Here is a 117,679-nt window from a genome sequence, read left to right on the forward strand (position 1 = left end):
ATAGTGTACAATATAAATGTAATATAATATAGGAAACACATACACTCTAGGGACAGAATAGTCCTACAGAAGTGAACATCAGAATAGTAGTGCAACCTGCATGGAGTTACTAATATAATACACTGAACATCTTTATGTCCAAATGTTAGCTGTTCCATACATGTTTGGGGTCATTTTTTACTCATTTATCTTCATTGTATAAATAATTTTCAGTAAAATACAGATTTCCCAGTTAAATATTATAAACAATTAAAGAACAATAGTCATATATCCTTATCACAATCACACTGATGAAAAATCCTGAAAGGCATTACGTACAGTGGTGCTTGAAAGTTTGTGAACCCTTTAGAATGTTCTATATTTCTGCATAAATATAACCTAAAACATCATCAGATTTTCACACAAGTCCTAAAAGTAAATAAAGAGAACCCAGTTAAACAAATGGGACAAAAATATTATACTTGGTCATTTATTTATTGAGGAAAATGATCCAATATTACATATCTGTGAGTGGCAAAAGTATGTGAACCTCTAGGATTAGCAGTTAATTTGAAGGTGAAATTTAGAGTCAGGTGTTTTCAATCAATGGGATGACAATCAGGTGTGAGTGGGCACCCTGTTTTATTTAAAGAACAGGGATCTATCAAAGTCTGATCTTCACAACACATGTTTGTGGAAGTGTATCATGGCATGAACAAAGGAGATTTCTGAGGACCTCAGAAAAAGCGTTGTTGATGCTCATCAGGCTGGGAAAGGTTACAAAAGCATCTCTAAAGAGTTTGGACTCCACCAATCCACAGTCAGACAGATTGTGTACAAATGGAGGAAATTCAAGACCATTGTTACCCTCCCCAGGAGTGGTTGACTAACAAAGATCACTCCAAGAGCAAGGCATGTAATACTCGGCGAGGTCACAAAGGACCCCAGGGTAAATTCTAAGCAACTGAAGGCCTCTCTCACATTGGCTAATGTTAATGTTCATGAGTCCACCATCAGGAGAACACTGAACAACAATGGTGTGCATGGCAGGGTTGCAAGGAGAAAGCTACTGCTCTCCAAAAAGAACATTGCTGCTCATCTGCAGTTTACTAAAGATCACGTGGACAAGGCAGAAGGCTATTGGAAAAATGTTTAGTGGACAGATGAGACCAAAATAGAACTTTTTGGTTTAAATGAGAAGCGTTATATTTGGAGAAAGGAAAACACTGCATTCCAGCATAAGAACCTTACCCCATCTGTGAAACATGGTGGTGGTAGTATCATGGTTTGGGCCTGTTCTGCTGCATCTGCGCCAGGACAGCTTGCCATCATTGATGGAACAATGAATTCTGAATTATACCAGCGAATTCTAAAGGAAAATGTCAGGACACCTGTCCATGAACTGAATCTCAAGAGAAGGTGGGTCATGCAGCAAGACAATAACCCTAAGTAACAAGTCATTCTACCAAAGAATGGTTAAAGATGAATAAAGTTAATGTTTTGGAATGGCCAAGTCAAAGTCCTGACCTTAATCCAATCGAAATATTGTGGAAGGACCTGAAGCAAGCAGTTCATGTGAGGAAACCCACCAACATCCCAGAGTTGAAGCTGTTCTGTCCAGAGGAATGGGCTAAAATTCCTCCAAGCTGGTATGCAGGACTGATCAACAGTTACCAGAAATGTTTAGTTGCAGTTATTGCTGCACAAGGGGGTCACACCAGATACTGAAAGCCAAGTTTCACATACTTTTGCCACTCACAGATATGTAATACTGGATCATTTTCCTCAATAAATAAATGACCCAGTACAATATTTTTGTCTCATTTTTTTAACTGGGTTCTCTTTATCTACTTTTAGGACTTGTGTGAAAATCTGATGATGTTTTAGGTCATATTTATGCAAAAATATAGAAAATTCTAAAGGGTTCACAAACATTCAAGCACCACTGTAAGCTGCATTGCTTCTCATTAGTGACCTGCAGTGAACGTACCACACTGAAAAGCAAAACATTCACTCAATTACTTGTACATTGCTTGATCTCTTCAATGAAAAACAACCAGCAGGGGATTTCTATTTTACAACCCCGATTCCAAAAAAGTTGGGACAAAGTACAAATTGTAAATAAAAACGGAATGCAATAATTTACAAATCTCAAAAACTGATATTGTATTCACAATAGAACATAGACAACATATTAAATGTCGAAAGTGAGACATTTTGAAATTTCATGCCAAATATTGGCTCATTTGAAATTTCATGACAGCAACACATCTCAAAGAAGTTGGGACAGGGGCAATAAGAGGCTGGAAAAGTTAAAGGGACAAAAAAGGAACAGCTGGAGGACCAAATTGCAACTCATTAGGTCAATTGGCAATAGGTCATTAACATGACTGGGTATAAAAAGAGCATCTTGGAGTGGCAGCGGCTCTCAGAAGTAAAGATGGGAAGAGGATCACCAATCCCCCTAATTCTGCGCCGACAAATAGTGGAGCAATATCAGAAAGGAGTTCGACAGTGTAAAATTGCAAAGAGTTTGAACATATCATCATCTACAGTGCATAATATCATCAAAAGATTCAGAGAATCTGGAAGAATCTCTGTGCGTAAGGGTCAAGGGCGGAAAACCATACTGGGTGCCCGTGATCTTCGGGCCCTTAGATGGCACTGCATCACATACAGGCATGCTTCTGTATTGGAAATCACAAAATGGGCTCAGGAATATTTCCAGCGAACATTATCTGTGAACACAATTCACCGTGCCATCCGCCGTTGCCAGCTAAAACTCCTATAGTTCAAAGAAGAAGCCGTATCTAAACATGATCCAGAAGCGCAGACGTCTTCTCGGGGCCAAGACTCATTTAAAATGGACTGTGGCAAAGTGGAAAACTGTTCTGTGGTCAGATGAATCAAAATTTGAAGTTCTTTATAGAAATCAGGGACGCCGTGTCATTCGGACTAAAGAGGAGAAGGACGACCCAAGTTGTTATCAGCGCTCAGTTCAGAAGCCTGCATCTCTGATGGTATGGGGTTGCATTAGTGCGTGTAGCATGGGCAGCTTACACATCTGGAAAGACACCATCAATGCTGAAAGGTATATCCAGGTTCTAGAGCAACATATGCTCCCATCCAGACAATGTCTCTTTCAGGGAAGACCTTGCATTTTCCAACATGACAATGCCAAACCACATACTGCATCAATTACAGCGTCATGGCTGCGTAGAAGAAGGGTCCGGGTACTGAACTGGCCAGCCTGCAGTCCAGATCTTTCACCCATAGAAAATATTTGGCGCATCATAAAACGGAAGATACGACAAAAAAGACCTAAGACAGTTGAGCAACTAGAATCCTACATTAGACAAGAATGGGTTAACATTCCTATCCCTAAACTTGAGCAACTTGTCTCCTCAGTCCCCAGACGTTTACAGACTGTTGTAAAGAGAAAAGGGGATGTCTCACAGTAGTAAACATGGCCTTGTCCCAACTTTTTTGAGATGTGGTGTTGTCATGAAATTTAAAATCACCTAATTTTTCTCTTTAAATGATACATTTTCTCAGTTTAAACATTTGATATGTCATCTGTATTCTATTCTGAATAAAATATTGAATTTTGAAACTTCCACATCATTGCATTCCGTTTTTATTGACAATTTGTACTTTGTCCCAACTTTTTTGGAATCGGGGTTGTAAGAACTGAATGCTGAATTTGTGTCAGAAGTGAATGTGATTGCTTTGCATTTACATTTTGATCGGTGCATTGCAGTAGTGTTAATGCAATCACTGTCCAATCAGTTGTATTCAGGGCCTGTAATCACAAAAGGGGAGCAGGTTCTTTATGGATATTTTCCATGTCAAGGAAAGCCCCTTCATAATATCTTTCTGGTCTTTTTTTAACTGTTTAGTTGAACCCTTATTTGTCAAGCTTTTCAGAATTTCTTTTTCCACTGGTGTGATTTATTTTTATTTTTTTGGTGTTGAACCCAAGGGTTAAACCCCAGAGTACAGAGACTCAATACATAAGCTGCATGGTAAATGAAAGACAAAAACAAAACACAATGGAAAAAAACCCCACATAGACAGACATATTGATTGATTCAGCAGAGATCTCATCTCATCTCATCATCTCTAGCCGCTCTATCCTCTTCTACAGGGTCGCAGGCAAGCTGGAGCCTATCCCAGCTGACTACGGGCGAAAGGCAGGGTACACCCTGGACAAGTCGCCAGGTCATCACAGGGCTGACACATAGACACAGACAACCATTCACACCCACATTCACACCTATGGTCAATTTAGAGTCACCAGTTAACCTAACCTGCATGTCTTTGGACTGTGGGGGAAACCGGAGCACCTGGAGGAAACCCATGCGGACACGGGGAGAACATGCAAACTCCACACAGAAAGGCCCTCGCCGGCCACGGGGCTCGAACCCGGACCTTCTTGCTGTGAGGCGACAGCGCTAACCACTACACCACCATGCTGCCCGATTCAGCAGAGATGTGATATGAAAATGTAATGTACTGGACCTGTTGATTGTGTAGCTACAATAACATATGCCCATCCTCAATACTCATCTTAAAAGGACAATGTCCATTAAAATAATGACCAAGAAGGAATTGCATTATCCATTCATTATCTGTAGCTGCTTATCCTGTTCTACAGGGTCACAGGCAAGCTGGAGCCTATCCCAGCTGACTATGGGTGAGAGGCGGGGTACACCCTGGACAAGTCGCCAGGTCATCACAGGGCTGACACATAGACAACAATTCACACTCACATTCACGCCTACGGTCAATTTAGAGCCACCAGTTAACCTAACTTGCATGTCTTTGGACTGTGGGGGAAACCGGAGCACCCAGAGGAAACCCACGCAGACACGGGGAGAACATGCAAACTCCACACAGAAAGGCCCTCGCCGGCCACTGGGCTCAAACCCAGGACCTTCTTGCTGTGAGGCGACAGTGCTAACCACTACACCACTGTGCCACCCCAGAATTGCATTATATTACAGGCATTTAGCAGATGCTCTTATCCAGAGTGATGTACAAGAAGTGCAAAAGTCAGGTACAAGATGTGCTGAACTTCTAGATATTTAGCAATTAAAACCCTTATATATTTGTCTTCCTAATAGGTCTGTTTGTTCAAATGTTAGCTAATAAGCAATGACAAATCATCCAATATAATCATCCATCTGCTGTCATGCTCCAGAGTGGAACAGGCATGTCCATTCAGATATAAGAATGGGAATAAGGCTTTGCTGATACAGTGTTCATGCTGTATTTAGGGACTCAGATTTATTTGCTTGTAAATCTGCATTTGCAAATGTGCGACTTTGAGCTCCAAACTGATGAGTTCTAATCCAGTTTTTAGAAAGTCCACTCTTGATTAATTTGCCAGCGTGGTAAAGTAAAGCTCTTAGTTTGATTAAAAAGAAACAAACAGGAAAGATTCAGGTGCTTTTTGGAGTTCAGTTGTAATAGCAATATTATTCTTGTCCGACAGTGTTTTCATGTCATTTAGCTAATTAGCTTTATACAGTGCAAACTCGGCATCATTCACAAATAAAGCTCCAGTCCCTCCATTGGTCTTTCAATGCATCAATTAACTGGAAAGTGGTATATGAACTGCATTCACGCCAGATAGATTGCATAATGCAGCTATCACTACTGCTTTTTTAATGATTAGAAATGAGCATAACAATAATAAAAGGAACATTACCCAACAGTCTGCTAGCACAAGCAGAATGTGATAGTAAAACAGAAGATAATCTGCTAAGAAGTTTCTGAGTACTTAAAATAGGGATATAAAATGTAACTGTAATTAACTTAAATGAAAATTTTAAATGGCAGGCAGTCATTTATAAGTCTCATACTGACTAGCAGACCACTGAGTAAAAGAAAGTTGTCAAAATTTTGGGAAGTAATTAACCAATGCTAAACTGTGGAGTAAACTATGAATACTGCATGTTTCTCTGGTGATTATAAAGCAGTTAATAGCTTATGCATCATATCAATATTTATGAACATTTTTGGAATATATAGCCAGGGCCGTCGACAGGGGGAGACAACCGGGTATTTTGTCCCAGGCCCAGGCATGAGGGGGGGCCCAGAACTGGTCCCTCATGAAGATGCCATTAATCATTCTGTTTCATTTCAAAATGTGTTGATTTGGGGGAGAAAAATGTGCTATATTTGCATTCAATGAATGATTTCTGGTTCTTTTGCCTTTATTGTCTTCGAAAATAGATTCAAGAACCCACCTTCCACCCCTAATGCAGAAATGGTTTGGTCTTTGATTAAGGCGCCAAATAACACGGCACTATTCCATCATAACGCTTCGACAATAAGCGTGCGAGCCCATTTGCCAACATGCACAAGTCAGGAGCAAAGAAAAGAAAAGAGAAAAAGAGATGAAGAAGCCAAGAGCCTCAGGGGCTCACTGCATAGATATTTTAGAAAAGATTCAGATGATGCAGTGGGGCAGCTGAGCCAGGTAAGACACAGATAACTTTTTTCCAGCCCCGTAATGTAACCCCAGCACGCGCGACGCACCATTCATAATTATAAAGTAGGGGATAGCAGGGTACACTGAGTGAACACTGAAATGCACAGGGCATTGAATTATTTCATAAACATATCGGTTTAATAACACTGTGTTGCATATATCTCAATGAAGCAAAGAATAGCACATTGGCCCGCAATCATATCCAAATGTTTTAGGCACGCTTGCTGAGCTGCGCTGAGCTGGACTCCGGTTAGCTGAAAGCCCGTGGAACGCTGCCTCTTGTTAATTAAACCTTATTTTGTTGGAAATCATCCCGTGTAGATATGACGGCATGTGAAATTGCCAGCTAGATAGAGTTTAATGTAACGAATGGGCTATAAATGGGGTGTTTTGAGGTTAGTCTGTTGCAAAACATTAAACTTTCGCTTAGACTGGATACTCTTCAAACAATTCCCTTGCTCAAGTGAAAAATGATAGGCCTGTACATAGACGTCGCCAGACCCATTTTAGGGTAGCTCCAGCCACCCTATCTTATGGCAAAGCCACCCTATATTTTTTGCCCTTTTTTAAATTATTTATATTTTTATTTTTTTTCCCAAAAAAAACAAAGGCAGTAAAGCACTGAACATGAGCCATCAAGAACGCAAGTTAATCCGAACAACAGTTTCTGCTTGCTTATTTATTGTTTAATGCAGTATTATTAATATCGTTATGATTCCTCCTCATTGGCTCTGTGTCAAGCGTCACGTCGAGTGGTAGGCTAGTAGGACTTAAAAAACTACGCGGGCATTCTGCAGCAGGCGCGGTGCGGGCTTCCATTGAGTTGGGTTTGCAGAGAGTCAGAATTCTATGCTTTCATTTGCAGACACACACGGTGAGATTGTAATTTGATGTCAGCGGTTTGCATTTGCTTAACTTTACCTAGGCTATAAAGGCTTCATAACCTTGCAGTCATGGCTATCGAAAATGGCATAGTTAGTCAGCTGAATGACAACAAAGTCATAGACCGTTTTGCCACTCTGAAAATTAGAAGGCACTCTTTGATGCTTCCACCCACAAAGTAGAAAGTTTGTCTTAAGTCGTTCAAGTGGGTTTACTGATCCATTTCGAATAGTGATGGGAACAGATTGTTATCTGTATACTTATAAGTTGTACTATCTCCTGGATAGTTTTCATATACTGTTAATTTAATTTTACTTAATCTGTTAAATTGACATTTCCTTTGTTTCATAACACATCACTGCTATTTGCATTAAAACTTGTCAACAGACTAATGTGAAAAAGTCTCAAGGATATCCTTCTTTGTGATGATGCTATTGTCTATTGTCTACTGTCTATTTATGACAACTTGTATTTTAGGTTAAACTGTAGGTTATGAGCAAATCCATCAAAGACAAAGCCGTTTTTTTGTAATTTTCTCACATGTAGTAGACATACAAAGAAATTATAACTATGTTTCTCACTGTGCCAGGTGTAGACAAAGACATGCCAAAGTATACAGGACACACACACACACAGGGTTATTGCAAAGCAGCAGAGGGCGTATTGCAAAGTCATGTAAAGTAAATGGTGCAAAAGGTATAGTGCAAGTAATGTGGTAGACATATGGGGGGGTTTGAGACCAAGTTTTCATTCCTGGCTTAATGGCAGCATAGTGGTGCAGATTTCTAGTTTCCTGGCAGGCTATGGGTGGGGTGGGGGGTGGGGGGGTATGAAGATGTTGGTAAATCTGGTGGTTAGAGAACATAGTCTTCTGTAGAATGTTTACATGATGATTTGTGAAGCACTTGCCCTCTTCAGTTTGCGCAGGAATGCATGACACCTACCATTGTTTTTTTCACATTTTTGTAGTTTAGCTGGTGAAGTTGCTTCAGCAAGCAATTAAATGATGAAAGCAATTTTAAAATAGAATAGAAATGGTGGGAAGTGTGTCCCCAAGGTGTGATGCTCTTGAAATAATGAATTGATTGACAGCCTTAGTAGGTGCTCTGAAAAATGTTCGGCGCGCGCTGCGCGCGCACAATACCTTTTCTCCTCTGGGTGCTAAGCTACCCCTGTCTCTCAAACCTAGTGACGTCCCTGGGCCTGTATGAAAAGCGCAATTAATGAAAGTAGCCTAATAAGCCCTAAATGAATAAAACAACCTCTGTTTTATTGTTGTTGCTTACACGTTAAGATTTTGAAATCTTCTCGGTCCAGTTCTATATCCAGGGAACGTTGTAATCCTTTTGGTTTATCCGTAATAAACGTGTCAGCCCCCAGGTCAGATAGGCTAATGTTACGTGGTTGGGAGGGTGTCAATTTTTTTTGTAACATTCTAAATCGAGTACGGAAAGGACGTTTATGAAAAACAAGACAAAAAAATACACTGAAAAACTCACTGTACACATCACTAGTGGTGATGCTTCTATGTTCAGATTTTGGGAAAGCCATAACTCCGTTCTCATTGAGGCCCAGTTCCATCCCGTAAACAATCATTTTGGTTTATCAACTACCTGCGCTCAAACATGTCACAGGAGAGGCTCAATGGGCTGGCTATGCTCTCTATAGAGCGCGAACTTGCAAAGAAGCTGGACTTCAATGACCTTATTGACGACTTTGCCACAGCAAAAGTCCGGCGCATTGCATTTCGCACCTGAATAGCTGCAGACTAAGGAAATGTTCAAACTGTAAATATGTTGAAATGTTGAAATAAAATGGTTGACTGTTATAATGGGCTTGGAATACCTGTTATTTAAGGGTTGGAGTGAATGGAGACTGTGAAAAGAGGGGTTGGGTGTGGGTGGTTGCTGTGTGGCGATGTGCGTGCGCGCGTATGTGTGTGTGTGGGGGGGGGGGGGGGGGGGCACTCAGATTATTTGGGGGGGGCCCACTCAGATTATTTTGTCCCGGGCCCAGCCAAAGCTGTCAACGGCCCTGTATATAGCACCTTGTACATGTATTCACCCCGGAGACTTTTGCCACATTTTGCAGTGTTACAAAGTGGAACTGAAACTGGGATTTTATATATCATGACCCTACACAAAAGAGCCAATAATATTGATGTGTGTGGGTGGAATCTATATATTTTGTAAATCATTTACTTAAAAGCTGTGATTACACAAGTATAAAGAATGGTGGGCATTTAAAGTGTCATGTGATATCAATATAAAGACAGATCTTTCTAGAATAGCAAGGAGTTATCAAAACAAATCTGGGACAAAGTTCTAGAAAAGTATGAATCATTTTTAATATTAATGGCACAACAGCAAGTCTTCCTAGAGGGGGTTGTCCACCAAAATCAGAGGTTGTGTATGGAGGCCATGACTATGTAAGGAGCCTATTAGTTAGAGATTCAACCAAGAGGCCAAGGGTAACACTGAAGGACCTAGACTAGAGAGATGCGCAGTTTAGAGTGGAGAAGCTGTTCACAGGACAACCACAAACCTGAGCTGCATACCATATGTGGAAGGTCAAATCCAAAAGGCAAAGGTTGGAGACTCAGCAAATATGTGGGAAAAGGTTCTATAATCTGATCGGACCAAAACTGAACATTTTGGCCTTGGCACAAAGAGACACATTTGGTGGAAAGCTGACACTGCTCATCATCCTGAGAAAACCATTCTTAAAATGAAGCATGATGGTGGTAGTATCATGTTGAGAATTAGCTTCAGAAAAGAAAGAAGATAGGGAGGGATTATCTAAGGTTATATCCCAAATAGTTAAATTACAAACAGCATAAAGTGGTTTATTGCTCAGAATCTTGGTCTGGATTTGGGGTCTGGCTCCCCCCTTCTCTTTCTCTCTCTCTGTGTGTGTGTGTGTGTGTGTGTGTGTGTGTGTGTGTGTGTGTGTGTGTGTGTGTGTGTGTGTGTGTGTGCGTGTGTGTGTGTGCAGTTATCACTGGACTGTATAAATATTGGTAGATAGATTCTGCATTGTGCCATGCCAAGTGAATTAATATTGTAATCCATAAATAAATGTAATGTTGCCATTTGGCAGGTTTTCAACACAACAATCAATAAATAATTAACAAATGATATCTGAGTCAGTTCTCTGTCTCACAGAAATGAACACTGAAATTTTAACTCTTCCTCACATTTACTACAACACTTATGGCTTGTTTGTTTAATTTAATGTTTGACAAACCTCTATGTGTATTAATGATTCCAGTCCAGTCCTATTGGGTATTCAGTTTAGTTTGATCAATGTTGATAACTTATTGACTGGTAGGGGAAAGTTAGGGGCAACAACTGAGAATATTTTTTTTCCAAGGTTAGTTAGGTTAGCCATTAAATGTATATATAAAGGGATAAAAAATGTTTGATGTGTCATTCTTTAAGGAATAAAATTTGAAACTGTTGGCATATTGACTGGGTATGAAAGAAAGAAAACACCTGTTTTTGGAAAATAATAATAAGCCTTTATTTGTCACATGTACACTCAAGCACAGACTTAGGCACACAGTGAAATTTCATCCTCTGCATTTAACCCATCTGAAGCAGTGAACACACATGCACACACAAGTGAGCAATATGCACACACACACACACACACACACACACACACACATATATATATATATATATATATATATATATATATATATATATATATATATATATATATATATATATATCCAGAGCAGTGGGCAGCTATGCTACAGCGCCAGAGGAGCAGTTGTGGGTTTGGTGCCATTACGCAAGGGCACTTCAGCCCAACCTCAGGCCATGGCTGCCCCATGGCCATTTAAAGTAACCAGTTAACCTAACTGCATGTCTTTGAACTGTGGGGAAAACCAGAGCACCTGGAGGACACCCACACAGACACGGGTAGAACATGCAAACTCCACACAAAAAGGCGCCCGTCGGCCGCTGAGCTCGGACCCAGAACCTTCTTGTTGTGAGGTGACGGTGCTAACCACTACACCAACTTAGGGGTGGTAAAAGTAACTCCATTTTGTACCAGGCCACATCACACTGCTTCATCCCATCAGTGAATACTTCCCCCTTCCATACTGGTATGTGTTACTGGCATTTACATTTTATTGAACTGGCTCATGATTTTCTCAAAATTCATGACATTTACAATTTGATTACAATTTATAACAATCAGGATAGAATAATAACAGTAATGCACAATAATAAGCAATAATGAAGTAGCTTAGACAAACACAGAATACTGATCACCTCATAAGGTAATAGCATAAAAAAAGACACACACACACACACACACACACACACACACACACACACACACACACACACACACAAACTGCGCACTCAAAAGGAGATACCTGAGGGTGTTTCTGGATCAATGTTGAATTACTCTCAGAAGACCTCAGTATTCAGGCATTTCTTCAAGGTTGTGAAAGAATCTTAGAGTAAATAAAGCCGAGCAATTTATGCCTCCATCAAAGAACTGACACCAAATCATTGTTTACTGTGACAGAATGACGTCGCATTTCTACCTCAAAGTTCACTTCTGGGGGTACCACATGCCTAAAACAAACTCTACTGCACTTGTATTACATTATTTTCTTTCAGAACCAGGGGCTTATCCAGACTTTTTATGATTTTGTGGCTATGTTTAACCCACTGATTAAATGGCAATAGATTGTTTTTAGTCATGTAATTCTGATGATGAGTGAAATCCAGATTTGGGGAAGAATTGAAGCAGAAAACACAACCTACAGTGGTGCTTGAAAGTTTGTGAACCCTTTAGAATTTTCTATATTTCTGCATAAATATGACCTAAAACATCATCAGATTTTCACACAAGTCCTAAAAGTAGATAAAGAGAACCCAGTTAAACAAATGAGACAAAAATATTATACTTGGTCATTTATTTATAAAGGAAAATGATCCAATAATACATATCTGTGAGCGGCAAAAGTATGTGAACCTTTGCTTTCAGTATCTGGTGTGACCCCCTTGTGCAGCAATAACTGCAACTAAACATTTCCTGTAACTTTTGATTAGTCCTGCACACCGGCTTGGAGGAATTTTAGCCCATTCCTTCGTACAGAACAGCTTTAACTCTGGGATGTTGGTGGGTTTCCTCACATGAACTGCTCGCTTCAGGTCCTTCCACAACATTTCGATTGGATTATGGTCAGGACTTTGACTTGGCAATTCCTTCTCTTGTGATTCAGTTCATGGACAGATGTCATTTTCCTTTGGAATTCACTGGTATAACTCAGAATTCATTGTTCCACCAGTGATGGCAAGCCGTCCTGGCCCAGATGCAGCAAAACAGGCCCAAACCATTATACTACCACCACCATGTTTCACAGGTGGGATAAGGTTCTTGTGCTGTAATTCCTTTCTCAAAACATAACGCTTCTCATTTAAACCAAAAAGTTCTATTTTGGTCTCATCCACCCACAAAACACTTTTCCAATAGCCTTTTGGCTTGTCCACGTGATCTTTAGCAAACTGCAGATGAGCAGCAGTGTTCTTTTTGGAGAGCAGTGGCTTTCTCCTTGCAACCCTGCCATGCACACCATTGTTGTTCAGTGTTCTCCTGATGGTGGACTCATGAACATTGACATTAGCCAATGTGAGAGAGGCCTTCAGTTGCTTAGGAGTTACCCTGGGGTCCTTTGTGACCTCGCCGACTATTACATGTCTTGCTCTTGGAGTGATCTTTGTTGGTTGACCACTCCTGGGGAGGGTAACAATGGTCTTGAATTTCCTCCATTTGTACACAATATGTCTGACTGTGGATTGGTGGAGTCTGAACTCTTTAGAGATGGTTTTGTAACCTTTTCCAGCCTGATGAGCATCAACAATGCTTTTTCGGAGGTCCTCAGAAATCTCCTTTTTTTGTGCCATGGTACACTTCCACAAACGTCTTGTGAAGCTCAGACTTTGATAGATCCTTGTTCTTTACATAAAACAGGGTGCCCACTCACACCTGATTGTCATCCCATTGATTGAAAACATCTGACTCTAATTTCACCTTCAAATTAACTGCGAATCCTAGAGGTTCACATACTTTTGCCACTCAAAGATATGCAATATTGGATAATTTTCCTCAATAAATAAATGACCAAGTATAATATTTTTGTCTCATTTGTTTAACTGGGTTCTCTTTATCTACTTTTAGGACTTGTGTGAAAATCTGATGATGTTTTAGGTCATATTTATACAGAAATATAGAAAATTCTAAAGGGTTCACAAACTTTCAAGCACCACTGTAAGCTCCTTGTGGTTTCTCAGTTTGACTGATTTGAGCAACCATAAATGACATATACCTTCAGGGTATCCTTGTTGCTGTCATCGGGGCCACATGCTTGCTACTGAACAACACTATACTTGTTGATAATCCTTGCTATTCCAACCTTTCAAAATTCCCATCAGTGTCGCAGAGGTCATTTTATTATTATTCAAACTAGCCTATTACAGTGAGCTCTACGAAGTTGTTCAGTTTAGTATCATGTTACATTGGAACTGCTTCTACTTTTCCTCCTCCTCCTTCTACTACTACTACTACTACTACTACTAATGTTTTACTTGGGTGGCTATGCTTTATGCTTGGGTGGCACTGGCCTCCCCTTAGCTACACCCATGATAGAACCAATGTATGGTGTCTGAAGTGTGCTTTTAAAATGTTCAGCTAAAATGACAGTGTAGAATTTTCCCCAACAAATGCATTATGTGGGCTGCACGGTGGTGTAGTGGTTAGCGCTGTTGCCTCACAGCAAGTAGGTGCGGGTTCAAGCCCCGTGGCCAGCGAGGGCCTTTCTGTGCAGAGTTTGCATGTTCTCCCCGTGTCCGCATGGGTTTCCTCCAGGTGCTCCGGTTTCCCCCCACAATCCAAAGACATGCGGATTAGGTTGACTGGTGACTCTAAATTGACTGTAGGTGTGAATGTGAGCGTGAATGGTTGTCTGTGTCGATGTGTCAGCCCTGTGATGACCTGGCAACTTGTCCAGGGTGTACCCCGCCTTTCACCCGTAGTCAGCTGGGATAGGCTCCAGCTTGCCTGCAACCCTGTAGAACAGGATAAAGCGGCTAGAAATAATGAGATGAGAAATGCATCGTTTTATTTCTATATTCCAGAAAAATAATCAAATTTTGGGTGCTAACAGTAACCCTGCTTCACATCGATCACAGCACACCACCCAATCTTTGATTATTTTTATATAACAGCATGTTCACCAAAACTCCTTATGGATAACAATCGATCAAGGACCGTGACATCGCCCGGTATGGCGCAGCTGGGGCCCCACCCTGGAGCCAGGCCTGGGGTTGTGGCTCGTATGCGAGCACTTGGTGGCCAGGCCTTTGCCCATGGGCTCAGCCCGAAGCGGTGATGTGTAGCCATAGGGGATTGGTGCAGTGTGGATTGGCTGGCAGTCGAAGGCAGGGGCCTCGACGACCTGATCCCCGAACACAGCGGCTAGCTGTTGGGACATGGAATGTCACTTTGCTGGGGGGGAAAGAGCCTGAGCTTGTGCGTGCAAGAGGTTGAGAGGTACCGGCTGGAGATAGTCAGGCTCACCTCCATGCACAGCTTGGGCTCCGGGACCCAGCTCCTCGAGAGGGGCTGGACTCTCCACTTCTCTGGAGTCGCCCATGGTGAATGGCGGTGGGCTGGTGTGGGCTTGTTTATAGCTCCCCAGCTCAGCCGCCATGTGTTGGAGTTTACCCCAGTGAATGAGAGGGTCGCCTCTCTGCGCCTTCGGATCGGGGAGAGGGCTCTTGCTGTTGTTTGTGCCTATGGGCCGAATAGCAGTATAGAGTATCCGGCCTTCTTGGAGTCCCTGGGAGGGGTACTGAGAGGTGCTCAGACTGGGGACTCCATTGTTCTACTGGGGGACTTCAACGCTCACATGGGCAACGACAGGGATACCTGGAGGGGCGTGATTGGGAGGAATGGCCTCCCCAATTTGAACCTGAGTGGTGTTTTGTTATTGGACTTCTGTGCTAGTCACGGTTTGTCCATAACGAACACCATGTTCAAGCATAGGGGTGTCCATAAGTGCACGTGGCACCAGGACACCTTAGGTCGGAGGTCGATGATCAACTTTGTTGTTGTTTAATCGGCTCTCCGGCCCTATGTCTTGGACACTCGGGTGAAGAGAGGGGCTGAGCTGTCAACTGATCACCACCTGGTGGTGAGTTGGATCCGCTGGTGGAGGAGGAAGCCGGACAGACCTGGCAGGCCCAAACGTATGGTGAGGGTCTGCTGGGAACGTCTGGCCGAGCACTCTGTTGGGGAGGTCTTTAACTCCCACCTCCGGGAGAGCTTCTCCCAGCTTCTGAGGGAGGCGGGGGACATCGAGTCTGAGTGGACCATGTTCTCTGCCTCCATTGTCAATGCGGCTGTTCGGAGCTGTGGCCGCAAGGTCTCCGGTGCCTGTCGTGGCGGCAATCCCCGAACCTGGTGGTGGACACCGGAAGTAAGGGATGCCGTCAAGCTGAAGAAGGAGTCCTATCAGGCCATGTTGGCCTCTGGGACTCCTGAGGCAGCTGACGGGTATCGGCAGGCCAGGCGTGTGGAAGCTCAGGCAGTTGCGGAGGCAAAAACTCGGAACTGGGAGGAGTTCAGTGAGGCCATGGAGGAGGACTATCGGTTGGCCTCGAAGAAATTCTGGCAAACCATCTGGCGCCTCAGGAGGGGGAAGCACTACTCTGCCAACACTGTTTGCAGTGCGGGTGGGGAGCTGTTGCCCTCAACTGGGGACATTGTCGGGCGGTGGAAGGAATACTTCGAGGATCTCCTCAATCCCACCATCACGTCTTCCATTGAGGAAGCAGAGGCTGATGACTCAGAGGTGGACTCGTCCATTACCCAAGCCGAAGTCACTGAGGTGGTTAGCAAGCTCCTCGGTGGCAAGGCACTGGGGGTGGATGGGATCCGCCCAGAGTATTTCAAGTCTCTGGATGTTGTGGGGCTGTCTTGGCTGACACGCCTCTGCAACATCGCGTGGCGGTCGGGGACAGTGTCTCTGGAGTGGCAGACTGGGGTGGTGGTCCCTCTTTTTAAGAAAGGGGACCGGAGAGTGTGTGCCAATTATAGGGGACTCACACTTCTCAGCCTCCCAGGGAAGATTTACTCCAGGGTACTGGAGAGGAGAATTCGGCCAATAGTCGAACCTCGGATCCAGGAGGAACAATGCGGTTTTTGTCCTGGTAGCGGAACACTGGACCAGCTCTATACCCTTCATAGGGTGCTCGAGGGTTCATGGGAGTTTGCCCAACCAGTCCACATGTGCTTTGTGGATCTGGAGAAGGCATTCGACCATGTCCCTCGTGGTATTCTGTGGGGGGTGCTTCAGGAGTATGGGGTTCAGGGCTCTTTGCTAAGGGCTTTCCGGTCCCTGTACGAATGGAGGAGGAGTCTGGTTTGCATTGCTGGCAGTAAGTCAGACCTGTTCCCAGTGCATGTTGGACTCTGGCAGGGCTGCCCTTTGTCACCGGTTCTGTTCATAATTTTTACGGACAGAATTTCATACCTTCAGCATGCACTGGGGCAGTTTGCAGTCGAGTGTGAAGCGGCTGGGATGCGAATCAGCACCTCCAAGTCCGAGGCCATGGTTCTCGACCGGAAAAGGGTGGCTTGCCCTCTCCAGGTTGGTGGAGAAGTCCTGCCTCAAGTGGAGGAGTTTATGTATCTCGGGATCTTGTTCATGAGTGAGGGAAGGATAGAGCGTGAGATCGACAGGCAGATCGGTGCGGCTTCCGCAGTGATGCTGTCGCTTTACCGGTCTATCGTCGTGAAGAAGGAGCTGAGCCAAAAGGCGAAGCTCTCGATTTACCGGTCGATCTACGTTCCGACTCTCACCTATGGTCATGAGCTTTGGGTAATGACCAAAAGAACAAGATCGCGGATACAAGCGGCCGAAATGAGTTTCCTTCGCAGGGTGGCTGGGCACTCCCTTAGAGATAGGGTGAGAAGCACAGTCACTCGGGAGGGGCTCAGAGTAGAGCCGCTGCTCCTCCACATCGAGAGGAATCAGATGAGGTGGCTCAGGCATCTCTTTCGGATGCCTCCTGGATGCCTCCCTGGGGAGGTGTTCCAGGCATGTCCCCCCGGGAGGAGGCCCTGGGGAAGACCCAGGACACGCTGGAGGGACTATGTCTCTTGGCTGGCCTGGGAACACCTCGGTGTTCTTCCCGAGGAGCTGGCCGAGGTGTCTGGGGAAAGGGAAGTTTGGGCTTCCATGCTCAGACTGCTGCCTCCGCGACCCAGCCCCGGATAAGCGGAAGAAGACGAGACGAGACGAGACACGTTGCCAAGTGTTTAATTCTTTACTTAAAAAGCAATTCATACTCTAGAATCAATGAGAAAACATTTGGAGAAGTTTTAGCCAATGATTTGAATGTGCAATAATATTTTACACACAAGGCTGCTCTTCAGTCCAGTATTTGTTTTTTAATGCAGTATAAATGCTCTGTCACACCCTCTCATTGGCAAGATGTGTGTAGGCGTGACATTGCGCATCATACCTTGATGTGACACAAGTTGCTTTTCTTTTGTGAACAATGAAAAGGAAATGTCACACCAATCTGTACTTATGGAAGATCCAGGGGAAGGTCAATGCTTTTAAACATTGTGCTCCAGTATTCCTGATCTCCTCCTCTTCTTGATTCACAAATGCACATACACACACACCTCTTCTCCTTGTCATCACATTGCCAAAATTTCTTCCTTTCTTTCTGACAGACCTCATTCACTCCTCACAAACTCTTCCTGAACAAAATCACTTCTCTGTGACAAATCTGATGTAAGGAAGAACTTCAAGCCATTTTATAGCAAGATTCTGCTTTGCGCGCGTGTGTGTGTGTGTGTGTGTGTGTGTGTGTGTGTGTTTAGTATTTCTCTTAGATTACATTTCATTTAGTTATATTATTAACACAACCCCATTTCCAAAAAAGTTGGGACACTGCATAAAATAGGATTAAAAACAGAATGGGATAAGGTGCAAATTACAGAAACCCTATATTTCATTGAAAGTAGTACAAAGACAATATATTAATGTTTAAAATGGAAAATTTAATTGTTGTTTGAAAAATATATGCTCATTTTGAATTTGATGCCAGATAAGGGCATATTTACCACTGTGTTGCATCACCTTTACTTTTATCAACACTCCAATATTGAAAGTGAAATGTTGTCCCGTTCTTGCCTGATATAGGATTTCTGCTGCTCAACAGTTCAGGGTCTGCTTTGTCATATTTAGTTTTTCATAATGTGGCAAATGTTTCCAATGGGATACAGGTCTGGACTGCAGGCAGGCCAGTTTAGCACCTGGACTCTTTTACTCTTTTGAACTGTGCGCTGATAACAAGCCTGATGGTCCCTCGCCTCTTTAGCTTGGAGAACGTGGTGTCCATAATTTCCAAAAAGAATTTTAAATTTTGATTCATCAGACCACAGGACAGTTTTCCACTTTGCCTCAGTCCATTGTAAATGAACTCAGGGCCAGGGAAAACGGTAGTGTTTCTGGATATTCTTTATATATGGTTTTAACTTACAATTGTGGATGCAGTGATGAATTGTGTTCAAAGACAATGGTTTTCAGAAGTGTTCCTGAGCCCATGCAGTGATTTCCACTACAGAATTGTGTCTGTGTTTAATGCAATGCCATCTGAGGGCCTGAAGATCACAGATATCCATTGTTGATTTTCAGCCTTATCTCTTACATACAGAGATTCCTCCAAATTCTCTGAATATTTTAATGATATGTACCATAGATGATGTGATCCATAAATTCTTTGCAATTTTACATTGAAGAACGTTATTCTTAAATCATTGCATTATTTGCCCACATAGTCTTTCACACAGCGGTGAACCCATCCCCATCTTTACTTCTGAGAGACTCTGCGTCTCTGGGATGCTCTTTTTTTTTTATACCCAATCATGTTACTGACCTGCTGCTAATTAACCAAATTAGGTTTCTTTTTAACATTACACAAATTTTCCAGTCTTGCCCCTGTCCCAACTTTTTTGAAACATGTTACTGGGATGAAATTCAAAATGAGCAAATATATTTTTCAAAAAAACAAGAGAATTTCTCAGTTTCAACATTTGATATGTTGTCTGTGTACTATACTCATGGGCGCCGCCAGGGGGGGAAAGGTTAGAACAATTCTAGGGGCCCAGCACTGCCATGGGGCCCTTTAAGGGGCGATTTTTTGATGATCTTTTGATGATTTTAATAAGACTTTTGAAATAACAACAATGCAATATTCCATCTGGTAAAATGAGCTAATTGAACAAGGTTGTCTATTTCTTGAGTTCTTCAACATATTGTCATTTAACCCTCCCCCTTTTGTGAAATGGTACGGTCCAGTTCTGGTAGAAGCGCGATGCGTTAAATCTGTGTGCTGATCAGTGCAATGCTACTTGCTGCTGTGTCGCGGTGCAGCAGCCAGACAGCCAGCAGTGGAGTGCGTACAGTCTATGATCGCTAAATATCAAGAGTGGCTGTCAAAAATGTAAAGAAAGGCAACTGAAAGCTGAGAGGGACCAGAGAGGCAGACAACTGGTCACTCAGTTTTTCCCAAAGAAAGGTAGCTAATCGCTCACATGTGTGTTCAAAATATTAGCGAATGGTAAATGAACAGTATGAACGTGGTTGGATTAGCCTATCAAGAGAACACTTTTACAGTTTGTACAGTGACATTTTTTCCATTTTAATAACTGAACTGACTTGTGTGATAAACAAGATGAAATATTACGTTATGCTGGTGCTAATAACTAGTGCTAATAACCAGTTTCATAACTAATGGGGTTCCCTAAATATGCCCAGATTCAGCCTCAGGGGGACCTCCGTCCTACCAAACCACTGAACCCCCCTTTGGAGAAGGAGGTAAGCAGCAATACAACCCATAAATGCTTTAGGATTGAAGTTTTTAATGAGCGAGCGCCATATACAGTTTGCTAGATTAAAGTGTTGCTAATGTAACAGACGTTGCGTTGTGTTGTTCGCCAGTCTTTTTATTCTGAAGAAATGAGACACAAATACACTGCTGAGGACGGGCTGCAAACGTCCAGTGGCATTGGCGCTTACATTTCCAAAACGAACTGAAGGAGGCCAGCGCCTCGTTCCCATAACTACCTGCGCTCTTAAAGGGCCAGCGCAGAATTTCCCCACCACTACACACAATGGCAAGTGGAAAAAAATAAACCCGTTACACTAATAACGGACACCAGTCAAGTGTTTGACATGGTTGTGTGTGTGGAATGTTCACACATTCTAAACCATTGGTTTCAACCATTGGTTAATACATAAAATGTAATAAAGTCACAAACTCAAGGTCCATGGGCTATCAAAAGTCAAATAATGACAATAGTGCAATTGTGACGAGGGTGGGCAAAGTTGGGGGGCCCAAAATTCTAATCTTTCATGGGGCCCAAAATTTCTGGTGGCGCCCCTGACTATACTGAATGAAATATAGAGTTTCCATGATTTGCAAATCACCACATTCTGTTTTATTTACGTTTTACACACCTTCCCTACTTTTTTGGAAATGGGGTTGTATATAGAAAACCTTTTTTTCATTTTTAATTTAAAAGATATTTCAACTGAGAGGTGTGTATCACTAATATGAAAAGCTGTAAAAATAAATAAAAGTCCATATTTGATGGTAGTTCTTCCTCAGTGTGGGTTTCCTCTTGGGTCATAAATAAGGCAAAGAAAAGGAAACTCATTTAAACAGTGTTCCTTTTATGGGTCCCTTAGTGTGGAAGGCCCCACAATGGACCCGAAAATAATCATGAGTCTCAGTGTTTCAGTGTAATTTCATTAAGGCTTAACGATAACTGCACACATTTCAGCTACATATACAACCAAACTGGGAAAAGGGAAAGTGGTGAACAGACTTAGATATTCATCAATAACAACAACATAAAAATAGAAAGTGTAAGCTTTTTGTGAAAAATAGCTTTACAGCAACATATTCATTATGAACTGATCAATGAACACTGTTAGAAAAAGCTAACATGAAAGTACTAAACTGTGTATGCATTAAATTATAAACTGGGGTCAACTTAAGGAGTATAAATATTAAGAAACAGCATTACATAAGGAACTAGAAAGGCACTTTGTAGAGTGCATACCTCTGGCAAGCCACATACTAGAATATCCACAAAAAGATCCTGGATCCACATACATATCCAGATTTGCATCAAAATCAAATCAATTGTTCCTTGGTCCATGGCTCACATTTCCTCAAAATTTCATCAAAATGATTTTTGAGTTACGTTGGGAACAGATAAATAAACAAATGGAGGTGAAAACATAGCCTCCTCTAACAAAGTTGGTAGAGGTAACAAACGTAAATCTGTGGTACAGAATTGAAATCAATAATAGTCTAGAATTTCTAAAGATACGTTCAACAATAATAGCCCAGTGTATACTTTTGGGGAAAAAAAGTTAGCAAATGTGTTCATTTAATGTAAATGACAACATATTGCATAAAAAACTGAATTATTTTGTGAGTCAAATATCTGTAAAAACATGCTGATGGATTTTTTGTTTGTTTGTTGTTAACTGTTTATTAATTGTAGAATTGCTGTAAAATCTGCCATTCGCCAGAATGACATTCATTACTGCATGAATTCAGTTGGCATGCCACAATGCAGAATATATTTCCCAATATTTATACAGTCTAGGGATGATTGCGCGCGCGCGTGCGCACACACACACACACACACACACACACACACACACACACACACACACACACACACACACACAAAGCCAGGCTGATTCCATTTTCTAACTGTGTGAATATCAGGTCTGTAGTGAGACCCAGATCAGCACCTTAATTATAGGATTGTTTGTCAATAATTATTTGTTTGTCTATACTTTACATTCAAATAATAACTCAAAAATATGTCTGTGTAGACAAGTTGGAAATAGATTATTACATCCAGCTTCCTGGGGAAAAAAAAAAGACGGTGATCTTGATTGAGATAGTAAGCCAAGAATCAGGCCAAAACTCTGAGCACAAAGTCCAAAACCAGACCAAGACTCCGGGAACAGAAAATCAGACTCCAACCAAAACACTGAACAGAAAGACCTAGAACCAGGTCAAGACTCTGAGCAGTGAGACTCAAACCCTAACCAAAGTGCTCAGCAGCAAGACCTAGAACCAGCCCAGGAACCCAAGCAGTGAAAGCCAGAACCAGACACTGACTTTGGACCCTTTGGACCCTGAATCCCACAACCAGACCAAGACAACAGAGAGAGCAAATAAAATGCAGAACAGTTAGACCCAGAACGAGACAAAAACTTCAAGCACCAAGACCCAAAATGATTTTGGGCCTAGAAACCCAGAACCAGACCAAGACACTGAGAACAGAGATACAGGCTCCAACCAATATACTAAACAATAAGACCCAGATCCAATCCAGAACTCTAAGAACCAAGGCCAAGGTTCAGATAAACACTTTAGATCCTGAAACCCAGAACCAAACCAAGACTTAGAGCAGGGGTTCTCAACCTTTTCTATTTTAAGGCCCACCTATTCATACTTGTAATGAGTTGGGGCCAATTAAAAAAGATCCCCAATTATTTTGGCTCATCTATTCTATTAGAATCTAGTAATCTATTGTAAAGTATATTAATGGAATGCAACATCACTCCCTGTTACAGATGGGAGCCCAATAATTAAATAAATGCAATAATAAAAAACTGTTTTTAATTGTTCAGCCGGCGGCACGGTGGTGTAGTGGTTAGCGCTGTCGCCTCACAGCAAGAAGGTCCTGGGTTCGAGCCCCGGGGCCGGCGAGGGCCTTTCTGTGTGGAGTTTGCATGTTCTCCCCGTGTCCGTGTGGGTTTCCTCCGGGTGCTCCGGTTTCCCCCACAGTCCAAAGACATGCAAGTTAGGTTAACTGGTGACTCTAAATTGGCCGTAGGTGTGAATGTGAGTGTGAATGGTTGTCTGTGTCTATGTGTCAGCCCTGTGATGACCTGGCGACTTGTCCAGGGTGTACCCCGCCTTTCGCCCGTAGTCAGCTGGGATAGGCTCCAGCTTGCCTGCGACCCTGTAGAAGGATAAAGCGGCTAGAGATAATGAGATGAGATGAGAATTGTTCAGCCCGGTGATAACCTGGTCACTTGTCCAGGGTGTATCCCACCTTTCGCCCATAGTCAGCTGGGATAGGATCCAGCTTGCCTACAACCCTGTAGAACAGGATAAGCAGCTACAGATAATAGATGGATGGATGTTTTTAATTGTAGGTGTTGTATTTAAAACTGTATGGATGTGCCAGAAGCCAACATAAAACCACGCATGCAAGGCATTCTCAGTCAAAAGGGAATTAATGATCCAAAAGTGGAGTCTGGTCCATTAACACAAGAATTTATTGCCATGTTTGTGTACAGCAAACAAGCAAGTTATTAAAACCAAGAAGTACACTCAAAAGAAGTGGATATAGAAACCACTCAATGGTATTAGATCCTTACACATTAACAAAGAAGGATTTTTCCTACGAGTTGGAAAATTATCCGTCCGTTGAGTTCCCCGACATCTCAAACTACCTGGTGCTGCAGACATGTTCTACACAGACACACAGATGAAAACCTGGAAATATGGAAGTGTACAACTTTTTATATGGATAAAGATCTGGGGATCAAGACACTACAAGATAAATCCTGTATCATTTATGTCTGGGTAAGGAGGAATTTTTTGGGGTTTTGTATGCATCTTCGTGATGTTTGCCAGGACACTACAAGTTTTAGTATTGGGTGGAAACAAACCACAGCTGCTCGATTCTCAATTCTCCCTGCTCTTCTCTTCCAGGTAAATCATTCACAAAGATCCACAGAAACCCATTTAAAGACCTGGGTATTACACATATTATATACGCATTAGTTTACAATATGGCAACTACAATCAAGCAGTATACAAAAACACATGAGGACTTAAGTGTCTCCTGAATTTCAAAACATCACGAAATAATTGAAAATGGTGAGAAAAATGATTTGCAAATCCAAACAAAATAAATCAGAGGAATTTACAAACCTTTCACAAAGTAATCACTGCAAACTCAAGCATTCTTCCACTCCTTTTGATCGCAGTGAAAGGTTCAAGAGCCACCTTTCTTGTCATCTTTTGGTAAAATCCTTTGCTATTTCACCCCTTCTTATCACTTCATAGGGAACCCGGAAGAAACTTTTATCAGTTTCACAGTTTGTTCGATTAGAGCAGCCCAAAACAAAGCAAACATAGGGCATTTTAACAACTAACAAGGTGCTCCAGCGATAGTAACGCTTTGTGAACAGTGCGCTCTGCTGACCACCACTTCATGTCTTGCATATCTAATGAGGTGGATGTGATGTCAGATGCAACCCAGCAATTGTACCCTACTAAAAGTTAGCTTCAACTTGAAGAAAAATCCATGGCCCAATAGATGGTGCTTTGTGACCCACTAATGGGCCACAGCCCAGTGGTTGAGAAACAGTGACTTAGAGAACACAGAATCAAACCCCAACCAAATGCTGAAAAGTCAGATCCAGAAAAAGACTTTGAGCATGAAACCAGAACCAGATCTACACTCTAGAATCAAGGCCCAGAACTAGACCAAGAATCTTAGCCATAAACCCTACAACCAGACTGAGACTTGGAGAACTGAGAATCAGACCCTAATCAAACTGCTGAACATTAAGAACCAAAACTAGCCAAAGCCTCTAAACACCCACAAACAGAATCAGAGCAGGAATTTGAACCTTGAAACCCAAAATTAGACAAAGCCTTGGAGCAAAGAGACCCAGAACTAGACAAAGACTCAAATCAGCAACACCCAGATCCAGAACAAAACGTTGTGTTTTGGGAGAACTTTGGGAAAACCAGACCAAGACCAAAATGCTGAACTAAATGTCATGACTTTGAGCATTGGGACCCAACACCAGACCAAGACTCTGCACACCAAGTTCCAGACCCAGAGCAAATCACTGCACACCAAAACTCAGATCCACATTTTTGCTGCAGCCTCCATCTTGCCTGTTGCATATTTGAATGGGAATTGCCCACAATTACCCACTACATACCCAGCGATTTATCATGTTTAGTTTTGAGGAAGCCATGAAAATGTGAAGTAGTGTCCCAGCTCTGTGTGTCTGCACAATGCAGAATTTGGAAAGACAGTCTGAAAAATTGTTCCTGCCAACATCCCCATGGGCTCCTGCTTAGGTTTCCAATCTTCTTTCAATCCTGTGCCAGGTTATGGAATGTGAACGATGAATATGGAGGACGTCTCAATCATTCCGAATCATGATGAATATTTAGCCTGCAGTTGCAAAATAGAGTGATCCCCTAGAGAAGCTTTGAGGATTTGATGCATTGCTAAGAAACACATGCAGCAGACAGGGAGGGGATGAAACAGAAGCAGTGAGACAACAATATAAAGAGATAATTTGTATTTGATATTGAAAATAGCAGGTGGAAGTGTTTGGTTTTGTGTGCGCGTGAGTCTGACAGCAGTAGACAGTCTGATGGTGTGATGCAATAACACAAGTGGAGCAGTAGTTTGTCTTTCTGATGAATGGTTTACTGGCCCATGGGCTAATAGACCCTGTCTGAGATTTATAGGAAATTTCACCACAACAGAGCAAATGAAACGGAACTGCGGCAATAAATAAATAAATAAATTAGATGCTGTCATATAGAATGGGGGAGAAAATTTCATATTCAGCCAAACTATATGTGCGTTTCTTAATCTATAGTGGATTATACCAGTTTATACCAGTGTTTTTCAATACTTGATTCTGATTGGTCAGAAGCCTTTGATTAATTTTCTATAACAGCAGCTTTGTCAGTAATGTGAGCTATAACTCAAATCACAGCGTTATATTATTGCCTGTGCCCTAATATCGTATTATTTCTGTAGTAACAAGTTATACAATGACTCATATGGTGGACTCTCCCCATAAAGAGATTTTTTTTTAAAAATTACTGAGATGTTTATTTAGCAATTTATGGGAGGGATCTCTAGTGTTAGCACTTTGTAACATCCGGAAGTAAAGCTGTAAGTTTTCCTACGCAGGAAGGTCTTCAGGATGGAAGAATTTTACACTTTGTGGTTTTTCAGGAAAATAACAAGCTGCATTTTTTTTGTCTTATTAACTTCAAGAAAGCATAAAGAGAGACAGGATGGTGAGGGAACGACTGTTTATAGCTGCTATAATGTAAGTGATAAAAAGAACTTGTTTCATAACATTAAATGTAACAATAAATGGATGAATTCAGCTTATTCATTTATGATTGAAACATTTTAATCATTGACAAATTGGTGAGGTATAAGAGGACACTTCAGGGTGTGCTGTTACAGGAAAATAATCAACTTCAAGGTGGAAACAGTGACTTCACTTTGCACCAGGCTTGATTATATACATATAAAATCACTCCCATCATGCTTTATTCCTTAATTAAATATAACTGGCCGTGCTTCCTGTCACTTTTACTGTGCATTATGATAAAGCAAACATATCTAGAGGACTCAACATGATCACATGACTCATATAAAAACTGAGAAAAGTGAGAGCAAGGGGTCAGTTCGAGGTCACTGTCATCTTCTCATTAGACTTCATTGGTACATAATCCACGAAAGCTGCTTTTGCTCATTATAACTCTTAGAAAAATAATGTGAGATTTTAATGTGTGGTGCTTCAGGAATAATGTCCTTCAACCTCAGCCCTGAAGAGCCATCAGAATTTTCAATGATGCCTTTATTTCTCCATTTTATTTCTTTTACAGCACCTTTGTCACAGTGTGTATAATCAAATTTGATATGGCTAGTGCATTAAAACATGATATTAAAGCTGTACAGGGAAAACTACAGATTTATTGTAATGTGAAATTATCTCTGGTGTTTATATTCCTGATAATTAAAGATCAGATTTTTTTTTTGCTGATATTGAATACATTGCTTGACATGTTGCTTATAGAAAACTGTCCAAAGAATAGATGTACTTACACTTTTACCATCATTAAGAAATTCAGATTTCATGAATATGCAAATTAGGATTGCCTCCAACCCTACACACCCCCTTCACACCCTGCCCCTCATATCGTATAGCCTACATTTTTTTTTTTTACATTACTGCATCATTGGCTTTTTTTTTAATATAATGATGTAAAAACACCTACCTGTGATTCGGATCTGCTTTTTAAAAGAACGTCAAAACCAATGCAGTGATATTTTTCACATTTTAACCAGCTTTCACACTCAAATTAATTCCTCCAAAAGCATTTAATCACTTTCTAAAGAGCAGCAGCTAAAATATAGTATTCTTGAATGGCTAAAATCCTCAGAAATGAGCAATACTTACCAATATTGCTCAGAACCAGCATATGTTTCAACCTTCAACTTCTAGTGCCTTTTGACAGATCCAGAAATTTTGTTACTAGATTCACTGTAATTACTAAATAGTGCATAGTAATAATTGGTATAAATGAGCTGAATTAATGTTTAGGGTTTTGTATTAGTAGAACTTTTCAGTCATTTTTTACACTTCATGTGAAAAACAAGAACAACTGTACCAAATTTTAGCATGGCCATGACAACAAATGGCAAACCCAACAATAGTCCAGCACTAAACAGTATAAACCAGTATGAACCAGTTGTTTGATATAAGCTGCTTTTTATTCTTCAGCAGCTTCAAACACACACACACACACACACACACACACACACACACACACACACACACTATATATATATATATATATATATATATATATATATATATATATATATATATAAGAGAGAGAGAGAGAGCACGTCATGTTCTCCCCGTGTCTGTGTAGGTTTCCTCCAGGTGCTCCGGTTTCCCCCATAGTCCAAAGACATGCAGGTTAGGTTAACTGGTGACCCTAAATTGGCCGTAGGTGTGAATGTGAGTGTGAATGGTTGTCTGTGTCTATGTGTCAGCCCTGTGATGACCTGGCGACTTGTCCAGGGTGTACCCCGCCTCTCACCCATAGTCAGCTGGGATAGGCTCCAGCTTGCCTGTGACCCTGTAGAACAGGATAAGCGGCTACAGATAATTGATTTATGGAGATGTATATAAAAATTCAAAATCATCTGATTTTTTCCCTGTCTTTTCACCTGGGGTTTTGTCTTTTCCTACTTTTTAATCTTCTTGTTCTATTCTCAGTTTATTTCACTTTCATTTGTGGTTTAGTAATTGAGTTATTTTGCAGCAATTTCGCAGACAATTGCTTGTCTTTTAGAGGTGCTAAATAAATAGAGATGACTTCAAACAAATACATTTCTGGATCTCACTGTATATTTCAGTTTAAAATGCAATGCTTTATGTCTCATCTCTATAAAAGCTTTATGTCTACAGATTATTTGTGTAAAACCATCGAAACAAAATGACCCAATATTAACGATTATGTTCCATTTTACTATCTTGTGCATCTCACTAATACACAGGCATTTTATCAACATCCCCAATCTCCAGGAGCTTTAAAGACAGGAACTTGTTTGAAATGCAGCTTTTGAGCTGGCCATTACCAATATGAGTGTTTTATTGCTTCCAAATCACATAAACAAGTACAGATGATTTGTAAATGCTATTTTAAACAGCCACAGGCTCCTAGAATGAAACAAATAAATTCACAGAGATTTTTTTTTGTCATTTTGCTTTCATGAATATACAATGCTATCTGTTCTGTAATGCCTAAGGTTGCCAGATCATGTCAATAAAATCCCCCAAGCAAACTTCAAAATATATAACACGTCTTTTAAATTCCAACATCACTATCATTGCCAAATGTGTTGCAATAATTCTTCATAATAATTGTAATAGGTCTTTCATAGCAGCATTGCAGCTTAGTGTCTAGATTAGACTTTCACATAGATATAGTACCTTGCAAAAGTATTTGCATCCTCACACAGTCAAAAATTGATTATATCGATTTGAGAGAGATTGTGTTCTGTTTTCATTCACTTCCTTGCTATAAAATAAAGACACCCTGAGCGCTAACGTAAATAGAGGGACAAATTAAACAGATGAAGTGAATGAGAGGTCTTAAAACAGTGCTGTGAAAATTGAGAGGATGGACGATGGACAGAACAAAAAAAAACTCAGCACTTTTTTCTTTACTGAGACACAGCGTGACAAAGAAGAGGATGTTTTTTGAATTTAAAATCTCCCTCTCTCCCCGATATATTCAGAATAATTTACCACCTTCTCCAAAACTATTTTTTTCTTCATGGACAGTGACAGAATTTTCAGCCATTTATTCAAAGGTCATGCTGGTTTCACACCCTGCCTTGGAAAGCAGCCTGGGCAATGGCATGAGTGAAAGGTCTGATCTTAATATAGCCACCATGCTGAGTATTCAGAAAATGATTTAGCGGGATATTAAATTTAGAAAAGCGGTCCACAGAATAACGATAACTTCCACATGTGAGCAGCCAAGCTGCCAACGGCTCAAAGGTGCCCTTTTGCAAAATGGCCATTATGTCAGGAAGAAGATAGAAGAAGGATGATAAGATGAAAATGCGAGGAATCTTTCCAAGAAAAATGTTGTAATGAAAAAAGTGAGGTGATTCATATCCAAATAGGAGATGCAATACAGATTTGTGAAGAAGCTGAAAACTTTCCTTAAAATGCTCTTAAACTATTTAACGGTGCTGACTGCAAAGGTGAATTCTGGGCAAAATGTTCTATGTCTACAGTTGTTGGAGTTTCGAGATGTTGCGATACTGCACACACCGTGTATCCTATGTGTCACTGTTTTGCCAAGATAAAATGTGTCCAGCATTTTACGATTCCCAAAATTGCTGAAGCAAGTGAGCAGCAATATCACATGACCACTGTGGGGCGTGTTTGACCTACTTTTAACCAAAACAAGTCGGTGTGGGTAAATATGGCAGGCTCTGCTCTCCCGCCAACTAAAAGCCAGCAGAAAAGAAAAGGAAAACCTACTTAGTGAGTGCAACTGCAGGATAGAGCAAGCTTAGATGACATCATTTTTCTGGACAGATAACTAAATCATTCTAGCTAGCACTTAGCTCTCTTAGCCTTAGAATGCATAGGCTTGACTCCATGGTAGCGAGTATGGAGTTATAGGGGCCTTTCACATGGTGTCATTGTAAATGCAGATTTGTTTATCCGGCCACCAGCACAAGTGTACGCGAGTGATTGTAAGCCCAGTTCAGTAAACATCTATAGATAAACTTGGATAAGTTACATCTAAAAGAACAATGCCAGAGATCTGTAGTGCTTCTGGATGTAATAACAGACATGGAGATAAGTCTGATTTAACTTTTCACTGCTTCCCGGTGAACCCAGAAAGGTGAGAAAAATGGTGAGCTGCACTTAAATGGAAGGACTGGATGCCAACAAAGTATTCCCGTGTATGTGGAGAACATTTTATATCAGGTTAGTGTGAAAGCTCTGTGCAATGTTAAAATGTATATCTGGATGTGGGCTTTGGACACAATATATTTTATTAGACCTAATGCTTGGCTCAACTAGCAGCATGTTTGTTATGTACTGATAATGTAGACAAGGCTAAACACCATAAAATATGCTAGATCGAGGTCCTGGCTTGTTTATTACTGTTAGAAGTCTGTGTTTGAGCTTACCTTTGTCATAATAAGATATTTTTCTTTACTGGGAATTTCCCATAACATTTTGGTAAGCACAAAACCTGCCTCCAAAGATTGGTAGACATCTGTCTTTAGCATCTCTGGTGTATTTAGAAATCACAAATACTAAATAGTTCAGGATGTTGTATTATCCCAAATCTGGTAGCTGGTTTCCCTTACACTTTTCAAGTGGAATAAATAAATGTGTGGGTAAATTAAGAAGAACAAGCCTTTATTTTTGTCACATGTACACTCAAGCACAGCGAAATTCCTCCTCTGCATTCAACTCATCTGAAGCTGGGAATGCGCATGCACACGCATGTCCACACACACACACAGAAAGAGAGGGAGAGAGAGAGAGCGCAATGGGCATAATAAAGAAATACATTTGTGAGTATATTACATGGCTCTGTGATGCCTGCATGTTTCAGTTTTTGGATGTAACGTGATCTGCTGGTATAATAGAAACTTTTAATTGTCACAATGTTTTCCGCATGTCATCATCTTGATGTGACACAATTCCATAGTAAGGCTAATTAGTTAAAGCTCCTCACATTCGGCTGTTTCTGTAGGGCCATACTGTTTACCTCAAGAGGTAGGAAAACCGTCCCAAAACAGAGAAAAGCTACCCTCAACACATCAAAATAATCACATCTTTTCCGCATGATATTGTTCTTGTGAGACATAGGAAAATGCCATGCACAATAAAAAACCTTTGAAAATTTCAGATGACTTTGCAGTCGGGCGGCACGGTGGTGTAGTGGTTAGCCCTGTCGCCTCACAGCAAGAAGGTCCGGGTTCGAGCCCCGTGGCCGACAAGGGCCTTTCTGTGCGGAGTTTGCATGTTCTCCCCGTGTCCGCGTGGGTTTCCTCCGGGTGCTCCGGTTTCCCCCACAGTCCAAAGACATGCAGGTTAGGTTAACTGGTGACTCTAAATTGACCGTAGGTGTGAATGTGAGTGTGAATGGTTGTCTGTGTCTATGTGTCAGCCCTGTGATGACCTGGCGACTTGTCCAGGGTGTACCCCGCCTTTCGCCCGTAGTCAGCTGGGATAGGCTCCAGCTTGCCTGTGACCCTGGAGAACAGGATAAAGCGGCTAGAGATAATGAGATGAGATGAGATGAGATGAGATGAGACTTTGCAGTCAGCACCTTTAAACAACAACAACAACAACAAAAGATGATGCTACAAATTGGGAGTAAAAGGATTTAAAAAAAATTAAATGCAGTAAGTAAAATTAAAATTTTATATATATATATATATATATATATATATATATATATATATATATATATAATAAACTGCTTGTACTCAGCCTTCATGCGCAACAATCATTTTCTTTGCATAAGTATCCCCTTTTGTATTTATGTCTAACATTGTCCCCCTGCCTGCACCTCAGAACAGCATACCAAGGGCTGTAAACGTCCAAACTTCAGCAGGAAGTCCTCCTGCGCGCGTACCAAAGCTTCCTCGTCTATGTATACAGCCGCCCTTCTGGCTGTAAGGTAGTACTGCACTTTCCTGAGGCTCCAACCAAGCACGTACATCAGCAGGCCACAGACAGTGGCTGTGGAGCGGCCCACACCTGCGTTACAGTGCACGTACACACTGTGACCGTTTTCTAACAGCCCATAGAGCAGGTACACAGCCTGGGGCAGCATCCGCACACGTCCTGTAGGGAGCGACATATACAGCAAGACACAATTTTTTAGATTGGACTCAGAAATGATCAGTTCTGAAATGATGCATGTTAGACTTAACACAAGCTGACAGTGACAGATAATCAGACTCGCCAACCTTCTTGTACAGGAGCTATGCATTTTAAAAGTGTTATCACTGTTCCATTGACATCATTCATATCAGTGTTTAAAAGTTAACACTCAACATTCGCCAAAATAGCAGTCTTCTCCAAATATAAAATGGCAGATGAGCCAATCATCACATGAATCTGAAATAACTGACATGAATAACTCTCCAGTATTAACTGACAGCACTGGAAGCCCCGCCCTCTTTCCACCATATCGCATTAGTCATTTTTTTGGCTGCTGTTCTTATCTCGACTCGATTTTTCCACTTCAGTGATGTAGCCTCGTTTTCTGTCAAGGTAAATGGAGAATATATTTTTGGTCATTACTCTGAAATAAATTCTATCCACCAAAAATGGCACATTTGACTTTAGTAGTCGTTATGAGCATGTCTTTGGTTACTGGATTACTAAATTATTAAAATTCTCCAGAATGTGTAATTTCAAATCATTAAAAAATTATCTACGTTGAATATTACAATTTTTAAAATGTGAATATGCAAATTGGAAATCCAAGTACGTCCATGTGTCCCCCAGCCATCTCAAACTCTCCTCTTTATCAAACTACACTTCTCATGCTTTTCCATTAGCAGTGGCATATTACACTATAATGAAAAAAAGAAAAAAGAAGAAGCAAAGCTACAGCCTTGTGTACTTCAAAAGAAAAGGAAATGTCTCTCCAGCAAGAGTAGAAAACTGTTGGTGAGAATAAGAATCCAAATAAGTTCTTATCAATCTTTGTCAATACTACTCTACAACTGTATTGTAGGTAGCATTAACACAAAGCTAGCCAGCTAGCTCTTACGCTAGTTACAAGTAAACACTCATGGAATTTCAGTAAAAATATCCCGTAACTCGACACAGTTTGAGGTGTGCAGTTTGTATGATTCTAACCTGCATGCAAGATGTTTTCCTTACTCCTTAGCACCTCATATGTACCTCCAGGAAGCAAACTTCAGACACTGAACAGTTGATCAATTTTACACTCGTACACTTTAGTAAGCACTTATGCTTTCCAGTATTCACTTCTGAGCAATATGATGCCCAAAGCAAGAGAAATCTAGCAAAACAATCTAATATAATAACTCCAAGCAATATCTAGCTCTCTGTGAATGTGTGTGGTATAAATAGAGAGCACTGTACTCTCTAATGCTTTTTTGGTGGACAGGGAAATAATCTAACTTTATGAAGTGATAACCTTGTATTAGTGTGGTAAGAGATATGTTTACCCCTGAGTTTATCTTTTATCAGTCCTGCTGTACTAACATCTCATCTCATCTCATCTCATTATCTCTAGCCGCTTTATCCTGTTCTACAGGGTCGCAGGCAAGCTGGAGCCTATCCCAGCTGACTACGGGCGAAAGGCGGGGTACACCCTGGACAAGTCGCCAGGTCATCACAGGGCTGACACATAGACACAGACAACCATTCACACTCACATTCACACCTACGGTCAATTTAGAGTCACCAGTTAACCTAACCTGCATGTCTTTGGACTGTGGGGGAAACCGGAGCACCCGGAGGAAACCCACGCGGACACGGGGAGAACATGCAAACTCCGCACAGAAAGGCCCTCACCGGCCACGGGGCTCGAACCTGGACCTTCTTGCTGCCACTACACCACTGTGCCACCCTACTAACAACTCCTATTGCACTCACATTTTATATAAATATGAAACCAGTGTTTTACTGGGAAATACACCACTCATATTTTTCATACAAATTACACCCGGGACATGGAGAACCAAAACCGGGACATAAATCTCTATTTTTTTCGCAGTCCGGTTTCCATCAAATCCTGCGCTCTGATTGGCTGGTGAGCGGGTCCGTATCCTACGTAACCAGACCCCGGTTGCGGACCTCTGGTGAGTCGCTCGTTCACAAGAACAACAAACATAGTAGCAATTTTTGTCAACATTTATTTTTGCATTTCTCAGTAGAATAGCATTAATTTTACATCATGGATAGTGATGAGGACAGTGTTCACAGCGAAAGCGAGTTTTACTACCCTGAAGAAGAAGAGATAAAAGAACATTTCAGGACAAGGCTAAAAACCTGTAACTGTTGCTAACACCGAGCAAAAACATGGCTGAATCCTGAATGACTCAATTTTGTATAAATAGGGGACTACATAGGCGGCAAAATGTAGTTTTTTTCCTGCCATGGAAGTGCACTTGCATACCGAGGAGGAAGCCATTTGCATTACAGCCGTGAATGAGGATTCAAAATGGCGGCTCGCCTCGGCTCGATTTTCCCTTTCGGGCGCTCTCGTTTTCTGTTAGAATTTGGTAAAGAAAAAAAAATATATATTATTTACCAGCTTAAGGTTGGTCCGTATGGTGAAATACTGTGACCTCGGCCTTAATTACTAATACTGATCTTGGCCTAGAGGGCCTCGCTCAGTACTTTCAAGACTTCGGTCACGGTATTTCACAATACGGACCTCCCAGCTGGTAAATAACATTTTTTATATATATATATATATATATATATATATATATATATATATATATATATATATATGACTCGTGAGGAACTTGATGAATTGTTTTGATAAATTTGGGTACTTTTTGTTTGTGAATGTGCCTACATAATAAAAAGAACATCACACATTGGCTTGAAGATGTGAAGTTTATCTTAAGTTGAAAAACTCACATTTTTCATATGAAATACATCACAGATCTGAGTGACATATTTAAATAATATTGGCTGGCATTGAGTTGTATATCAGATATATTCCATTCAGCTAGGATGATACTGAACGAGTCAAAGACGAGTTCAATATCATGCTAGCTGAATGGAATATATCTGATATACCATGAAAAAAAAGCCAGACAATATTTTTATTATTATACATACAGATGCCTTTTGGGTGTTCAACGCGTCTTTCTTTCAAAATTCTCTCAAAATCTTCTGTATTTAATGAAGCAAACCTGGCGGCCATGTTTGTTACAAATTGTCACAGTCGCTCGCTAGCATGGAAGTTTTACGTCTCCGATGTGTGATATCATGCTGTCATGACAACCATGCAATATCGTAAACCATATTCAACACTCATTCTCCACTGGGTAGAGTGATGTAATACATGTAGGATAAGCGATATGCTAACAATATTGCATGCTATCAAACCAAATGAATGAAACCCGCTAGAAGGGAATAGAATACATTTTTATTCCAGTGAAAATGTGTCCTGTATGCATAATATTTCCTGATATTTCACGCCGATGACGTCACTCCTAGTGTTTTTCTGCTGAATAGATGTGCACTGTCAAAAGGGTGAACCAGTTCAGAATTAAAATTCTTTTGATTAATTTGCATATTTTTGGTGGATGTGTCCATATAATATGAAGAACGTTACACGGTGGCGTGAAGATATGATGTTTATCTTCTCGTGTTGAACATATTTTCACTCATTCGCTTCGCTCACTCGTGATTATATCCATTCACCACTCATAGATAAACTTCATATCTTCGTGCAACCATGTAATATATATATATATATATATATATATATATATATATATATATATATATATATATGAAAGGGACATTCTGTTCGTATTAAAACACAAGTGTACACTTGTTACACTATTCTTTTTTTCTGGTTGTTGAAACTATTTGTTCACCAGGCAACTACAAATAAACAAGTAATAGCCCAGACATGGAATCTCTTTACCCTGGGCAACTGATTTGCCTACCGTTGTATTACATACACATGATAAAAGTATACAGTGGTATGCAAAAGTTTGGGCACCCCTGGTCAAAATTGCTGTTACTGTGAACAGTTAAGCAAGTTGAAGATGAAATGATCTCCAAAAGGCATAAAGTTAAAGATGACTCATTCCCTTTATATTTTAAGCAAAAACAATTTTTTATTTTCATCTTTTACATTTTCTAAATAACAAAAAAGGAAAAGGGCCCGAAGCAAAAGTTTGGGCACCCTGCATGGTTAGTACCTAGTAACACCCCCTTTGGCAAGTATCACAGCTTGTAAACACTTTTTGTAGCCAGCTAATAATCTTTCAGTTCTTACCTGGGGGATTTTCACGCATTCATCCTTGCAAAAGGCTTCCAGTTCTACAAGTTTCTTGGGCTGTCTTGCATGCACTGCTCTTTTGAGATCTATCCACAGATTTTCAATGATGTTTAGGTCAGGGGACTGTGAGGGCCAGGGCAAAACCTTCAGCTTGTGCCTCTTGAGGTATTCCATTGTAGATTCTGAGGTGTGTTTTGGATCATCGTCTTATTGTAGGACCCATCCTCTTTTTAACTTCAACTTTTTTACAGATGGTGTGATGTTTGCTTCCAGAATTTGCTGATATTTATTCGAATCCATGCTTCCCTCGACCAATGAAATGTGCCCTGTGCTACTGGCTGCAACACGACCCCAAAGCATGATCGATCCACACCCATGCTTCAGAGTCGGAGAGGTGTTCTTTTCCTGGAATTTGGCACCCTTTTTTTCTCCAAACATACCTTTGCACATTGTGGCCAAAAAGTTCTGTTTTGATTTCATCAGTCCACAGGACTTGTTTCCAAAATGCATCAGGTTTATTTAGATGCTCATTTGCAAACTTCAGACGCTGAATTTTGTGGCTAGGATGCAGGAAAGGTTTTCTTCTGATGACTCTCCCATGAAGGTCATATTTGTTCAGGTGTCGCTGCATAATAGAACAGTGCACCACCACTCCAGGGTCTGCTAAATCTTTCTGAAGGTCTTTTGCAGTCAAACAGGGGTTTTTATTTGCCTTTCTAGCAATCCAATGAGCAGTTCTTTCAGAAAATTTTCTTCATCTTCCAGACCTCACCTTGATCTCCACTGTTTCTGTTAACTGCCATTTCTTAATAACATTACAATCTGAGGAAACAGCTACCTGAAAACACTTTGCTACGTTCTTGTAGCCTTCTCCTGCTTTGTGAGCATCAATTATTTTATTATTCAGAATGCAAGGGAGTTGCTTAGAGGAGCCCATGGCTGTTGATTTTAGGGACAAGTTTGAGGAGTCAGAGAATTTATACAGCTTTGAAATCTGCATCATCTGACCTTTCCTAACGAAGAATTTGAACAAGCCACAGCTCCATAAGCTAATTAAGGTCTGGAACCTTGGTAAAAGTTACCTGAGAACTCACATGTATTGGGGTGCCCAAACTTTCGCATGGTGTTCCTTTTCTTTTTTCACTCTCCAATTGTACAAAACAAAAATAATACACAAATCTTGCAGAAAACACTGAAAAGAAATGTGTTGTCTTTACCTTTATGCCTTTTGGTGATCAGTTCATCTTCTGCTCACTTAACTATTCACAGTAACAGACATTTTCACTAAGGGTGCCCAAACTTTTTCATGCCACTGTAGATACTATGAGTGTATTTAATTCTTAAAATATACACACCCTCTGTGCTCATGTCCGGTGTCGGGATCCAGACGTAAGCCAGACCACAGTCTCTGTACAGGTACATCATGGTCTCTGGGGTCATGTGTTCATTGGGATCACGCCGGCAGCCATGCGAATTGCTTACAACATCCCACTCAGTCTGGAAGTTCATCACAGCCGTGATGCCCAGCTCGTGCTTCATCTTCACAGTGACATGCTCAACCCGCCGAGGACAACTGCCCAGCCAAATCCGCGGCAGGATCCTGTACAGGAAGGGTGGGGGTTACACACAACAAATTTCAGATTTTCTCGACTGTAAGTGAATTCAGTTCCTCAGATCAATCCAACAGTGTGTGTGGTCCGATGTTTCTTTAGTTCCCCACTCAGAACTTTAGTTCCAACTTTAGTGCTATTAGTTCCTGAAAAAACAGTCACCCACTGGAGACAAATTACAAACAATACAAGTGACTTCATCTTCCTCTGATTATACATTATCCCAAAAGTTTTCTGCATAATGTGTTGTTTTTCTTGATAATATTTTAACGTTTCTAATGTTGTTTTTTCTTCTAGATAGTTAACAGACCTGTTCTGAGTCAATGTAGGTGTGGTAGATAAGGGAGAACATTAAATGCTTTGGTTGAAGGGTTGAAAAAGCACAACATTGTGCTGATGATTAAAAACAGTAATTGTAACATTTAACAATTGCTGCAAGCAAAAGTAGGTAAAAAAGTCGGTTCACTGACTACGTTTACATGCACATCCAAATCGAGCTGCTGTCGGTAATCGAGCTGAAGGTCCCAGCAGGGTGCCAGAGAAATCCAATCCTACATGCACACAATGAAATCGGGCTATTGTGTGAGGTGCATTGTGCACCCGAGCCACAGGTGGCGCTACACGCCCCATCATGTTGGTACACTTCCGGTTGTCGTCATGAAGAAGAGCTATTCAAGAGTGTAAACAAAGTTATCAGTTCCGTGTTCTCCATTGCGCGTTTTTCTCCCGTCCATGAATTTTAATATATTCAACTCCTTAAGCTGAATGAGCATGAACTCTGTCTCCTCATTGCTCCAGAAGTGCACGTTTCTGCTCGCCTGTGGCAGTGGGGGCGTGGTCAAGCGCCGGTCTGTGACAGGAGGGCGGAGCCAGGGAAGGTGAGTGGCAGAATCACTTCACCTGACGGTAATTAACCTGTGTTTGTGTGTCTTCCCAGTAACCGCGCCCTATTTAAGGAGGCAGAGGGAGAGCAGAGGGGACAGCTCATCCCGGGACTAGAACACAGCGCGCGCGCGCGTGTGTGTTTTTCTCTCAAGAATAAAAGTAGGCTGTTAAACTGAAAAGTCTGACAATAAAAAGCCTATTAGTACCAGAAGCTTTGTCCTGCCGTCCTCTGTGCTCCACCCACACTTCAGAGAGCTCTACATCGCCATTTTCTCTTCTTCATTTGTTCCTCCTGACCTCTTCTGCTGCTCGCTACTACTGTTGTCATGCCGACCGAGGCTGTTGTGTTTCCCGCTTGTGGTCTCGTCACTCGTCACTTCCGGAAGTAGCTCGACAACTAGCTCGATAGGGTATACATGCACAAAGTAGCTCGGCAGAAATCGCAAAAACCAGGTATGTAGCTCGATTCCGAGAAATCAAGTTCGGTTCAATTTCAGCCGAATTAAGGTGTATACATGGCATTTTGAACTTCGATTTCAGTCGAGCAACGGCAGAAATTCAATTCTCTCTATGTGCATGTAAACGTAGTGTGAATGGGGAAGGATTTGAGAAGATGGAAAAGGAACCTTTATGTCAATCACTTCAAGCCAAGTTCATTTTGGTGAGCTTTAACGCTATGAGTTTGCAAATCTTGGATCGAAATCAAGGCTTTTGGAAAAAACAACCAGCCTGCTCACTGTTTTCAAAGTTCAAAAAATGCAGCTCAAAAGATGAAACTTTTTTCTGACTGTTTCTTAAGAGTGAGTTCCTTTAGGCTTACCATATGATGAAATATGTTTTTATTCTGAAGGGCAAAGTCTCTTCCAAGATGACCCCACCCCCATCCAGGACACAAGGTCTCACTGAATGCTTTGATGCTAAAAATGATGTAAAACATGATCAGTGATGGCCTTCCCAGTGACCAGATCTACATGGAATTGAAAACCAATGTACATTACATCTCATCTCATCTCATTATCTCTAGCCGCTTTATCCTTCTACAGGGTCGCAGGCAAGCTGGAGCCTATCCCAGCTGACTACGGGCGAAAGGCGGGGTACACCCTGGACAAGTCGCCAGGTCATCACAGGGCTGACACACAGACACAGACAACCATTCACACTCACATTCACACCTACGGTTAATTTAGAGTCACAAGTTAACCTAACCTGAATGTCTTTGGACTGTGGGGGAAACCGGAGCATCCGGAGGAAACCCACGCGGACACGGGGAGAACATGCAAACTCCGCACAGAAAGGCCCTCGCCGGCCACGGGGCTTGAACCCGGACCTTCTTGCTGTGAGGCGACAGCGCTAACCACTACACCACCGTGCCGCCCCGTACATTACATTACAGACATTTAGTAGATGCTTTTATCCAGAGTGACATCCAACATATTCAGAGCAGCATGGGGAGCAGTTAGGTGCCTTGCTTAAGACCACTTCAACCATTCCTGTTGGTTCAGGAAATCAAACTGGCAACCTTTTGGTCCCAAAACTGCTTCTCTAATCATTAGGCCATGGCTTCCCCCATGTCTCTCTGTCCTGGTTTAAGATTTTGGACAATGTAAGATTCTGGACTGAGCGTTCTCCTTAACCATCATCAAAACACTAAGTGAGGGACACCAACATCATCTGTGTAGTACAATTCCAGAGACCTGTATGAGTACTTTAGGAAACATCACTTGCCACTGAGAATATATTCTTGAGAATATCTTTTTTCTGTGCTTTCTAGAGCTTTTCCAAGCATTAATTTCAGGCTGTATATTTTTGAAGGTCTATACCGAACAGTGGCTGATTTTCCAGCCAGCTTGGACCACACTGAGATTTGCCGGGCATTACAAATTATTTCATCATTTATTTAGAGGGGTATCTAAACCAGGACATAGAGCATCAGGTACATTTAGTCTGAATCAGAATGGGTTCATTAACTATTTAATAATTTAATACATTTCAAACTCATGATTACATAATTTACATATAAAGTGCTTCTTTAATTTATAAAGTTCTTGCAGAACTTCCAGCAAACCAGCTGGTACTTTGGGAACCACTACATGGACACAGGGGGCGAGGTCGCCCTCCAACGACCCTTGTTGATACATTAAAAAAAAAAGACTTTGGATTGGACAACACCACCAAGCTGGCTATATGTATGAGGGACAGAGATGAATGGAAGAAGAGGCATGTGGCTCAGCTGAGGCTAAATTGATGATGGTGATTAATTTATGCACTTTTCAAGTAGAAACGACTCTTTTCCAGGTTTTCCAGTGCTTTGGGCCAGACACCTTGTTAAACTAATTTTTTTCCTTTAATTATTATATAAAATATAAAATATCTGCTACTTCGCATATTACAAAAATCAAATCCATTTTTCGGCAAAGAGGTTTTTTTTTGCTCGGCTATTCAGATATCCATCCATCCATCCATCCATCCATCCATCCATTATCTGTAGCCACTTATCCTTTTCTACAGGGTCGCAGGCGAGCTGGAGCTTATCCCAGCTGACTATGGGTGAGAGGCGGGGTACACCCTGGACAAGTCGCCAGGTCATCGCAGGGCTGACACATAGACACAGACAACCATTCACACCTACGGTCAATTTAGAGCCTCCAATTAGCCTAACCTGCATGTCTTTGGACTGTGGGGGAAACCAGAGCACCCGGAGGAAACCCACGCAGACACGGGGAGAACATACAAACTCTACACAGAAAGGCCCTCACCGGCTGCTGGGCTCGAACCCAGGACCTTCTTGCTGTGAGGCGACAGTACTAACCACTCCGTACCACCCTTATTCAGCTATCAACTGAGTTAAATATTGTTATATCTTGGACGTCTTAACATATACAAGCACTCTTAATGTGGACAAGAAGTAAAGATTTTTATTACATATTATGAAAGTTATAAGTGGAGAATATAATAAAATAAATAAAATATTGAAAATTAACACTTGAAAGCAAAATCATCAATGTCTACAATTGCTAAGATAAAAAATTAAAAGAGAGAGAGAGAGAGAATAAACCCACAAGTGTGTTGTTTAACATTTAAATAAAATTTGTCATGCTTTAAGCTACTTTCAACATTCCCCCCGAATACCAGCATATTTTTCACTTAATTCTTCGGGAATGTAGTGGCTATTAAAAAACACTTCCTCTAATGGTTTTTGATCAAAAGAGAGCTTCCAAGGTTGAACTCAATTCTTGATTTAAAAAATATATATATATATTCAGAGAAGCATTGAGCTACATCATACTTTTTTAATCTCCCAACCAATCAGGTCACAAATTAACAAAGTGCTGATGAAAATTAGTCTTGTTATTCAGCGAATATGAGGCAGATTTCAGTGCCAAATATTCCAACATTGTAATGTAAATAAAACAATTAAACAGCTCGTGTAATTTTGGGATAATCACCAGTGTGCAATGTGATGTCCCAGTTTAACAGGGAACACAATCAGCTCAAACTCTTATGATTTTCTGCCTCGAAAGCTGCACCGAAGGCAAACAACCTCCTCATCACCAAAGTTACACCAACTTTTATTTCCTCTGCATTACTGATAATAATATTAAACATGATAAATCTAAACTGCAAACTAGATTACAACTATTTAGGACTGGCAAGAGTGTTATTATGGTTACAGTCACTCCATACAGTATCTGTATGGAGATATGTGCCACCATATCGACACAGAACATGCACCAAACGTGTCTATCGTTTTGAAGGAGGACATACTGAGGAGAACTGTTTGAACTGTGATAAGAGTGATATTTCAACAGGACTGAGAAATGGACCCTTGAAGAGGAGAGGAGGAGTAGAAGGACGCTCTGGTTAGAATACAGAGATATTTTTAGAGCCTGTGTGGCAATCAGACCCCCGTCTTCTCCCCCTCCCATAGTCAGCTCGTTTATCTATTTGTCATCTTCTCTCAGAGAGAGAGAGAGAGAGAAAATGAGGGAGAAGTAGTTTTCACATTTAGAAGAAAAAAAATACAGTCTTGCTCCATCTTTCCTCCTCACACACCCTCCTCTCTGATGCAATCTCTTTAACCTTTTCCTCTGCTTTTCTAATGATGTGTTAGAATCTCTGCGCACAGACCCCTGTCTAGAATCAGGTGGTCTGCAGGGTGACGGAAGTACATCCAGTTTCACAAAAAAGTGCTGTTTAGGTGATACAACAAATTTTCAGTTTGTAGGTAGGGAATAAAAATCTCTCACTGCTCCAATAAATAAACAGTTCGAATTGGTATTATCCTCCTTATCATCATCATCATCATCATCATCATCATCACAAAAGCATTCCTGGCTACATTCATACTGAGAATAATGATCTAGAAAATGCGGGACCTTGAACTGCTTAAATGCTCTAACATTAATTAGGCACTGGTGAACTAATTAACCAGGCCACCGAGGACATTTACACATGCTCAGAGACTAACACTGTGACTCAAATTGTCTACGACACATTATTCTATCCACATTCACTGGATATGAGCAATCACGTGCTCTGATTGGCCACTCTACTACTTGGCTCTCAGCTCATACTGTATAGACTCTTCCCACTGACGTCACCGGAAACCGGAAGTAAACAAACCCTGCGCCATATTGGAAGACCAACAAACTCGTGATCAGGGGGAAATAACGGCAGCGCGTGGAATTTAAACCCACGAGGCACTTGTTTCATCAAAAACCTACAATGGTAAACTTTTGTGCTGTGTTAGGGTGTTCCAACAAAGCTGATGGGAAAGGTGAAAAGAAGTCTTTCTACAGAATACCAGCTGTGATTGAGACACAAGCAAACCAAGGAGCTTTCTGCCGGGAGACAGAGAATAAGTGCATTACTGAGTGTCTCTGAGCAAAGGAGAGCCTGAACGTTGCAACCTCCCTATTGGCTGTTTATTGGCTGTTTGTAAAAATGTATCAATTGTTGCCCTTCATCGCGGACTCGAGAGACGAGACCTGACGAGTGAGTTCGTTGGTAGCAAAACAAAATGTCTGGACACAAATCGGGTTTTCAGAAAAGGAAAGAAAATAAACGCAGGGTCGAAAATACAAAAAAGGAGGCAGAAAAAGCAAAACGAGTTAAGGTTGGACAAATGGTTACTTTTCTGAGGCAGCCCGCCGTGGCTGCAGGCTTTCAGTTGTGTCATTGAATGGTTACTTTTCTGAGGCAGCCCGCCGTGGCTGCCTGCAGGTTTATTTATTATAGCCCATTTAGTTAAAATAGTTGATCTAAAATGTTTATAGTTATAGTTATGTGATGGTTGTCCTCAGTGTTCGAACTATGCCGATATTTTCGGGGGGTCCCTTTTTTTCCCTGGGGGGTGCTTGCACTTGTCTCGGAGCGCGGCTCTCCAAACACATGAGAAGCCTATCTTACGCACATATCACACGGACTCCACACCTCCACATAACTCATCAGGGGAAATCGTGTCCGCATTGGCATGTTCAAAAAACAACCTCGCGTCAACAATGATACCACACGCAAGAAAAAAAAAAACAGTCAGGCTACTCAACAACCAACCTGGCAGCAGCAGTCGTTGTCATATCGGTTTATTTTATCTTTGATGTAAACACAACACTTCGGATATGCAAATGCTTCCCGTTACACACGATTGCTATGTCAATAAACATCATTTTGCCAATATTTTAGAGACCCCCCAACATTTCCCAAATCATGTTTTCAAGGGATCTCATGTCTGTTTCGGGGATCTCGGATCCCCCGTGTACCCCCATAGTTCGAACACTGGTTGTCCTGATTTAGACTGGTGTGTTTTTTTTTTGGGGGGGGGGGGGGGGGGGGGTTGCACGATGTTGCACCCGGGTCCAGATTAGGGCAGAACCGGCCCTGGCTACATTTCAGGTGTAGTTTGTTTTATGTATGTATGTACTTGCATAGATGTGTACTTGGTCTTCCAATATGGCGCCTAACAAAATCTCGCGGCGCGGTGACGTCATGCGGGATCCCTCTATACCGTGAGTAGAGAAAAACAAAATGGTGGAGCGCATCAAGTCAGATATATCACTTTATCAAATATTGAAAGGATACAGAAATAGCTAAAAGAATATAGTTTTTAAAAAATGTTTTATCCCCCCCAAATATCTCCTGTTCCATACTCCAGCCCAGTAATGCAGCTTTAAGTTGGTCTGCCAAGCACCAAAAAAAAAACCATAAAGAAGAAGAAGAAAAACAAAATGGCAGAGCGTGTTGCTGAACCAACTGACGATAAAATAGAAACTCTACTCAAAAACAAAACCCCAAAAATACAAAAAAAAGGAAAAAGCAACAAAATATGGAATAAAAGTATTTGATGGTAAGAACGTGTCTTTTTTATTTTTCAAGAATTATTATTATAGCATTTTTTCACAAATTGCTACTGTCATTTCGCCAGGTTGTTTACATTCTAAGCGGAAATTATTTTTGTCGGACGTTTTGTACAAAGTTTTTATTCATCGAATTTGCAAAAAAATAAAAATAAAAATGCTCTGCTTCTCAAAATCCAGTGAATATGGATAGAATAAAACAGTTATTTCACTCAAGCTTGTTGTACATGGCTTATAGCCAACTCGGTGCTACGCGCCTCGTCGGCTATCAACTCATGTATGACTTTATGTTGTGGAATAACTGTTAAACATATTATTAGACTTTTGTACTCTATTATACTATGTACTTGAGTATTCAGTATCTGATTTTTGTAATGTAGTAACATGTCAAATTAAAACAGAAATAACAAATTATCACTTGGTACCGCACATTATCGAACCACCTAAACAGTCAAGTGATTAACTCTTTCACCACTGTGTAACTTCATATACAGACTGCTGTATACACTATATAACTTTATATAAGAAATACCATTAACACGAAGTAACTTTGTGATAAATTCAATATAAACCAGTACACAATTTTAAAAGAAAATATAGTGAACTGGAGTGTGTGCTACAGTGACATATTTGGTACCGTTGGAAATTAGAGGAGTTCTGCTTCGAGAATATTAACACTTATGACAACAAACCGAACACGGGTAAATTCAAGTTTTATCCATTTATATTTATCAAAAGAGGCGGCACGATGGTGTAGTGGTTAGCGCTGTCGCCTCACAGCAAGAAGGTCCGGGTTCGGGCCCCGTGGCCGGCGAGGGCCTTTCTGTGCGGAGTTTGCATGTTCTCCCCGTGTCCGCGTGGGTTTCCTCCGGGTGCTCCGGTTTCCCCCACAGTCCAAAGACATGCAGGTTAGGTTAACTGGTGACTCTAAATTGACCGTAGGTGTGAATGTGAGTGTGAATGGTTGTCTGTGTCTATGTGTCAGCCCTGTGATGACCTGGCGACTTGTCCAGGGTGTACCCCGCCTTTCGCCCGTAGTCAGCTGGGATAGGCTCCAGCTTGCCTGCGACCCTGTAGAACAGGATAAAGCGGCTAGAGATAATGAGATGAGATTTATCAAAAGAAAGATGTGTAAACCTAATTAACATAAAATAACAATGTGCTCATCTAACTTACATCGTAGGAAATCCCAGGGAATCCGACTTCTCGACCAATTGACATATACAATACACAGGGGTTTTCTTACTACAATGAGACCGGAATAGAGGTCTGCAGTGGTGAAAGGGTTAAAAAGAAGAAGAGGCCTTTAGTTGTCATATGCACACTCAAGCACAGTGAAATTCATCCTCTGCATTTAATCCATCCCCTCCTAGAACTGCCACCTTATTGTGGTGGAGGGGTTTGTGTGCTTGAATGATCCTAGGAGCTATGTTGTCGGGGGCATTATGCCCCTGTTAGGGTTTCCCAAGGCAGACAGGTCCTAGGTGACAGGCCAGACCAAGAGCAGTTCACCAAAAAACCCCTATGGAGAAAAAATCCAGGACCGTGACGTCGCCCGGTAGGACGCAGCCGGGGCCCCACCCTGGAGCCAGGCCCGGGGTTGGGGCTCGTATGCGAGCGCTTGGTGGTCGGGCCTTTGCCCATGGGGCCCGGCCGGGCTCAGCCCGAAGAGGCGACGTGGGCCCGACCTCCTGTGGGTTCACCACCCACAGAGGTAGCAGTAGGGGTTTGGTGCAGTGTGGATTGGGTGGCAGTCGAAGGCAGGGGCCTCGACGACCTGACCCCCGGACACAGCGGCTGGCTGTTGGGACATGGAATGTCACTTCGCTGGGGGGGAAGGAGCCTGAGCTTGTGCGGGAGGTTGAGAGGTACCGGCTAGAGATAGTCGGGCTCACCTCCACGCACAGCTTGGGCTCTGGAACCCAGCTCCTCGAGAGGGGCTGGACTTTCCACTTCTCTGGAGTCGCCCATGGTGAGCGGCGGCGGGCTGGTGTGGGCTTCCTTATAGCTCCCCAGCTCAGCCGCCATGTGTTGGAGTTTACCCCAGTGAACGAGAGGGTCGCCTCTCTGCGCCTTCGGATTGGGGAGAGGGCTCTTGCTGTTGTTTGTGCCTACGGGCCAAATAGCAGTATAGAGTATCCGGCCTTCTTGGAGTCCCTGGGAGAGGTACTGAGGGGTGCTCAGACTGGGGACTCCATTGTGCTACTGGGGGACTTCAATGCTCACGTGGGCGATGACAGTGACACCTGGAGGGGCGTGGTTGGGAGGAACGGCCTCCCCGATCTGAACCCGAGTGGTGTTTTGTTATTGGACTTCTGTGCTAGTCACAGTTTGTCCATAACGAACACCATGTTCGAGCATAGGGGTGTCCATAAGTGCACGTGGCACCAGGACACCTTAGGTCGGAGGTCGATGATCGACTTTGTAGTCGTGTCATCTGATCTCCGACCCTATGTCTTGGACACTCGGGTGAAGAGAGGGGCTGAGTTGTCAACTGATCACCACCTGGTGGTGAGTTGGATCCGCTGGCGGAGGAGGAAGCTGGACAGACCTGGCAGGCCCAAACGTATGGTGAGGGTCTGCTGGGAACGTCTGGCCGAGCACTCTGTTGGGGAGGTCTTTAACTCCCACCTCCGGGAGAGCTTTTCCCAGCTTCCGAGGGAGGCGGGGGACATTGAGTCTGAGTGGACCATGTTCTCTACCTCCATTGTGGACGCAGCTGTTCGGAGCTGTGGCCGCAAGGTCTCCGGTGCCTGTCGTGGCGGCAATCCCCGAACCCGGTGGTGGACACCGGAAGTAAGGGATGCCGTCAAGCTGAAGAAGGAGTCCTATCGGGCCATGTTGACCTCCGGGACTCCTGAGGCAGCCGACGGGTATCGGCAGGCCAGGCGTGCTGCAGCTCGGGCAGTTGCGGAGGCAAAAACTCGGAACTGGGAGGAGTTCGGGGAGGCCATGGAGAAGGACTATCGGTCGGCCTCGAAGAAATTCTGGCAAACCGTCCGGCGCCTCAGGAGGGGGAAGCAGTACTCTGCCAACACTGTTTACAGTGCGGGTGGGGAGCTGTTGACCTCGACTGGGGACATTGTCGGGCGGTGGAAGGAATACTTTGAGGATCTCCTCAATCCCACCGTCATGTCTTCCACTGAGGAGACTGAGGCTGATGACTCAGAGGTGGACTCGTCCATTACCCAAGCCGAAGTCACTGAGGTGGTTTGCAAGCTCCTCGGTGGCAAGGCACCGGGGGTGGATGAGATCCGCCCTGAGTATCTCAAGTCTCTGGATGTTGTGGGGCTGTCTTGGTTGACACGCCTCTGCAACATCGCGTGGCGGTCGGGGACAGTGCCTCTGGAGTGGCAGACTGGGGTGGTGGTCCCTCTTTTTAAGAAAGGGGACCGGAGAGTGTGCTCCAATTATAGGGGAATCACACTTCTCAGCCTCCCAGGAAAAGTTTACTCCAGGGTACTGGAGAGGAGAATTCGACCGATAGTCGAACCTCGGATCCAGGAGGAACAATGCGGTTTTCGTCCTGGTCGCGGAACACTGGACCAGCTCTATACCCTTCATAGGGTGCTCGAGGGTTCATGGGAGTTTGCCCAACCAGTCCACATGTGCTTTGTGGATCTGGAGAAGGCATTCGACCGTGTCCCCCGTGGTATTCTGTGGGGGGTGCTTCGGGAGTATGGGGTTCGGGGCTCTTTGCTAAGGGCTGTCCGGTCCCTGTACGAACGGAGCAGGAGTCTGGTTCGCATTGCCGGCAGTAAGTCAGACCTGTTCCCAGTGCATGTTGGACTCCGTCAGGGCTGCCCTTTGTCACCGGTTCTGTTCATAATTTTTATGGACAGAATTTCTAGGCGCAGCCAGGGGCCGGAAGGAATCCTGTTTGGGAACCACAGGATTTCATCTCTGCTTTTTGCGGATGATGTTGTCCTGTTGGCTTCTTCAAACCAGGACCTTCAGCATGTACTGGGGCGGTTTGCAGTCGAGTGTGAAGCGGCTGGGATGAGAATCAGCACCTCCAAGTCCGAGGCCATGGTTCTCGACCGGAAAAGGGTGGCTTGCCCTCTCCAGGTTGGTGGAGAAGTCCTGCCTCAAGTGGAGGAGTTTAAGTATCTCGGGATCTTGTTCACGAGTGAGGGAAGGATGGAGCGTGAGATCGACAGGCGGATCGGTGCAGCCTCCGCAGTGATGCGGTCGCTTTACCGGTCCGTCGTGGTGAAGAAGGAGCTGAGCCAAAAGGCGAAGCTCTCAATTTACCGGTCGATCTACGTTCCGACTCTCACCTATGGTCATGAGCTTTGGGTAATGACAGAAAGAAAAAGATCGCGGATACAAGCGGCTGAAATGAGTTTCCTTCGCAGGGTGGCTGGGCGCTCCCTTAGAGATAGGGTGAGAAGCACAGTCACTCGGGAGGAGCTCGGAGTAGAGCCGCTGCTCCTCCACATCGAGAGGAACCAGCTGAGGTGGCTCGGGCATCTTTTTCGGATGCCTCCTGGACGCCTCCCTGGGGAGGTGTTCCAGGCATGTCCCCCCGGGAGGAGGCCCCGGGGAAGACCCAGGACACGCTGGAGGGACTATGTCTCTCGGCTGGCCTGGGAACGCCTCGGTGTTCTTCCCGAGGAGCTGGCCGAGGTGTCTGGGGAAAGGGAAGTTTGGGCTTCCATGCTTAGACTGCTGCCTCCGCGACCCGGTCCTGGATAAGCGGAAGAAGACGAGACGAGACGAGACATTTAATCCATCTGAAGCAGTGAACACACACGTAGAGCAGTGGGCGGCCATACTACAGCACCCAGGGAGCAGTTAGGGGTTAGGTACCTTGCTCAAGGGCACTGTAGCCCAAGGCTGCCCCATATTAACGTAACTACATGTCTTTGAACTGTGGGGGAAACCGGGGCACCCAGAGGAAACCCATGCAGACACGGGGAGAACATACAAACTCCACACAGAAAGGTCCCCCATCAGCCACTGGGCTCGAACCCAGAACCTTCTTGCTGTGAGACGACAGTGCTAATCACTACACCACCATGCCGTCATGAAATGGCATATCCTTAAAAATGTCCTTATGCAACATTTTTCTTCTAATTTGCATCAAAGTGCAGCATTCTTATTGCCTTTTAAGGGGACTCCCTAAAGTGAATGACGCATGAAATGGAATGACGAATGACAGCTAGTGATTTGAACAATAAATGGTCCCTTGTCATTCAGATTCTTATAAATGGAATAACGATTGAAATGTAGGTGGAATGACATGCTTTCAGCTCATGAAATGGAATGACATTGTTTCTAAGTGGAATGACATACTTTTAGGTTATGTTATCAGTGATATCCCCTTTTACAAATGGAATGACAGCGTTTCCAGGTGGATTGACATACTTTAAGCTAATGTTATCAGTGATATCCCCTTTTACAAATGGAATGACAGTGTTTTTAGGTGGAATGACATACTTTGAGGCAATGTTATCAGTGATATCACCTATAACCTAACCCTAACCCTAGAAACAATGTCATTCCATTTGTTAATTTGATATCACTGATAACATTGCCTCAAAGTAAGTCAATACATATAGAAACCCTGTCATTCCATTTGTAAAAGCTGATATCCCACCAAGCACCCACTTATCTTATCCTAGGGAGGTCTAAAACTAAAGATTTCAATCGTTATTCCATTTGTAAGAATCTGAATGACAAGGGACCATTTATTGTTCAAATTTACTACCTGTCATTCGTCATTCCATTTCATGCGTCATTCACTTTAGGGAGTCCTCTTTTAAGTGCTTTGGCCTTTTCACAATTCTAAGTAAGTGTAATTGTAACAAAAGTAAGCGTGGACTCACATTACTTCAATGTAACAACAGATGAACTAATGATCTATTAGCGATATTATTCACAATACAGCTCACTTTTTTAGTGGCCATTTTGTAGCCATGTCTCTAACTGTGCTATGAATATCAACGAGTATAATCTTTTATTAAACTTCACAGTTTGTCAGCAACCACAGACACAAACTAATTCTGTCTCCTTTTATAGGATGTCATCACTTTTCTCACATTTCAATAACTAGCCTTATGTCTTCCTTTATCTTGGATCACATCCTTTCAATTCATTAATATAAAACAACTGAGTCTCACAAAATGTTCATTAAATAAGTGACTTGACACAACTTGACAAATGATTTATCGAGGTTCACGTTAGTGAGACTCCTTACGCTATGTTCACAGCAGTGTCACTTGTTGTGCATTGTTATTTGTTGTGATAAAGTGTCCTGGCTATATAGCACTTCCAAATTTACTCCTTCAACACATTTTTTTTTCTCTTTGTGTGTGTGACAGCGGGGACATGGTCGAGCATCAGCTGTGAACGGAGAGGAGGCAGGTAGAACCAGCAGGTAACATGTCATGAGTCTCATTACCAGCAATTTATTTGTGTGTGTTTCTTCTGTTCTTTCAGAGAGAAACCAGTAACCAGAGAGAGAGAGCTGAGTAACCCAGCACATGCCTGTGTACACGTACAAGTGTAGAGTATTAAAGATTGCTGGAAAGCACAATATTATAATAATAATCTCGCTCCAATTTGTTGCAAGCCTGTCTCACGGTTCCTCATTTTCACACGAACCATGAGAGTACTGCAACATGTTTCATGCTACACTTCACGCTAGCTTTGTTAACAGATTCTTAAAGAACACTGTATACTGTACTAGCTACTGGACATACACTCATCAGAGGCACCAACAATCTCTGTTAGTTCTTTCCAAGCTTTATTTTTTGTTCAGTATATGACAAGATGAAACCTTATAGTGGTTAGAGGGTTTTTTTTGGTCCATTTTTGCATATCAAACTGTAAATGAGACCTAATTAGAGATAAAGTTATGAGTGGGGAGTTAAAGAATCATCGGAGAACATGCACCATTGGTTTGGTCAGAGGAATCATTCAAGCCATCCATCCATTATCTGTGGCTGCTTATCTTGTGCAGGGTCACAGGCAAGCTGGAGCCTATCCCAGCTGACTATGGGCGAGAGGTGAGGTACACCCTGGATGACACCCTGGTCATCGCAGGGCTGACATATAGAGACAAACAACCATTCACACTCACACCTTCGGTCAATTTTAGAGCCACCAATTAGCCTAACCTGCATGTCTTTGGACTGTGAGGGAAACTGGAGCACCCGGAGGAAACCCACGGGGAGAACATGCAAACTGCACACAGAAAGGCCCCCGATGGCCACTGGGCTTGAACCCAGAACCTCCTTGCTGTGAGGCAACAGTGCTAACTACACCACCGTGCTGCCCTCACTCGAGCCAGTTACTTGCATTTGTCACTTTAGTGTGTCATACCAACTCTGTATAGAATTGACAGTTTCAACACGAATGACACTTTAGTGTGGATAATATGTCAATTTATACAAACTCAGGATGTCTCATATGATACAAATGTTTTTCCTACTAACTGGATTTTCATGAATGACACATTTTCTAATTTATTAAAAGCCCAATAATACCTTCATCCCCTACATGATTTGGTCTCATCTCATCTCATCTCATCTCATCTCATCTCATCTCATCTCATCTCATCTCATCTCATCTCATCTCATCATCTCTAGCCGCTTTATCCTGTTCTACAGGGTCGCAGACAAGCTGGAGCCTATCCCAGCTGACTACGAGCGAAAGGCGGGGTACACCCTGGACAAGTCGCCAGGTCATCACAGGGCTGACACATAGACACAGACAACCATTCACACTCACATTCACACCTACGGTCAATTTAGAGTCACCAGTTAACCTAACCTGCATGTCTTTGGACTGTGGGGGAAACCGGAGCACCCGGAGGAAACCCACGCGGACACGGGGAGAACATGCAAACTCCGCACAGAAAGGCCCTCGCCGGCCACGGGGCTCAAACCCGGACCTTCTTGCTGTGAGCCGACAGCGCTAACCACTATACCACCGTGCCGCCCACATGATTTGGTGTAAAAAAAAAAAAAAGTGTTGGATAAAGCAAATTTAAACAGAATAAAATTTGTGTTCAGGACATAATGAGAGAGTGTTGTTATAATAGAGGCCATGTGGCTTTCTGCTCTTCGGGTAAATTACACATCATTACATGTCAAAGCCTTCATGAGAAACAAGTAAAACTCAATAAACTGTGTCCTGTGGTTGTATTAATTAAGCTGCATTATTTAAAACAAGTGGAGTGTATTGTGTAAATGCATATGTGGGTGAACATGGAGGACAGATAGATATAACAGAGGATCTCATAATGGTTCTGACTAATTATTAGCCAGCAAGTGTATTGTATTTTCACCCAAGATCACACACTTGTTGTTGACAGGTCAGTGTGAATAACTAGCATGCTGTTTCACTGCGGTTTTTATTTTATACCTGAATTATAGCATGGTAACAGGCATAAACCTTTCCTGTCTTTGGAAGATAAAAGGACATCAGTGGAAGGTTTCATTTTTGGCCTCCATATCAAATTATTTGCCGTTAACAGAGCAACAGCACCACCAATAGTCTTTGTGACTTGCTATTTCTTAATTCCAACTGTAAGAAAACAATATCTCTACAAACCTTCCACACATCATATCATGGCACACCATGCCCACTCATAATCACATTTTTCGTAAATACTGTGGTGTAAAAATAGTGTGGTTGCTGCTTAACACAGAGTGAGAACACACTTACTTTTGGCTTACTAACTACCTACTGTGCTAACAACCTGCCTTGCTAGCTAGCTAGTATCAAAAATCATTAATGGAATGCCAGCTGTCATTGTGCAGAATTTCAAATGCAGGATTTCACTATCATCTTTGCCCCAAATAATGGATTGTTTAGATTAGTGAACAGAGGCTGTATTCAGAGTTGAGTTCACCATACGTAGTGAGGATTTCATACCGAAATTGTAACTACAGATTTAATCACTATTTAGTAGGCATGTAACAATATATCATGTGACAATAAATTGTGATACAAATTTATAATGATATGAATTGTTAGAAAATGAAGTGTGATTATTATCAGACTGTGTATACTTACTTTACCTAGCTATAATCGGGTTGTTTAGACATGTAACAGCATGAATGCATGTGACTTCACTGTAGGCGGAAGTAACACAGCTCTAATGCTGCAAAACACACACACACAAAGATCTAAAACGGGAAAGAACCAGGGCTTAATTTGAGCCGGAACAAGATGGAACAAGATCCGGAACTTCTGTCGTCGGATCCGGCAGCTATTTTCATTTCATTCGGTGTTCCGGCAGCTATTTAAATGGATCAGATCACCTCCTTGACCATCACAAAGGGAAAAAAATCATACAATAAATTAAATAAATAAGTAAATAAAAATTTGTTTAGTGTTTGGTTTTGATTTTGATATCTGTTGTTGATTTCTCTCCTATGACATCCACAAAATCTATGCGAAAGGGGAAGGGGGGGGGACATGGGGTGTATACTTCCGTTCAATAGAACACTGGGTTTTTTGTAGCCGTTAGCTTGCGCTGTGGAAAAAATGGCAAAAAAACAAGAAAGCTTACTAAAATTTTTCAAAGTCCCAGGACAGCCGGATCCTAAACGACCTAAAATGGATGATGTTGGACACAGTGACACTGCACCAGCACCTGCTGCAAGTGTACCAGTCTCCAACTTGTTTTGTAAACCCTTTATTTCTTAACTATTATTTGAATTGATTGCACTTATGTTTGCTGGCACTGCTTTTAAACTTGAAATATGCTTGAAATCCTAGGCTATGCTTTTAAATACCCTACTTAAATCCTTAAAATGAGTCATTTAACTCATGTCTTGTGTGATCTGATCTCCAATGGTGAAATAAACCGGTTGTGATATGAGTACAGTCTGTTATTTTAGAAGATATATTTAATATATAATTTAATATATATGGCTCTCATGAAAATGTATTTGAAAATATGTGGCTTTCATGGCTCTCTCAGCCAAAAAGGTTCCCGATCCCTGCCTTAACGTATGTGTGGAGAGTGAGAGTGAACTTGAGTGCCTGTTTGGAGAACATTCTGAGCATTGTCCATTGTTGTCCAGGATTTGATAACTGGTGCTGTTGCAATACATGTGTGCGTAAAGTTATAGTAAACCACCCCCTGCCTTTTTTTTTTTTTGAGTCGCCGGACCCACCCACCTCCTGCGTTCCGGGACCTCCCACTTCACAAATTAAGCACTGGAAAGAACTGTTCTGTGATTGTGTGAACAAACAGATTTAACAAGAAATCTGAGCTCTCTTTTTACAGACTTCTGAAAGCTAAAGAAAAGAGAAGAAAATGGAGGTAGTAGAAATATATTCATATATTTGTATTAATAAACTTTTCATTCATAACTTTTATTAATAAAGTATATTGTTATTAATAATATTTTATGTTTATAAAAGCTTATTAATAAAAAGACTATTTGTTATTTAGCTTTTCCACCTTTATGAATCTGGGTAAATAATTATTGTTGGTTATTTAAAAAATGAAACAAAAGGGTTTTTTTATTTAACAAAGGAGTATTTTAGTTGATAAAGAATAGGAAAATAAATGTCACTTTTAAAAATACAATTTTCTTTCTTTCTTTCTTTTTTTTTTTTATATCTTGAGAAAATCAAATCGTCAACCCAACATCATGAATCAAACCGAATAGTGAATTAGGTGAATTGTTACATGCCTACTATTTAGCAGTTATACACTGGGGGACAGAGTTTACCTAAATCAGAAATTTGTCTCAGTTACATGCAATTCTATATTTGAGCTTAAGCACATTTTTATTGCATGGTATTGGCTCAAGCGAGGAGCAGTATTAAAGGGCATATTCTGGACCAATTTTGTTTTTGTTTTTTTTATATGAAAGTATGTCCCTTTACACACTCATCCAGAAGGGTAATTTTGCACAAGGCCATCTGTCTACAGCAGAAAAAAATAAAATAACAAAATGCATCTGGAAAAATCCCAAGGGAGTCTGGAGCCAGATTCGTGACGTCACCTGCGGAAGCGCCAGCAGGCTGCGAGAGCTTTGCACGGTTTCAGTGCACAGCCTGTGTAGACCAAGCGCTCCCATTTCTCTCTCGTTGTCCGGTCTTTTGGCAAACGATGAGTACTAATCCCATCAAGATTGGTGTTGCTACACCCTCCTACGATACATCTGTTAACCATTTTAATAATTACACGATAACGTTGAAGAAATTTGCAGAAAACCACCAGGTCGTTTTCTCATAAACAAACCAGCGCTAACGTAGGATTCAGAGGGAGGCGTCCCGCACGCGACGTCACGAAAATCAATGTTTCCCAGGAAATTCAAATGCAAAGTTTTTACAGAGGCGGACCAATTCACCTCAAATGGCTTGATTTCAACTGAATTTTTCTGGTATTGCGCAAGGTAAAAAAATTGCAGAGAATGCAGAATGTTACAGATATTTGACCAAAGTTTAATATAAAATAGGAGAATTACATTGATCTTGCTCCTGAATTTACCCGTGATATGTACTTTAAGTCCAGCACCATCGTCTGACAGTTAACCACAATATGTCACACCGAAATATATCTTTAAGGCTGTAAATACAATCAAAATTATAGAAAACCATTTAAAGCAAATATTAAACACATACATATGACTAATTAATAAAATATCCCTTTAAAATACACAAAGGTTTTTCCCCACACAGAACATCAGAGAGTATCTTAATCTGAGATATTGATTCTCATGGAGCACATTTTTATGGACAAAGTTATGAATCAGCTGTGAGTGTAGCTGATGAGTGCTCGGTCAGCTTATCCTTTAAACTGGCATTTTCTTTACAGGACAGCACATCGAATCAACAAAAACATCAGCATTATTTTAATAAATGCTTGATAAAAATAGCCTACCATCAGAAGTGGACAGTAACAAAGTACACTTACTTGAGTACTGTACTTAAGCACACTTTTTGAGTATCTGTACTTTACTTGAGTAGGTTTTTTTTTTGGAAACTTATGACTTTAACTTCACTACATTTGAAAGACAAATTGTACTTTTTACTCCACTACATTTCTATCAAGGTCCTCATTACTATGAAGCAGCTTTGAAAGTGGATGTTTTTTTCTTTTCTTTGATAAAACATGATTGTTTTTTTTTTTTCGCATATGACACTGAGACAGCCTATCAGTAATCACTAGGGTCACGTCATGTCCACAGATATATAAAATCAAGATCAATTTCTCAGCAGTATTATTTGAACACGATCAGTTGATGGCAGAACGGAAGGAGGCAGATTTTCTGGAGAATGCACGCACCCACGGCCATACCTAGAACCCATGTTTCAGTTTTCAGAAAGGATTAAAGATTCATTTCATTTTAAATGTTTTTGTTTGCTTAAAACGAACCACATCATGGCCTACAAAAACTCGCTGTCCAACCTGTGGGAGCATATTGAGGTATGTAAACATTTTATTCCAAGAGAAAGCTTGCAATGAAGTTGTCTGTGCTTTTAGAGCTAGAGATAACATTGCAATAGCTATGCAATCTGGTTAGTCAAATGACTTTCTATGGATTTGCCCACCAAGTTGCTACAGCCTTGTCCATGGCTAATGTTAACACATAGCTAGTTAACTTGGACACCGTTAGTTAGCATATAAAAACGGAGTTACGCTATGAATAACATTAACTTTAGCATAATCTTGTCAAATAAACAGAATGTAGAAATCTTTTTCTAGTAACATTAGCTACCCAGTATGATTTCGAGTTTGAAAAGAGTTTGCATGTCAGGTCTACAGCTCTACAGCTTCTACAAACTAGTCAGAATATCCAGTCAGTTGCTTCAGAGGCATTAGGTTTTGTAAGCGTTGTGGCAATAATACAACAGTGTGTTGACAGAAAATGTACTTTTAATACTTAAAGGACATGGGACATGGATTTTTACCTGGGCATAATTATGTATAAAGGACATAAGAAATGCCATCTAAATCACTGCAGGGCGTCAAAAATGTGAAAATCATCACATTATTCAAGTGTTTTTTATACATCAGCATAAAACAAGGATTCGTTAATGAGCTAGGTGGTCACGTGACCCGTGACGTCACAAAAACTTTCCAAGGAGCCAGCGCTTGGGAATCTAATGTAAACAGGTTACCGAAATGGACACCATCAACAGTGACATTCCCGATGTTTCACAGAGATGTGAAGTTAGACCCTATCAATTCGAACCGATAGCTGGAAATTCACATGAACATAGATCTTGTCTTTACTCTGACGGGTCAGATGATTCTGAGAGTGAGGGTTCATTCAGCCCTCATGAAACTGAAAGCGGTCGGCTCGATAACACTTCCTGGTAAGTTAAAAACAATTCTGCTCAAAGGCTAATGATCTGTTGAAAGAAGTATTATTTTTGTATCATACATTGAAAGTTCATCATAGATCTAGCTAAAGTCCGTTGCAAGCTAGTTTTTTTTTTGCTGATATTTTCGAGATTGATTGAGATACAATGCTTCCAGAGTCCGAGATGAAAACATTCAAAATGGCGAAACGAGTCAGAATTATGATAATCAATAATTGATACACCCAAAATTATAATACTAATCCTTACCTCGGCTTTCAGTCGCTTAGCGCAGAGGTCTTCAACAGGGGGGTCGTGAAATCGCACCGGATCACTCATATCAACAAAAATATTCCTGCCCTGTCCCCTGGCCTCCGCGCAGGGATGCAAACAGCGCGCCTTTCGGCGGATGCCGCCTTTTTCACGGCTGAATCGCGCAGATCCGATTTAAAAAAAAAAAATAGCGATGTTGGTTCATGGAGCATGAGGCATGAAGTGTAAGGATGAGAGAGAGGCGGTTTGGGTCGGGAAGCTGCGCGCATTTGTGCAGCCTGGCGCAGGTGTGCGTGGCTTCCTGATTTGAACTGTTTTTTTTTTCTCATCCTTATACTTCCTGTTTCATGTTTCATGAATTAATATCGCTCAGTACCTGAGTATTAATGTTGAAAGAATCCTCAGTGAAATGGTCCGAATACAGTTTGTGGGAAACAGTAGGTGCAAAGTTTTTTTCAACAGGTGTTCTGTGAAGTTGTCCTACCAAGCCTACTGCGCATGCGCGAAGCCTACTGCGCATGCGTAGGTGAGCCCACACTTTCCTCAGCTTCGGGTCCTTGGGGAATGCAAAAAAACTTACTCCAGGGCATTTCCCATTGGAATTATTGCAACCATAAGCAGCACAATACACCATGATGTCCAATGTATGATGTCCAATGTACTTTAAAGACTATAAAAACAATTTTCTTGTCATCCACTTCTCCATTCATCTACCCGCTTGTGCTGTGCCCGAAAGTTTTTGTGACGTATGATCACGTGACAGCGGCTCTTCCGGTTGCAAAAAATGCATATCGGAAGTCGAGCAGAAATGCCATATAATCATCACGAATATAACGATTTTGCTGAATTTAATAGATGATTTTGTATTTGTTGATGCAATTAATTCATATTTTTAATGGAAAGAAACTGATATAGCATGCTTTTATGTTTCATGTCCCATATCCTTTAAGTATTTTTAAAAGCAAGTACTTCAGTACTTTAGCTTAAGTAAAAATTTGACTGGACAACTTTCACTTGTATCAGAGTAACATTTAACCAGTGGGATCTATACTTTGACTTAAGTAATAAACTTGTGTACTTTGTCCACCTCTGCATACCATTAAGTCACCAATTCTTCATGACTTCATAATACCTTACATATGCAAATGTGATTAACTCAAGCACCTTTAAGCCCTTCTGGACAAAAGAGTTTCCACTATTTCAAGCAAAATGAACTCCATTCAAGTAAATAACACATCGAAATGGCCCGCGAGATGGCCACAGAGATTTACGAAGTAGGAAATGGTGAGAAGAAGTCGACAAGGGTGTGTTAAAAACAGAATCAAAGTCACATTGATTCTTTCTCTCTCTCAGTCTCTCTTTATTTGATTGTTGGAAATCATGAGAAAGCAGACGCCTAAGCTGCAGCCCTCTGGCAATTTCTACACCCAGATCAATTTAGCCTCTCTAACACATTCAATTTGGCCTTTCTCCAATGGATTTAGCCAATGGCATCCCATCATGAGCTATTTATGAGCTCCCTCAGCAAACAGATATATTCTGTGTCAAAACTGTGTGTGGGTGCAATCTGTTTCTCTCTCTCTCCATTCATCATATTTATTAACAGGGCTGCAGGAAACATCCACAAATTATTACAGGTTAGAAAGTTTCTACAGAGTACACAAAGAAAAGACCTGTTTAGTATACAGTATGTAATTATCCATGTTTGTCAGAGTTGTCAGTGTCATTATTTTTAACATAATGGAACTGCTTCATTGGAGGTTAACATTATTAAATGCTGTCCCAGCCCTCAGCTCCAGGTCAAATCTACTTTATGACCCCTGAGTCAACAAAAGTTGAAAAGCTTTGCTTCCCTCTGTGACTTCTATTTCCTTTTCTTTATGTGCTTTGAACAGTGAGGTAAAAAGGGATAGAAATTAGTGCAAATAGCTTAAAATCTGCAAAGACATTCTGCTACTTTTAAATCCAGGTGCAATACAAAGACATGAGGAATAAAACATTTAGGGACGTGCTGTTATATGAAAATAATCAACAACAAAGTGATCAAGCGAGCACTGAAGTTGATTCTCATCTCATCTCATTATCTGTAGCCACTTTATCCTGTTCTACAGGGTCGCAGGCAAGCTGGAGCCTATCCCAGCTGACTACGGGCGAAAGGCGGAGTACACCCTGGACAAGTCGCCAGGTCATCACAGGGCTGACACATAGACACAGACAACCATTCACACTCACATTCACACCTACGGTCAATTTAGAGTCACCAGTTAACCTAACCTGCATGTCTTTGGACTGTGGGGGAAACCGGAGCACCCGGAGGAAACCCACGCGGACACGGGGAGAACATGCAAACTCCGCACAGAAAGGCCCTCGCCGGCCCCGGGGCTCGAACCCAGGACTTTCTTGCTGTGAGGCGACAGCGCTAACCACTACACCACCGTGCCGCCCTGAAATAGTTGTTACTATGGAAAAATCTGTCCCTCTGAGTTACATGTCGGTCCTGAGATTGAGATGCTGACCTCTTCTGCTCCTTGGACCTGCCTGATCCATCCTGTTGCCCTGTGTCTGGTTGGAATCTCATCGCATCGCTCCTGTGGAGGGCGGCCCCATGTGGACAGTTGGGGGTCACGCCTGGAGGACACTCTGGACTCTTGCAGTGGTGCTTTTGTGGCTGGGGACTGCAGTTGACTTGCTGACTTTAGGACTGCAGTTGACTTGCTGGCTTTAGGACTGCAGTTGACTTGCTGACTTTAGGACTACGGTTGTCATGAACGGTTTTGCGCTTGGGTTTCCGTCGGTGGGGGGTTTATAGCATCAACAAAGCTGACTTTATGTTAGGACTGTTAATGTTATGGTCATGTTGTCTGTTGTTGCCCGGATGGGGATGGGTTCCCTTTTGGGTCTGGTTCCTCTCGAGGTTTCTTCCTCATGTCGTCTGAGGGAGTTTTTCCTTGCCACCATCGCCACAGGCTTGCTCATTGGGGATAGATTAAGGATAAAATTAGCTCATATTTTAAGTTGTTCAAATTCTGTAAAGCTGCTTTGCGACAATGTTTATTGTTAAAAGCGCTATACAAATAAACTTGACTTGACTTGAAACAATAACATTTTAGGACGAGTCAACATTAGTCAACCAATCAGATTTGAGAATTCAACAGTAACTAACAAATGTGTTTTTTGTCTTTTAGGGTTGAATTACAGATGCGGAGTGAACGAATATAAACAACAGGAGAAATGTCTTTTTAACTGCTTAAAAATGGGACTCTTGTCCTATAATGAGTGACCATGCCTTTGATTTATTTATTTTTTTCACCTCACACTTTCAGTTTGGATAACCATGGGTTTCTACAGCATGGGAAGTTGGTATGATGTGTTGAAATTGAAATTAAAACCGAAAATAATCTCATCTCATCTCATTATCTGTAGCCGCTTTATCCTGTTCTACAGGGTCGCAGGCAAGCTGGAGCCTATCCCAGCTGACTATGGGCGAAAGGCGGGGTACACCCTGGACAAGTTTTATAAATAATCTTTGACCTGTATTGTACTCAAAACAATACAACAGATGTAACGTGGCTGTGACTAACCAGATGGTCGCGGATTTTCAATAAAATCAAGGCTTTAATGTGAGAAGGGTAATCCAAAGCCAATGTACAAAAGTCAAGCCAGGTCAAAACCGAGAATAACCAAAACAGTAACATGGGCAGGGCAAATCAGTGTGAAAAACAGGTAGTAGTCGAAAAAACAGGAATCAAGAGATATAGGCAACCAAAACAAACGGGCTAGGCAATAGGAAAAAAAACAGAAGGCAAAAAATAAGGTCATACACAGAGAAACAAACCATATAATAACTCTCAGTATGCTTACGAGGATCGAAAGGCAATACTTCGAACCAGACATGACAGACAAAGGGGCATAAATACAAACAGACAAAAGGCTACAGGAGATTGTAATTAGAATTCGGGCGATGCACTTCTAAGAAGTGGTTCTGGATTGGCTGACGGAGTACATGTGATAGTAACTGGTGTGTGAGGGCAGTGGCGTGCACAGATAGACACGAGGTGGTGCTCAAGCACCTGCCCCTCTGCCCTCTCTCCAAAAAAGTGCCCTTTTGAATTTTTTTTTTTTTACAGTTTACTGAGGCCAATGTCGACATGATCTTTTAGAAAAGCCGCGGCATTAAAAGCGTGTGTGAAAATAATGTCCCGATGTGTACCCCCTCTGCACACACACCGGACCTCTGTCTCTCTTGCTCGGTCACATGAACAAGCGTGCAGTGCATTCAATGTGAGGTTGCAGCAGCATAGCGTCCTGGAAGCCACGGCCTTGTCGTAGCGCAGACAACACATCGGGCAGTCAGTCAGCTCTTCCCCTGCCCCACCAGCCAGGTAACACATGAATCGAGTGAAAATGTATTGTTTGCCCTCTAAGCCCAAGCTGTAATTATTTTGTCGTGAAGTAGCCTGTTGCATACAGAAACAACTGCACATATTTTTTGCTAGACCATTTTCAGATTTAGGAAAACAAAAATTTCTTTTTCTATTTTGTTCAACTAGAGATTCCTGGCAAAGTCAAAAAGCCTTGATGTAATAAATTAACATTAAGTGGTTGTTTTACACCTTTAAAAACTAAAACGGGTCAGTGGCGACCCGAACACAAGAGGAGGGTTAAATCTCAGACTTTTATAATAAGGTGTTCCACATGCGCAAAAAAGTGCCCTTTTTTCCCCCCAGAGCACTTGACCCCCAAAATGTCTGTGCACGCCACTGTGTGAGGGGGATTATGGGAATTGGAGTCCTGAGGATTAAGGCGGGTAAGCCCGGAAGCGTGACAACAGCACATTATTTGATGTTTTCCCTCATGAATTTTAGTGTGTGTGTGTGTGTGTGGGGGGGGGGGGGGGGGGGGGGGGGGGTTCAAAATAAACACATATCAATTTTGATTCTTGCAACACATTTCAAAAAACACTGGGACAATAATAATGCCTCTAAGCTCAGAGAAGTCGATGGCGCTTCTGGACACAATTAATATAAGGCTGCTTTTTTGCACAGTAAAGTTTTAACTGGCATTTGTGGATGTAACTCTGTATTGTAGTGCTTTACAAAGGGTTGCCAAAGTAATCCCGAGCCCATGTGGTTATAACAGCTACAGACGAATGGCGGTTCTTGATGCAGTGCTGTCTAAGGGATCAGAGATTACAGGTGCTTAGGCTTGAGCCCTTGCCCTTTACACACCAAAATTCCTACAGATTCCTTGAATCGTTTAATGATATTATGCACTGTAGAAGATGAAATATCCAAATCCCTTCATATCTTTCTTTGAAGAACATTGTTTTTAAACATTTCAGTTGTTTTCTCATGCATTTATTCACAAACTGGAGATCCTCGGCCCACTGTTGCTCCTCAAATACAACCCCGATTCCAAAAAAGTTGTGACAAAGTACAAATCGTAAATAAAAGCAGAATGCAATAATTTACAAATCTCAAAAACTGATATTGTATTCACAATACAACATAGACAATATATCAAATGTTGAAAGTGAGACTGTGGCAGCGGGGGCGTGGTCAAGCGCCGGTCTGTGACAGGAGGGCGGAGTCAGGGAAGGTAAGTGGCAGAATCACGTCACCTGAGAGCAATTAACCTGTTTGTGTGTCTTCCCAGTGACTGCGCCCTATATCAGGAGGGAGAGCGAGAGCAGAGGGGCGCAACCCTGAACCAGACGCCAGTTGTGTGTGTGTCTCTGTAAAAAGTATTGCTAGACTGAAAAGTGTGGCAATAAAGCCAGTTGATAAAACCTGATCTCTGTCCTGCCGTCCTCTGTGCTCCACCCACACGTAGGGTCTTTACAGTGGTGCCGAAACCCGGGACAGTGGAGCACCAAACCCGCAGCCCCATGGAATCCTCCCCGTTCGCCGATCTGATCCACGCCCTCGCCACGGCTCAGCAAAGCCAGCACCAGGCACTCGTCACGCTCCGAAAGGAGCAGGAGCAGCGCTTCGAAGCCCTGGTGCTGGCCCAGCAGGAAGATCGCGAGGCGTTCCGGCATCTCCTCGCGTCGGCGGGGTCCACCAGCGCTCCGGCCGCGGGCCCGTCTCCCCTCATTGTCACCAAGATGGGCCCGCAGGACGACCCCGAGGCGTTCATCACGTTGTTTGAACAGGTCGCCGAAGCCTCGGGGTGGCCGATGGAGCAGCGCGCGGCGCGCCTCCTCCCCCTGCTCACGGGAGAGGCACAGCTGGCCGCGCTACAGCTCCCCGCCGACCGCCGGCTGGCCTACGCGGACCTTCGCCGGGCCGTCCTCCAGCGCGTGGGGCGCACACCGGAGCAACAGCGCCAGCGCTTCCGCGCGCTGCGACTGGAGGAAGTCGGCCGGCCGTTCGCGTTCGGCCAGCAGCTCCGGGACGCCTGCTGGCGGTGGCTGAGGGCCAACGATCGCGACGCCGAGGGAATCGTCGACCAGGTGGTACTGGAACAGTTCATCGCCCGCTTACCAGCCGGAACCGCGGAGTGGGTCCAGTGCCACCGCCCGGCGTCGCTGGATCAGGCAGTCGAGCTGGCGGAGGATCATCTGGCGGCTGTCCCGGCGGCAGGACAGCAGATGGCATCTTCTCTTCTCTCCTCTTCTCTCTCTCTCTCTCCCCCTCCTCCTGTGTCCTGTCCTCGCCCCATTCCCCCTCCGCGGAGGCGGGGGCCGGCACCCCCCCAGCCGGCCCGCCGCACCCGCGGTGCCCTCCCATTTCTCCCTTCTGTGTCTGTCTCTCCCCCACCTCAGGTGAGTGAGCCCCAGATCACCGGTGCAGAGGGAAAGCCCGGGCCGGTTTGCTGGCGCTGCGGGGAGCCGGGCCACCTTCAACAGCAGTGCACGGCAACGGAAGTGGGCGCGGTGGTTCGGATCCCCGACGCGCCAGAGGCCGCCCTCGATCGGGCCGGAGCGTATCGCATACCGGTGAGTATCCAAGGGGCTACGTATCAGGCGTTGGTGGATTCTGGTTGTAACCAGACCTCAATTCGCCAAAGCCTGGTTCAAAACGAGGCATTGGGGGGAGCACAAGGGGTGAAGGTGTTATGTGTGCACGGGGATGTTCACAGCTACCCTTTGGTGTCGGTCCACATTATTTTCAGAGGGGAAAAATTTATAGTGAAGGCGGCGGTTAATCCTCGCCTTACCCACTCTCTAATTTTGGGGACTGATTGGCCGGGATTTCGGGGTTTAATGACACGCCTAGTCGAGAGTGGGTCCTGCCATTTGACAGGGGGAGGTCCCGGTGTCGCTTTGGCGGGAGCAGCTGTCACAGAGCCGTCTACGTCATCTCCGCGTCAGAGTGAGGAGCCGCCGGCTCCTCCTCTCTCTCTTGGGGAATCCCTCGCGGATTTCCCATTAGAGCAGTCGCGAGACGAGACTCTGCGGCATGCGTTTGACCAAGTGAGAGTAATCGATGGTCAAACGCTCCCGCCGAACGCCACCCCGTCCTTCCCCTACTTCGCGATTATGAAGGATAGATTATACCGAGTGACGCAGGACACTCAAACTAAAGAGCGAGTCACGCAGCTTTTAATTCCGAAGAGCCGCCGGGAATTGGTATTCCAGGCGGCTCACTTTAATCCCATGGCCGGACACTTGGGGCAGGATAAAACACTAGCCCGAATAATGGCCCGTTTCTATTGGCCGGGGATTCGCGGCGATGTCCGTAGGTGGTGTACGGCATGCCGCGAATGCCAGTTAGTAAACCCAGCGGCCATTCCAAAAGCGCCTTTGCGCCCTCTACCGTTAATCGAGACCCCGTTTGAGAGAATTGGGATGGATCTCGTCGGGCCATTAGATCGGTCAGCACGAGGGTACCGCTTTATATTAGTTCTGGTGGACTATGCAACGCGATACCCGGAAGCAGTGCCTCTGCGCAATATCTCAGCACGCAGTATTGCCGAGGCACTCTTCCGCGTCATCTCCCGAGTTGGAATCCCGAAAGAGATTCTGACTGATCAAGGCACTACGTTTATGTCACGAACACTGCGCGAACTGTATGGGTTATTGGGGATTAAGCCGATCCGCACCAGCGTGTATCACCCACAAACGGACGGTTTAGTGGAACGATTCAACCGCACCCTCAAAAATATTATTAAAAAATTCGTAAGTGAGGACGGACGTAACTGGGATAAGTGGCTCGAACCCTTGCTGTTCTCAGTGCGAGAGGTCCCCCAAGCCTCCACGGGGTTCTCCCCGTTTGAATTATTATATGGGCGTAAGCCGCGCGGCATCCTGGACGTGCTGCGGGAAAATTGGGAGGAGGGACCTTCACAAAGTAAGAACGAAATTCAGTACGTTATGGACCTGCGCGCAAAACTCCACACACTCACGCACCTAACTCAGGAGAATTTGCGGCAGGCCCAGGAACGGCAAGCCCGCCTGTACAACAAGGGTACGCGCCTTAGAGAGTTCACTCCGGGAGATAAGGTACTCGTACTGTTGCCCACGTCGAGCTCCAAATTGATCGCCAAGTGGCAAGGACCCTTTGAGGTCACACGGCGAGTCGGGGACGTCGACTATGAGGTGAGGCGAACGGACAGGGGTGGGGCGCTACAGATTTACCACCTCAACCTGCTTAAACTCTGGAACGAGGAGGTCCCCGTGGCGTTGGTGTCGGTAGTTCCAGAGAAGGCGGAGCTGGGGCCGGAGGTTCAAAAAGGGACATTGGCATCGCGTACCTCTCCGGTCCCCTGTGGAGACCACCTCTCCCTGACCCAACTCACGGAGGTCGCCCAGTTGCAGACCGAGTTTTCGGATGTGTTCTCGCCCCTGCCCGGTCGCACTAACCTCATAGAGCACCACATAGAGACGCCCCCGGGGGTGGTAGTGCGTAGCCGCCCTTACAGGCTACCCGAACACAAAAAAAAGGTGGTTCGGGAAGAACTTCAGACCATGCTCGAAATGGGCATCGTCGAGGAGTCCTACAGTGACTGGAGCAGCCCGGTGGTCTTGGTACCCAAGGCCGACGGGTCGGTCCGGTTCTGTGTGGACTATAGGAAAGTCAGCGCGGTGTCTAAATTCGACGCGTACCCAATGCCTCGTATTGATGAGTTGCTCGATCGACTCGGCACTGCTCGCTTTTATTCGACACTGGATTTGACGAAGGGATATTGGCAGATCCCCTTGACTCCACTATCCCGAGAAAAAACGGCCTTTTCCACACCGTTTGGTTTACACCAATTCGTCACCCTTCCGTTTGGGCTGTTTGGGGCGCCCGCGACGTTTCAGCGGCTGATGGACAGAGTCCTCCGCCCTCACGCCACGTATGCAGCAGCATATTTAGATGACATAATCATCTATAGTAATGACTGGCAGCGGCACCTCGAACATCTGAGGGCTGTCCTTAGGTCACTGAGGCGAGCGGGGCTCACAGCCAACCCAAAGAAGTGTGCGATTGGGCGGGTGGAAGTACGGTATCTGGGCTTCCACTTGGGCAACGGGCAGGTGCGTCCCCAAATTAATAAGACGGCAGCAATTGCGGCCTGCCCGAGGCCCAAGACCAAAAAGGGGGTGAGACAGTTCCTGGGGCTGGCTGGCTATTATCGCAGGTTTATACCTAATTATTCGGACGTCACCAGCCCGCTGACTGATCTCACTAAAAAGGGGGCACCAGATCCGGTCCAGTGGACGGAGCAGTGCCAGCGGGCTTTCTCAGAGGTAAAGGCTGCACTGTGTGGGGGGCCACTTCTACACTCCCCTGACTTTTCTCTCCCTTTTATGTTGCAGACCGATGCGTCGGACAGAGGGCTGGGGGCGGTTTTGTCCCAGGAGGTGGAGGGGGAGGACCGCCCTGTCCTGTATATCAGCAGGAAGCTGTCGGTGCGTGAGGGGCGCTACAGCACCATAGAGAAAGAGTGTCTGGCCATCAAGTGGGCGGTTCTCGCCCTCCGGTACTACCTGCTGGGGCGCCCTTTCACCCTCTGTTCGGACCACGCGCCCCTCCAGTGGCTCCACCGCATGAAGGATGCCAACGCGCGGATCACCCGTTGGTATCTGGCGCTCCAACCCTTTAATTTCAAGGTGGTCCACAGGCCGGGGGCGCAGATGGTCGTGGCGGACTTCCTCTCCCGTCAAGGGGGGGGGGGAGTCGGCTGCAGGCCGGACGGCCGCCCGGCCTGAGTCGGGCGGTGGGGGTATGTGGCAGCGGCGGCGTGGTCAAGCGCCGGTCTGTGACAGGAGGGCGGAGTCAGGGAAGGTAAGTGGCAGAATCACGTCACCTGAGAGCAATTAACCTGTTTGTGTGTCTTCCCAGTGACTGCGCCCTATATCAGGAGGGAGAGCGAGAGCAGAGGGGCGCAACCCTGAACCAGACGCCAGTTGTGTGTGTGTCTCTGTAAAAAGTATTGCTAGACTGAAAAGTGTGGCAATAAAGCCAGTTGATAAAACCTGATCTCTGTCCTGCCGTCCTCTGTGCTCCACCCACACGTAGGGTCTTTACAGAGACATTTTGAAATTTCATGCCAAATATTGGCTCATTTGAAATTTCATGACAGCAACACATCTCAAAAAAAGTTGGGACAGGGGCAATAAGAGGCTGGAAAAGGTAAAGGTACAAAAAAGGAACAGCTGGAGGACCAAATTGCAACTCATTAGGTCAATTGGCAATAGGTCATTAACATGACTGGGTATAAAAAGAGCATCTTGGAGTGGCAGTGGCTCTCAGAAGTAAAGATGGGAAGAGGATCACCAATCCCCCTAATTCTGCGCCGACAAATAGTGGAGCAATATCAGAAAGGAGTTTGACAGTGTAAAATTGCAAAGAGTTTGAACATATCATCATCTACAGTGTATAATATCATCAAAAGATTCAGAGAATCTGGAAGAATCTCTGTGCGTAAGGGTCAAGGCCGGAAAACCATACTGGGTGCCCGTGATCTTCGGGCCCTTAGACGGCACTGCATCACATACAGGCATGCTTCTGTATTGGAAATCACAAAATGGGCTCAGGAATATTTCCAGAGAACATTATCTGTGAACACAATTCACTGTGCCATCCGCCGTCGCCAGCTAAAACTCTATAGTTCAAAGAAGAAGCCGTATCTAAACATGATCCAGAAGCGCAAACGTCTTCTCTGGGCCAAGGCTCATTTAAAATGGACTGTGGCAAAGTGGAAAACTGTTCTGTGGTCAGACGAATCAAAATTTGAAGTTCTTTATGGAAATCAGGGACGCCGTGTCATTCGGACTAAAGAGGAGAAGGACGACCCAAGTTGTTATCAGCGCTCAGTTCAGAAGCCTGCATCTCTGATGGTATGGGGTTGCATTAGTGTGTGTGGCATGGGCAGCTTACACATCTGGAAAGACACCATCAGTGCTGAAAGGTATATCCAGGTTCTAGAGCAACATATGCTCCCATCCAGACGACGTCTCTTTCAGGGAAGACCTTGCATTTTCCAACATGACAATGCCAAACCACATACTGCATCAATTACAGCATCATGGCTGCGTAGAAGAAGGGTCCGGGTACTGAACTGGCCAGCCTGCAGTCCAGATCTTTCACCCATAGAAAACATTTGGCGCATCATAAAACAGAAGATACGACAAAAAAGACCTAAGACAGTTGAGCAACTAGAATCCTACATTAGACAAGAATGGGTTAACATTCCTATCCCTAAACTTGAGCAACTTGTCTCCTCAGTCCCCAGACGTTTACAGACTGTTGTAAAGAGAAAAGGGGATGTCTCACAGTGGTAAACATGGCCTTGTCCCAACTTTTTTGAGATGTGTTGTTGTCATGAAATTTAAAATCACCTAATTTTTCTCTTTAAATGATACATTTTCTCAGTTTAAACATTTGATATGTCATCTATGTTCTATTCTGAGTAAAATATGGAATTTTGAAACTTCCACATTGCATTCCATTTTTATTTACAATTTGTACTTTGTCCCAACTTTTTTGGAATCGGGGTTGTACTAGACCTTTCCTGAATAATGATTTTGTACCACATCATCATTACTGTCACCTGTTGACATCATCTGTTTCAAATCACATCATTATTTAATTGTTTTACCTCATTACTCGCCCTGAATTACCCCATCCCAACGCATTTTTGGAATATATTGCAGGTCTGAAACTTAGGAATTAATGTATATTAACAAATGAAATGAAGTTGACCAGACAGAACATGAAACATCTTGGGTTCATTCTTCTTGCAATGAAATACAAGTCAAACTAAATTTAGAAATCATTGCTTTCATTTGTTTTATTTGCATTTTCTATACAGTCCCAGCTTTTACTGATTTGGGGTTGTACATCCTTCCACAGAGGCTGAGAAAGTACATTAATTATGATCAGTGAAAATGAATGTGGGAACCAGCCGGCAGCACCAGTGTAGCTGCGATGCCACTGCATTGCGTTCATCGAGCCAGTAATCTTCTGCCCCTTGGGGCTTAATTAATTTTGCACTATAAATTGATATACATGCAAATTTGCAGATTACAAAAGGCAGCCTGAGAGGGGAAAAAAGAGAGAGAGAGGTTATTATTTCCTCTCCTTGATGAAAAAAAATGCTGATAAGGTGAAGATTACTTTGTTCTCAAAAGATTTGCAAATAAAAATCGGCACTTTCAGTGAACGAACCCGTCACAAAGACTTAAAGATTAGGAAGTTCATAACACTGAACTGCAAACATGGAAACAGCAAACCTCAAAAGGGCTTTAAAAAAAAAAGATTTCTTAAAAGTGCAGTTCACCTTTAACAAAGTCAAAACTGTAAACCATGAATTGTTTCATGGGGATAGATTAGGGATCAAATTGGCTCATGTCTTAAGTCATTCAAATTCTGTAAAGCTGCTTTGGGACAGTGTCTATTGTTAAAAGCACTATACAAACAAACTTGACTTGACTTGAATTGCTTTAAAAAAACAAACAAACACCTGACATCACTCAGGAGTTTTCTGAAAAGTTTTTTGGAAGATTTTTGTCACCTTTTAGAAGCTCCACTATGATGAAATCCTGCCTTGCAGCCACTTCCTGTTCAATATGTAAAATGTGCTGGCAGTTGAGGAAAAAACAATGTTAAAGAAGACTAATATGTCAAAAACCAGAACAGGTATGAACTATTTTGGGAGAGCAAAAACTAATTTAGGTCAATTTTTAGTCATCCTCGGTCATAAACGTCTGCACTCAGGATTGATTCTGGACTTGTTTGGGGGCGGAGTTTATAATTACAGGTTTGCGTTCACATAGAAGAATTCCTGGATCGACTGCTAAATTCAGCACTTTGCTTTTATGCACGCATGCTTGCAGAGCGTTAAGCTGTATATTTATCTGTTTATTGTTTTTAATTATTTACGGTGAAAACAGTGCTTTTAGATGCACTGGCATGCCAAACAAGGAGCTGTTCTTGTATAAGAAGATTTTTAGCCATGCAGACAGGCGCCAGATGTGCATTGTTGTCGTTGTTTTCTTTTTTCTCAAATCTCTCAGTGCAAGCACTTAGACTACAAAAGGTGATCAGTGCTCCTGTCCTGTGAAAGTCTGGTTTTAAATATCAATAAAGCATCATTATAAAATTGCTTTCCCTGTTATTACATGGAAGTAATGTGAGAAGTTGAACCAGTCACGTGACTCGGCATGCAGCACCACTGGATAACTTCCACATCTGATTCTAATAACTCTTCAAGTTTAAATGAATTAACCATAACATGAAGCTAATTTCTATCTCCAAAATAGACTATGTTAGTACCATTCAGAGCTCCTGACAACTGCGTGCTTTTTCTAATTCTTTCCTGTAAGTTTTTTTCAACCTCTGAGCAGTTTGAGTATGTAATGAAGCCTCAGTCACGTATCAGGAGATCAGAATTGGTGAATGGGTGTCTAATCATGGCTTTGCAATAATGTGTTTTTCCGATAATAAGCTGCAACTGTGGATCGTTACAGGTCTGAAAAGCCTGAGGAAAGCTCCAAACAAGCAAACAAAACAATAATGTGTGCTATAATGATGACAACCTGACTTCCTGGACAAGACACTAATCAGACTGTTTGTATGGTGTTTAAAAACTCATCATCTTGTTTTTCTCCACCATTAACAAGGAAAAAATACAAACCCAGAGTTCAGCCGGAAGACAAATTAATACAAGAAAAAAGCTGAAGGAAGAAGGTTTTATCGCCAAAACGTCAGTCTAGTGACTGAAATCACCTTCACCCTCACACACCTTCTGAGAACTGGAGAAAAAAAAACAAAACCTGATGATACCATAGGAGGAAGTATCTGCTTTGGTATGAAAAAAAAAAAAAAAGATTTCTGAGAGGTGATTTTCTTTTATGTTTTGCCCTTTTCTTTTTTCTTTACATCTATGGATTTTAATCCACTTGTGCACACTTTATCTGAATGGCCTTCCCTCAACTACTCGTACAATCTCTCTCTCACAAACACACACACACAATCTGAAACTACTTGGTAACCGAGTATAAATGCAGAGGAATGCACACCTTACACAACTTACTAAACTTACACAATGAAACACATATTTTTTTATTCACCATGTCCCCTCTACGGCTCCGTACACATACATAGTTTATCGCATTTTCTTTCAGAGAGAAGCACAGGTGTATGATGTCCTGGCCTCCACTGGAGAACTGTGACCCTGATGAAGTGTATTCAAGAGCATCACTCACATTCACAGAGAAAGAAAGACTTAAAAGAAGACTTCAGCCAGAAATCTAATTTGTACAAGCATGTACAGTGGAGCAAAAAAGTATTTAGTCAGCCACCAATTGTGCAAGTTATCCCACTTAAAAAGATGAGAGAGGCCTGTAATTTTCATCATAGGTACACTTCAACTACGAGAGATAGAATGGGGGGAAAGAATCCAGGAAATCACATTGTAGGATTTTTAATGAATTAATTGGTAAATTCCTCGGTAAAATAAGTATTTGGTCACCTACAAACAAGCAAGATTTCTGGCTCTCACAGACCTGTAACAACTTCTTTAAGAGGCTCCTCTGTCCTCCACTCGTTACCTGTATTAATGGCACCTGTTTGAACTCGTTATCAGTATAAAAGACACCTGTCCACAACCTCAAACAGTCACACTCCAAACTCCACTATGGCCAAGAAGACCAAAGAGCTGTCAAAGGACACCAGAAACAAAATTGTAGACCTGCACCAGGCTGGGAAGACTGAATCTGCAATAGGTAAGCAGCTTGGTGTGAAGAAATCAACTGTGGGAGCAATTATTAGAAAATGGAAGACATACAAGACCACTGATAATCTCCCTCGATCTGGGGCTCCACGCAAGATCTCACCCCGTGGGGTCAAAATGATCACAAGAACGGTGAGCAAAAATCCCAGAACCACACGGGGGGACCTAGTGAATGACCTGCAGAGAGCAGGGACCAAAGTAACAAAGGCTACCATCAATAACACACTACGCCGCCAGGGACTCAAATCCTGCAGTGCCAGACGTGTCCCCTTGGGAGAATGTCATATGGTCAGATGAAACCAAAATAGAACTTTTTGGTAAAAACTCAACTTGTCGTGTTTGGAGGAGAAAGAATGCTGAGTTGCATCCAAAGAACACCATGCCTACTGTGAAGCATGGGGGTGGAAACATCATGCTTTGGGGCTGTTTTTCTGCAAAGGGACCAGGACGACTGATCCATGTAAAGGAAAGAATGAATGGGGCCATGTATCGTGAGATTTTGAGTGAAAACCTCCTTCCATCAGCAAGGGCACTGAAGATGAAACGTGGCTGGGTCTTTCAGCATGACAATGATCCCAAACACACCGCCCGGGCAGCAAAGAAGTGGCTTCGTAAGAAGCATTTCAAGGTCCTGGAGTGGCCTAGCCAGTCTCCAGATCTCAACCCCATAGAAAATCTTTGGGGGGAGTTGAAAGTCCGTGTTGCCCAGCGACAGCCCCAAAACATCACTGCTCTAGAGGAGATCTGCATGGAGGAATGGGCCAAAATACCAGCAACAGTGTGTGAAAACCTTGTGAAGACTTACAGAAAACGTTTGACCTCTGTCATTGCCAACAAAGGGTATATAACAAAGTATTGAGATGAACTTTTGTTATTGACCAAATACTTATTTTCCACCATAATTTGCAAATAAATTCTTTAAAAATCAGACAATGTGATTTTCTGGATTTTTTTTTTCTCATTTTGTCTCTCATAGTTGAGGTATACCTATGATGAAAATTACAGGCCTCTCTCATCTTTTTAAGTGGGAGAACTTGCACAGTTGGTGACTGACTAAACACTTTTTTGCCCCACTGTAATTGTGTCATATCCTACAAGAAGTCCTAAGTAAATTTTTGTAAATTTACACAATAAGTATAATTAACATGAAACTCAACTGCTTCAAATTGTATAACTGTGGATAAGTTATTGTGATTTAATATTCGGATTACAGTAATGGTGCCATATAAAAGGAGGAACAGTAATGCGTTAGAGACCAAAAACAGGTGAGAGTGTCAAAATTCGCTCTGCCAATGATGCTGTTGAAGTTCGTGGACGCTCTGTGATGTAGATGAAATAAGCGGCTACAAGTTTGTTCAGAATGCTTGGTCTTGAAATCCAAAAAGGAGGCACAAAGCAAATGGACATGTCAACTGGTATCTTTGTGCCGACTGACCACAAGTAGGGTATAAGTTAACCTCATGAAATATTTTAAATGTGAAGGTAAGAAATCAATCGATGAAGGAAAATAATGCACAATTATGATGACGTTTGGTATAAAAATAAACTAATGACATCTCATCTCATTATCTCTAGCCGCCTTAATTAAAAGCCATTTGTGTGGTGTGACTTTTGTGTTGATGCTAAGTCAAGTTTCAACATGCAGCTTATAGGACATGTTTACTAGCCTTGGTCCTTAATTAACATTAACATTACTTTGTGTGTAGAAGACTGTCATGATCCAGCCCAGAACTTCCAAATCCACACCTACACCTTTGCACTCTACTCCGTGTTATTCCCATTCTCCCCGCTCTGCTCTAGCATACCTTATACGCATTTGCTGTTAGCCACTCTATAAACACAACGTGGATAAATAAGTTTCACGTTCATGTTCGGTTTTTTGACTTGTGTTATGTTTTGTGGATTAAGATTTTTGCCTGCCAATTTCTGGGATTTTTGACTGGGACTTTGACTCAGGACTCTGTTTTTTCCAGCTCTGTTTTTCTCCTGGAATTGTCACCTGTGACTCTGCCTCTGCTCTTTCTTCCTTGGATATTACTAAGAGATTTTTGGACTGTGCTGCTGCACTTGCTTCCTGCCTGTTCTCCTCACGAGCCTACTGATCAGGTTCATTCCTAGTAGTTGTTCATTGGGTCCAATCTGCTCCCGTGGCCTCCGGGTCATAACAGAATTTATCCGCCACACCATGGGCCCAGCAGACTATGATGCTCTCAAATCTGCACTGGCTAAGCAGGGCTCTGTTCTCAGATCTCATCAGCAAGAGATCATAGCTGTTCACCAGAGCATGTCCTCCATCACCGATACCCTAAAAAGACTATCCTCACAGATGGAGAGCATTCAGGCTTCAATCGTGGGCCAAACAGCACCAGCTCCAACTAGTCAACCGGCCGCTCCGGTTGAAGGAGAAGGAGATGAGTGAAAGATGACATTTAATATGCCTATGGGCCACTACGAATATCTAGCTCTTCCATTTGGGCTCACTAACGTCCCCTCTGTCTTTCAAGCCCTGACCAACGATGTCTTATGAGATTTAATTAACCAGTTCATCATTGTTTATCTCGACGATATCCTCATCTTCTCCCCCACATTGGCCCTTCTCCCCCACATCGAGAATTAGTAGCAATTAAGTTGGCCCTGGAAGAGTGGAGGCATTGGTTGGAGGGGACCGAGATTCCATTCATCATATGGACAGATCATAAGAACCTCAAGTACCTCAGGTCTGCTAAACACCTCAATGTGCATCAAGCCATGTGGTCACTGTTTTTCTCCCACTTCAACTTTGTGCTCTCCTTTAGACCAGGCTCTAAGAACGTGAAGCCAGATGCTCTTTCCAGGCAGTTTTCTCTAGACTCTCAGCACGGTATCACTGAGCCCATCCTCCCTGCCCATTATCTCGTGACCGCCACCCAGCTCGACATAGAAACTGCTGTCCAAAATGCCCTGCCCAGTGATCCAGGACCAGGTAATGGCCCACCCAACTGTCTTTATGTGCCTTCTTGCATTTTGTGCCTCCCACAGCTCCCTCCTAGCCTGTCACCCTGAGGCAGGCCAGACCTTTGCTGTCCTCAGGCAATGCTTCTGGTGGCGGACCATGCGGCAAGATGTTAGGATCTTTGTGGCAGCCTGTGATGTCTGCTCCAGAAACAAGACAAGCAACCAACCTGCTGCCGGACTATTAAGACCCTTACCTGTACTTCACCATCCTTGGTCCACATTCCGGTGGATTTTGTCACTGGCCTCCCCAGCTCCAAGGGTAATATTTGCATCATGACGATCATCAATTGCTTCTCTAAGGCTGCTCACTTCGTTACCCTCCCTAAGCTGCCTTTAGCTAAAGAGATGGCAGAACTGTTTATCAACCATGTGTTCCAGATTCACGGTCTGTCTACGGACATTGTGTCTAACAGAGGTCCCCAGTTCTCTGCTCACTTCTGGAAGGAGTTCTGCAGGCTCATTGGGGCCACTCCCAGCCTCTCCTCAGGTTACCACCCCCAGACTAATGGGCAGATGGAGCGTACCAATCAGAAGCTACAATGTCTACAATGTCTACAATGTCTAACATCCAGTGATTCTTCCTTCTGGAGCCAGGCGCTTCCTTGGATTGAATATGCCCACAACAGCCTTCCCTCATCATCCACCAGGTTGACTCCCTTCCAGTGTTGCCTTGGTTACCACCCCCATCTTTTCCCCTGAACAGGAGGAGGAAGCATCTGTTCCTTTGGCACAAGCCTTTATCCGACACTGTTGCAAAGTTTTAGTGCATGCCAGATGACACCTATTATGCGCCAATCATGCATACAAGAGGATGGAAGATTGACATCGCAGGCCGGCTCCTGTCTACCGCCTGAGACAAAGGGTCATGTTGTCCACAGCCAATCTCCCTCTCAGGGTTCCCTCACATAAGCTGGCCCCCAGGTTTGTTGGCCCCTTTCTTATTTTGAAGGTCATTAACCCCACGACGGTGAGACTGGTATTGCCCAAGTCCATGCGGCACCTCCACACATCATTTCATGTCTCCCAACTGTGACCCCTGGTCTCCAGTCTCTTCTCCCGCCCTTCCAAGGCCCCTCCCCCTCCCAGGATCATTGATGGAGGGGAGGCCTACACAGTCAGGAAACTACTAAAGGTCCATCAAAGAGGTCGGGGTTATAGTATCTGGGCAACTGGGAGGGCTATAGCCCAGAGGAGAGGTGTTGGGTGCCAGCGCAACTGGGTTGTGACAGAACACCTACAATTTCAGACACCTTGGTCCATGTTTTATTTATTTATTTATTTATGCCCCTGTTCACAAACAGGGCCCATGAGTTGGCCTAGTAATTAGCATGTCCGCCTCTTGACTGGGAGATCATGGTCGGGTCATACCAAAGACCATCATAAAAATGGTACCTACTGCCATCCGGCTAGGCACGCCGCAATACAGATGTGAATAGGGAGTCAAACTCTCACAGTTACCAGAGGACCAGCCCCCACTGTAACCACAGCTATGTAATAGGTAAGAGGCCAAGGGCTATAGAAACGGAGATGTGCCTTAAGGGCCTGGTTATTACTGGGACTGGAGACTGTCTGGAAAGACCAGGTCCTGACACAAGAGGGAGTTTGACTTTGACACAAACAGGGACACACCATAAATATTGAGAAACCACAATTATATATGGCACAAAATAATGGCCACCACAATTAGTAATTGTACTTGGGAACAGTGTAAAGGGAACCAAAATTTACATGACTGTGTTCTCTAGAATTCTATTGAGCAGAGCATGTCATTGCCAGAGATGTATAGTAACGAAGTGGAACTACTTAAGTACTGTACTTAAGTACTAAAATGCAGTATCTGTACTTTATTGGAGTATTATTTTTTCTCCTACTTCCACTTTTACTTCACTACATATTTTTGATGAATTTAATTCTTTTACTCTGATACATTTTTCATGTGCTGAATCGTTACTTGTTACTATTATAAAAACGTTACAAATCATACCAAACCCATAGTATCAATGCCAGAGCGGTAGATAGCTCTGTCACCAGGTTTGATGAAGCTGGCTCATCATTGGGCGATTCACGCAATCAAGCTGTATATAAAAAAACCGCATGCTCCCCTTCCGCGCTGTTACCTGCATGCATTGGGAACACTTAGCGTCAGTCTACTGCTCTATTTCGAGATGGAAGAAGACCCAGGAACACCACCATCAACATCAAGTTCTTCGACTTCGAACGATCGTGGCGAGGGTGATGAAAGTGACCACCCCTGGCCCTACTTAGAGTCCATGTTTTCCTTTGTCGGACCAAAAGACAATTCGTATCGAATGAAATGCCTACTCTGCCTCCCGAAAGACTGCGAAATAATGGCCTTCAAAAATTCACCGTCGAATTTGAAGAAACATATCAAGGTAAGTTACAACTATAGCTAATAAACATAATGACACATCAGCTTGAGCTATCAGTAAGCGCTAGCAGCTAGCTAACTAGCTAACAGAGGTTCAGTTCTGCAGTGTTCACTTAGCACGTAGCAGCTAACGTTAACTAGAACAAGCCTGGCTGACTAGCTGTGCCATGCTGAATGGTGTTATTATTGACACATCACTAATGTCAACTTTCTCTTATTTTATGGCATATAGCCTACTGTTGTCAAATATAAATCGTGGACCATGTCTCTTTTCGTGCTGCCTAATCACATGCCCATAGCCCATTATTTTATAGTGTATAGGGTTAGCTAATGGTTGTGGCACTGGCATAACTAATGCTAGATGAATTTAACTGATTGTTGCAAAGTTGCTGCGGGTAAATGCAGGACAGTAGGCCTATTAATGGATTTCTGTTTTTACTATTTGTAATGTAGCCTCTTGACTTGACGTTATCCGTTCGCGTGACCAGCATGCCCCGACATGCCGTGAATATGACCTTGAACCTTAGCCTGCTAGCAGCTACATTCTGTTACTCTGCTATAATTTGCTATTTGGCTAATGGCTTGTTTGGGCATTTTGTGATGCATGTAGCCTAGGTCAATTTATGACCATTTCTCTTCTGATTTTTTTGGTAATGAACCCAAAGTGATGACGAACAAAGCATCTCAACTAGTCTGCATTTCAAGTGGTCCTCGCGCACTCCTGTTTCTCATGATGCATTGTTGGATGTATCAAGTTAGGCCTAGCACTACAGGGTTTTGCAAGTAGACAGATTATTAGAGTACCAATGATAGATTTTTGGTTATGGGGTTGCTTGCTTAAGTCTTTTAAAGTGCTGATGACACGTTTTTGACATCTTTGGCGATGTTTTACAACATAAAAAGTAATTCCCGATCCATATATTAATTCATGAAGGCGCCTATTTTACAAGTTATGATAAAAAACGCGGCTATTTAGGCAAATTTGACAGGGCTGCAGCACCCAGGAGACGAAAGAGGAGGAGGAGCTATATGACGTCAGCAAAAGAACCTTCCTTCTAACTTACCAGTTTGTTGTTGATGCGACAGGTGTTCAGTTTGTCATTATTAGTATTATTATTATGCATTATTTTATATATATATATATATATATATATATATATATATATATATATATATATATATATATATATATATATATATATATTAGTTATTGTGCCTTCGCGTTGTGTTGCCGGCTTTTGCTCCAAAACCTACAAGGATGGGGTAAGTTTATTCAAGTTTCCCAGAGATCCCGAGCTGCATGCGAAGTGGGTGAAGCAAGTCAGGCGCACTCGTGACAAGTGGGAGCCCTCACCAACATCCGTCCTGTGCTCTGAACACTTCGATTTGGATTGTTTTGACACCCTTCCCAGCTTAAAAGAATCTCTTGGGTGTTCAGTTCAGCACAAACGTGTGTTACTACCATCAGCAGTGCCTACACAGTGTTGCCAGATTGGGAGGTTTCCCGCCCAGTTGAGTGGTTTCAAGTGCATTTTGGTGGGTTTTGAACATATTTTGGGCTGGAAAACGTCAGCAGTATCTGGCAACAGATACTGCTGAAGTTTTCCAGCCCAAAATATGTTCAAAACCCACCAAAATGCACTTGAAACCGCCCAACTGGGTGGGATTCCTCCCAATCTGGCAACACTGCCAGTATTCCGGAGGGGGTCTACTAGTAGCTATGCCGGATCCAAAGACAGTCCTCCTGTCAGAACATGTGTTGTGAAACGATATAAGATAAAGGTACGTAGAGCTATAGATTCTACATGATAATCATAAATGTAATCATAAAGTCGCGTGATATCAGTCATGTATTTGCTTGTGAAAGCTTGCGGCTTTCATGTAACTGCCGCCTAGCAACGAGAGGCAAAGGGTAAAGAGGGTAGACTATCATAGATTCTATTCGGAAGAGATCAACACAATTCTAGACTCCCAGAAGAGGAACAGCTAGCACTAGAGAGTTCACCGGCGTTTTCATGCGCCATTTCCATTGAGTAGAACCAGAGTAGAACAGCCAGTGAACCGCAGCGTGTTCTCCCGCTGACGTCACAACATGGCCGCGAGCCACGGACCCAGTTTTCTTGCGCTGTGTAATTAAAAGTTGGATATTTGCATAACAACAGCTTCTTTTCACGTAATTATAACAGAAATCTAACATGTTTGCCATGTTGTATAGTTTATTTAAGAAATTGCATAGAGTCATGTTCGTGTCATCAGCCCTTTAATGTAGAATTATAGTGGATAAATCCCTTTAAATTTAATTAATTTTGCTTTTATCAATAGTATCACAGCAGTCACTACAGTCACCTATGTTGCTCATGATATAATTCTGAGAAAGTAAAGCTATATATGTTTGTCTTGTTTCAGAGCAAGCATGACTGCCACTTAAAAAGATATGAGGACCTCACATCAGTTAAACGAATGAGGAAGACTGTAATTCCCTCCCCCTCCATCAAGCAGCCCACATTATTAGAGAGCTGGACAGTGCCCCATAGATCCGTTGACAAGGCCATTGTGAATTATGTTGTCCGAGGACTTCAGCCTTTCAGCATCGTAGAGCAAGAACCTTTCCGGGACTTTGTGTCCGACCTGGTGCCAAATACCAAAATAATGTCAAGAATCACACTCACATCTAGGATTGATGATGCTGCCAAACAAATGAAGATCAAAATGATTGAGGCCATGAAAACTGTGGACCACATCGCAACAACCACTGACTGCTGGTCAGCCAGGCAGCGTAGTTTCATTGGGGTCACGGCCCATTGGCTGGACCCTGAAAGTTTAAAAAGGGTCTCTGTGGCCCTGGCCTGTAAAAGATTAAGAGGCTCTCACACTTTTGACCTTCTGGCAAATGCACTTAATGATATCCATGCTGAGTTTGAAATTCGGGGGAGGATAGTCACAACAACCACGGACAATGGCTCCAACTTCATCAAAGCCTTCAAAGTCTTTGCTGAAGATGAAAATAACAATGCTGGTGCTCAAGTTCAGGAGGAGGAGGAGGAAGAAGCAGACCAAGATGAGGAGAAGGTAGAGTTTGTTGACGTATCTTCACTTTTGGATGAGGATGATGGTTTTGAGTTCCAGCTTCCAAAGCACCAGCACTGTGCATGCCACATTCTTAACCTAATAGCCACTACCGATGCCAGCAAGGCAGTGTCCAATGACATTCATTCATTATCTCTAGCCGCTTTATCCTTCTACAGGGTCGCAGGCAAGCTGGAGCCTATCCCAGCTGACTACGGGCGAAAGGCGGGGTACACCCTGGACAAGTCGCCAGGTCATCACAGGGCTGACACATAGACACAGACAACCATTCACACTCACATTCACACCTACGGTCAATTTAGAGTCACCAGTTAACCTAACCTGCATGTCTTTGGACTGTGGGGGAAACCGGAGCACCCGGAGGAAACCCACGCGGACACGGGGAGAACATGCAAACTCCACACAGAAAGGCCCTCGCCGGCCCCGGGGCTCGAACCCAGGACCTTCTTGCTGTGAGGCGACAGCGCTAACCACTACACCACCGTGCCGCCCTGTCCAATGACATGTACAAGAAATTATACTATTCAACATTTGGCAAGTGCAATGCACTTTGGAATACTGTAAGTGGTCAAGATCCTCAATAGCAGCTGAAACTGTGGAAGATGCTTGCTCCCTCCAGCTTGTGCGACCGGTTGCAAGAAGGTGGAACTCTGTGTTTATGGCTGTGGAGAGACTGCTCAGGATCGTCAAAGAGAAGGGAGAGGCAGCCATGAGAGTTGTCTGCACAGATTTGAATGTTCCAATGTAAGTTTAAAAATCAATCATATTGTACTCTTTCTCTCAAGCTCAATTCTGGTACATATTGTCTACTTGTACAACAATTGAATTGAATGGTTAACATTGAAAGATGAACCATTCCATTGCATGATAATGAGCTGATCATGTAGCAATGCTGTTTTTTTGTCTCTTATTGTTACACCTAATCACCTAACACCTAATCCTGTGTGTTAATGAAATATCACAGGTTTAATCCAGCCGAACTTGCATTCCTGTCAGAGTTTGCTGTTGTGATGACTCCAGTCACCCAAGCAACTAACATCTTGCAAGCTGAAACCAATGTCCAGACAGGGTGGCTGCTCCCAACCGTCAAGCTCCTGAAAATTAAGCTGGACAGGATCAAGCTACCGCTAAAATACTGCAAGCCCCTTGTCAATGCTCTGCAGGTGGGCATTGAGGATCGCTTTGGCCCTATGATGGAAGACCCAGAGCTGGTGGCCGCTGCTATTCTGCTCCCAAAGTTCCGGACAAATTGGGCAGAGGAAGATGAGACAATCAAAATAGGTAAGAAAGGGAACACTTTCAATTAAGCTTTGCATATTAATCATACACCAAATGCTTACTAACATGGATATTAGTAGTGCATTAGCCCTTTCTTAGCCTGTATAAAGCCATCATTTCCATTAAAATCATTATTTCTTACTAACAATGTTGTCATGTTAAATCTGTGGTTACTGTCATGACTGGTTGAAACTATTATTGTTTATAATGTACTCTTATATTTTAGGAATGGATTATATCAAACAACACATTGAAGACTTCTCATTGCAGTCTGGTGAGGTCAACAGGTCGAGCTCATCTGATGAAGACGACTTTTTTCTGGCATGAGGGGTTCAAAGGCACAAGACGGCGCCAAACAGCTAGATGCGTACTTGTCCTGTTCAGCAGATAACATGGACTTGCTCAAGTCTTTTCCAGCTGTGTGTAAGATGTCTGTTAGGTTAAACACACCCCTTCCAGCATCAGCAGCCTGCGAGAGGCTTTTAAGTATTGCAGGATTAGTCTTTAGCCAAAGAAGAGCGAGACTGAATGACTCCAATTTTGAAAACAACTACTTTTGAGCTTAAACAAAAGATTTCTAACTCCCTAACTGACTGCTTTATGCATACCAGTTTAAGAAGGGAATACACTGTGGAGGGGAAAAAAGCACAAGCAAGGAAGAGAGCTCAGGTGTTGTAAGGTGCTCTACTCGTGTGTTTTTACATGAGAAATACTTGTATGTGGCCTACTGGGGGGTATTCCAAGTAGTTGATTAAGAGACAAACCTGAGTAAGTTAACCTGGAGGCAGTGGTTAACCTGTTGATGGAAGAGCCCTTTGGCTTTGTGAGAATGATGCTTCTGGGCTGTTCTCTTATAAGGTTTACCATTAGGCTTAACTTGCCGAGGCTTGTCACTTAGCCGTATTCTTGGAATACCCCTCTAGCCTTTCAGATGTTTTAATAGTGTTTTTTTCATAAACACTTGTATGGCCTTTTATGTCCTTGTACTGCTGCTTCAGCCAAAGAAATTGTGCCCTTAACTTTAAATGTTTGAAATAATATAAACAATATGATATTCAAACTTTTGACTGCTTTCTTTAATATACACAATACTTGTACTTTTACTTTTAGTACTTTAGTAATTTTTAAAATACTTCTACTTGCAATACTTAAGTACAAAACATTTTGAATACTTTAGTACAGTGGTTTTCAAAGTGGGGGCCACGGCCCCCTGGGGGGCTGCCAGGGGGCGCTAGGGGGGCCTCAGAAAGTTGGAGGGACGATAACAACAAAATTGCGAAAAAAAAATACTTTTTTAAAATAATTATTATTAAATATATTGTAATTAGTTTTTAAATCATTATTATAAAATATAATTATTAATAATAATACATCATATCAAAATGTTGTTTGCCATGCTCATCTCTCCGATTGCCTGTGACGTTGCGGTTTGCGCCATTTATCAAGCTGCTTTGCTCCTCAAGCTAGCGTATTGCTAGTGCAAAATGGACAGGTTTTTGAAGACGAGACCGAAGGAACAAACCAACAGCCCTGCTGTGGAGGACACTGCTGCGAAAAAAAACTAAGAAGTCCTGGCCAACTAAAATCCGAAAATATGAGGCAGCATACATTAAGAATGGCTTTACAGCCATACAGAAAAATGGCCATGATTGCCCGAAATGTGTCCTCTGTCTGGAGACCCTGTCAAACGAGTGCTTAAAACCTTCGAAACTTCAGCGTCACTTGGTACAAAAACATCCGACAGATGCCGAAAAAACAGTAGATTTCTTCAGACGCAAAGAAGAGCATTTGGTCAGGCAATCTGCTGCATTCACCCAGCAAGCTACTGTCCCCAAGCGGGCCCTGAAGGCATCATTTTTAGCCTCGTACCACATTGCTCATGCTAAAAAACCTCACTCAATTGGAGAAGATTTGATTTTACCAGCCACCAAAGACATTGTCCGAGAATTGCTTGGTGAGGATGCTGCCAAAAAAATCGATGCTGTCCCACTCTCTGATAACACCGTGAGCCGACGGATTGGTGACATGGCTCAAGACGCATCTGCTCAGCTGTTGGAGCAGGTGAGAGCCAGCGAATACTTCGCACTTCAGCTGGATGAGAGCACAGATTTATCCAATGAGGCCCAACTGCTTGTGTACATCAGATTTATTTCACAGGAAAGATTTGTGGAGGAAATACTATTTTGTAAAGCACTTGAAAGAAGAACTACTGGGAAAGACATTTTTCAAGTTTTGGACGATTACATCGAGTCTAACGGATTGGACTGGACCCGTTGTGTGGGGGTGTGTTCGGACGGAGCCGCGGCAATGACCGGGAAGATCAGTGGAGTGACCGCGCTCATTAAGCAGAAGGCCCCGCATGTAGTGGCCACACACTGCATGCTCCATCGCGAGGCACTGGCCGCAAAAAGGATGGATAACGAGTTGAATCAGGTACTACAGGAGGTTATACAGTTTATTGTTCAGTGCGAAAATATTTGTGTTGAAAACATGTTAGTTAATAATATTCTTATGCTAAACAAATGTAACAATTAATAAAAGTAAGAGAAAACATTCTAAAAGTTGATGTTTCTTTACATATTTTGTAGCATTGTCTGTGGGTTTGCAAAGGGGGTCCCCGGCCAGAAGCTAATGCTGTTTGGGGGGCCTTGGCATGGAAAAGTTTGGGAACCCCTGCTTTAGTACTTCCACTTAAGTATGGTGTTTAAAGAACACTTCAACTTCTACTCGTCACTTTTTTGATATAGTACTTGTACTTCTACTCAACTCCTCTACTACAGTACTTTATACATCTTTATGTACTCCAGTACTTTATACATCTTTACATACTTTATGGCAATGAGCAATGACTCATTGCTCATTGCCATAAAGTTGTCCAGACTTTAACTCTATTCTGACGCAAGATACACCGCCAACGGTCATGCCACTGCTCGTCGCTGTCAGACACTGGATCACATAGAAAATGAACACCTTCTGGTGGCTTTGATGCTCTCACCACTTTTGGTCTGAATCTACCGTTAGTGCTGCAGTGGCTGAGCTGCATTAGTGTCATTTTGTCACTTTCAACTCTCTGTGAACTTTCCTTTTATAGAGCTTTGTGGGCGTAACTAAATGTAAATGTCCTGTTAAAGTATTTGAAGAAATCAGAGCCTTTTCTGAATCCGGCAGGAATTTTTAGTTCAGTTTGGTCTACAAAAAGATTTACTTACATACAACTTTACTAAATAAGTGATAAATGAGGCACATTGTTTTTTTTTAAGTGAGTGTGTGATGATGTAGGCATATAGTTTGCTTTGTGTAAATTTGATTGCTAAAATGTTGCATTGTTGTTGTCACTCCAGTACAAAAGTAAAAGAAGCACACTTCGGAAACCCTTCGTGGAACATCTGAGCTGCAAACTGATTGGCTCCCTACACTTCCGTACGAAGAAAAAAAATGTCTACATCAGAAAAATGCAGCGTTTTCCTGTAAAACTAGGTGGTTCTTGGCCATATTTAGTGACAAAAAGTACAAGACTTACTACAGAAATCTAGAACTCAAGCTCGTGGAATATTTATCAACCAAACAGCATCAGCAGCATCCTTTCCTTTAGCAGCATCAAAAGCTTAACTGAAGAGGATTTAAAGAAAATGAGAAATGATGTAAATAAATAAAAGTGTCTGTTGTGGTATGCGTGTGCGTGTATACACACTTGGAAAAGTGCATGGCCTGTTGTCCTGCGACGCTGAAGTAGAAGTTTGTCGTGTGCTTCATCTCATCTGTGTGGCCGCTCACCTCGATCCAGTGACCAATCGGGAGACAGTACACCCCATCCACCATGTTGCTTTGGTCATACACACACTCCCGATCATGATGTGGGCCGTTACCTGGACACAAAATAAACCATCATTAGAAATAAAATGAATGATAACTTTGTCCTCTTTTGCGCTTTCTGTTTATGTGGTTTTAAAGGCAAAATGAAATGGAAACCTGAACTTTTTGTCTTTCTGCAACATGACGTATTATTTGAATGCATTAGTTCGAGTCAACTGAATTTTATTTCTATAGAATTTTTAACAACTAACGTTATCACAAAGCTGCTTTACAGACATCTGGATATAGATTTAGATCCCTAATGAACGACTGAGAGCTGATCGTGGCAAGGAAAAACTCCCTGAGAGGACATGAGGAAGAAACCTTAAAATGAACCAGTCACACAAGGGCAGCCTTATACTTTTCCTTATAATGTAATATCAAACAGTATTAAGTGTGTTAAAAGGATGTTCAGTATGAGTGGATTGGGAATAAGAGGCCTGGTATGAGCACAGGACAGTTGTTGTGATTACAGCAGCAATTCTTGGGTACAAGTCTACAGTATCCAGGTGAAGTTATCCACTGAAGCAGGAGTGAAACTTGGACATATTTTTTGGAAGTGCAAGTCTTTATGGTATCCATGTGGGATCATCCACATGAAGAAGATCTCATCTCATCTCATTATCTGTAGCCGCTTTATCCTGTTCTACAGGGTCGCAGGCAAGCTGGAGCCTATCCCAGCTGACTACGGGCGAAAGGCGGGGTACACCCTGGACAAGTCGCCAGGTCATCACAGGGCTGACACATAGACACAGACAACCATTCACACTCACATTCACGCCTACGGTCAATTTAGAGTCACCAGTTAACCTAACCTGCATGTCTTTGGACTGTGGGGGAAACCGGAGCAGATTGGAGTTGTAATTTCTCACGTAACTGGTATGAACTGAAAGGTTAGTAAACATCAAGGTGTAAGGCACCTTATATATGACATGCATTTGGTGTGATTTTCTTTTCCTACAGTAAACCTGTGCTTGCTCAGAATGTTCAGTACTCTTTCACCATTTTATGATTTGTATTTTAGTTCTCAGCTGATACATCCGTGGGAAACAAACCCGTAGGCTTGCACTGTGAGACGGGATCATGTTGATGGAAAATGTCAGAAAAAAAAGTCACTGCTGTGTTCATTTCTCATCACGTCTCTTCCATCAGCTGTGAGAATGCAACCAGATATGAAGTCTGCATTAAACCTGTATTATTATTATTATTTATTAAAGCTCAGGCCTTCACTACACTGTGCTATTACATGGGAATGGGATGTGCATGCTGCATTTATTAAAGTTATGATGTATATGTTGAGAGTGCTGTAGTGTGACAAAAACAAATCAAAACAACATGTGAGACAAATTAATGTGCTATTAGAGTACAAGGAAAATGCTTGGTGAAAATCATATCCTGTTCTTATGAACAAGAAACCTAAACATCCAAAGCTTTAACTAAATCTCCTAAATGCCTTGTAAACCCAGTTCTAGCCCTGCCTGTGCATCCTGATCATCATGTGCATCATGTGCTTGAACATGAAGGCAGCACAATGATTTTGGACGTTCTGACTGCCAGAGGGAACTGAGATTATTTTTACCACGCACTTAGAGTTTAGAGCTATGCGGTGCAATCAAGCCATACTGTTCCCCCCCCCCCCCAAAAAAAAAATGCTTTATTCATGTCCAAAAGTGTATGCTGCATGATTAAAAGGAAATCACAGCATGCCAACAAGCAGAGTAACAAAAATATGGATTATAGCACAAAAAACAAAACAAAAGAAACGCACGTACTTAAGCAGTCACGCTAAGAAGCCATTTAAAATGAGTGCACTGGGGAAAAATAAATAAACCTGAAAAAATTAATGAAACTCGGTCACTGTTGGAGTGCAGAATAAACTGACATCAGTAGAAACTGGTTCAGGAGACAAAAGACATGAAAATATTTCACTTTTCTCTGTCCTTTTCAACCAGTGCTTTGTGAGTGTGAATGGAAAAAATGCTGATGAAGTCAAACCAGATTCAATTTAAATTACAACAGGCCAGAAGGACAAAGTGTGTGTGTGTGTGTGTGTGTGTGTGTGTGTGTGTGTGTGTGTGTGTGTGTGTGTGTCTACTTGCTATATATTAAAGGACCAGAATGTGTTTTTTTTTACCAACAGAGTTCAGACATTATTGGGAAGTGAGGACATTTTGGCTGGTCCTCACTTCTTCAAAGGGTGGTCTCAGGGTTAAGACTTAGTTTTAGGGTTCACGTTAGCGTTAGGTTTCGGTTAGGGTTAGGGTTGGGGTTAAGTATTTAGTTGTGACGGTTAAGGTTAGGGTAAGGGGCTCAGGAATGCATGATGGCAATGAGTCCTCACAAAGATAGATGTACAAGAATGTGTGTGTGTCTTGTCTGTGGCATCACTGCCATCTAGTGAGAACGATAGTCCATTACATTCCATTTTATACTGCAAACTATACACACACATACAATAATTTCTTTGTAATACGGTAATACTTTGCAATTTAATTCCATTTTAATTTCATTTTTGATTAGATTAGCAATCTGAGTAAGTCAAGACCAGGCTATTTATGACATTTTTGCAAATGAGCAAAAATATGGCCATCAACCAGGTGATGTCTCGCTAATTCTTTGTTGAGTGGGCTAAATCTCATTATCTCTAGCCGCTTTATCCTGTTCTACAGGGTCACAGGCAAGCTGGAGCCTATCCCAGCTGACTACGGGCGAAAGGCGGGGTACACCCTGGACAAGTCGCCAGGTCATCACAGGGCTGACACATAGACACAGACAACCATTCACACTCACATTCACACCTACGGTCAATTTAGAGTCGCCAGTTAACCTAACCTGCATGTCTTTGGACTGTGGGGGAAACCGGAGCACCCGGAGGAAACCCACGTGGACACGGGGAGAACATGCAAACTCCACACAGAAAGGCCCTCGCCAGCCACGGGGCTCGAACCCAGGACCTTCTTGCTGTGAGGCGACAGTGCTAGCCACTACACCACCATGCCGCCCTGAGTGGGCTAAATGATGAGCAAAAAAATAAATAAATAAATAAATAAAATCCAACTAGTTAAGTAAGATACAGCGCCCTCCACAATTATTGGCACCCCTGGCTAAGATGTGTTAAAAGCCTTAAAATAAATTCAATTTTTATTGCAGAAGCATAATCTCACACCGAAAATTGTAGAAAAATGTAACCTTTAACTCATAAAATCACCTGTTCCACAATTATTGGCACCCATAACAATTCTTAGAAAATAAATGTAATTGAAGCATTTCCGTTATTTCTACTGTAGTTTATAAAGTTGATCAGAGTATCTAGGAACCTTTAATTAGTAATTCATCACATCCTGTTTCCCTGGGGTATAAATATGATGTGACACAGAGGCCTATTTCTCTTATCCACTCTTCAACATGGGAAAGACGAGAGAACACACCATTCAAGTAAGGCAGATGTGTGTCGACCTTCATAAGTCAGGCAATGGCTACAAGAAAATAGCCACTCGCCTACACCTGCCCATATCTACAGTCAGAGGAATCATCAAGAAGTTTAAAACAACTGGAACAGTGGCAAACAAGCCTGGACGAGGAAGCAAGTTTGTCTTGCCACCACGCACAGTGAGGAGGATGGTAAGAGAAGTAAAAAGTTCTCCAAAGCTCACTGTTAGAGAATTGCATCAAAGAGTAGCATCTTGGGGTCACAAAGTCTCCATAACAACCATCAGGCGCTATCTACATGCCAACAAGCTGATTGGGAGGCATGCACGGAAAAAGCCTTTTCTCACTTACAAGCATAAACGTAAACGTCTGGAGTTCGCTAAGCGGTACTGGGACTTCAACTGGGACCGTGTGCTTTGGTCAGATGAGACCAAGATAGAGCTTTTTGGCAACAAACACTCTAAGTGGGTCTGGCATAACACAAAAGATGAGTAGGCGGAAAAGCACCTCATGCCCACTGTGAAGTATGGGGGAGGATCGGTGATGCTGTGGGCCTGTTTCTCTTCCAGAGGCCCCGGGAACCTTGTTAGGGTGCATGGCATCATGAACTCTTTGAAATACCAGGACATTTTAAATCAAAATCTGATGGCCTCTGCCCGAAAGCTGAAGATGGGTCGTCACTGGGTCTTTCAGTAAGATAATGACTCTAAACATGTGGCCAAATCTACACAAAAATGGTTCACCAGACACAAAATCAAGCTCCTCCCATGGCCATCTCATGTCCTGGCTATATTTCACCCATGAACACACAACACCGTGAGTGTTGCTTTCTTTCTTGTTGGGTTTTTCAGCTTTGACTCTTGAACAAGATTATGAAACTCTCCCGCTTGTCATTTAAGTTCCAACAACTTCCTCTTTCTTGAGAGCACACCTATACGTATTGTCTTCCATCACTACTAGATGACTCCATCATTCATTCAGGACACGACTGACAGTCAAGCTGCGAAACGAGCACGAAATATGACGTGAAGTATTAAAAAATTAGCATCTAATTCAATGTGCATATTTTTATATTGCAGTTTTGTATTGTATCCTATCCTGTGTGTAAAGGCCTTTATACCACAGCAGTTTGCCAATGCTAATATTTTTATACATTAAAGATAGAACTACACATCATTTTTATCCATTTATAGAGCGGCGGATACAATTATTGACAGTCCGTAATTATCGATACCTTTTCAGATTTACCAATAAAAAACAATTTTACAAAAATGAGTTTCAGTTACAATAGTTATTATTGGTTAATTAATCAACCAGAAAACTCGCCTCACCCTTTGATCTTGTTGTCTGATGACACAGCTCGTTACCTGAGATGGAATTTTTTTAGCACGATCAACAATTTGAGGAAAACCCAAACATTATCACTGCAGGTAAGCATGGCGGAAAGATCATGGAAATGTTTTTACTGATCAAATTCACAGATATTTCATGATCTCCTTGTCGAAACCGACTTTGTTTCTTACTCTTTCATTTGACAGTCGCCATTTTGTATCTAAACGCGCGTTTGATAAGTCACGTGATGTTTCAATAATAGTGATCACTTTCACCGGTGTCCACCATTATCGACACCCTGTGGAATTGACATTTACAACTGTTATGGACCGATCTTTGTGTAATATTGTTGAAGTAGATGAAGTACTTTAAAAAAATTAAAGTGCTGTGATTTATAATAATTTTTTTTTCTGATTCATAACAGAATGGAATGTGTATAGGAGTATTTGAAATCCAATTGCAATAAATAGAATTAGACCAGAATTAAATTCCGAGCATATAAAAAATTACATGCTTGAAATATGCAGATTTTTCTATTCCATTCAGAAAATATTTTTTTGCAGTTTGTTGGAAATATCTACCACATATTACAATATCAGTAGACATTTTATATTTTTAGACGTAAATTTAAAATCTCAATTTTAAAAAAATCGACCTTTGACCTGGATTTTCATGTGATTACAATGTCAATTGCCTGCTGACATTTATTGGTAAACTACAAAACTAGAAATTAATACAAACAACAACGAATAATTAACAAAATGTCCATCCATTATCTGTAGCCACTTATCCTGTTCTACAGGGTCGCAGGCAAGCTGGAGCCTATCCCAGCTGACTACGGGCGAGAGGCGGGGTGCACCCTGGACAAGTCGCCAGGTCATCACAGGGCTGACACATAGACACAGACAACCATTCACACTCACATTCACACCTACGGTCAATTTAGAGTCACCAGTTAACCTAACCTGCATGTCTTTGGGGGAAACCGGAGCACCCGGAGGAAACCCACGCGGACACGGGGAGAACATGCAAACTCCGCACAGAAAGGCCCTCGCCAGCCACGGGGTTCGAACCCGGACCTTCTTGCTGTGAGGCAACAGCGCTAACCACTACACCACTCTGTTGCAATTAACAAAATGTGATCTATGAAAATACTTAAAGTGGAACAAAAAGATTTTCTGACACAGGTTAAATATTATCAGTTCATTCGTTTACAAACATTAAAATTATTTCCTCATTTACGTAAACACCAACATCGATATATTTATATAAAAGATATTTTGTACTAAATATAAGTCTATGTAAAACAAATTTTAAATAAAAAATATATGTTTTGTTAATACCACATACCGATTATTTTTTTAAAAATAAATAATCATCTGGACGTTGATAATTGTGGAACAGTGTCGATAACTGTGGACAAAGGTGTCGATAATTGTGGAACGGTGTTGATAACTGTGGACAAAGATGTTGATAATTGTGGAACGGTGTCGATAACTCTGGACAAAGGTGTCGATAATTGTGGAATGGTGTCGATAACTGTGGACAAAGGTGTTGATAACTGTGGACAAAGGTGTTGATAATTGTGGAACAGTGTCGATAACCATGGACAAAGGTGTTGATAATTGTGGAACGGTGTCGATAACTCTGAACAAAGTTGTCAATAATTGTGGAATGGTGTCGATAACTGTGGACAAAGGTGTCGATAATTGTGGAACGGTGTCGATAACCATGGACAAAGTTGTCGGTAATTGTGGACCGGCGTCAATAACTGTGGACAAAGGTGTCGATAATTGTGGAACGGTGTCAATAACCGTGGACAAAGTTGTCGATAATTGTGGAATGGTGTTGATAACCGTGGACAAAGTTGTCGATAATTGTGGAACGGTGTCGATAACTGTGGACAAAGTTGTCAATAATTGTGGAACGGTGTCGATAACCGTGGACAAAGTTGTCGGTAATTGTGGAACGGCGTTGTGGCAGTGGGGGCATGGTCAAGCGCCGGTCTGTGATAGGAGGGCGGAGCCAGGGAAGGTGAGTGGCAGAATCGCTACACCTGACAGTGATTAACCTGTGTTTTGTGTGTTTTCCCAGTAACCGCTCCCTACTTAAGGAGACAGAGGGAGAGCAGAGGGAGCGCAACCCGGGATGAGAACGCAGAGTGTGTGTGTGTGTTTGTGCGTTACGCCGCATATTAGAAACGGGCGATTTAAACTGAAAAGTTGTGAAATAAAAGCCCTCTGTGTATCTAAAGCGTAGTCCTGCCGTCCTCTGTGCTCCACGCACACTCCGTAAGCGCTACAGTGGTGCCGAAACCCGGGAAAGGTGGAGCACCAACCTTGCAGCCCCATGGAATCCTCCCCATTCGCGGACTTGGTCCACGCCCTCGCCACGGCGCAGCAGAGCCAGCACCAGACACTCGTCACGCTCCGAAAGGAGCAGGAGCGCCGCTTCGAAGCCCTGGTGCTGGCCCAGCAGGAAGATCGTGAGGCATTCCGGCATCTCCTCGCGTCTGCGGGGTCCACCAGCGCCCCAGCCGCGGGCCCGTCTCCCCTCACCGTGACCAAGATGGGCCCGCAGGACGACCCCGAGGCATTTATCACCTTGTTCGAGCAGGTCGCCGAAGCCTCGGGGTGGCCGATGGAGCAGCGCGCGGCGCGCCTCCTCCCCCTCCTGACGGGAGAGGCGCAGCTGGCTGCACTACAGCTCCCCGCCGACCGCCGGCTGGCCTACGCGGACCTTCGCCGGGCCGTCCTCCAGCGCGTGGGGCGCACGCCCGAACAACAGCGCCAGCGCTTCCGCGCGCTGCGGGTGGAGGAAGTCGGCCGGCCGTTCGCGTTCGGCCAGCAGCTCCGGGATGCCTGCTGGCGGTGGCTGAGGGCCGACGATCGCGACGCCGAGGGAATCATCGATCAGGTGGTGCTGGAGCAATTCATCGCCCGCTTACCAGCCGGAACCGCAGAGTGGGTCCAGTGCCACCGTCCGGTGTCACTGGATCAGGCCGTAGGACTGGCGGAGGATCATTTGGCGGCTGTTCCGGTGACAGGATGGCCGACGACGTTGTCTCTTCTCTCCTCTTCTCTCTCTCTTCCTCCCCCCCTTCTGTGTCCCGTCCACGCCCCACTCCCCCACCATGGAGGCGGGGGCCGGCTCCACCCCAGCCGGCCCGCCGCACCCGTGGTGCCCTCCCGTTTCTCCCTTCTGTGTCTGTCTCTCCCCCCCCCCTCAGGTGAGTGAGCCCCAGAACACAGCTGCAGAGGAAAGGCCTGGGCCGGTTTGCTGGCGCTGCGGGGAACCGGGCCACCTGCAGCAACAGTGCGCAGCAATGGAGGTGGGGACGGTGGTGCGGATCCCCGACGCGCCAGAAGCTGCCCTCGATCGGGCCGGAGCGTATCGCATACCGGTGAGTGTACAAGGGGCTACATATCAGGCGTTGGTGGATTCGGGTTGCAATCAGACCTCGATCCTCCAAAGCCTGGTGCAAGACGAGGCATTGGGGGGAGCACAGGGGGTGAAGGTGTTGTGTGTGCACGGGGATATTCACAGCTACCTGTTGGTGTCGGTCCACATATATTTCAGAGGGGAAAAATCGATAGTGAAGGCGGCGGTTAATCCTCGCCTTACCCACTCTTTGATCTTGGGGACTGATTGGCCGGGATTTCGGGGTTTAATGGCATGCCTAGTAAAGAGTGGGTCCTGCCGGTTGACGGGGAAGGTCCCGGTGTCGCTTTGGCTGGAGCTGCGGTCGCAGAGCCGTCTACGTCATCTCCGCGACAGAGTGAGGAGCCGCCAGCCCCTCCTCTTTCTATTGGGGAATCCCTCGCGGATTTCCCACTGGAACAATTGCGAGACGAGACTCTGCGACACGCGTTTGACCAAGTGAGAGTAATCGATGGTCAAACGCTCCAGCCGAACGCCACCCTGTCCTTCCCCTATTTTTCCATTTTGAAGGATAGGTTATACCGAGTGACGCAGGACACTCAGACGAAAGAGCGAGTCACCCAGTTGTTAATTCCAAAGAGCCGCTGGGAATTGGTATTCCAGGCGGCTCACTTTAATCCCATGGCTGGACACCTCGGGCAGGATAAGACACTCGCCCGGATAATGGCCCGATTCTATTGGCCGGGGATTCGCGGCGACGTCCGTAAGTGGTGTACGGCGTGCCGCGAATGCCAGTTAGTAAATCCAGCGGCCATTCCAAAAGCGCCCTTGCGCCCCCTACCATTAATCGAGACCCTGTTCGAAAGAATTGGGATAGATCTCATTGGGCCATTAGATCGGTCAACACGTGGGTACTGCTTTATATTGGTTCTGGTGGACTATGCAACGCGATACCCGGAAGCGGTGCCTCTTCGCAATATCTCAGCACGCAGTATTGCGGAGGCCCTCTTCCATGTCATCTCCCGGGTTGGAATCCTGAAAGAGATTCTGACTGACCAAGGCACCTCGTTTATGTCACGAACACTGAGCGAACTGTATGGGCTACTGGGTATTAAGCCGATCCGCACCAGCATTTATCACCCACAAACGGACAGTTTAGTTGAACGGTTCAATCGCACCCTCAAAAATATAATCAAAAAATTCGTAAGTGAGGACGCACGTAACTGGGATAAGTGGCTCGAACCCTTGTTATTTGCAGTGCGAGAGGTCCCCCAAGCCTCCACGGGGTTCTCCCCGTTTTAATTATTATATGGGCGTAAGCCGCGCGGCATCTTAGACGTACTGTGGGAAAATTGGGAGGAGGGACCTTCACAGAGCAAAAACGAAATTCAGTACGTTATGGACCTGCGCGCAAAACTCCACATGCTCACCCACCTAACTCAGGAGAATTTGCGGCAGGCCCAGGAATGGCAAGCCCGCCTGTACAACAAGGGCACGTGCCTTAGAGAGTTCACTCCGGGAGATAAGGTACTCATCCTGTTGCCCACGTCGAGCTCCAAATTAATCGCCAAGTGGCAAGGACCCTTTGAGGTCACACGGCGAGTCGGGGACGTCGACTATGAGGTAAGGCGAACGGACAGGGAGGGGGCACTACAGATCTACCACCTCAATCTGCTGAAACTCTGGAACGAGGAGGTCCCCGTGGCGTTGGTGTCGGTAGTTCCGGAGAAGGCGGAGCTGGGGCTGGAGGTTCAAAAAGGGACATTGGCATCACGTACCTCTCCGGTCCCCTGTGGAGACCACCTCTCCCCAACCCAACTCACGGAGGTCGCCCAGTTGCAGGCCGAGTTTTCGGATGTGTTCTCGCCCCTGCCCGGTCACACTAACCTCATAGAACACCACATAGAGACGCCCCCGGGGGTGGTAGTGCGTAGCCGCCCTTATAGGCTACCCGAACACAAAAAAAAGGTGGTTCGGGAAGAACTTCAGGCCATGCTCGAAATGGGCATCGTCGAGGAGTCCCACAGTGACTGGAGCAGCCCGGTGGTCTTGGTTCCCAAGGCCGACGGCTCGGTCCGGTTCTGCGTGGACTATAGAAAAGTCACCGCGGTGTCTAAATTCGACGCGTACCCAATGCCTCGTATTGATGAGCTACTCGATCGACTAGGCACGGCTCGCTTTTACTCGACACTGGATTTGACGAAGGGATATTGGCAGATCCCCTTGACCCCATTATCCCGGGAGAAAATGGCCTTTTCCACACCGTTCGGCTTACACCAGTTCGTCACACTTCCGTTTGGGCTGTTTGGGGCGCCCGCTACGTTTCAGCGGCTGATGGACAGGGTCCTCCGGCCCCACGCCACCTATGTGGCCGCTTATCTAGACGATATTATCATTTATAGTAATGACTGGCAGCGGCACCTGCAACACCTGAGGGCCGTCCTTAGGTCGCTGAGGCGGGCGGGTCTCACTGCCAACCCAAAGAAGTGTGCAATTGGGCGGGTGGAAGTACGGTATCTGGGCTTCCACTTGGGCAACGGGCAGGTGCGTCCCCAAATTAATAAGACAGCAGCGATTGCGGCCTGCCCGAGGCCCAAGACCAAAAAGGGGGTGAGACAGTTCCTGGGGCTGGCTGGCTACTATCGTAGGTTTATACCTAATTATTCGGACGTCACCAGCCCGCTGACTGACCTCACTAAAAAGGGGGCGCCAGATCCGGTCCAGTGGACGGAGCAATGCCAGCGGGCTTTCTCTGAGGTAAAGGCTGCACTGTGTGGGGGGCCACTTTTACACTCCCCTGACTTCTCTCTCCCTTTTATGTTACAGACGGATGCGTCGGACAGAGGGCTGGGGGCCGTTTTGTCCCAGCAGGTGGAGGGGGAGGATCGCCCCGTCTTGTACATCAGTCGGAAGCTGTCGGTGCGTGAGGGGCGCTACAGCATGATTGAGAAGGAATGCCTGGCGATCAAGTGGGTGGTCCTCGCCCTCCGTTACTACCTGCTGGGGCGCCCTTTCACCCTCTGTTCGGACCACGCGCCCCTCCAGTGGCTCCACCACATGAAGGATGCCAACGCGCGGATCACCCGTTGGTATCTGGCACTCCAACCCTTCAACTTCAAGGTGGTCCACAGGCCGGGGGCGCAGATGGTCGTGGCGGACTTCCTCTCCCGTCAAGGGGGGGGGAGTCGGCTGCGGGCCGGACGGGTGCCCGGCCTGAATCGGGCGGTGGGGGTATGTGGCAGCGGGGGCATGGTCAAGCGCCGGTCTGTGACAGGAGGGCGGAGCCAGGGAAGGTGAGTGGCAGAATTGCTACACCTGACGGTGATTAACCTGTGTTTTGTGTGTTTTCCCAGTAACCGCTCCCTACTTAAGGAGGCAGAGGGAGAGCAGAGGGAGCGCAACCCGGGATGAGAACGCAGAGTGTGTGTGTGTGTTTGTGCATTATGCCGCATATTAGAAACGGGCGATTTAAACTGAAAAGTTGTGAAATAAAAGCCCTCTGTGTATCTAAAGCGTTGTCCTGCCGTCCTCTGTGCTCCACCCACACTCCGTAAGCGCTACAGGCGTCAATAACCGTGGACAAAGTTGTTGATAATTGTGGAACTGTGTCGATAACTGTGGACAAAGGTGTCGATAATTGTGGAACGGTGTCGATAACAGTGGACAAAGTTGTCAGTAATTGTGGAACGGCGTCAATAACCGTGGACAAAGTTGTTGATACTTGTGGACAAAGGTGTCGATAGTTGTGGAACGGCATCAATAACCGTGGACAAAGTTGTCGGTAATTGTGGAACTGTGTCGATAACTGTGGACAAAGGTGTCGATAATTGTGGAACGGTGTCGATAACCGTGGACAAAGTTGTCGGTAATTGTGGAACGGCGTCAATAACCGTGGACAAAGTTGTTGATAATTGTGGAACTGTGTCGATAACTGTGGACAAAGGTGTCAATAATTGTGGAACGGCGTCAATAACTGTGGACAAAGTTGTCGGTAATTGTGGAACTGTGTCGATAACTGTGGACAAAGGTGTCGATAATTGTGGAACGGTGTCACGTGATCTGATACAGTAAGTAATCGGGAATCAACTCTTTTTTTCAGTGGAAGTTTGAGAAATTATTCATGCCCAGTTTACGTATTGAAAGTCTTTTTTACTTTTGCAACGGCCAAAAGATCGTTAAGGTGTCGATAATTGTAGCCGTCGGTCCAGTTACATTTCATGAAAAAAAAAATCAAGTTACAGTAGCTCTTGTTATTGCTTACATTACAGCAGCTATAAATGGCTGTTCTCTTTCCTGAAGTTAAGAAACGCATATTTACGAATGATTTAATCTAACCTTCCCAAATATAGTTCCCATCAAGCCGCTTAAGGAACTTGAACCAGAAGTGCTGTTTGTCCGGCTCTGTGAGCTGCACTTCCCCGAGCCACAGGCAGGGGTCGCGGCCGGACGCCAGCGCCTGTGTCGGCTTCATCAGTAGCGCTTTACCGGAGTCCCAGTGCCCGAGTTCCGGCCGGGATCCCGATACAAACACCTCGATATCCGCGCGCTCGGGGGTCAACACGACCCCAAACCGAAACAAAACCATTCTCGGTTAATTGAACTAATTCGTGTTCAGTCGGTGTGAGAAACCTTCTGTATTAATTTAAAATCAATTAATAAAAATAAATAAAGCGTTAAATAGCAAGAGCTAAAGCGCTGGAACCTCTCTGTGTAAAGCTCGTGCCTGCTTTAGTCGGATCCTGAAATAGGATTCGCGTCATGGGTCAGTCTGCTCTGGCCGTGTTTACCCTGTACAGCCCCACTGCTCATTCGCAATGAGCCGACTCTTAAGTGAACCGACTCACATATCTCAAGAGTCCTAATCAATATTTCTAATGAAAAAATCCTCATTATTTTCAATTAATTTTATAACAATTTTAAATATTAATACGCAAATATGCAAAGACCAACAGCTCTGTCCTGTTTTCGTAAACATTTCTCAAGGAGCCGTTTGGTAGAAATGAAACAGAGCCGAATGAACTGACTCACTATGTACCCAGTCAACCAAAGACCCTTCAGATAAGCGAGAGCGCTCAGTCTGTAGTGTCTTCCGGGTTAGTATTACATCTGGAGGACGCGAACAAGAGATTTAAAGCACAATAATGTTACTTTGGTGTAGTGGTTAGCACTGTCGCCTCACAGCAAGAAGGTCCTGGGTTCGAGCCCAGCGGCTGGCGAGGGCCTTTCTGTGTGGAGTTTGCATGTCCTCCCCGTGTCCGTGTGGGTTTCCTCTGGGTGCTCTGATTTCCCCCACAGTCCAAAGACATGCAGGTTAGGTTAACTGGTGACTCTAAATTGAGCGTAGGTGTGAATGTGAGTGTGAATGGTTGTCTGTGTCTATGTGTCAGCCCTGTGATGACCTGGCGACTTGTCCAGGGTGTACCCCGCCTTTCGCCCGTAGTCAGCTGGGATAGGCTCCAGCTTGCCTGCGACCCTGTAGAAGGATAAAGCGGCTAGAGATAATGAGATGAGATCATCTCATCTCATTATCTCTAGCCGCTTTATCCTTCTAGACACAGACAACTACTCACATTCACACCTACGGTCAATTTAGAGTCACCAGTTAACTTAACCTGCATGTCTTTGGACTGTGGGGGAAACCGGAGCAAACCCACGCGGACACAGGGAGAACATGCAAACTCCGCACAGAAAGGCCCTTGCCGGCCCCAGGGCTCGAACCCAGAACCTTCTTGCTGTGAGGCGACAGTGCTAACCACTACACCACCGTGCCGCCCCGAGATGAGATAATGTTACTTGTAAATATATAACATTAGAAATTATAAATTTATTTCATCTATCCATTATCTCTAGCCGCTTTATCCTGTTCTACAGGGTTGCAGGCAAGCTGGAGCCTATCCCAGCTGACTATGGGCGAAAGGCGGGGTACACCCTGGACAAGTCACGAGGTCATCACAGGGCTGACACATAGACACAGACAACCATTCACACCTACGGTCAATTTAGAGCCACCAATTAACCTAACCTGCATGTCTTTGGACTGTGGGGGAAACCAGAGCACCCGGAGGAAACCCACACGGACACAGGGAGGACATGCAAACTCCACACAGAAAGGCCCTGGCCAGTCGCTGGGCTCGAACCCAGGACTTTCTTGCTGTGAGGTGACAGCGCTAACCACTACACCACTGTGCCACCACATTTATTTCAATACATTTTAAATTTAAACACTTTTAGGGAAAATGTTTGCTTCAGTAGCTCATTGGCTAATGAGTTTCAATATTTTACAATAATTTGGATCATCCATCCATTAGCTGTAGCCATTTATCCTGTACAGGATCACAGGCGAGCTGGAGCCTATCCCAGCTGACTATGGGCAAGAGTCAGGGTACACCCTGGACAAATCGCCAGGCCATTGCAGGACTAACACATAGAGACAACCAATCATTCACATCTACGCTCAATTTAGAGCTATCAATTAGTCTAACCTCCATGTCTTTGGGGGAAACCGGAACACCCAGAGGAAACTCATGCAGACACGGAGAGAACATGCAAACTCCACACAGAAAGGCCCCCGTCAGCCACTGGGCTCGAACCCAGGACCTACTTGCTGTGAGGTGACAGTGCTAACCACTACACCACTGTGCCACCCTAATTCAGCTAAATTCATTTCTATTTTATTAATGATGAATGAACATTTTCACAAGGCAGCTTTACAGAAATTCGGATATAGATTTAAATTTATTCCTAATAAGCAAGCCATGGGTGATAGTGGAGAGGAAAAACTCCCTGAGACATCATGAGGAAGAAACCTTGAGAATTAACAGGATCAAAAGGAAGTCCACCCTCACCTGGGTGACACTGAATAGTGTGATTATAAATCAATTATATAACTGTATACAATAGGGCCAAGCCAAGCGAGTTGGAACATGAATACAAACAGAGAAATTTCATTAGCGCTTTAAATTTAAGTCTATAGTATCAAGGTGAAGTTATTGACTATTCACTGATTGATCAATATGTCGCGTAGACCAGGGGTAGTCAGCGAAAATTTGTAAATACTAACATGATTGAATGGCAACAACAGTTACCATTTAATCCTTAACAATTTGTGATTAGTTTATTGCTGTAAATAAGACCATTTGAAAAGGTTATGCTTTGTTTTAGAGTGGCCTTTCACTTTACCAATTTTGACTAATACCATGGACTATTCTTTTTTTAAGCAAGCCATACTGGCAGTTTGCAAATCAGATGAGAAGGTAAATAAAATGAGAAATCTATGGAAGCTGTGGAAACTTACCTTTTTCTGAGCTAACACATCCAGCTCTATAGCTGCTCTCTGGTTCAATGAGTTGCCTTCAGCTAAAAGTAATTTACATAAATGCATGTGATTGGCTGCAACAGAGGCCCTACACAATCATGCTAGTTGCCTAGGGCGGCACGGTGGTGTAGTGGTCAGCACTGTCGCCTCACACCAAGAAGGTTCTGGATTCGAGTCCAGTGGCCAACAGGGGCCTTTCTGTGCAGAGTTTGCATGTTCTCCCCGTGTCTGCGTGGGTTTCCTCCGGGTGCTCTGGTTTCCCCCACAGTTCAAAGACATGCAGGTTAGGCTAACGTTGGATGGCCTTGGGCTGAAGTGCCCTTGAGCAAGGCACCTAACCCCCAACTGCTCCCCTGGTGCTGTAGCATAGCTGCCCACTGCTCTGGGTGTGTGTGCATGCGTGTGTCCACTGCTTCAGATGTGTTACAGTGTCTTGCAAAAGTATTCATCCTCCTTGGTATTTGTCCTGTTTTGTTGCATTACAAGATAGAATTAAAATTGATTTTTGGAGGGTTAGCACGATTTGACTTACACAACATGCCTACCACTTTAAAGGTGAAAATCGTTGTTTTATTGTGTCACAAACAGTAATTAAGATGAAAAAAAAACCCAGAAATCTGGAGTGTGCATAGGTATTCACCCCCTTTCACATGAAACCCCTAAATAAGAGCTGGTGCAACCAATTCACTTCATAAGTCACATAATTAGTTGATTAAGATCCACCTGTGCACGATCAAAGAGTCACATGATCTGTCACATGGTGTCTGTATAAATCAACCTGTTCTGGAAGGACCCTGACTCTGCTACACTACTAAGCAAGCAACATGAAAACCAAGGCGCCTCCAAACAGGTCAGAGACAAAGTTGTGAAGTATAGATCAGGGTTGGGTTATAAAAAACATCCCAAACTTTGAATATCCCAGGGAGCACCATTAAATCCATTATAGCAAAATGGAAAGAATATGGCACCACTACAAACCTGACAAGGGAAGGCCACCCACCAAAACTCACAGATCGGGCAAGGAGGGCATTAATCAGAGATGCAACAAAGACAACACTGAAGGAGCTGCAAAGATCCACAGCAGAGATGGGAGTATCTGTCCATAGGACCACTTTAAGCCATACACTCCACAGAGTGGGGCTTTATGGAAGAGTGGCAAGAAAAAAGCTATTGCTTAAGAGAACATGTTTGGAGTTTGCCCAACAGCATGTGGCAGACTCCCCAAACACATGGAAGAAGATTCTCTGATCAAATAAAACTAAAATTGATCTTTTTGGCCATCATGGGAAATGCCATGTGTGGCTCAAACACCACCCTGAGAACACCATTCTTACAGTGAAGCATGGTGGTGGCAGCATCATGCTGTGGGGCTGTTTTTCATCTGCAGGGACAGGAAAGCTGGTCAGGACCAAAGGAATGATGGATGGCACTAAATACAGGGCAATTCTAGAGGAAAACCTGTTTGAGTCAGCCAGAGGTTCGAGACTGGGATGAAGGCTCACGTTCCAGCATGACAATGACCCTCAACATACTGCTAAAGCTACACTGGAATGGTTTAAAGGGAAACATTTAATGTCTTGGAATGACTTAGTCGAAGCCCAGACCTCTATCCAATTGAGAATTTGAGGCATAACTTGAAGATTACTGTACACCAACACAACCTATCAAACTTGAAGGATTTGGAGATTTCCCCCATTCCTCAAGAGGAATGGGGGAAAAAATCCCAGTGGCTAGATGTGCTAAGCTAATAGAGACATACCCCAGAGACTTGCAGCTGTAATTGCAGCAAAAAGTGGCTCTACAAAGTATTGACTTTGGAGGGGCGAATACCTATGCACACTCCAGATTTCTGTTTTTTTTTCATCTAATTATTGTTTGTGTCACAATAAAACAATTTTCACCTTTAAAGGTGGTAGGCATGTTGTGTAAATCAAATGGTGCTAATCCTCCAAAAATCCATTTTAATTCCAGCTATTAATGTGATAAAACAGGACAAACACCAAGGGGGATGAATACTTTTGCAAGACACTAAATGCAGAAGATGAATTTCACTGTGCTGGAGCATGCATGTGACAAAGGCTTCTTCTTCTTGAGCTTTGAACTATGGCCAATTTTTTTTCCATAAATTTAGCAGTTCTGCTATTGAATTTTGTAAGTACTCTGACCCCTGAAATAAAGTGCTGGATTCACATCCAGAATATGGTCCATCAGTTGATGACTCGGTTTATAATAACAGAAATATTGAATACAGCAGTTCCTGACAAAATGGTCAAGTGGAAAGCACCAAGGCAGGTTTATGATAGAGTTCATAACCAGTTTCTGAATTTACATGACAACAGAGATATGGGATCACAATTTTTAAAAACAGGCAACCAAGTCTAAGCGAGAAACTACACATGAAGCTGGAGGGACTGCATTTGGTGTTGTGCAATTTTATTTCCACAAACAATATCAACTCAAGCAAGGCTGTCTGGGCCCACTCAAGCAAATGCGACCTTTTCGATTAAAGGCTAAATTGATCACAGTTCAGCAGCTCATGCAATCATTGTAACATTCCAGATTCTTTCTGAGATGCAAGATAAAATGGCAGACATTTGCGGTCACTGATTCTTTTAATGTTAAATGATTTGAACGTATTCCCTCACTTATATAGTTTCATTACAGTCAGCATGCTCCTGTTGAGCCATCAATCACCAGCAGGGTCAAAAATGATAAAATAACTTTTTATTTAACACAACCAAAACCACATGCAGGTCTGGACTATATAATGTCCCGGCTTAATCTGCAAATCATTGGTGCCAGCACACTTGGTCAGGCAAACACCTTTTCCTCCTTCTTCTTCAGCAGCAGCGTTGTCATCCCCCCCCCCCCCCCAAAAAAAAAGGCCTTCATTGGAATTACACATACACAAAAACTTAGCTTTGGGTTATGAGCTAATTCAGTGCGTCTCAATCCCAATCAATCAAATTCAGCTCTGGATGTGCTTAAAATGGAGCTGAAAGACAGAGAAACAAGTGTGCATGGATGGATTAGGACTGAAAATACCTGAACTGTAACCAAATTATTCTTACCCAACAGATTAACTTCACGTACTGTAAAGCTTTTGGAAATGAATATAACAATCCACAAACGTTTTCATTCAACATGCAGTTGTGAACTTGAATATGGAGATATAACACATTTTGCATGTAAACCTTTATGTTATGAGTGTTTACAATATTTTGAAAGGTGCTACATTGTTTTTAGAAATGTATTAAGTGCTTGTGGAGTGTCTTTTAAAAGTGGAACCCTCATTTTCTCCTAAAATAAACATGATGGGATGATGCCAGTCTCTGGGTTGAACAGGTTCCAATAGGGGTGACAGAGTTCAGTAAAGTGCAGAGGAAAAACATGATACATAGACAACATGCTTCGATAGTTCAAACTGTGGAGAAAAAAAAAAGTGCATTCTGATGGAAATAGCAAACATGTGTAATCCTAAGTCAACGCCTTTACTCACCAAAACTTTATTATGCAGAATCAGAGTATGGGTGCTAGTTTAGGATCAGCTGTTGGTAATCAAAGACTGAAAATGAAAATGTATTCAAAATCAGCAAAAGATCAGGTTCTGTGAGTCCTGGAGTACCCTCTGCTTTGCACATTTTCATGTTTTCCCTGCTCGAACACATCTGATTCAATTTAATTAAATGATAAGAACCCTTCCTCAGTTGGGGGTTGAATAGGACGGGTTACTTCCTGAGTAGGACAGAGGGGACTCCAGGAGCAGGGTTGGGAATCTGTGCAGTAGATTACTAACAATGAATGACAGCTGGTAGTGGCAAGGTATCACCACTTAAACATAATCAAAACTATCTTTCTTTCACCATTAGCTCCATTGGTGCTTGTTTTGGAAAGACATCTCCTCCTGTAAGGCTCTTGTCCAATCATACCAACCAGAGCATATGGACATAATGCAACACAGCACTTGATGGAAGTGAGCATGAGGAAATCTATAAGTGACTCCACCGTGTCCAATTCCATGAATCGAATACACAGCTTAAGGCTCTTCATTTGATTCCAATCAAATGAGTTATTTGTGTCATTTTAGTGTTACCTCATGGACAGGACAGCTCTAGACGTGACCACACATTTCTGTGAGAAACAAGGCAAACACTGAAAATCTCTCTCAGTACACGTGTCATTAAAACTGATCATAAACCAAGCAGTTGTTAAATTTATATACCAGATATAAAAATAATCTTAACTCAAAAAAAAAATAATAATTTGTCTTATGTACACAGCGATGGATATTATTGATTAAAGAAGTTAGGTAAGGTAGTGTTCTAGTTCTTTCGCTCGTGTTTTTGTTATAATACTGGCTTGAGGACGGAACGGAGTGATCGCCCGCCTCGAGTAAGCTCCCTGGTTGTGCACATGCATGGCAGTGGCACGGCCTCCACCTGTCTATGGACCTCATTATACGAACAATGCTTGAGGTGGTCCGCCATGCTGGAAATGTCCGCAAACTCCCACCTGGTCACGGGACTGAAGGCTGTACTGAATCGCCACACCTGCAGGAAAGACATATATGACATGTAGAGACAATACTTTGATTTACTGCAAAACATTATTACAGATAAACAGCAATGCCAGTGCAGTGACCAAGGTTGTCCTGACTGCTATTCTGATCCATCCCTGATACAGGTAAGGGCACAGGAATCGTTAGTGGAGTAAAAGCTTTAATAAACTACTGCTATAACTACAGTAGCTAAACTTTAACTACACATCGAGGTAGCATAACACTGTAATTTAGATGTGGTCCTTTTTAAAGGGTAATGTCTGAGGGACTTTCTAAGGCCGAAGTACACTTCCGCAGACATGGTCCAGCCAGCACCCAAATTTTGTGTCCACGTGAGCTTGTGCGAGTTGACTGTGCATGTGGGAAATAATGTGCTGTAATACAACAATCCAATAGTAGTGTGCATGTGTTCAACTTGTGCGCTGACGCAGCCACAAAATCAAGTATACTTTGGAGACACCCATGTGCACGTGTTCCGCAAAGCCGTATCCACGAAAGTATACTTTGGCCCCTAGACAGGCGGGTTAGCTTTGGTCACATCATCTTCAGTAGAATTCAGTTCTTAAAAAGTATGTAGCTTACTTTTGTTAGCATGAATATTTATAAAAGCTTAGCTAAATTTGGCTAAAGTGAAAAAGTCAGTGCATTTGAGTGAGACTGACCATGACAAAACAGAATCATTGTAGTCTAAACTTTGCCAAGTAAACTACAGTGGTGCTTGAAAGTTTGTGAACCCTTTAGAATTTTCTATATTTCTGCATAAATATGACCTAAAACATCATCGGATTTTCACACAAGTCCTAAAAGTAGATAAAGAGAACCCAGTTAAACAAATGAGACAGAAATATTATACTTGCTCATTTATTTATTGAGGAAAATGATCCAATATTACATATCTGTGAGTGGCAAAAGTATGTGAACCTTTGCTTTCAGTATCTGGTGTGACTCCCTTGTGCAGCAATAACTGCAACTAAATGTTTCCGGTAACTGTTGATCAGTCCTGCACACCGGCTTGGAGGAATTTTAGCCCATTCCTCCATACAGAACAGCTTCAACTCTGGGATGTTGGTGGGTTTCCTCACATGAACTACTCACTTCAGGTCCTTCCACAACATTTTGATTGGATTAAGGTCAGGACTTTGACTTGGCCATTCCAAAACATTAACTTTATTCTTCTTTAACCATTCTTTGGTAGAACGACTTGTGTGCTTAGGGCCGTTGTCTTGCTGCATGGCCCACCTTCTCTTGAGATTCAATTCATGGACAGATGTCCTGACATTTTCCTTTAGAATTCGCTGGTATAATTCAGAATTCATTGTTCCATCAATGATGGCAAGCCATCCTGGCCCAGATGCAGCAAAACAGGCCCAAACCATGATACTACCACCACCATGTTTCACAGATGGGATAAGGTTCTTATGCTGGAATGCAGTGTTTTCCTTTCTCCAAACATAACGCTTCTCATTTAAACCAAAAAGTTCTATTTTGGTCTCATCCGTCCACAAAACATTTGTCCAATAGCCTTCTGGCTTGTCCACATGATCTTTAGCAGACTGTAGACAAGCAGCAATGTTCTTTTTGGAGAGCAGTGGCTTTCTCCTTGCAGCCCTGCCATGCACACCATTGTTGTTCAGTGTTTTCCTGATGGTGGACTCATGAACATTAACATTAGCCAATGTGAGAGAGGCCTTAAGTTGCTTAGAAGTTACCCTGGGGTCCTTTGTGACCTCGCCGACTATTACACGCCTTGCTCTTGGAGTGATCTTTGTTGGTCGCCCACTCCTGGGGAGGGTAACAATGGTCTTGAATTTCCTCCATTTGTACACAATCTGTCTGTCTGTGGATTGGTGGAGTCCAAACTCTTTAGAGATGGTTTTGTAATGTTTTCCAGCCTGATGAGCATCAGCAACACTTTTTCTGAGGTCCTCAGAAATCTCCTTTGTTCGTGCCATGATACACTTCCACAAACGTGTTGTGAAGATCAGACTTTGATAGATCCCTGTTCTTTAAATAAAACAGGGTGCCCACTCACACCTGATTGTCATCCCATTGATTGAAAACACCTGACTCTAATTTCACCTTCAAATTAACTGCTAATCCTAGAAGTTCACATACTTTTGCCACTCACAGATATGTAATATTGAATCATTTTCCTCAATAAATAAATGACCAAGTATAATATTTTTGTCTCATTTGATTGGGTTCTCTTTATCTACCTTTAGGACTTGTGTGAAAATCCGATGATGTTTTAGGTCATATTTATGCAGAAATATAGAAAATTCTAAAGGGTTCACAAACTTTCAAGCACCACTGTACATGGCCTACCTTGTCTTTTATCTGCCAGGATCGTCTCCCGTCAGGATACTGCCTCTTTTCCCACTGTACCACCACCATGCCCCGTGTCTGCAGCAGACTAGCGCACACATCCCTCATGGTACGTGAAACCATGGACAGCTGACACAGACTGAAGCCATCCAGGAACCGTGCCACATGCTGCAGGATCTCAAAGGGCAATGCACTCAGCCGATCACACCCAGGCTCTGTTATTACGTCCATCAATGGCTGGACCCCAAATGACCTGAGGTGTCGGTCATGGACGACCTTTGAACCCTGCCTGGATGGGCAAAACCTGCGTTGGGAATATGTGCAGCCGTAATAAGCGAGTGGGCAGCGGTGCTCCATCCAACCGTTCAGCCCTGAGTGGATGTCTCCGTGGACGTTGCGGAAGTGTGAGAGGAACTCTTCTCGGCGGAACAGCTGACCACATTCAAATGTAAACATGGAGCCTTCACGTGGGGCCCAGCTAGGTCGCGGCACAAGCTGCTCCAGAGTCAAATCTAATCGTAAAGTACAAAAAGGACTTGGCTGTGACAGACGGGGCGCAGCTCGGTCACAAGCCGAAGCAGAGGCCACCTCGCCAACCATGGTGCTGGTTGCCAAGATGGCAGCAGGGAAACTGAAGGTCTGAGTGCCAAAATCAACACGTGAGCCACCAAAAGCATATACAGTGTCAGAGATTCTGCGGGCTCGTGGTGACTCCTCGAGGCAAAAGAGCAGCGCCGCAGCTGTGAAGTCGATCTCACCAAGGCCCAAGGGGTCATTCTGAGGCTCCTGCTCCAGATCGGATGTGTCCACAGCTTTGTCCTCCATCTTACAACGAGGCTGTCTGTGGGGGAAGCTCTCAGTAAAGCAACCCTTCCGTCCATTAAGTGCAAGAGGCATAAAATTGCGGAGTAACTGAAGGTTTTGGAGTTTTCTCTCAAAAGCCTTATCCTCAAAGTCTAACTCTATGGAAGGCAGCACACCGTCCCTGGGAACAACCAGAGCCTGAGCATGCACAGGCGGCTGTAACACTGGAGCCTGGGATCCAGATGCCTCCTGCATTACAACAGTGGCTAGATCAAGTCTCAACTCTGGTCGATGTGGAATTAACGGACCAACAAACTCCCAAGAACCACTATGCTCTGAACGTTCCTCTGTCTCAGCTGGTTCCATAGTATGGTCCTGTGATTTTCTAGATGTGACAGCATTGTGGCAATTGTTATACAAACTTTGCTCATCCTCATCTCTTAGTCTGATTGAAGAGTCTTGACAAAGTTCTTCTTGGCTAATGTGGGCAGGAAGTTTGTCTGAATCCCCATCAAGTCCACCAACTGCTCCAAACTCAACCTCATTTTCAGAGGTACTATCCTTCATTTCAACATCTGCACATTCAACAGTATCTAGCTGATGGATTCCACCATTGGTCTTGCTGACTATACAGCTTGGCTCAGAACCTTTAACAGCATCTCCAAGCGCACCAAGAGCAGAGGCCAAGTTTCTCCCCATTTCCATCAAGGTTTGGTGTTGTTGAGGCTGCAACTCTTCACTTAAACCACTAACCCCACTGGTTATTTTATCACAGTTGGACCCAGTGTCTTCTTTCACAAGCAACACTTCATGTAACTCTCCATTTAATTCTGATGGTGCTGCTGAAACACTCGTAGTTGGACACTGTGTGTTTGAGGCGTTGAGGTGTATCAGAACATTCAATGCAGCGGACAAGCTCTTGGTCGTTTCCACCGTTGTTTGGTACAGCTCACCATAATGCTCCTCATTTAATCCATTAATTCCATTTCTGATTATGTCTTTTGAGCAACATGACACAGATGCCCCATCCATGTCTTCCTCAAGTGGGATGGTGGGAACTGTAACACCTGCAACTACACTAGACTTTTCATGCACCTCTGCAAGCTGCGGTTTTCTCTCAGGGCAATTTGTGGGTGCAAGAGATACAAGTTTGAGTGAGGCCAGCATGGTGCGCTGGTCCTGCAAGGCAAGAGCCATGTCTAGCTGTTCTTCCTCATCTGCGTCCCAACTCAGCCTCTCATAGGAGCGGTAGTCCTCATCATTCACCGGCCACCGGTTCCACTCCATGGTACAACATACCACACCAGCCGGACATACCTCGAGATGCTCTGCCATCTTTCCTCGGGCCAGCATAAAAGGGCAGCCGATGCTGAAGTTGAGGCATGGTACCCTCTCAAGTGGGCACAGCAATCGATGCTCATCCACCTTACAGCTGTGAAAAACAGCGCCACAAACCAATGGGCATACAAGGAGCTCACAGGAAGTGCCGGGCTCAGGCTTGACCATGCATCGCCGACTCACACACACAGCACAGTGAGTATGGAGCTCTTCCATTTTCAAGAGGGCCGAGGCAATGATGATGGCTCAAACCCAAGCCTCAGGTCTAAAATCTCTGGAAGACAAGAACAGAGCAAAAACTGTAAACTTTTACACAATTTCACATATAGCTTTATATATAGCTGTGAGGTATTTTAGTTGGGGGGGGTTATATTCTGGTCAAATAATATCCATATTGGGATTGCCAATCACATTGTTATGAGACAACAGCTTTGAGGTTCTAATTAAACCTGTTTATCTCTCGGTACTGGATGAGTTGTTTCTATAATAACTGTTAACCATATTTTTCGCCCCTACTTTCACTTGTTCACCTAGCTTAGTGCTACAATCTGAACAGACACTCTACTCTGTTATTCATTTCATAGGCGGTCATTTTATTTATATATAAAGAAGAAAAGGAAATATGCGGAATGCCTTTTTTTTTTAAACTACACAAGTCTCTGACAGGGCGGCACGGTGGTGTAGTGGTTAGCACTGTTGCCTCACAGCAAGAAGGTCCGGGTTCGAGCCCAGTGGCCGGCGAGGGCCTTTCTGTGTGGAGTTTGCATGTTCTCCCCGTGTCCGCGTGGGTTTCCTCCGGATGCTCCGGTTTCCCCCACAGTCCAAAGACATGCAGGTTAGGTTAACTGGTGACTCTAAATTGACCGTAGGTGTGAATGTGAGTGTGAATGGTTGTCTGTGTCTATGTGTCAGCCCTGTGATGACCTGGCGACTTGTCCAGGGTGTACCCCGCCTTTCGCCCGTAATCAGCTGGGATAGGCTCCAGCTTGCCTGCGACCCTGTAGAACAGGATAAAGCGGCTAGAGATAATAAGATGAGAAGTCTCTGACAGTTACGTTTGTTCAAAATGTAACATAGGACACAGCAGAGTTTCCAACTGTTTTAAACCCATTTTACTTTCGGCAGGATGAAGATTTTTATTAGCTTACTGAAATTATTTTATAATAAACACACTATTAGTAACCGAGCTGAATCCATGCAAACGGCTTCTGCGAAGTTATGCAAAACCTCAAAACCATTTTAGACCTGCCAACCATTATGCATTTTATGAAAGAGCTCTGCATTTTAACATCAGACTCTACTAGTACAAATTATCAGTGAATAATATTCCAAAAGAATGGTCTTTTTTTCCATCAATAAAATGACAGATGAGCCTATCAATGTCTGAAACTGGAATGATTGACAGCTGGGCAGGCGTTTAAAACTCTCTGATATAAACTGAGGCATCCATGAAGGCCCCGTCCCTTTGTGCCAGATCAGGCGGCTGGTGGGTTTTCAAAATAATAAATACATGCATGTATTTTTGTGAGAAATACATATTATTTATGACCATCTTTCCCACATTAATAAATACAAAGGACCTGCATCTTTCAATTTTTTAAAGCAAGGCTGAAAACTTTATTCTTTGCTGCTGCCTTTTATTAATCAATTTTGAGACTCTGAATTTGATTTCTTTCATTGCGACCGCAATGCATGATGGGATATTTTGCTTGGTTAGTGACCATCGGTTGTACACTACTTTTCGTGATGCATTGTGGGATACTTTGAGCGCACTATATAGGGTGGAAATAATCCTCATTAAGGTTTTGGACAGCGCTACAAAATGGCATCCTCACTATATAGAGAGTAGGAAGCGATTTCGGACACAGGGTCGGTGTCATGTCAAACCATATACGAGTCATCAGTCTTTTTCTGTAGCACTCATTTGTAGAAAGCCATGCCCCTTTTTTAAGTCTCTCTCTTATATATCAAAACAGTGAATTTATAAAATGCTATGGTTTCTCTGCCCATCATTATGCCTATCACAGTCTGATCAAGAGTGAAAATGGTTTCTGCGTGGAAACGATGAGGAACTTTAGACAAGTGCTTTGTAAAAGCACTTAAACATAGAGTGTCAAGTTTTTTTTCTAACAGTCTGCTGTGGTTTTGCTCCCTCTGCTTCAGCACAGCTTTGTTTTGTTACTTCTTTGGGGTTGGCAGGTCTAAAATCCATGTCCATTGTTCACACTGAAGATCTGTGCCATGTCTGTGAACACACTACATGTTCACGGAATTAAAAAAACATGTCAAGACGTCGGAAAACATATCAAAGCCGAATGACAGGCACATCCTTAGCCATGACAGATTACAGCCATAACATCCCAGTTCGGTTGATTGTGTCCGGCTTGTGATGTTTCTACAAATATAGGACAAAATTTCATTGATCAATAACAGCGATTTAAAATGACAGACACAAAGCACAAATAATGATAGTTAGTTATGACATTTATCTGACTTTTGCTCATTTTTGGACCAAAAAGTCCTTTGACCTGAAGATTTTTTATTAACAATCTGTGATATTTTATTGAATATGTTTTATTTTTGTCCTGTTTGTGACACTCAGCTCGGATTTGGAAACACAGCAGAGACATTTACACAGAGAGACACTTTGCATATTTCCTGTTGGTTCATGAGATTCATTCAAATATGTTCAAAACCCTCAACCACCTGCTTAACATAAAAATGCCATTAGGCACCTGGATAAAGGAGCTTCTTAATATGCTGCTTTTATAAAAAAGTTTTTAAAAAGTGCATCCACTATTGAAGAAAGATATAAATAAATGCCAGTCGAGTTATGCTAATGTTATGAGAGCAGAAACTTGTTTGTTTTGACTACACAGCCTTTGCTAGCGAGTTGATATCGTCACTTCTATGTCAGGATAAATAAGTCTTAGGAAATCTGAAACCTGTCCTCTAAATCAATTAGACAAATAAATATCTTCCATTTTCAGTGATAATGAAAATAAAGCTGATCTTTTGTCCATTAGCGATTTCTTTTAAAACCCACCACATTCTGATAAATCCCGCCTTCTACGCTACGATTGGCTCATACGTTCCAAACTCAATAAATTGGCACGGATTGTAGCGGGAATTGTCCAATCAGCGCGCAGGCTGTCACTCACTCTGACATAAGCACCAATCGCTTAGCAGGAGGCGGGGTTTGTTGGAATACGAGTGGTTACACAAAGAACGCAGCCAGTTTGTTAGTTAGCTAAACTTTCTAGCTACAGTTCTGAAATAAAATAAAGTATCTTTGCTATAGAGCTCACTTACTTTCCCAGAAGTGTCAGCGAGCCCCGGCTGTTCCGCGCTGTTACTCGGAATATGCTCACTACAAATCAGATACTGGAAAACAATAAACTTTGCTTGTTAAACTAAACCATCATCTTTACTCGTTCTGTGACCTATCTTTCAATCTTATCAAAAAAAAAAAAAGAAAAGAAGAAAAAAAATCCTCAGTTGCTGTGGGATGTCTGCCCCCTCCCGCCTGCTGAGACGCACGTGGATGTCGTCATCTCGTAAACGTCCATCTCTCTGTACGTCATCACGCAGATGCAAGTCCTGGAGCCGCGACTGTGTGGGTATGGAAGGCCATTGGAGTCAAAACGGAAAACCCGAGGTGCTGAGACATGATTAGTGTTGAGATGTCAACGCAGATCCCTGGTGACTTGTCCAGGGTGTACCCCGCCTCTCACCCGTAGTCAGCTGGGATAGGCTCCAGCTTGCCTGCGACCCTGTAGAACAGGATAAGCGGCTACAGATAATGGATGGATGGATGGATGGGGCAGCATGGTGGTGTAGTGGTTAGCATTGTTGCCACACAGCAAGAAGGTCTGGGTTCGAGCCCCGTGGCCGGCGAGGGCCTTTCTGTGCGGAGTTTGCATGTTCTCCCCGTGTTCGCGTGGGTTTCCTCCGGGTGCTCCGGTTTCCCCCACAGTCTAAAGACATGCAGGTTAGGTTAACTGGTGACTCTAAATTGACCGTAGGTGTGAATGTGAGTGTGAATGGTTGTTTGTCTCTATGTGTCAGCCCTGTGATGACCTGGCGACTTGTCCAGGGTGTACCCCGCCTCTCGCCCGTAGTCAGCTGGGATAGGCTCCAGCTTGCCTGTGACCCTGTAGAACAGGATAAGCGGCTATTACGTCACTTACACGCCACATGACTTTCCAAGACTGAGATCTAGTGGACACATCGTTTCTAAATTGTTGTAAATAACCCTATAGATGCCGGAGTGTCAAGTGTTTGGCTGTAAAAATAAAACCGATCATTGAAGCACTGAACACACACACAAGTAAACAGTGAGCATACACATACCCAGCCTTTGGGAGCCTTTTGCTGCTTATAAACTCTCCATTTCCAACTACACACAGTGTTTTGTTTTGTTTTTTTTTTTTAATAAAAAAAATTCCTGGACGGCACGGTGGTGTAGTGGTTAGCACTGTCGCCTCACAGCAAGAAGGTCCGGGTTCGAGCCCCGTGGCCGGCGAGGGCCTTTCTGTGCGGAGTTTGCATGTTCTCCCCGTGTCTGCGTGGATTTCCTCCGGGTGCTCCGGTTTCCCCCACAGTCCAAAGACATGCAGATTAGGTTAATTGGTGACTCTAAATTGACTGTAGGTGTGAATGGTTGTCTGTGTGTCAGCCCTGTGATGACCTGGTGACTTGTCCAGGGTGTACCCCGCCTTTCGCCCGTAGTCAGCTGGGATAGGCTCCAGCTTGCCTGTGACCTTGTAGAACAGGATAAAGCGGCTACAGATAATGAGATGAGATGAAAAAAATTCCTTGTATTTTTACATGGCATGCTTTTGTTTGTTTTTATTCCCTGAGAAAAGCGATCTTTTCAGATGGCAAGAATCGCGTTGCTATGACAACATGATGCTCTCGTAATAAGAAAGAAATGGCAAAGTGAGCATTGGGAGATTTTGAAGCTAGTCAGTCATGTGTATGCAGCTTAGCAAAGCCATCAAAAGCAGTTCAAGTGATGCCATTTTGATATGTAAAGATGTCAAAACTAAATGACAAGCTTGTACTTATTGAGTCACCCAAAACAGCATACAAACAAGATATATACAGAAATTAACAACAAAATCTATTGTAATTACCAGATTATTTCAACATGAATGTGAGAAA

General features: G+C 43.5%; 2 protein-coding genes across 3 annotated transcripts; both read right to left on the reverse strand.

The window, feature by feature from the left end:
• Positions 1–32,367: 32,367 nt before the first annotated feature.
• Positions 32,368–100,920, reverse strand: epm2a (EPM2A glucan phosphatase, laforin). The gene is made up of 4 exons (XM_060936815.1): positions 100,509–100,920; positions 87,871–88,045; positions 38,220–38,464; positions 32,368–32,696 (listed from the first exon to the last, which is right to left on the reverse strand). The coding sequence occupies exons 1-4, from the start codon at positions 100,756–100,758 to the stop codon at positions 32,395–32,397; spliced, it is 972 nt and encodes a 323-aa protein (XP_060792798.1). The 5' UTR covers positions 100,759–100,920; the 3' UTR covers positions 32,368–32,394.
• Positions 100,921–106,081: 5,161 nt separating this feature from the next.
• fbxo30b (F-box protein 30b) lies at positions 106,082–116,041 on the reverse strand. Of its 2 annotated transcripts, none has more exons than XM_060937700.1 (3): positions 115,826–116,041; positions 110,372–112,787; positions 106,082–108,038 (listed from the first exon to the last, which is right to left on the reverse strand). In XM_060937700.1, the coding sequence occupies exons 2-3, from the start codon at positions 112,727–112,729 to the stop codon at positions 107,835–107,837; spliced, it is 2,562 nt and encodes an 853-aa protein (XP_060793683.1). In that variant the 5' UTR covers positions 112,730–112,787; positions 115,826–116,041; the 3' UTR covers positions 106,082–107,834. The 2 variants fall into 2 exon arrangements, with proteins under 2 accessions (XP_060793683.1, XP_060793684.1); XM_060937701.1 differs by lacking the exon at positions 115,826–116,041 and adding an exon at positions 113,219–113,327.
• Between the last annotated feature and the right edge of the window lie 1,638 nt (positions 116,042–117,679).

The sequence above is a fragment of the Neoarius graeffei genome, chromosome 13 (genome assembly GCF_027579695.1).
Source record: "Neoarius graeffei isolate fNeoGra1 chromosome 13, fNeoGra1.pri, whole genome shotgun sequence".
In the NCBI taxonomy this organism is placed as follows: domain Eukaryota; kingdom Metazoa; phylum Chordata; class Actinopteri; order Siluriformes; family Ariidae; genus Neoarius; species Neoarius graeffei.

Bases quoted from the DNA above. Each gene is read 5' to 3' on its own strand.
- epm2a (XM_060936815.1), bottom strand. From the start codon at position 100,758: ATGGTTTTGTTTCGGTTTGGGGTCGTGTTGACCCCCGAGCGCGCGGAT. The intron at 88,046-100,508 runs GTTAGATTAAAT...TTTTGTGTCCAG, and splicing joins TGGGAACTATATTTGGGAAG to GTAACGGCCCACATCATGAT. The intron at 38,465-87,870 runs GTGTGTATACAC...CTTCCTGTACAG, and splicing joins CAGGCCATGCACTTTTCCAA to GATCCTGCCGCGGATTTGGC.
- fbxo30b (XM_060937700.1), bottom strand. From the start codon at position 112,729: ATGGAAGAGCTCCATACTCACTGTGCTGTGTGTGTGAGTCGGCGATGC. The intron at 108,039-110,371 runs GTAGGCCATGTA...TCTTTCCTGCAG, and splicing joins CCTGGCAGATAAAAGACAAG to GTGTGGCGATTCAGTACAGC.